Source organism: Erythrolamprus reginae, unplaced genomic scaffold, assembly GCF_031021105.1.
Source record: "Erythrolamprus reginae isolate rEryReg1 unplaced genomic scaffold, rEryReg1.hap1 H_2, whole genome shotgun sequence".
NCBI lineage: Eukaryota > Metazoa > Chordata > Lepidosauria > Squamata > Dipsadidae > Erythrolamprus > Erythrolamprus reginae.
The window spans coordinates 980,998-1,125,176 of NW_027248473.1; the positions used below are offsets into that span (position 1 = coordinate 980,998).

General features: G+C 41.6%; 1 protein-coding gene across 2 annotated transcripts; it reads left to right on the forward strand.

Moving 5' to 3' along the window:
- Positions 1–5,256: 5,256 nt before the first annotated feature.
- LOC139155457 (rap guanine nucleotide exchange factor-like 1) lies at positions 5,257–93,359 on the forward strand. 2 transcript variants are annotated; one of them, XM_070730592.1, is made up of 16 exons: positions 5,257–5,968; positions 48,222–48,300; positions 49,893–50,046; positions 50,939–51,036; positions 52,132–52,244; positions 53,818–53,985; positions 54,775–54,872; positions 55,118–55,240; positions 57,484–57,662; positions 61,105–61,195; positions 66,596–66,646; positions 67,532–67,619; positions 71,337–71,401; positions 84,779–84,833; positions 89,374–89,435; positions 90,634–93,359. In XM_070730592.1, the coding sequence occupies exons 1-16, from the start codon at positions 5,551–5,553 to the stop codon at positions 90,727–90,729; spliced, it is 1,938 nt and encodes a 645-aa protein (XP_070586693.1). In that variant the 5' UTR covers positions 5,257–5,550; the 3' UTR covers positions 90,730–93,359. The 2 variants fall into 2 exon arrangements, with proteins under 2 accessions (XP_070586693.1, XP_070586694.1); XM_070730593.1 differs by lacking the exon at positions 90,634–93,359 and having other exon boundaries at positions 89,374–90,184.
- Positions 93,360–144,179: the final 50,820 nt, after the last annotated feature.

Consider the following 144,179-nt stretch of genomic DNA (forward strand, 5'->3'; position numbering starts at 1 on the left):
TATGGATAAATTTATATCTCATTGTACTACCAAATGTGAAGTCTCTTTGTAGCTGTCGCAATTTAGAGACATAAGATTCTTTCAGAATCTTTATTTGAAGCGCACAATCCTGTCTCCCTAGGACAGCATCCTAGGGCAGTGATGGTGAACCTTTTCCCCCTTGGGTATTGATAGCAAGTGCTCGCGCTATCGTAAACATGCACATGTCCACGCCCATTATTCAATGCCCACCCTGTACCCCGCCCCCTGCGCATGACCCACACTCCCCTGCTGCCTCGTTTCCCGACTTCCAGAGTCTTTCTTTCTTGGAGGGTGAAATGGTCTTCTCACCCCCCTCAGCCCGAGGTCCTCCAGAGGCTGGAAACAGCCCATTTCCTGTCTTCCAGTGTAGTGTTTTTCAACCAGTGTGCCGGGGCACACCAGTGTGCTGTGAGACATGGTCAGGTGTGCCGTGGGGAAATTAATCATGGGTCCCCAAACTACGGCCTGCGTGTTGGATACGGTCCGCAGAGGCCATTTATCTGGCCTGCCTCCATCCGCCTCCATCCGAACATAAACATTCCCCTCACAATGCCTCCAGCTATCAGCGACAGGAAGAGTGGAGGCACAGGGAACACTCACTGGCCAATCACCTTCTAGGATTCATCCCGACCACTAGCGAGGAACCAATAGCAGGCCGCCTCTCATCCACACCCAGGAAGGTCCCAGCTGGGGCTGCTGTGCACTTGTCACTGTGTGGCCACGGTGAATGGTTGAGGCTACTCTTCCTCCTCATGGTCCTGATTTCTAATCCTGGTCAGGACTGGAGGTAAATGTTGCCACCACTAGATGAAGCCTCAGCCTCAGCTGGTTATGTTTCTCCTGATGGTGTATATTATTAACTATATGTATAATATGTACTGTGTTAGAGTGTCATTTTGTGTCATTTTGGCTGGTGGTGTGCCCCAGGATTTTGTAAATGTAAAAAATGTGCCGTGGCTTTAAAAAGGTTGAAAATCACTGTTCCAGTGGGACCGGTAGGCCCGTTTTTCACCCACCCTAGGCTCCAGAAACTTTTCCACCACCCAAAAGACCCTACAGAGGCTGAAAATGCTCTCCCAGAGCCTCTGTGCAAGCTGGAAATCAGCTGGCCAGTGTGTCCATGCACGCTGGAGCTGAGCTAGGGTAATAGCTCGTGCTGGCAGATATGGTTCTACATGTCACCTGTGACACCCGTGCCATAGATTACCATCACGGTCCTAGGGGTTGTAGAATTAGATGCAATCCTATTCAAATATAAAAGGAGATCTCAGTCTTGGAGATAACTCAGGCTAAGATTTCTTCTCCATTAAGAGTTACTGACTTCCAAAATTTTCATATTGTGTCAGAAGAGGAGAACAGGCCAGAGTTGAGGATCCACTGGATCCCCAAACCCTTTAATGCCTTGTCTTGCCTGTTAATGCCTGGAACATTTTAATTCAGCTCAAAAACTGATTCAGAAATATTTCTCCATGCAATCCGACATAATTTTGTTTTAAATTAAAAACAGAACAAAACCCAGAAGGAAGCAGGAAATACTGTTCCTTCCTATTTCTGTCCTACTTATTTTCCCTTGATGGGGTACTGCAGAATGTTTATCAGTGTGTCCTTTCTTTTTCAGAATATAGGTAGTCTTTGACTTTCAGTCATTCAAAGTTACAGTGGCAGTGAAAAGAGTGACTTACAACCGTCATCGCTCTTCGTCATAAAGTTCCCAAAATCATATGATCAAAATTTACACCCTTGACAATGAGCATGTATTTACAAGGATTGCAGCATCTCAGAGTCTTGCAATCTCTATTAGTGACAGTCCCAGCAGACTTCCAACAAACAAAGTCAATGGGAAAAACCAGATTGTCTTAATGACTGCATGGTTAATTTAATAACTCTGGCAGGAAAAGTCGTAAAATGGCTGTGATTCACTTAACAACTGCACTGCTTGGCAATGGTGGTTATTAGTCAGGAGTGGGCTGCTGCCTGGACGGGGGGTGGGAATGCAGTGGGGTAGTGAAAATGGAGCTCCATCCCACCCAATTTGCATTGAAAGATGTTGAAAGAAAATGCAGGGCGTCCTGCATAAGCCACGCCCACAGTGTGGTAGTAAAAATTTTGGTAGCCTTCACTGTTATAATTGGAGGACTATGCATATACTGTACAGCTGAATACTGTATTTGGATTATTTTGTAATAAAATAATACAAACATGAGGCAAAACGAAAAAGCAATCACTACAATATAAATATCCAGGGATGATGATTTAAGATAAATAATAATAATAATAATAATAATAATAATAATAATAATAATAATTTATTAGATTTGTATGCCGCCCCTCTCCGAAGACTCGGGGCGGCTCACAACAAGCGATAAAACAATATTGTACAGGCACAAATCTAATATTAAGAAAAAACTAAAAACCCTATCAATTAAAAACCAAACAGCACATACATACCAAACATAAATTATAATAAGCTTGGGGGAAAGGTGTCTCAAGTCCCCCATGCCTGGCGGTATAGATGGGTCTTAAGTAGTTTACGGAAGACGAGGAGGGTGGGAGCAGTTCTAATCTCCGGGGGGAGTTGATTCCAGAGGGCCGGGGCCGCCACAGAGAAGGCTCTTCCCCTGGGGCCCGCCAGACGACATTGTTTAGTCGACGGGACCCGGAGAAGGCCAACTCTGTGGGACCTTATCGGCCGCTGGGATTCGTGCGGTAGTAGGCGGTTCCGGAGGTATTCTGGTCCAATGCCATGTAGGGCTTTAAAGGTCATGACCAACACTTTGAATTGTGACCGGAAAATGATCGGCAGCCAATGCAAGCCACAGAGTGTTGTAGAAACGTGGGCGAATCTAGGAAGCCCCACGATAGCTCTCGCGGCTGCGTTCTGCACGATCTGAAGTTTCCGAACACTTTTGAAAGGTAGCCCCATGTAGAGAGCGTTGCAGTAATCGAACCTCGAGGTGATGAGGGCATGAGTGATTAACTAGGACCGTGATGGTGAAAATATGGCAAGCGTGCCACAGGGGTCAGGTAGAGCCCTCTCTGTGGGCACCCCAGCCGTCCCCCCACCCCAACTCCATCACAAGTGTGTGTGCCTCTTGCCAGCCAGCTTTAGGTCTCTGCTGCAGTTGGGCGTGGCACATGTGATAGATGTGCATACATGCACAGGAGGTGGGATGCATGTACAGGGGGCACTTGCATTGCATTTTGGGGCCTCATGTGGTGTTCCCACACCCCGTTTTGTCTTCCAGGTTGGTGCAGAAATTGGGATGCAGGGGGCACGTTCACATGCACATGCATGTTGGGAGCAGGGAGCATTTATTATTTATTAATTTATTATTAATGTATTAATTTATTATTAATGTATTAATTAATTAATTTATTCAACCAACTTTTAACATGTTGTCCTTCTCCTTAGACTCAGGGCGACTTACAACATGTTAGCAACAGCACTTTTTAACAAAGCCAGCGTATTGCCCCCACAATCTGGGTCCTCATGTTACCCACCTCGGAAGGATGGAAGGCTGAGCCGGTGATGAGATTTGAACCACTGACCTACAGATCTACAGTCAGCTTTGCATTGCATTATGGGTGCAGACATGAACGCACGCTTTCAGCACATAACAACAAAATGCTTAGCTGTCACTGAACTAAAAGATACTTAAATAAAAATTGTAATTAAATAAGGGGCTTTTTAAAAAAAAAAAAAGATGCATCTTTCTAGCTCATATGGTATGTGCAGTAAGATGAAAGTGCAACATAAATGTTAAGTTCTATTCTCCCTGTGAGAATTCTGACACTTCTGGTCACATGAAGAAACCTCCCTAAAGCCTGGAGCAGAATATGTGCCTTTTGGTTCTATGATGAATTAAGCAGGAAAAACAGGACAGGTTAATTGTTCCCAGGACTAAAAGGTTCAACATACCAGTTTTTAAAATATGAACTGGAAACGTATGAAAGGCAGTGTGGTGCAATGAAGACCGGACCCAAAGTTTGCCAGTGCAATTTTGCGCTGAGGTAAACTGCAGTGAAGGAAAATGGTGGACCAACACTATTTATATCTGAAACCTGGTATTTCAGGTGAGAAACATTATTATCATTATCATTATTATTATTATTATTATTGTTATTGTTGTTGTTTTGCTGTTGTTATTCTTCTTCTTCCTATTATTATTATTGTTGTTGTTTTGCTTTTGTTGCTGTTGTTGTTGCTATTCTTCTTTTTCTTCCTCTTCCTATTATTATTATTATTATTAATAATAATAATTAGATTTGTCGCCTTTCTCCGAAGACTCGGCTTTATGCACACGCTTTAAACAACATGAAATAATTGTTGGCCTAATGCTTTTTTGTTCATCTAATAACTCATGGAACATAAGTAAATTAAAACATACTGACCAATCCACTTCTACCACCTCGTGACCATAACTGTATTAAGATCCATCAACTCTAATAAAGCTGGTAAGTTGAACGACCTGATTAAATAACCTGAACAACTTCAAGTGATGGAGGAGGCGGAGGAGGTGGTTTTAATTCCATGCATTGTCCACGAGCGAGATGTGTATTTTGGCCTCACCACTGCACGCAACAAGTGCAGGCAATAAAAGAAAAGAGAGAGAGAGAGAGCGAACAAGAAAAAGGGAGGAGGCAGAGAAGAGAGGGGCGTGGTTTAGAGCCGCCTTGTTACTCTCCCAGGGCGAAGGAGGTCTGGAGGGAGGAAGAAAGCCGGCTGCCGATTCGCGACTCCGGCTTCATTTTGCGCCGGGAAATACGAAGCGAAAGAAAGGGGTAGAGCGGAGAACACCACCACCCCGCCCGCAAACTCCCCTGCAGAGAGGCAGGCTCCAGCCCACGCTCCTGCTGCTTTCAGTGCCTGCCTCCCCCGCTGTCATGAGCATCCATAAAGGAGGATCCCGCCTGCAGCAGCAACAGCCTGGCGAATAGAGAGCGTACAAGACGCCCCGAGTGGGAAAGGCGAGGGAGACGGGGCTGCAGTGTGGCAGCGGCGGCGGGGAGATCCGGCTTGCAAACGGAGCTTCCCTCATCGACTCCGGGAAAACCCTAATCGGTTGAGGGCGCACGCCTCTCTGCGCTAAGGACCGAAGCGGCGGCGGCGGCGGGGGAGAATCCTGGCAAAGAGATTAGCCAGCTCTCAAGAGAAGAGAAGACTCCTCCCTTCCTACTTCTTCGTTTAGCTCGGGGGTCAGACAGACCAGGTCCACCAGGGGCCCCTCGAACTGCTCCCGTTGTGAGAAGCAAGCCCGCAAAACTGGGATTTATTTCTGCTCCTTAATCTCTTTTCCAGTAAAATTGTCTAAAGCTACGCCTCCCGTTTCGTTCCCAGTTCTTGTCCCTTCGCCAATACCGGGTATAGCCATGACTGTTTGACCACGCATCTTCCCGTTACCTCCCTCCAGCACGCAAAGTGGGCACCCCTGATCTCTCATTTTGGCCTAGGTTGAGAAGGGCGCATTGGATCAACCCTCGTCCTGGGGCCCTGCTGCGCCCGTGGGTGCCCCCGCAGTGGCCGGTGGGATGAAGCCTTTGGAGAAATTTCTGAAGAAGCAGGGCTCTCACTTGGCCGCCCGGGCTGTCCCCGGCTCTGGGGGCCAGTTATCTCGCAGGCAAAGCGTCTCCAAAATCCTCCTGCCTGGATTTCTTAAGGAGCCACCTGAAGATCTGACGGAAGGAGGCACGGAACCCACGGGCGATGGCCGCTGGCTGGAGCTGCGGCCCCCCGATTCCTCCCTGCGCTCCCCAACATCCTTCTCGTCGGAGGAGCTTTCCCCAGGAGGTGGCGGAGGTGGCGAAACCCAGCTCAGTCCCGAGTCGGTGCCTACTTGCTGCTGGGTTCCGCTGGCAGAGCCGGAAAGCCCTGACCGCTTAGTGGAGAGGGTGCTGGAAAGGCTGGGAGGGGATCCGACGGCCCCTCATGGACATGGCTGTGGAGCCGGTAAGGGAGCCACGGGTGGCACTTGGGGTGAAGGTTGTGTCTGCTTCCAGGATGGGGGTGGGGACAATAGTTGCAAGATGGGGAGGAGGGGCTACTGATCCTGCAAGAGCAGAGGAGATTAAAAGGTTATGGGCAGGGTTGGGGGTGGTGGTCATGGTGGGAGTCTTAGATCAGCTTCCTTTAATTGTATGCAGGAAATAATTCGGAATCTCAAGGATTGCCACTGTGTATGTGGAGCCTGTGGAGAGGGGCGACATACAAATCTAATAAATAATAATAATTAATAATAATGATGATGATGATGATGATGATGTGCAAAGTGCTTTGTCTTTAATAATTGCAGCGTGCCCTTCCTTGAATTAAATCTAGCCCTTTCAAAGCTTTGATTTCAAGGTCATGTTTTTTCCTGGAGGCTTGCTCCTCCCTTTCTTAATGCTATTGGGAAGAATAGGTTTGGGGAACGGAATCTGGATAGTGGGAATAGCAGAAGAACAGATTAGGAAGAGAAAGAAGGTGCCTCCCACCTTCACCTTCACCTTGTTCATGCCTAGATGGTGGCAAACATAGGAAGCACCATACAGGTAGCATTTTTCTAATGCTGGCTCTAAATAGGGGAGAGGTATACTTATCACAGGGTAACCATCGTTATATTGTTGGAGCTAAAAAGATTGTTTGCTTGCTTGCTCTTGGGGTGGACTGCCTAGACCAGAGGATGAGTTCAGACCAACCTTCCACGAAACTCTGAAGGGAAAAGAAAACCAAACTTTTTAATCCCTTCTGCATGTAACAAGATGAAAGTGAGCAATAAGGGTTTTAAAGAGAGAAATCAGTTTGGGGCTGTGGCAGCAATCACTTTCAAATGCTGAATCCATCCTTGGCTAATCTGTGTGCATTGAATATATTGGTATACAAAGCCCATCACTTCCCTCAGCACCCTCAACAGAACACATCTCATTACGTGCCTGGCTGTGAAAAAGTCTGGCTTTGTATGAGATATTGGAAGATGTCAAGTGTCAGCTCTAAATCAAAGGCATGCACTTTGAATCTCAGCTCTGTGGCAGAGTGTAAAATATGCTTCTGTTTCAGTTATACTATGGTTTCTGTAGAAGCAAAGATCCTGTGATTTGTCTTGCAGCTTTGTAAGAATAATTGTTGGAAGATGTGGGAGGGACTTTGAACTCCCCAGAAAATGTGCCATATAAATAATCACTTTTTTGTAGATTGAAAACCATTTCTAGTAGTTCTCTGTTCAACAACCTCTAAAAACGTGGTAGACAGAGGGAGTGACTTGATTGGTTACATGCCAGACGTAGATATTATTTAACCGATCGTCAATCAGAAAATTCCATATGGAAGGTGAGAGATCCTAAGTTTAGGGAATTTTTTTTCCCAGGCTGTCAACCGATTGAGAACATGTAAATGGATGACTAATACAAACTTTAAATTAGTAAGAGTTTGTACATTTGCAATATTATTTCAGTTGTGGTTTGATAAATGAAGAGCTGTGGTGTGATACTCCCCAAAAAGAGGCAAGCCTTTGGTTGCACAGGTGTGGTTTCCATCTTGACTTAAAAAAAAAAAATCTCTGTAGACATCCCTGGGATCAACAGGGGTAGTGGGGATGGGTAGGAGTCTGTTTTGGAGCAGGAATACAAACCAGGCTGGTTCATACCTGCTTAAATACTAGGTGATTGCTTTGCCCTTCATAGCTATTAACTGAATGTGGAAACTGACTGCATCAAAAAAAATCCCAGAATGATGAAAACTTCTTTGAACTATATCTTTAATGGTTCATTCACACATAGTGGTCAGTGCTAGATAAGCAACCATCTAAAGATACACAGTTATATGAAAGGCAGGATATAAATCTAATGAATAAATGAAGTGAAATATAATGATATATGCAATGAGATCAAAAAAATTACAGATTAAAGTAGTACAAAAACCACTACTTTGTTTTTCAAATACAGTACATATCTCTCAATTAGTACGCTCACCCCTTTTATTAAACCACAATTTCCTTGTAATTTGTTGAATAAAAGGCAGCTAAGTGGGTTCAGACATGTTGAATCATACATTATAAATCACTGTTTGTAATGAAAATTATATTGTGGAATTAAAACTGAAAAGGATTTCTAACTTAAATGTGCAGGTAGTCCTCGAGTTACAACCACAAATGAGACCAAAATTTTCATGTTAGGTTGTTTCATTTTACACTGTTAAATGAAACATTCGTTAAGTGAGTTTGGCCCATTTTACGATTTTTCTTGCCACAGTTGTTAAGTGAATCATTACTGTACATTTGTTAAGTTAGCAACATAGTTGTTAAGTGAATCTGGCTTTCCCATTGTCTTTGTCAGAAGGCTGCAAAAGGGGAATCACCTGACCCCGGATATTGCAACTGTCATAAATATGAGTCAATGGCCAAGTGCCTGAATATTGATCATGTGACCATAGGGATGCTGCCACAGTTAAGTGTGAAAAATGGTCCTCAGTCCCTTTTTCCAGTGCCATTCAAACAGTCACGAAATGAACTGTTTTAAGTCGAGGACTATCTCGACTTATTAATATATTTTCAAAAAAAGCTTGCAGTCGATTTACTTCCTTGTATATAGTTCAATAATAAGTTGTATGGGAAAGTGCTTTTATTTCAAGTCAGCACTTGAAAGTAGAGGTGGAGTCTGTTTCTGGGGGAAGACCTGAATACCCTCGCAAAGACTTTAGTACTATCAATACAAGCATTAAATCAACACCGACTTTTGTGCCTCCTTCCCTGTCTTGCTCTGTGGGCTTAAATACTATTTTGAACATGTAGGAATGCAAAAAAGGATCTGTAAAGGAAAGTTCATTGATAGTTGCGAAAAATGATTACAGTAGTCCCTCGCTATACCGCGCTTCACCTACTGCGGCTTCACTTCATTGCGGGTTTTCAAGAAATATTAATGAGAAAAATGATTCGCGGATCTTCGCTGGTTCGCGGGTTTCTGAGGAAGTCGATCGGCAGATTTAAACAGCCCGTGGAACTCGATCGGCAGGTTTTTTTTAAAAAAAAAATCTAAAATTGTGAATACTGTATTTAAATACTGTATCTAAAATAAATACTGTGTGGGAAGGGTTTATAAACACTTAAAACAACGAAAACTTACCAAACAATTACAATATAAATACTTAAATAAGTACTATCAGTCGATAAATTCCCCATCGCGGATTTCACCTATTGCGGCTGGGTCTGGAACGTAACACCAGCGGTAGGTGAGGTCTTACTGTATTCATAATTTCAATCATGCTTCTCCATGAGAAACTCTCCCCCCCCCCCCCCCGAAGTTCAGGGCTTCTCAGCCTGTATCTTCAAGTCAATCCTGTTGATAACTTTCAATCCATGAGTAACCCAGATATCCAGGGGACAGTCCACTGCCACATGCTTTAAAGCATTTTTCCTCCCAACTAATACTGTATCTCTCAGGTATTTGGCGATCTGCAATTGTCAGAATATTCAGTCATTTTGGTGGAATTCTGGAAATTGAAATTCCAATGTATCTGAAAGGATCATACTAGAAACACTTGAATATATCTAGTACTGTATTTGTGTAGCAAAATAGTCAAAGTTCAGAATTTTTCTCAGAAATCTGATTATATATTATTTTTTCATTAAACAACACTAAATTATCATCAATTGATGAATCTTAAATAATCAGCAATTAATCAATCAATCAATCAATCAATCAATCAATCAGTTCAGTGATATAAGACTGAAATAGGATGCAAGTTAGATATTTAATTCATTAATTTGTCCATACCAGATCTCTTGGATCTGTCATAATACTTATAACAATATAATTGTTTTATTTCATTCCAATTTATTTACTATTTTTCCCAATGGTATGGAAATGATCATAAATTCATTTATTCAAATTCGAATTTGTATGCTGCCCAACTCCCGAGGGAGCAAGTAGTGACCATTTGGTAATTTCAATGTTATATTTAATTGTTTGCTATTGTCTGCGGGTCTAAATGGTATTGAATCATACTACAGGCAGTGCTTGGCTTACAGAAGTTCACAGTGACCATTCAAAGTTACAATGGCATTGAATAAAGTGACTTATGACCATTTTTCATACTTATGACTATTGCAACATTCCCATGGTCACATGATTTAGATTCAGATGCTCTCTTAACATTTACTTAACAAGTATGGGACTAATTTAAGAACTGTAGTGATTCACATAACAAATGTGAGGAAAGAGTCATAAAATGAGGCAAATGTCACAATGCATTTCTCATTTAGCAAAATAATTTTGAGCTCAATTATTATCTTAACCTGTAGTTCCTTTGATGCCTCCTAAAAATGAATGAGGAATGGTGCTATCATAAAGTATTATCTTCTGATGTGAAATTAATTAAGCTAAAACAATACAGTGATACCTCGTCTTACAAACGCCTCATCATACAAACTTTTCGAGATACAAACCCGGAGTTTAAGATATTTTTGCCTCTTCTTGCAAACTATTTTCACCTTACAAACCCACCGCCGCTGCTGGGATGTCCCGCCTCCGGACTTCTGTTGCCAGCGAAGCACCCGTTTTTTCGCTGGCAATGGAAGTCCGGAGGTGGGGTTTCCCAGCGAGGGGAGCCTCAGTGAAATCGCAGCATCGCAAAAACACAGAGGTCCGTAGGTGTGGTTTTGAACACTTCGGTGTTTTTGCGATGCTGCAAAACTGGGAAACTCCACCTCCGGACTTCCGTTGCGAGCGAAGCGCTCGTTTTTGCGATGCTGGGATTCCCCTGCAGCATCACAAAAACGCAGAAGTCCGGAGGTGGGGTTTCCTATGGAGGGGAGCCTCGGGGGAATCTCAGCAGTGCAAAAATGGGCGCTTCAGCTGGCAAAAGGGGTGAATTTTGGGCTTGCATGCATTAATCGCTTTTCCATTTATTCCTATGGGAAACATTGTTTCGTCTTACAAACTTTTCACCTTAAGAACCTCGTCCCGGAACCAATTAAGTTTGTAAGACAAGGTATCACTGTACTTGGTTTCCTCGTCTATGTTTGTATGGTAATAAAATATTTAATGTAGATAATTTAGTCAATACGGTCAATTTTATAATTTTTACATGCTGGAGTTATGGACAAAGTGGCTTTGGATAGTCAGCCATCATTTATGTATGTTTTACTTTTCAAAGTCCTTAGGAAAAAAGGAAGAATCTTTTGTATTATGCCAGTATTTTTCAAATTTGGCAACTTTCAGGTTCACATATATTAAAATTGCCAAGTTTGAAAAACACTGTATCATGTCATATTTGAAAATTTTGAAACTTTTCATCAAACTAGGTATATAAAAAAGGTCTTCCTTCAAGTAATGACGGTCTACAGATATGGTTAAAAAAATTCAAGAGTAGTGTGTACAAGGCTCTTTACTTTTTTAATGTGTGTAATTCAAACCCTAATTCTTCTTTACATTGGTCTTGGTCTTCAGCCCTAATTTGTGCCACTGACACCTCTGAGGTCTGGGTAAAGCACAACTTATAGGCCAAATATCCACTGAGAAGCCATTTTCAGTGGCTAGACACAATTACAATTGTAAATCCTGAAAGTAATATTTTAGTGATGTTTTCATTAATTGTAGCTCTCTGAGCAAAATTAGTGTTATCCATCCCAATTTTACAAGTTCATCTTTTTGCAAATAATATTGTATGGTCCAAATGGGGAGAGCATTTAATGTGTTTTGGTGTGTGAATCCGTATTAGAATTTCTGATCTCTAGTAATTCAGTGCTAATTTTACGGTTAAATGACTACAATTTTGCACTGCGTTTGATTACTGGATCTGGCAGTTCTACTGAAGAACCACAAGAGATTTCAAAAGCTCAGAGCTTATCCAATTTTTCTGAAAAGGAACATATTCCCAGTAAAACATGCTTCAGGAGGTGAGAAAATCTATGTCCATCTTAGCCTCTGATGGAGAATAGATTTTCTACCTCTACATTCGTTGATTTCGTTAGAGTATATAACGGTATGTCAAATTGTATGATTATCTATTGCATTGTTTTTCTACATTGCAGTTTATTATCTCAAGGCAATTTACTTGTATTATGCTGGTTGGGGGGCGGGTGATGGTATTTGCAATTCAATATATGTTAAGAACCAGTTTAGTGTTGTGGTGAAGGTGCTGGTCTAGAAAGCATAAACTTGAATTCTAGGCCTTCTTAGGCATGCAAGGTGCTGGGTGACTTTAAGGAAGTCATTCTCTCTCTCAGTTCAGCCCAGCTCAGCTCACCTCATAAAGTAGATTTTGTAGCAAAACAAAAAGCAGAAGTATTATGTATGTTTTGATCAACCAACCCACTGACAGACAATTATCATCACAGCTTGATTTATCCCCAGGTTAGCATAATAATTATAATGTTTTCTTAGGGGGGGGGATCTATTTTCTTGGAGGGGAATAAAGGACAAACCAGAATAAAGAGGCAAATCTGAAGAGGTTCATACAAATAAAAATATAATAATTGTTTGTGTTTATAGTTTTGCTTTATAAAGGAAAATTTAAGAACAAAACAAAGAAAGCAAATACTGTAGTTAAAATTAAATAATAATAATAATAATAATAATAATAATAATAATAATAATTTATTAGATTTGTATGCCGCCCGTCTCTGAAGACTCGGGGCGGCTCACAACAATAATAAAAACAATATTATAGTAGAACAAATCTAATATTAAAAAACATATATGTAATATGCCAGTTTTTTAAAAAAATGAAGAACTGTTCCTTACAATAATGTATGGTCAGTAATAATATGTACAATATATCCTTATAAAATAGAATAACACATATCTCTTAGCATGCGCAAAATGCCCTCATGTTGTCAGTCGCTTGTCCTAATAAATCATAAACATTTGTGGATAAAAAGAAGGCAAAAGCTAGTCAGCATCTGTGAGATCTAGTACTGTGTCTCCTTCCTTTTAAAATATTTAATGTATGTATTGTTTCCAGCATAATTTGAAACTTGTGGTAGATCTTGGTTTAAAAATAGGCCATTGAGGGAATATGAATCAGATTAATGGGGACTTGATTAAAACCTTCCTTTAGCTTCTGTTGAGCACAAAAACAGGTAGGCGCAAACTTTATCAAGGTGCTTTACAAAAATGGACTTTGGTTTAAAATATTGCATGATAGCAAAACAGATTGCATAGCCCTGAGTTCCTGGACTCTTTGTTAATCTATAACGCCAGTCCAGGGCCAATTTTAGGTAGAAAACAAAATATGATCAAGAAAGGCCCATGCTAAATGAATGGGGGAGGGTTAATTTGACATATTCATGCATTCATCCTTTTCATGTAATGGCTAAATTTCTAGATGTAATTGGAAGTACACCCCCCACCCCAGAGTTCACTGAGCAATTTGGAATTTGTAAAACCTTTCTTCTTGAGTTACGAGTGTTTCAGGTAAGAGTTCCCTTGGCATCTTGATGGAAAAAATGTGGGCATGCCATGTCATGGATGTCAAACCCCATAGACATATTGGGCACACCTTGGAAGAGGCAATTGTTGCAGATACCAGTAAAGTTTTTTGTGGGATAGAATTTACCACTGCCACCCTATTTCTTAGTTAGATTTAACACCTTTCCTCTAGGTGTTCAAGGCAACCTACACGAGAAACCCATTTATCACACTTTATGACAGTGATGGCGAACCTATGGCACAGGTGCCACAGGTGGCACGCGGAGCCATGTCTGCTGGCACGTGAGCTATTGCCCTAGCTCAGCTCCAATGTGCACGTGTGTGCCAGCCAGCTGATTTTTGGCTTGCACAGAGGCTCTGGAAGGGCGGTTTTGTCTTCCAGAGAGCCTCTGGAGGGTGAGGGAGGGCATTTTTACCCTCCCCTGGCTCCAGGGAAGCCTTTGGAGCCTGGGGAGGGTGAAACATGAGCCTTCTGGGCCCATCAGAAATTGGGAAACAGGCTGCTTCTGGTCTCTCCAGGGCCTCCGGCGGGAGGGGAGGGCAGAGGCTGTTTTCGCCCCCCTTGGCATTGAATTATGGGTGCGGGCACTCACACATGCGCAATAGCACATGCCCATGCTCTTTTGGCACCCGAAGAAAAATAGTTTTGCCATCACTGCCCTATGATGTAGGTTGGTTGGAGAAAGAGTGACTGGCCCAATTTCACTCAGTAATTTTCAGTGGCTATCCATTTGAAAGGTGGCAGATGTGGCACTGTAATCCAGTGCCTGCCCACTGCTTTTGTATCCGCATTGATACTGCTCACATGTACAAAGTGGGTGGGGCTTGGTCACATGACCACCTACCATTTCACGGATTTTTGACATGTCCTCCCTCTTTTGCATATGTGACTATTATTTATTCTAACAATTCTCATTTGTGAACTATGAGTGTCAGCTTAACATAGCGCGAACCAGCGGTGGGTTACTACCACCATAGTTTAGACAGTGTACAAATGTATACCCCTCTAACTATTCAGCGGGCTGGGCTTACATTACAATGTGAAGTTTTTGTCTTAACATAATACCTAAAACTAGTCAGTAAATGTCAATTGAAGTGTAAATTGTCTGAAAAGGGGAAAAAAACCTCAGGTATTTAAGTTGCCACTAGTTGATATGAAAATTCTGTTTATGCTGGTTGATTTATGCTGCTCATTCACTCAAGTGGTTTCCATTATTTGAATGACTTTAATTCAGTGTGTTTGGTTGACCACAAACATACTAGCACAAGTTGTATTAGCACTGTGGTTAGCTAAGTGGATAACCCCCCTTTAAATTTGACTGCATGCTATATTTGTCCGTGAGAAATAATATGACTGAGTTTGCTTAGTTCAGTTACTTAATACATCTGTTTGCTTTGTAGAGGCCAGTTTGCATTATATTTACTCTTCATGTATGACATTCTGTGACCGGGATTTCATAATCTAATTTTTAGAAAAATAAAAATTCATGGAATTAGTTAATCTTTTTATCTATTCTATCTAGGGAAACACACAACAGCCCACCACAATTTTTGTAGGATACACTATTCTATTTCTGTTATGCTTTTCCAGTTCTTTATTAACAGATATTTATGGTATTTACACAATAAAATTGGGAAGATTGTTCAATGGGGAGCTCAGTTCATTTTACACGCACACACACACCGCTGCATTTTAAACAAGATTTAAAGTTCACTGTGTTGCTGGATTTGTGATACGTAGTACAGTCTGAGATTTGTAATAAATGGAAATTTGTAATATAGCTAGACTTGTGTAAATCGAATGATGTCAGTTTCAGATTGGAGTAACCTAGTAAAATTTAAATCTTAGCTAAAGTGCATCTTATGATGGGATAAAACAAATATTTGGCTAAGTATATCATGTGAACATGGTTTGAAGAGGCTGGATTCACACAGCATGCTAAATGAAAACCAAATATTATAACCCATAATCCAATATATAACCTAAAATTTGAAGGAAATAATCTCTAATGGTGTTCTTTTTTTGCCCCTAAAGAGTGTGGCAGAATGCATATACTAAATATGTATTTGAGAACTTCTGAATGTTCACAGACACTTTTGAGGCTTGTAAATTGTTATCACAGCTACCTTGAGAAATAGAAACTTGTTTTTGACAAGTTTAAATCAAGCTGAGAACCAAAGAACTAATATTTTGTATTGAAGCAAGTCTATCTTTATTTCCTTTGTGGAGCAACTGGCAATTAATTGTGGTGTTAGGACAGAAATGTGTGAAAAAATTGTACTTTCCGTTTTTGCCCAGGGTTCTCATAACTTGTATTAGTGTTGGTATGAGTGAGATGACTCAAATCAGGACATTTTCTAACCCGTGATAGAATTCTAGATAATTCTCTCCATAGGGAAGGGGTCTTTTTTGCCCCTAGCCCAGTGAAGAGCTACCAAAATTTTTACTACTGCACTGTGGACCTGGCTTATGCAGGACGCCCTGCATTTTCTTTCAACATCTTTCAGTGCAAATTGGGTGCTCTGGGGTGGAGCTCCATTTTTGCTACCCACTGTGTGTCCCCTCCCCCCCCCCCGGGTCTGAGCAGTAGCCCACCCCTGCCCTAGCCCTATTGTCCATGATGGCGAACCTATGGCATGTGTGGCCAAAGTGGCACACAAAACCATGCCTTTTTATTTATTTTATTTATTTATTTGTCCAATACACAATACATATTGAAGAGAATAAACATGTAGTAATATATATAAAGAAAAGGATAGAAGAAAAGATATAAAAATAGAGGAGAAGATACATGAAAGGAAGAAAAGATATATGAGATAAAGGAGAGACAATTGGACAGGGGACGAAAGGCACACTGGTGCACTTATGTATGCCCCTTACTGACCTCTTGGGAACCTGGAGAGGTCAATCATGGATAGTCTAAGGGAAAAATGTTGGGGGTTAGGGGTTGACACTACTGAGTCCGGTAATGAGTTCCACACTTCGACAACTCAATTGTTAAAGTCATATTTTTTACAGTCAAGTTTGGAGCAGTTAACATTAACATGTCGCCTGGCACACGCCGCCTTGCCTGTTTGTCTTCCGGGTTTCTGGTGTGTAGGCGTGTGTGATGATCAGCTGTCCTTTGTGCACCCGGCAGTGCCAAAAAATGATGTGCGCACGCATGCCGGCGAGATAATCATCAAGGACACAGGTGCGCTAGAATCCGTAAGTTTGACTTTTCTGGAGCACAGTCCCAATGAACGCATGTGCAGTGCAACATTTCCATGCAATTTCTTTGGCACTCGGTGCCAAAAAGGTTCACCATACCTGGTTTAGGTCAGTGATGGCGAACCTAGGGGGCACACGGAGCCATATCTACTGGCACATGAGCCCTTGCCCTACCTCAGCTCCTACGTGCATGTGTATGCCGGCCAGCTGATTTTTGGCTTGCACAGAGGCTCTGGGAGGGCGTTTTTGGCTTCCAGAGAGCCTCCAAGGGGTAGGGGAGGGCGTTTTTACCCTCCCCCAGCTCCAGGAAAGCCTTTGGAGCCCGGGGAGGGTGAAACACGAGCCTACTGGGCCCACCAGCAGTTGGGAAACAGACCTTTTCCGGCCTCCAGATGGCCTCCGGGGCATGGAGGAAGCTGTTTTCGTTCTCCCCAGGCATTGAATTATGGCTGTGGGCACTCACGCATGTGCGGTAGTACACATGCATGCTCTTTCGGCACACGAGTAAAAAAAGGTTCGCCATCCCTGGTGTAGGTTCTCACATTGGATATGCCCCTGTGCTTGGGTTGAACACAGACATTCTGTGAAACACACAGATTCTACATGTAACAAGATGGAAAAATGAGGGTGGGGGTGGAGATGGCTCCATGCTGAACAAATCTGTTTGCACTGCTTGTTTAGTAATGCATTACAATTTGTCTTTCTATTCTGTGGATCAGAGCTTAGAAAAGCTGCCAGCACTCTAAATTGTTAGTCAACCCTATTGAAAGCTAGTCCAACCTGTAATTCTGCAACCAGCCGAGTGTGAAACGCAGGCAGTGCTTGACTTACAACCATTTTTTTAAACAAATGTTTGAAATTATAATGGTACTGAATGGTGTAGATGCAGCTAGTTACACTGCATTATTGGGGTGTAATTAAAAAAAACATAATAACTAAACTAGTACAGATGGCTTTTCTGATCATAATATAACCCCCGCTTACCTTGTGAATTTTTTTTTTATTTAAGAAATGGCAGGGGCTGGCGTGTCTGGGGTTCACAGGCTTGAACTGCAGCAATTTTCTTTTTAGAAACTAAGCCATGCCTAACAGCATCCTTTCCTGGTGAAAATTACCTCTTTCTCATGCCTCTTTGTTCTTCTCCACGATTATTGCCTTTGTAATGCTCATCTAGAGCTCCCATAGCATTTGCTGTCAGTTCATGTGAATCCAGTGATTCCAGTTTTCGGCTTCCCACTCCAACCACTGGAGACACAGTCTCTTTTTATGTTGCTCTCTCCCTTAGGATATAATTATATGTGTGTGTTATCCTCCCCCCTCCCCTGAAAAAAAAAAGAAAAAAAAGAAAAGAAATGCAAGGCCTGTATGCTCTTGATGGCTGACTGAAATATTTGCACAGGCATGCCCTGCCTGGGAAAAACTGGGAGCCAAAGAGATTTGCTTTCTTTTTCTATTGTTGTGCACATCACTAATTGCGGGACCACCCCAGCTGCAGTATATGGTTCCCCATTGTACCAGGGATGTTTTTTAATCCCCCTCCCTATCACCTCTGTGGCTGCCCCTGGTATAAAATTCCCCCCCCCCCCTACAAAGCATGTTAGAATTGCTTTGATCTGAGCTTGACATCCAAACTGGGTCTTTCTGCTAAAGTCAAGGTTTTTCAGGCTCCGTTGCTTTCTCCTCTGCCAGAAATTTACAACTGATGTGATGAAAGAAATGCCGAGTTATGTCCCCTCTTTGATAGAATGGAAAGGTAACAATATCTTTGCTGGATCAAGTCAAAGTTGCTTCTACCAACAGCATTTTGGCCAACCGAAGTGCTTATCAACTAGCACAAAGAACTGAAAGTTCTTTGAAGTGTTTTCCGGAGGTTATTCAATGGATCAATCCTACTTCTAGATCAGTGGTGCTTTCAGAGATGGGAGGACTCTGGGCAAGAAGACCCTTTCGCACTCTGGAGCCCTGTATCACTGTATCGCTCTTTACTCCTTTTTTTCTGGAATGCTATCAGGCCCCCAAACAAAAATGCCACAAGGTAATTCATCAAAGCTGAGTTTTATTGTTTCACACCTATAAGCTGCCAGACTCAGCATTATGATATAATAGTATAATAATATGCTTATACAATATACTCCGTGAACTGTTAGGACTATACTGTCCTTAGCCTCCTTCTCTCAGACATAATATTTATTTATTTATTTATTCATTCATTCATTCATTTATTCATTCATTCATTCATTCATTCATTCATTCATTCAGTATTAGAGTTGAAAGAGACCTTGCTGGTCATCACGTCCAACCCCCTGCTCAAGCAGGAAACACTATACTACCCCAACCAGATGGCAGTCCAACTTTATTTTGAATGTGTCAAGTGATGGGGAATTCACAACCTCTGCTGGCAGGCTGTTCCATTGGTTGATCGCTCTCACCATCAGAAAGTTCTTCCTTATTTCCAGGTTGAATCTCTCCTTGGTCAGTTTCCATCCGTTGCTCCTGGTCTGGCCCTGGTGCCATGAAAAATAGTGTGACCCCCTCCTCTCTGTGGCAACCCCTCAAATATCTGTATACTGCTATCATGTCCCCTTTTGGCTAAATTATCCATGCCCAGTTCTAACAACCTCTCTTCATATGTCTCAGTTTCCAGTCCCTTTATCATTTTAGTTGCTCTTTTCTGTGCTTTCTCTAGAGTTTCAATGTCCTTTTTGTAGTGGGGTGACAATACTGTATATCATAATATCTGAGGCTGAGTTGTTTCTTACTCCACTGGAATGCAGCCCCTCCCTCCAAGGGATCCACCTCCTTTCTACATTCTGTGACATGTCCCTCTATCGCTGTGCAACATGCTAAATCTTAGATCAAGAAAAAATAACTCTGCATCCCCATGTTTAATTACCCCACTGTCCATGGACTCCCAGATGTAGGTTGCAAAAATATAGCAGAATCAATTTTGTATTTCACTTTACTACCATTTGGCGGTCAACAAGTTTTTTGCAGGCCTGGTTTGTATAGCGTATTAAGACAACAGCTGTTAGCCTACAAATCATTGAACCGTACATTATCCAGCCTATTTTAGTTTATAGTATTCTGTTATGCAAACTTGATCTTTCTCCCCTTTTCTTACCTCCTGCTCTCTCTATTCTTTGTCTCCCCACAATATGGCAATTCAGCCAATTTAAAAATTGTGTGATGAATTTGGAGAACACAGCTGTTGCAGAACTAGATGTTGTATGCCTATCTTTCATAGTGCATCTTTTAAAATAGTGACCCCAACCTTTTGGGCATCAGGGACCTGTTCCATGGAGAAAGGTTTTTCCACAGACTGGTGTGTGTGTGTGTTTTTGTGCATCTGCAAGTTAAATCTGCAATGGTTACCTATTTTTTATTCTTTAAACAATGCCAGCCTTGGTAAATTTCCCTTCTTGTCTCCAAATTACAATTTCCCCTTGTCATCAGATAAGAACCTGCTTCTCTGTTACTGTACAAGCTACCATGAATTAGTTTCCTTTTCCCAAATTTATGTCCACTATCTGGTATAAATTCTCCCTCTGCGTTAATGAAGCTACTTCACTCTCTTTTTTCAAATCTTACTTTTAAGTCCGCAATATTTTGTTCAATGAAAACTTTAGCTACCTTATGGTGAAACACAGAAACATAGAAGATTGATGGCAGAAAAAGACCTCATGATCCATCTAGTCTGCCCTTATACTATTTTCTGTATTTTATCTTAGGATGGATATATGTTTATCCCAGGCATGTCTAAATTCAGTTACGGTGGATTTACCAACCACGTCTGTTGGAAGTTTGTTCCAGGCATCTGCTACTCTATCAGTAAAATAATATTTTCTCACATTGCTTCTGACCTTTCCCCCATCTAATCTCAGATTGTGCCCCCTTGTTCTTGTGTTCACTTTCCTATTAAAAACACTTCACTCCTGAACCTTATTTAACCCTTTAACATGTTTAAATGTTTCAATCCTGTCCCCCCTTTCCCTTCTGTCCTCCAGACTATACAGATTGAGTTCATTCAGTCTTTCCTGATACGTTTTATGCTTAAGACCTTCCACCATTTTTGTAGCCTGTCTTTGGACCCATTCAATTTTGTCAATATCTTTTTGTAAGTGAGGTCTCCAGAACTGAACACAGTATTCCAAATGTGGTCTCACCAGCGCTCTATACAGCGGGATCACAATCTTCCTCTTCCTGCTTGTTATACCTCTAGCTATGCAGCCAAGCATTCTACTTGCTTTCTCTACTGCCTGACTGCACTGTTCACTCATTTTGAGACTGTCAGAAATCACTACCCCAAATCCTTCTCTTCTGAGGTTTTTGCTAACACAGAACTGCCAATACAATATTCAGATTGAGGATTCCACTGGAGCTTCATCACGTACTTGCTGACCTTACACCTACCACTGGAGTAATTTATCTCAGCTTTCTCCAACTGTCACTCCCACCTACAAATACTTCAGTTGCCAACTTCCATTGTTCTCAACCAATATTGAGGTGGCTGGAGTGGTATTTGTGATAGTTGTCTGAATGCAAGCAGATGCCTCGTGGGATTAAAATCTGATAATACTGGATCAATCATCCAGGCTGGACAGAGAAATCAAACACAATGAAGATCCCAAACTTCTTGCACTCATCTTTGTTGAATGCACAAATATTTGCATCATTTGCCTGAAATCAGCTAGCAACAGGACACCCTCACAGTTTTGCAATGTCTGAATTGCGCTACTGATGCGGGACATCAGAATTAGGAGTAAATAACTTAAACTATCTTGCTGGTTGCAATTTTTTTTAAAAAAGATATAGAGTAATTTTTGTACAGAGCCACAATGTTTAAGAGCTTGATCTGTAAATTAGGTCTCTTTACAGAACAACTAAAATGCCGCTAACTAACTGGAGATGGCAGGAAAATGCACGGCTTAAAGACATGTTCCCAGTACTTCCAATCTCTACTGCCTTGGCAACAAAGCAGAATAGAACTCTCCATGCCAGAAGCAGGGGAAGGAAAGAGGTTGGGTAGGGAACACTTGCTTTGATGCCAGATGCTGGCAGCAGAAGGTCCACACATCTTTTGCAGTCAGTTCTCCAATTCTATGCAGTGATTATTTCACAAGATCAGAGCATTGGCACCAAAAGAGTCATTTTCTACCACCTTTCTCCCCTTGTTCTTTCCTGCCATTTTCAGTAAGAGAAGAGGAAGAAAAGGAGGCCTCTGCCTCTCTTGAATGAAGGAAAAGCAGGGCAAGCAGGTCTCTGATAACATAGACTGACGTCTCTGTGAGATTGGAGAATGGGCAGCAAAGGAGTTGTTTTTGTATAGAGGGCAGGCAAAGTTAGGGCAAAGAAAAAAGTGGTTTTGGGGGCGATTGGTCCTCCCAGCTCCAAACAAATTTAGTTCCCACCAAGGAAAAATAGTGAAGTAGACGCTTTTCCCATTTTCCTTCCTGTAGAAAATGTCGAGGCAGATACCCAAGCTATGGCCCCATGGTAAAGTTACCTATGGCTTCACTTCACTTCTTCTATTAGTACTTCTGTGTTAAAGTCATAGGTATTTCACAGCAGCTTTGCCCTCCTTGGTAAGCTTAGATGCAGCAACAGCAGCTGGGCTGTGGAATATGCATTCTATGCATATGTCCAGAAACCTGGGCATACATTGATTACTTTTTTTAAAAGGATGGGAATTTTTGCTACTGCACTTGTTCGAATTATACTCTTTGCACAGCAGTAGTCTAACGGGCCTAAATTTAATTAGGATTATTATTAACAACAACAACAACAACAACAACAACAGAGTTGGAAGGGATCTTGGAGGTCTTCTAGTCCAACCTCCTGCTTAAGCGGGAAGCCCTACACTACTTCAGACAAATAGTTATCCAACTTCTTAAAAACTGCCAGTGTTGGAGCATTCTTGCTCTAACTGTCAGGACATATCTCCTTAGTTCTAAGTTTCTTTTCTCCTTATTTATTTATTTATTTATTTATTTATTTATTTATTTATTTATTGATTGATTGATTGATTGATTGATTGATTGTTAGAGTTGAAAAAGATCATGAAGGCCATCAAGTTCAACCCCCTGCCCAAGCAGGAACCCTATAGCACACCAGTCAAGTGGCAGTTCAGTCTTCTCTTAAAAATGTCCAGAGTGTTGGAGTTCACAACGTCCGCTGGTATGTTGTTCCATTGGTTGATCGCTCTGACCATCAGGAAGTTCCTCCTTATCTCCATGTTGAATCTCTCCTTGGTCAGTTTCCAGCCGTTGTTCCTCATCCGACCCTCTGGTGCCCTGGAGAATAAAGTGATCCCCTCCTCTCTGTGACATCCCCTCGTATACTTGTAGACTGCTATCATGTCCGCTCTGGCCCTCCTTTTCTCTAGGCTATTCATGCCCAGTTTCCTCAGTCTCTCTTCTAAGTCTTGGTTTTCAGTCCCTTAATCATCTTGGTTGCTCTTTTTTGCACCTTCTCCAGAGTTTCAATGTCTCTTTTGAAGTGTGGTGACCAGAACTGAATACAGTACTCCAGGTGTGGTCGGACCAGGGCGTAGTAGAGTGGTATTAAGACTTCCCTGGTCTTGGAGTGTATTCCCCTGTTGATGCAGCTTAGGATTGTGTTGACTGTTTTAGCTGCTGCTGCACATTGTTTCACATTCACATTTAGTTTCCACCCATTGCTTTTTGTTCTACTCTCAGGTGCTTTGGAGAATAGGTTGACTCCTTCTTCTTTGGGGCAACCCCTGAGATATTGGAACACTGATATCATGTCTCCCTTGGTCCTTCTTTTTATTAAACTAGACATACCCATTTCCTACAACCATTTTGTGTCAATTCCTTAAAGTTTACATTTATATCTGATGTAAGTTAAACTCAAGATCTCTCCTACTCTTGCCATCCTTTGGGGCAATGGGGAGAATATTTGTGTAGCAAGTCACAGATGTCTCTGTCTTCCAAGTCTGCTAAGTAACAAAGAGCTCACATATTTGAAATTCTGATTTCAATATAATGAGAAAAATGCATTTGCTCCAGATAAGCCTGGACACAAAGCAAATCATTAATTCTGTCAGAGCCAAATTGGATGGAACATTACCCTGATGATGCATGAAAAGTCTCCCAGTATTTTTTTTTAATGCAGAGAAAGCATCTTGTGGACTAATTCCAAAAGGTGTTTCGAATTGGTCTGTTCAGATTTCTAATGAATTGTTTTGTCCTTTCCCTAGCAACGTGGGGGGAAAGAAAATGGCGGAAAATGATGTGCCCTTCACTCTCCAGATACAGCTATTTCCTTTAGAGACATAAAGCCAAGTGCTAGAACAGTAATTTTAGTAATTCACACTAGCAATTTTAAAGCAAGAGTGGATGATACCGTTCTAGAGAAGCAAACTTCCCTATCCTCCCATCCCCTTTCCTCTTCTTTCCTGCCTGTGCAGATGAGTGGAGGAACAATGGTGGCAGCTCACAAATCAAATTGCATTGCCAATGAAATAATTTATGTCATTTGCACAATGATATGACATAGGAGCTGTCACGTAGCTTATGTCCTTGGAACTTCTCCAACTGAAATTACCTGGGGCATTTTGTCATCATTTTGAGATAGCAAAATAGTTTTCCCCAGTTTGTGTTCTCCAAACACAAACTGGGGATTTCAGTTTATGGAATTTCAACCTCCTATAGTGGCTAGAAATGTCCAGCACTCTTGGAGAATATCAAATTGGGTAAGCAGCAATGAATGTGTGTAAAATATAGCATAAGCCTTAATAATACACATAGAGCTTGACTTGCAACCATTTGTTTTAATGACTGCTTGAAGTTACAGTGGCACTGAAAAAAAAATTACTTACCACTGGCCCCACACTTATGACTGTCATAGAATCCCCACAGTCATATGATGAAAATTTGACCCCTTGTCAACCAGCTTGCATTTTTAATTGTGCAGCATTCCAAGGTCATGCGGTCTTTATTTGTGATTTTCCCAGCCAGATTCCCCCAAGCAAAGTCAATGGGGGAAACCGGGTTCACTTAACAACCATGTGATTCACTTAAAAAGGGGGTCAAAAAAAGCTCATAAAATCTGTGTGACTGACTTAATAGCCATTTTATGCGACAATGGAAATCTGGTCTCCACTGCAGTTGTAACCAAGATGACCTAGCACAGTAATAACAAACCTTTTTTTCCTTGGCTGCTGAAAATGCGTGTCCACACCCATAATTCAATGCCCCTCAGGCATTCAATTCCCTGGCACATGCATGTATGTGCGACACCCCCATGCTGCCCCATCACCAGACATGCGCACATGATCTCCTGCTTCTCCGCACACCAACACCCCCCGTGCCCCATTTTTGGGCCTAGCAGGCCTCCCTGAAGCCTCTGGAGTCCAGAAATGGACTGTTTCCAGACTTCCGCTAGGCCCGTTTTTTACCCTCCCCAGCTCCCAAGGCTTTCCTGGAGCCTGTGGAGCCCCAAAATGCCCTCCCCTACCCCCATGGAGGCCCTCTAAAGCAGGGGTCCCCAACCACCGGGCCGCAGACCAGTACCGGGCCGCGGGGCTTGTTGCACCGGTCCGTGGAGTCAGCAGCTGCCGGCCCTCCTGCCGCCGCCCCTTCCCTCCAGCGCTTCCCCTCCCGCCGGGCAAGAGGCCTCGGGAGGCAGGTTCTGCCGGCCACAGGACGATGGATGGGACAGAGTGGCGGGAAAGACCGAGAGGCTCAAGCCTCTTTTGGCTTCTGCCGCGGTGCGCTTTTGCGTTTTTGGCTGGGAGGAGGCAGGAGGGCCAGCCTGACCCCCTCTCTCCAGCGCTTAGCCTCCCGCCGGGCAAGAGGGCTTGGGAGGCAGGTTCTGCCGGCCACAGGGCGATGGCGGGAAAGAGGGGCGGGGAGGACCAGCACCCCCATGCTTAATCCCGCCCCCAACCACACCCCTTTCCACCCCCACTGGGCCATAGAAAAATTGTCTTGCTGAAACTGGTCCCTGGTGGAAAAAACGTTGGGGACCACTGCTCTAAAGGGCGAAAATGCCCCGCCCCAGAGCCTCTGCAACAAACCACAAATCAACTGGCCAGTGCTGGATCTGAGCTGGGGCTACTGTTCAAGTGCGATAGGTTCGCCATCACGGGCCTAGCATAACTGAAGAAAGAAAAGAACTCCACCTTGTCTCTTCTCCACTTATTTTCCACAATGGCTCTTGAGGGGTCCTTGATGCTGAGCTTGCTTGTTTTCTTGCAGATAATTCATTACCCAAACTGAGTAACATCATTAGTGCTAATGAAGATGTTGCCCAGTTTGGTTAATGAAATGTCTGCAAGAAAATAACCAAACTCAGAGAGCACCAAGGACCTCTCATTTTAACTCTGAGCTACAAATATTCTCCTTTATGGTATTATAGCCCTTTCCCACCAAAGAATCATTCTACGAGTAAGAAGTCGAGCCTGGACAGAGATTTCTGGGTGCTCAGAGAACTGAGTCTCCACTTGATGGGGAGAATATGTCAAGTTACTACTTTGATTTCTTCCTTTTTTATCAGGATTTGCAAAAAAAAGGGGGGGGGGCTGCACGCAGGGGCATTTATTTTTCAACAACGGGGAAAAGAAAGGTCTGCATTCTGCTATTGGTGGCCTTGTATTTAGAATACATATGAAACGCCCTAGGTCAATCCACGATTGACCTCTCCAGGTTCCTTAGAGGTCAGTAAGGGGCGTGCATAAGTGCACCAGTGTGCCTTCCGTCCCCTGCCCAATTGTCTCTCCTTATCTCATTTATCTTTTCTTCCTTTCAAATGTGTTCACCTATACTTTTATATCTTTTCTTCTATTCTTTTCTTTATTTATATTACTGTATTACATATCTATTCTCTTCAATGTGTATTATGTATTGGACAAAATAAATTAGATAGATAGATAGATAGATAGATAGATAGATAGATAGATAGATAGATAAAAGGTGTCTTTTTAAAGGCTGCCTGTGATTCAACTGCAATACAGTGATCCATCGATTTTCACGGTCTCGATCTTCGCGAAACGCTACACCACGGTTTTTCAAAAAATATTAATTAAAAAATACTCCACGGTTTTTTTGCTATACCACGGTTTTCCCCACCCGATGACGTCATACCAAGAGTCACTTCTCTGTCTCTTTCTTTCCTGTCATTCTCTTCCTCCCTCTCTCATCTCTTTCTTTCTTTCCTTCTCTCTCTTTCTCTATCTCTCCCCCTCTTGCTCTCGCGCGGCGAGCGAGCAGCGGGTGGCCGGGCGAAGGGCAGGCGAGCGGCGGGCGGGCGAACGGACGAGCGGCGAGATGTTTATTTTATTTATTTAGATACTGTAGATGTTTATCTAATATTAGTTGCACTTTCGTCGCTCCCCGGCTCCACCATCTGCGCATGCGCGGCCATGGAAAAAAGGGCGCGCATGCGCAGATGGTGTTTTTACTTCCGCACCACTATACCGCGGAAAATCGATTATCGCGAGAGGTCTTGGAACGTAACCCCCGCGATAATCGAGGGATCACTGTATAGACTTCCTTAACTGGAGAGCTGGATGAGAAAGAGAGCAAGGCTGCGCCCTCATTTTATCTGTAGGGACTCTTATAAGTAAGCTATCCTGGTAATTTTCTCCTGTTCAAAGGAACTATCAGCTGGTCAAGCAAGGAAAGGATGTCGACATGGTTACAGAACCAGTGTAAACTACATATCATTTTTGATATTGTGCAAGTATGGGTATTTCAGGTTTTATTTGCTTCCTTTAAGGTTCATGTGTGCAGACAAGCCAGTCCAGTTAAAAAAAAAAGTCACTCTTCTCACAATTGTCACAATGAGTGCCAGTAAATATGAGTTCTGCAGAAGACCAGAATGGGAGTGTTGGTCAGAATAAGGGAGTTACTGTCAGAATAAACAACTGATTAAGCATTTTCCTGCTGATATGGCTGGTGTGTGTGTGTGTGTGTGTGTGTGTGTGTTGAGCTGGTATTTGCATGCATATGCTGGTATATCAAGTTCAGAGCTGATGTCATGGTTTCTATGCCACACTCTTCCACCCCTGTAGTTTCCTTATTTATGCCTTCATATATACCCTTTGGGCTTAATAACTGGAAATCATGGTTTTATAGAATAGTCTCTAACATTTCGGCTATGGGTGGCTACGGCTCTCCAGCTTGTTCAGCATGACTGTACCTGATTCACAGAAGCAGGGCAGTGGCTTGAAAAGCTTTAGTTTGACAAGAAATTGAAGAGTGGTATAGACCAGAGGTCCCCAACCGCCGGTCCGCGGACCGGGACCGGGCCGTTGGGGTTTTCCAGCCGGTCCGCGGCGGCGCTGCCCTCCCGGCAGAAGACATTATGCAGGACAGGGTGGGGCGTCGGGCAGGGCGGGGAGAATCAGGAGGCTCCTTTGGCGGCTGGGGGCTGCCTGGCTTTGTGATTTTGGCTGTGGGGGAGTTAGGAAGGTCCTACTTCTCCCCCCCCCCAGCCAAAAACTCAAAGCCTATCTGCTGGATACGGGCGATGAGCGGGACGAGCGTGCCTGTCCGGCCGGGGAAGAATCGCCCCGGCCGGACCTCAGTTTCAGCTGGGGGGGCGAGAACACCGCCTCCCAGCTGGGCGAGCCTGAGCAGAGCGCAGGCTTGCCCACACGCTGCCTTTGGCAGCACAAGCGTGCTTGTCCGGCCGGGGAAGAATCGCCCCGGCCGGATGTCAGTTTCAGCTGGGGGGGGGGGGGGCGAGAACACCGCCTCCCAGCTGGGCGAGCCTGCGCCGCCGCCGTCCGTGCCTCGGTTCCGTAGCTCCGCCTCACAGCTGATCATCCTGCTGCCGCTGCTGAGAGAAAAAAAGAGAGAGGGGGGAAGAGAAAGAGATAGCAACAGATGGAGAGAGGGGGGGTTAGCAACAGAGGGACAGAGAGAAAGAGAGAGGGGGGATAGCAACAGAGGGAGAAAGAGAAGGAGAGAGAAAGAGAGAGGGAGAGGGGGGGCAGAAAGAGAAAGAAAGAGATAGCAAGAGAGGGAGAGAGAGAAAGAGAGATGGAGAGAGGGGGAGAGAAAGAGATAGCAAGAGAGGGAGAGAGAAAGAGAGGGGGGAGAGAAAGAGATAGCAAGAGAGGGAGACAGGAGGTTAGCAAGAGAGGGACAGAGAGAAAGAGAGGGGGGATAGCAACAGAGGGAGAGAGAGAAAGAGAGAGGGAGAGAGGGGGGAAAGAAAGAGAGAAAGAGATAGCAAGAGAGGGAGAGAGAGAAAGAGAGAGGGGGGATAGCAACAGAGGGAGAGAGAGAGAAAGAGAGAGGGAGAGAGGGGGAAAGAAAGAGAGAAAGAGATGGCAAGAGAGGGAGAGAGAGAGGGAGAGAGGGGAGACAGAAAGAGAGAGAAAGAGAGAGGGGGAGAGAGAGAGAAAGAGAGGGAGAGGGAGAAAGAGAGAGGGAGAGAGGGGGGAGAAAGAGAGAGAAAGAGATAGCAAGAGAGGGAGGGAGAGAAAGAGAGAGGGAGAGAGGGGGAGAGAAAGAGATAGCAAGAGAGGGAGAGAGAGAAAGAGAGGGAGAGAGGGGGGAGAGAGAGAGAAAGAGAGGGAGAAAGAGAAATGGAGAGAGGGGGGAGAGTGAGAAAGAGAGGGAGAGGGAGAAAGAGAGAGAGGGAGAGAGAGAAAGAGAGAGGGAGAGGGGGAGAGATAGCAAGAGAGGGAGAGAGGGAGAGAGGGGGGAGAGAGGGGGGAGAGAAAGAGAGAGGGAGAGAGAGAGAGGAGATAAAGGAAGAGGAGAGATAGAAAGGAAGAGAGAGAAAGAAAGAGGGATAGAAAGAGAGTGAGAGATGCTCAGTGAGCCTTTTTTTGAAGTTGCCTTTCTTTCTTTCTTTCTTTCTCTCTTTCTTTTGCTCTCTTGCTCTTTCATTCTTTTTTCTCTCTTGCTTTCTTTCTTTCTTTTTCTTTCTCTCCTTCCCTCCTTCCATTTCTTTCATTCCCCCTCTCTATTTTTATTTCTCTTTCATTCTTTCTTTCTCTTTTTCTTTCTCTTTTACCTTCCCTTCCTCTATTTCTTCTTTTCTTTCTCCTTCCTACCTTCTTCCCTCCCTCCCTTCCTTCAGTCTTTCCTCTCTTACTCTCCCCTTTCATAAGTTTCCTTGCTTCCTTCCTCTGTTCCTGTCCCTTCCCCCTTTCTTTCTTTCTTTCTTTCTTTCTTTCTTTCTTTCCTTCCTCCATTTCTTGCTTTCCTTTTCCTTCCTCCCTTCTTTCCTCCCTCATTCCCTTCTTTCACTCCTTCCTCTCTTACTCTCCCCTTTCACCCCTCCCCAAAGAAGGTAAATTTCATACATAATTGGTATGTCGCAAAATAAAGTAGTTTTAAAATGGCGGGGAGGGGGCCCCCCAGACACTTAGGCTGTATGGGGCCCCAAAATTCCTGATGGCGGCCCTGGCTCCACCCCTCCATAACCCCACCCCCATATGACCAAAGCCCCCCCCCCACACCGGGCCATGGAAAACTGGTCTAGCTTAAAGCCGGTCCCTGGTGCAAAAAAGGTTGGGGACCTCTGGTATAGACTATCTGGTTATGGCACTCCGCCAGGGCTGATCCCATTGCCACCACTCTTCCTTGTTCTGAAGAAATAAATTCAGGGAGGAGCTAAATGGAGAAGTGTACGCCATGCTGTGATTTGAACTATTAAGGCCTTGCTTCTTTGCTCTTACAGCACCTCCCACCAGAGCTATTCCTGGTCCTTTGATTTGAATAGATAGAATAGGATAGAATTTATATTTGTATTTGTATTTATTAGATTTGTATGCCGCCCCTTTCTGAAGACTCGGGGCAGCTAACAACAATATAAAAAGACAGTGTAAACAAATCTAATATTAAAAACAATCTAAAAACCCCCAATTTAAAGAACCACTCATACATACAAGCATACCATGTATAAATTATATAAACCAAGGGGGAAGGGAAATTTCAATTCCCCCATGCCTGACGACAGAGGTGGGTTTTAAGGAGCTTGCGAAAGGCAAGGAGGGTGGGGGCAACTCTGATATCTGGGGGGAGCTGGTTCCAGAGGATTGGGGCCGCCACAGAGAAGGCTCTTCTCCTGGGTCCCGCCAAACGGCATTGCTTAGTCGACGGGCCCTGGAGAAGGCCAACTCTGTGGGACCTAACCGGTCGCTAGGATTTGTGTGGCAGAAGGTGGTCCCGGAGATATTCTGGTCCGATGCCATGAAATAGGATATAAAATATAAAGAATAGAATAGAATATAAAGGAATAGAATAGAATTTTATTGGCCAAGTGTGATTGGACACACAAGGAATTAGTCTTGGTGCATATGCTCTCAACATACATAAAAGAAAAAGATACATTTGTCAAGAATCATGTGGTACAGCACTTAATGATTGTCACTTAATGATTTGGTGCCTTTTTAGAACCTTGGAAAAAGGCTTTGAAAAACAAAGCAAGCAAACTCTGCCCATTATGTAACTGACATCTAGCTCTCCTGTCATCAAACAGAATTAGCCAGAGAATTAAGAAAGTGTCACTCTAGCTGCTCTGAGAGAAACCTAGTTCTGAAGGTGAAAGTATCTCGTCCAGTGATGGCGAACCTTTTTTTCCTTGGGTGCTGAAAGAGTGTGCATTCATGAGTGCCTACATCCATAACCTAATGCCTGGGAAGGGCAAAAACAGCTTCCCCTGCCACCCAAAGACCCTATGGTGCCAGAAATTGCCTATTTCCCAACTTCTGGTGGCCCAGAAGGCTTGTGTTTCTCCCTCTCCAGGCTTCAAAGGCTTCCTTGGGAGCCAGGGGAGGGTAAAAACACCCTCCCCCATTCCCCCGGAGGTTATCATGGAAACAAAAAACACCTTCCTAGAGCCTCTGTGTGAGCCAAAAATCAGCTGGCTGGCACACACATGCACTTTGGAGCTGAGCTAGGGCAATGGCTTACGTGCCAGCAGATATTGCTCTGTGTGCCACCTGTGGCACCCCTGCCATAGGTTCACCATCACTGATCTAGTCACTGAGATTTCTGGAATTTAATCCCTTTTCTTTTCTAATGAATATCATTACTGTATGGAAGCAAACATGAAATGCTATTGGTTCGGCTTGGTACGGGCATAATGGTAGCCGGTGGCGGTACATGGTTCAGAGAACCAGTAGCATCGATAGTGCGAGGCTCCGCCCATCCACCCGGTCGTAACCATTTTCTTCTTTTAACCCTCTGCACATGCGCAAAATGTTCTACGCCTGCGCAGAGAGTGAAAAAGCACACACGTAAGCAGAGCACGGGTTAAAAAAGCCTATGCGTGCAAGAGCAAAGTGAATGCACACATGTGGAGCATGCACTTTCAAACCAGTAGGAAAGGTAAGTAGATTTCACCACTGTATAGAAACCTTTGTTGGAATCTTGTTTTCTGTTACCAAGAGCTGCTTCTCCTGCTGCCTTCTTATAGACTGTCAGAAAACCTAATGTTTGAGCCTTTGCAGTTACCTTTGTGGCCACAGAGCAAAAATCAATCAGCCTGCTTGCTCTCCTGCCTTCTGCCCATTGCCTAAGCACCCTCCTTCCTTGGTGTCACAGATGTGTCACTGCTGATAGAATGATGTAAGGGTGTCCAAAGTCACTGTGACTGTTACTATTACTCCTTGCTCTTGTGGGACTGATCACAACACCAGGTTATTGCACTTTCCAAGCTCTTTCCTGTTCACTCACCTGATTTCTAGAGGCTTTTTATTTAATAACCCCATCTGTTCTGCCGGGCTCTCTGATAGGAGCCTCCCGAAAATTCAAGGGTACAAATTTCCGACACACACACGTTTGAAAATTCAAAACAATGTTCTTTATCACAAAATTCAAAATAAACAAGAGCACTCTTCCCAAAACAACCAGGTAGTCTGTACAATTTCCCTTAAGCAGTCATTAAGTACTTAGTTAGTAGCTGTGAAGAAACTTCACACCCCTTTTTCTTCCAACGAAGTGAGACACACACACACACAGGTTGCTCTGCTTTGGTTTCAAAGGCGTGAAAAAGCAACAAAGTCCAGCAACACAAGATTCCTGACGAACTCCTATCAGATATTCTTCCACAATGGCCAAACCCATATGCTGCTATTTATAGCAGCAGCCCTAATTACTGGAGCCCCATCCAAACACAGGTGGCCTCGCTTATTTCCTGTAATATGTTCTTACTTGGTCTCTTCTACGCATAATTCTGCGCTTGTGTGGGTCCAAAATGTCATCCTCTGAATCAACAGAAGATAAGGGAGAGTGACTGCCTGGGCTGTGTGCCAAGCCCTCCTCTGCCGAGTCACTCCCACCTTCTTCGTCCGAGGAAACTAAACTCTGAACTGATTCTGTTGGCAATAACACAGGCCTGTGACATGTTGAATTTTCCCCTGCATCCACCTCCCCATTCCCTGGGGCAGGAGCTGGGCCAGAGCCAACCACAACACCCATCATGCGGAATTTTTCCTCCTTCTTTTTGCCTTTTTTTTCTATCACAGATCCTTACATCTGCCAAATACAGTGGTACCTTATCTTACGAATGCCTCTTCTAATGAACTTTTTGAGATACGAACCCGGTGTTTAAGATTTTTTTTGCCTTTTCTTCCGAACTATTTTCACCTTACGAACCCAAGGCGCCACCACTGGGATGCCCCGCCTCTGGACTTCCATTGCCAGCCAAAGCGCTGGGATTCTTCTGAGCCTCCTTTCGTTGGGAATCCCCGCCTCCGGACTTCTGTTGCCAGCCGAAGCGCCTGTTCTTGCGCTGCTGGGATTCCCCTGAGGCTCCCCTCATTGGAATTCAAAGCAGCGCAGGCAAAAATGAAGGAAATCCCAATGAGGGGAGCCTCAGGGGAATCCCAGCAGCGCAAGAACAGGCGCTTCGGCTGGCAACAGAAGTCCGGAGGCGGGGATTCCCAACGAAAGGAGGCTCAGAAGAATCCCAGCGCTTTGGCTGGCAATGGAAGTCCAGAGGCGGGGCATCCCAGTGGTGGCGCCTTGGGTTCGTAAGGTGAAAATAGTTCGGAAGAAAAGGCAAAAAAAATCTTAAACACCGGGTTCGTATCTCAAAAAGTTCATTAGAAGAGGCATTCGTAAGATAAGGTACCACTGTATTTGGCAGATGTAAGGATCTGTGATAGAAAAAAAAGGCAAAAAGAAGGAGGAAAAATTCCGCATGATGGGTGTTGTGGTTGGCTCTGGCCCAGCTCCTGCCCCAGGGAATGGGGAGGTGGATGCAGGGGAAAATTCAACATGTCACAGGCCTGTGTTATTGCCAACAGAATCAGTTCAGAGTTTAGTTTCCTCGGATGAAGAAGAAGGTGGGAGTGACTCGGCAGAGGAGGGCTTGGCACACAGCCCAGGCAGTCACTCTCCCTTATCTTCTGTTGATTCAGAGGATGACATTTTGGACCCACACAAGCGCAGAATTATGCGTAGAAGAGACCAAGTAAGAACATATTACAGGAAATAAGCGAGGCCACCTGTGTTTGGGTGGGGCTCCAGTAATTAGGGCTGCTGCTATAAATAGCAGCATATGGGTTTGGCCATTGTGGAAGAAAATCTGATAGGAGTTCGTCAGGAATCTTGTGTTGCTGGACTTTGTTGCTTTTTCACGCCTTTGAAACCAAAGCAGAGCAACCTGTGTGTGTGTGTGTCTCACTTCGTTGGAAGAAAAAGGGCGCTTCGGCTGGCAATGGAAGTCTGGAGGCAGGGATTCCGAGCGGTGCAAGGCAAAAGGGGTGAGTTTTGGGATTGCACCATTATTCGCATTTACATTGATTCCTATGGGAAACATTGTTTCATCCTATGAACTTTTCTACTTATGAACCTCGTCACGGAACGAATTAAGTTCGTAAGACGAGGTACCACTGTATTCTGGTAGTACTAGGCATAGCGTTTTCCCACTTTCTAAGGAAATGCATAGGGGGCGGGGGAAGGCCCCACACAGGGATCTGTAAACTCAGAGCAGGATAACAGCCTGAAACCATTAGATTCTGGTAGAAATAAGGTTGGGAGGTTTTTCACTGCAGCATCAATACAATCCCTTCATCATTTCTGTGCAGTTGTCACCGTGTTGCTTCACTGTTGCACACACGTGGCCCCTGGGTTATTCTTGGTGTAGTTTCTTGCAGTGATTTCAGTTTGAGATCTTGGGTTTATGGCTTAGGATAATAAGCAATCTGTCTCTTTTTTAAAAAGAAGAAGAAAGAAAAATATGAACAAAATTATGTCTTGCACTCAGCTTTTGGTTAAGTTAACCATGATTTATTGATCAAAACCACAACTGGATGACAGAGTCGATCTTATAGTTTGCAAACCACAAAGGACCGGTGTCACAGAACTTGAACATGAATTGGCTACATTGTGGCTATGAACAAAGTATAGTCTTTGCATTCAGTAAACATGGCACAGAGCATATAGCTTATGTGATGTATGAACCAGGTCACTGTCTCCAAGACAGTGATTAAAGAGATAACAGCCTGTCTTTTTCCTAAAGTGTGTTACAGCAGTTACTAACACATTGTTCAAGAGAATAAAAGGTTCCTATGAGAACTTAAGAATTTCTTCTCCAGTAGAAACTCTTGCATGACTCACTGTTCTGGCCTTGGTTACTTCAATCAGTCTCTGTTCTGAGTGGTAGCTTCTGTTCTCATGTCTGAATCTGCTGGTGTGATCCAATCAATCACCCTTATTGACGAGGTGGCAGCAGAATAGCTTAGCTTTAAAGAAAGCTCTTCTTAAACAGTGACTGACACAGGACATTGTATCGAGGGCTGGGAATTTGTAAGGAAGTGTCCCTCTTAAAAAAAGAAAAAATTGAAAACCCCCCACAGAATATTATCTGGGAGATGAAAGTTCCCCCCGCTTCTGTTCTTTTTTTGTTTGCAAACAAAGTTTTTGGCCACCAGAATTTTTTGCCCACATGTGTGCACATTGTAATGATACATAAGAATGACCTTGAAGGAAGAATGGCAGCCTAAACAGTGGTCTGACTCACATATGGTTTACAGATATGACACAAGGATATCTTCAATGCATTCTGCATGGTATATCTGTAGAATAGGGATGCCTCTGAATTGTTAACTAACAAAGGTTTGCAGGAACTGCCTGTGCAAATTTATCTAGTATAACAGTCCTGAAATATATCTTTGAATATATTCTTTTACTCCTGTGATGACCAAAACTTTTTGGCCATGATATTTTATCATAGATGGCAGACAAAACAGGAACGGAGACTGAGTTTTGTTTTGTTTTTATCTAGCATCATATACCACACTAAACCTTAGCTTGTCTAGTCATATTTTATTGAGCAAGCCATAAAAGTCTGGGTTTGTGCATTATGTTCAGTCACTACCACAGTTTTTAAATCACAGAGGTTTCAAATAAGCTCATACTGCGGCTTACGGTGATTTATAAATCCAGCCAGGTTGATTGCTATGCAGGTGCTTATGTGAAACTGATAGAGCCTATGTGGGTATCAATGAGAATACATTTTTTCTTCCCGTGCTAATTGGAACCTTCCCAGTTTGGCGTCCATTTTTGCCTTGCTTGGTCTTTTCTTTTTCTGGGGTGCTGCTTGGTGCAAGAAGGGATATATTACTCAGTGTTACTCCCTGTGGCCCATTTTCCCTTTCCAATTAATTAAGGCTTAGCTCAATTGCAGACAGCTTGGCAAACATGCTAGATTGCAGTCTGTGATGAGCACTGTGGGATGAATGGTGTTGAGCTGTGGCCAGCATTTCTGCCTGAAGCTTTGTGTAGTTCATGAGGAAGGTCTTGGATCCCTCCCAGAATTGTGGAAAAATAAGATCGTTATTTGAGCATATTGGTATGTCTCTAGTCGATCCCTTTGCAGGTGTCAGAGGAGCCTCTAACACACTGCAGTTGGGCCTTTATGTTCAAGGCTGCATAGTTTTTATTAATTGGCAGAAAATGTACTCAAATATGATTGCAAAGGATTTTACTTAATCCTTTGCAATCACACAGTATCTGTGCTTTATAATGTACTCCCAGAGGACTTTCACAAGCTCATTTAGCAGGAATTAATAATATCACACGTTTTGTAGCTTATTATTTTTAATTTTCATAGTTCTCAGCTCTGCAATTTACAAACAAGAAAGTGCTTACGTAGACACAGAGCAAAGAAGAAGCAGCTAAAATAGGGTCCATTCTCTGATACAGAAAAACTTTGCACCACAGAACATTAAACATTCTAGTATACTAAGAAACTCCAGTTCTTAACATGGCCTTCCCCATCATATATTTCCGTGGATGCTGCAGGATGCGGGTCTCTTATGATGTGTGTGCATTTGTTTATTGATCCAGGAGCTTGTGAAACAGCCTTCTAAATCTGCACTTTTTCATTCTGAAATTATTTGTGGATGTGTAGAATTGTGCTTTCTACAATTGATCCCTTCTTGATATAGTTCCCAGGAATTAAGATGAAAGAGGGCAGTAGATCCTCTAATCTAGAATTTATTTTAGACAGTGCAGGGGTGGGTTCCACTTAATTTCGCCACTAGTTCGTATTGCAATGTTTTGCACATGTGCGCATGCTCTATTCATGTGCTTGTGTGTGTTCCCTTGTACAATTTGGCTTCTGCACATGCTCAGTAGTTGGAATTGGCCCAACATATAGCTGAGCTTTGGGTGAAGATCAACTGTGATTCGGGTGAAGAAATAAACCCGGGGGTGGGCGGAAGGGCCCTTTTTCAAGCAGCAGCAGAGAAAACAATGTCCAAACACTAAAACATTTGTCAAAAAATAAAAGGTGATGGCACCCATGGACTGGCAGTGACTGAACCAGCTCTGTGATGCCCACCATCCTGACGTCACCAACGAGTTGCTAGTGGTTTGGGCAATCTGGTCCGAACCGGGAGGAATCTGCCCCGGGAAAGTGGCATTTGAACCAATATTTAGCAATACAGGTACAGTAATCCTCTATTCACAATCACAGTTGGATTGAACTAACTCTTCTAAGTGAGGTAGTTATTAAGCAAGCCATTCTGTTAAGTGAGTCATTCCCAATTTTATGAACCTTTTGCTGAAGTTGTTAATGATTGTTAAGCAAATCCAGCATTGCTTGTTGGAATCCCTCCCCCTCGGGGGAAGATCGCAAATGATGATCATGTGACCCCAGGATGGAATTCACTTCCAGAAGAAGTTGCGACAGCTGCCAGCCTGAATAGCTTCAAGGCAGGATTAGGCAGATTCATGGATGCCAAGTGTTTTGGTGGTTATTGAAACGGATGTCCATGTGCTGCCTCTATGTTGGTTGAGGCAGGCAGGATTCCCTTGAGTAACATCTGTTGGGGGTCAAGGGAAAGGGAGGGTTTTGCCTTCTCTTTCTGCTCAAGATCCCCATGGACAATTGGTGGACCACTGTGTGACACAGAATGCTGGACTCGATGGGCTTTGGCCTGATTCAGCATGACTCTTCTTATGTTCAGGATACTGCAAATGTCCACCCACTCCAATGAAAGAGGCTGACTTCGTATCCAGTCTGCCAAAGAATTTTGGTTGACAATGATCCAGGAGAAGCTATTTTGTTCTGGTCTTTGCCTTATCAAATATTCTCCATCTGGAAGTGAAGTTGGCCACCACATTCCTGGCCTTCTGGAAGAGTGGCTGGTCTAGCGCCCGGATACTGGAGTGCTGGGAGAGACTGACAAAGAGAAAATCCCCACCTGTGTATCGCCTGTTCTCTTGGTTTTCACTTTCTTGTGTAATCTTCTTAATTTTAATTGTTTTGCATTATATTGCCCTTTTATCATTTTGTAAGCCACCTGGAGTCACTGCAACAGTGAGAACGGTGTTACATAATTTTAATAAATAAAAAATAGCATGAATACATGTCAGTCTTCGAACATCCAAATCACAAGCGTGTGACCAAGGGAACTCTGCAGTGGTCATTAAGCATGAGTCACCTGTTTTCAGAATTATCATAGTTGCCCTTTGTAGTCTCAAATCCATTCCCCCTTTAAATGTCCACATCGTCAGCCATTCGTTAGTGGTGAATTCCATGCATTGCTGTTTGTTAACCCCCCCCATCCCCGATCTTAATGGTCCCAAATCTGTCTGCAATTGCTTTAGCTCTGCTGGCTGAGAATTCCGGAGATTTTCATGCCATGTGATTCTCAAGGGCGCAGCATTGGATAAATCTTCCTGAATTTGTCCTGTTACTTGCCTTTACCCAGGACATATGGTCTGAAGCCAAATTGAAGGTGATTCAAAAAGGGTCAAAAACAGATATGTGCCACAAATAATTAGGATGTAGCAAGATGGAGAATGAGGGTGTAAAGGGGTAGAAAATTTCTCCAGCAGCCTGTTGTGATTTACTTAGCACATTGATTAATCGCTCTCGAGCATTCTGTTCCTAAGGCAGAAACTAGGGTCCTTTTTAATGGTTTATAGAAGAATGTCAGCCTTGGATTATAACCTTGTTGCTTGGAGATGCCTAATACGAAGGTATCTAATTAACGACAACTTGTTTTCTCTCTCCTCATAGTCATATAGTTTTGATTGTCTGGGAACCTGGCTATGAGGATCCCTTTTCTGTTTTGATGTCTGGCTGATGCAAGGGATTAACATTCTGGCCTCCTTTCTCTCCCTGCCCCCAAGACACTGAACTGAATCCAATAGGATTTTCTTGCTGAAAGAGCTGCAGCAAATTTGGCAAGAAGGCAGGGAGTTCACACTACTACTACAGTGCGCTGTAGTGTAGGAGAGAGGAAGACAGAATGGGGACAAACCCCTGTGTTTTGTTTTTGTAATAGGGAGCAGGTTGCACTCAGAGTTTAACAGGTGTCCTAAAAGTATTGCTGGGAGGATATGCATGGAATGTACTTCTGTGTTGAGATCTTCCCTTTCCCCCTCTTTGTTCACTGGAGATATTTAAGAAAATATTGGTCAGATGTTTTTCTGGAATGGTATAGGTCAGTGATGGTGAACCTATGGCACATGTGCCACAGATGGCACACAGAGCCATATCTGAGGGCATACAACGTTTTGCTCTATATGGCACTAGCCAGTTTATTTTTGGCCTTTTTTCAGTCGTTTTTGCTCTCCCCGGCCTTCAGTTCCTAACCCTGTAGGAGGGTTAGGAACTCTATCCTAACTATTTGTGAATTTCGCAAGTTGAAAGGAGTTGGTATATATGATAGCACCTTTAAAAAAAATCAATATAGAAGGCATTTTTATTAGGGAAAATCTGATTAAGTGATTTGGTATCGTAGTGTATGTTCCTCAAACAACCATATCTGGGTTGCAGAAATCCAAACGACCAATAAATAGCAACAGCTATTTCCAGAAATAGAAAAGATTAATAGTATTAATATAAAAGTAACAATAATTATAAATTGTTAATAGCAAAGGAAAACAATCAAAAATTCAAAAGCAGACTCAATGGATCACCAAGTCCTATTCTGCCGTCAGTTTTCTATCTTTCTATATTTCAGACATCTCCTGACAGAATGGATTTTTGAAGTGCAGGAATAGCTCAGATCTTTCGATTATTATCTATTTTAAAGGGAGGAGTGGGCAACCTAGGAGTCTAGGGCCCTTGTGAGGCCATCTGGTTGTTTTTGAAAGGGAGGGTCAACTTTGGCTACCATTCCTAGAAATATGTGAGTTCCCCTGATCATGCAAAAATTGTATTCCCTGATTAAAAGGGAGATAGTAACAGCTTGCTGCTTCTTTTTGTGACTTAAAACCATTAGTTATGAATGGATCTTCATTTTCAGATGAGTTTCCTTTCCCTCTCTTCTCCTTCAAGAGCCAAATCTGTTAGGTGCTGAAAGGAAGCAAGATGCAGAGACAGAGACTGTTTTCAACCCCTAATCTTGTAGAAGTGAAGTGCTGGCTTCATGTTAATTGAAAAGTTTAAGGGATGGATGCTTATAAAGCTTTGGGCACTAATGTTATTTGTACACTAAAATGATTTGTTTTTTCTTGGCTGAACATCAAACAAAATGTCATGTTAGGAGGCAAGGTGCATTTCTCAATGTTCTTAATTTATTTTACTTATTTGCATGCAATTACGAAGGACTCTGAAATTAAGATGTAGTATAGCAGAAGGAAGACATTTTATTTTCCCAATCCTTTTTCTGGGGACTGTTTTCTTTGCCACAATTATTCCCTCCTGTTATTTTCCCCAGTTACTTTTTTCCTGTAATGGCAGAAACTTTCCAACAAGCTGTTTTTCACACTAAAACCCTACTTCTCCCAGCTGTTTTCCTTTCATCAAAAGGAATACGTAGTGCAATTTATTTTCCTCTGCTGCTGTTCTGATAAAAGTTGCATTATTCTAGAATTGCTTTAAAATAAAGCACTTCCCCTGCCAAATCTGTAAAAATATATATTTGATGCATATAGATCACGTTAGATCTATATTGGCTTTTAGATTAACCGTCCAAATCTATGTTAGGCCTTTTAGCTGGACAGTCTCTAAATGGTGTTACATCTGTCACTCGTGTAATTAATTAATTAATTAATTTTCAAAGATTTTTTTCCCATACCCCCTTTATTACTTTATAACTAACTCAAGGTGGCAAACATAGCTAATTACTGTATTATTATTATTATTATTATTATTATTATTATTATTATTTATTAGATTTGAATGCCGCCCCTCTCCATATACTCTTTCCCCTTCCTATTTTCACCTGTGAGTTGGGTTGGGTCGAGAGAGTGTGACTGAGTGAAAAATCACCCAGCTGGCTTTCATTTCTAGGCAGGACTAGAACTCATAGTCTAATACAGTGATGGCGAACCTATGGCACGGGTCACAGGCAGGGGTGGGCAGCAGGCAAGACAGGGTGGAAGAGAGTTCCATCGGCGGAAATGAAAATGCATGCGCAGCTCCAGCTGATCGGCGGCTGTCACTTCCTGGATTACTGGTCTTGGCTTGGCTCTCCTTTTTCCCCCTGCTGCTGCGCCTGCGCTCCTTGCTTTTTTTCTCTTTCCTCCTTCCTGGCCTCGGTCAAGCTTCCCTCTCTCCTGCCCGGCTCCCCTTCAGCCTCATGTGGCCACCTCCCAGCTGAGGTGCAAGCAGAAGGTGTGGGTGGAAGCGGCACTGAGAGCATTTATGTGTCTGGCAGCACCCGTTCATCTACCTACCCAGCCTGAGGTGGGGGGGGCGATCCAGAAAGGAGACCACAGGAAACGCGAAGAAAATTTTCACCCCAGCAAGCGACATTGATGAGGTTGTAAGTCGAGGACTTAACAGTTCACTTGAACAATGATGATTGTTCAAGCCAATCCCAGCTGATCACATGACCAGCAAGCCACTCCTACCCACTCACATGACTATTAAGCCACACCCACAAAATAAGCCACACCCACAGCGTGTCAGTAAAAATTTTGGCCGCCCATTACTGTCCACAGGTGACACGCGGAGCCATATCTGCTGGCATGCGAGCTGTTCCCCTAGCTCAGCTGAGGCTCTGGGAGGGGTTTTTGGCTTCCAGAGAGCCTCTGGTGAGGATGGGGGATGGGCGTTTTTACCCTCCCCCATCTCCAAGGAAGCCTTTGGAGTCTGGGGAGAGTGAAACAGGAGCCTACTGAGCCCAACAGAAGTTGGGAAACAGGGTGTTTCTGGCCTCCAGAATGCAGGGGAAACTGTTTTACCACACTCCCCAGGCATTGAAATATGGGTGTGGACACTCGCACATGCATGATAGCACGTATCCACGCTCTTTCAGCACCTGATAAAAAAAGGTTTCGCCATCACTGGTCTACTGGTTTCTAGGCCACCACTCTATCCATTAAAGTGTTCCCTCACTTTTCGCGGGGGATGCGTTCCGAGACCACCCGTGAAAGTTGAATTTCCGCGAAGTAGAGATGCGGAAGTAAATACACTATTTTTGGCTATGAACAGTATCACAAGTCTTCCCTTAACACATTAAACCCCTAAATTGCAATTTTCCATTTCTTTAGCAACCATTCAGATTATTACTCACCATGTTATTTATTAAAGATAATTTAAAAAAAATATTTATTAAAGTCAGACGAAATTTTGGCGATGACATATGACATCGGGTGGGAAAAACCATGGTATAGGGAAAAAACCCCGCTAAGTATTTTTTAATTAATATTTTTGAAAAACCGTGGTATAGACTTTCCGCGAAGTTCGAACCCGCGAAAATCGAGGGAACACTGTACACCAAACTCACTCTCCTATGCACAGCATTTATTAAGGGATCTTCCTCATAGCTGGTTGGATGGGCTGTCCTCACACCCTTAAATCACAAGAAAAATAATTCTATAAAACCTGTGCTGCCACCACAGTTACTATTAAGACCTTAGCCACAAGGTGGGTAGTACTACTGCCCTCCCACAAAATAATGAAGGGCTGCAGTGATGAATAGATTATCAGTCATTATTTCTTCTCCAATTTGGACCTCTGTTTTCATTATTTATTTAATCTTTTTTTTTAATGCTTGCACACTCTTTCCAATTCGGAGGATGATCTGCCAGGACAGGTCCCTGAAAAATGTTATTTATGCTGCAAAAAGCAGGAAATGCAAATGAGCCCTGGAAGTGAATTCATTCTTGTTGTGTCCAGAGGACATAGAAACATAGAAACATAGAAGACTGACGGCAGAAAAAGACCTCTTGGTCCATCTAGTCTGCCCTTTTACTATTTCCTGTATTTTATCTTAGGATGGATATATGTTTATCCCAGGCATGTTTAAATTCAGTTACTGTGGATTTCCCAACCACGTCTGCTGGAAGTTTGTTCCAAGGATCTACTACTCTTTCAGTAAAATAATATTTTCTCATGTTGCCTTTGATCTTTCCCCCAACTAACTTCAGATTGTGTCCCCTTGTTCTTGTGTTCACTTTCCTGTTAAAAACACTTCCCTCCTGAACCCTATTTAACCCTTTAACATATTTAAATGTTTCGATCATGTCCCCCCTTTTCCTTCTGTCTTCCAGACTATACAGATTGAGTTCATTCAGTCTTTCCTGATACGTTTTATACTTAAGACCTTCCACCATTCCTGTAGCCCGTCTTTGGACCCGTTCAATTTTGTCAATATCTTTTTGTAGGTGAGGTCTCCAGAACTGAACACAGTACTCCAAATGTGGTCTCACCAGCGCTCTATATAAGGGGATCACAATCTCCCTCTTCCTGCTTGTTATACCCCTAGCTATGCAGCCAAGCATCCTACTTGCCTTTCCTACCGCCCGACCACACTGTTCACCCATTTTGAGACTGTCAGAAATCACTACCCCTAAATCCTTCTCAGTTGAGAAAAGTGGCCCGCCCCTTACACTTGGGCGGGAAAATACAGAGCCTGGATTGGCTGGATCAGCCTGTTAGCAGGAAGTAAAATAGCTGCCAGGCACAGCCATCTTTGAGTTATTGTTAGCAGTCCCGGTTGCACGTTTATGGTTAACTTCTCATAATAAACTTTTGCAAGTTCCCTGGTCTACCAGTGTCTTATTTGGGCAGATTCTACAATTCTCAAAGTGTGAATCCATATGTAACAGAAGTAGTGCTAATTGCAGGAAGACCTGGATGAGGAGGAGGGAGTGGTAAAACATACTGTCTTGCAGAAGGACCAAAAATACTTGGTTTTGGGGAAAGGCCCAGGAGTCCAGATGAAATCAAAAGAGCAGAAGAGCAAACTGATTCTTTTGGAAAAGGAAAAGAAAAAGGGAGGAGCACATTAGAAGATTTTGGTTCCACTTATTTAAAATGCTAAAATTAATAATATTGAAGCAAATAGCAATAGCAGATCTTATGTAATAGGTTTAACATTGAGAGGTCATAGAAATATGACCTATATTAGACTGTCTTTTTCATATTTTAGAAATGTTTGTTTATCGTACCATGCCAGTTAAGTACCTTTGGACTGAGCTGGGTGGAGTGCTGTGGTGTCATAAAGAAATGCTGTAGGTATGTGGATAAATGTTGAAACTCTACCGTGTATTCAGGGTGTATGAACTTTGATCTTCAAAAATATATTCATTTTGATACTTTCTTCAGGACCATTTCTGATATCATCTTGGTCTACTTGTGGAAAAAAAGATAAAACTGCCTCTTTGTAATTGTAAATATTGTAAATATGGTAAGTCCTTTGTAGCTTTAAACAGACAATAGAGCAGTAAGAGAAGGAGTCGGGAAGGGAATGAATTTTATAAGTTCTGAATAACATGGAGAGACTAGCTAAAGACATTTTAGAAAACCTAATAAGCTTGCTTCATTCTAATTGGGTCTCTCTCTCTCACTGTGGGTAGTTTGTCATATCGTGTGAATACATGTATGATTGCTGCTTCCCTATACAGTATTAGGCAATCCGATAAAATATATTAATTAAATATTTTAGTAACACATATTGAACAATTGTTTCTTAATAACCTTGATGTTTGCTTTACAACTATCATAGCTGCTTCACAACTGCTGCAAAAAAGTGATTAGATCAGGTCTTGTCATGACTTATGACTAAATTGGGGGTTTGATTATGGTTATAAGTCAAGAACTGCCTGTACAGTATTTGCTTTGGAAATAAATCATCTTCTGGTCTTGCAAGTCCTTTGCACATGATGCAAATAGCATTCTCATGGAGTGTATGCATCAGAATTATAAATTTAGTGTTGACAAAAGACTCATTATGTTCTCTTCTTTGCACTTTTCTAAGCCAAATCATCTCATCCCATTCCAAGATTGTTTAATACTTCAAAGAAGCCCACAAGTATTATTTGTACTACTATTATTTCACCATTTAGGCACCATTTTTTAAAAAGAAAGATCGAATGGAGAATATAGAACAACACACATACTGGTATAGTATCTCTGCCCTTGCTCCCAGTTAATTTCACAAGAGTTCTTCACTTCTCCAGCAAAAAAATACCTTACTCCACCAAACCTGAAATACTGAAATTAGACAGTTTACAACATCACCTCCGAACTGATCTAACCATAGTTCACAAAATCATATACCAGAATGTCCTTCCTGTTAATGACTACTTCACCTTCAACCGCAACAACACATGAGCACGTGATAGATTCAAACTAAATTTAAACTGCTTCAAACTAGACTGCAGAAAATACGACTTTAGCAATAGAGTGATCAACACCTGGAATTCACTACCTGACTCTGATGTTTCTTCCCCAATCTTCAACCTTAGACTGTGTATAATCAACCTCTTCCTTTTTCTAAGAGGTCTGTAAGGGGTGTGCATAAGCGCACTATTGTGCCTACCCTCCCTATCCTACTGTCCTAAAAGCAAAAGCAGGTAAGGAGTAAAGTATTTTCAAAAGAAAGTGGCATAAGAAATGTTAACGCCACGATGAGATGATAAAAAAGTGAAATTCTAATTTTTAGAGGTTTAAAATGCAGATGTCAGTGTTCACCAATGGTGCTCATTAGCTGCTATGCATGCATGTTGTCAAGCAACAAAAACATGTTTTTGAACCAAGTTTCCTCAACATATTGACTAGAAAAATCCAAAATTCCTTAATTTAGCTTGTAATTCTAGACAAAGACCATATCGATTGAAGGACTGTGGCTGAAGTACTGTATAATTTTATTTACTGCTAGATTTATTTAGTGTCTGTGCCTCAGCATATATACTCATGGGATGGCACGCAATAGAGTAAAAATAATAAAAACAAAATTAATCCTGCATAAAATTATTAGCAAAACAAAGTAAAAAGCAGATAAAACACAGCTGAGAGGTGATAAAGGGGATTAACATGTTGGCTTACAAAGTTAAAAGCCTAGAACAGTGATGGCGAACCTATGGCAGGCGAGCCATATCTGAGGGCATGTGAGGCATTGCCCTTTGTCAGTTCCAGCTGATTTTTGGCCTTCTTTTCGGATGTTTTTGCCCTCCCTAGGCTTCAGGAAAGCCTCCTAAAGCCTGGGGATAGTGAAAAACAGCCCAAAGCCCCAACTGGAAGTTTGGAGGCTTTCTTGAACCCTGGAGAGAATGAAAAACAGCTCAATGGGCCTACTGGAAGTCTGGAGGCATGCGCAGGGGGAGGGGTAGCACAGGTGGTTGGGTGCATGTGCGGGGGGGGGCAGTGTGCGGGTTGTGCACATGCACAGGGGAAGGAAATTGCATTATGGGTGTGGGCATGCGCCCTTTTGGCACCTGAGCCAAAAAAAGTTCGCCATCCCTGGCCTAGAAGGTCAAAAATCCTATTTACAGTACATGAAATACCTCAGCAAGTATCAGAAAGCATCCTGAAAAGTGATGGTAGGTTCTGGAGGGGGTTGTTTAAGGTTCGGCCCAGTTCAGCAAACAGGTAGTGGTGGTTGCAAGACACAGAAGCATTGTGTGTGCACAAGTACACTCGCAACCCTGGATTTAGAACCCACTACTGGTTCAGGAGGATTCCTAAGACTTGATGCTCAAGTTTAAAGGTATCTTCCTTTTGCTTGAGACCTGCTTCTCCTGAGCCAAAAAATGTGTTTGCAACCCACCCCCTTCTTTATCCTGATGCTCTTCCGAAGTATGTGATTTCTAATCCTGCAATGAAATTTGGTCTTGCACAGAAGATAGAGGACGGCTGTTTTGGTTCTGATACACTGGGCTCACACTTCCCCCTCATTCAACAGATGCAGTGTAATATATCTTCCTAATGTGTTAAGCTTTGATCTGAATTATGTTTTTGTCTATTTTTCTAAGAAAGGTAAAGTGGGCCATTATTCTTCATTCATTAAATAGTAATGAAGTGAAAGAGCAGCCTCGGTGAGCAAGGAGAGTAAGTGCCAAAGAAAATTTGAGAGAATTAAGGTTGAATTTGGGGTTTCATCTGTGCTTTTAACTTATGACCTTCTATTTTTTTCATGGGGAATAAGCGGAAGCTAGGGTTTCTTCTTCTTTTTGTGCCTTCAAGTCATATTGACTCTGAGCAACTGCCTGCAGTAGTCCCTGAAGATTTTTTAGGCAAGGTATTTTAGAAATAGTTTGCCATTGTCTCCTTTCTAGACCTGAGAGTAGGCGAGTGACCCAAAATTAGCCAGTTTTGTGTCTAAGGCACGATTAGAACTCATGGTTTTTTGGTTTTCCAGCCTATTGCCTTAATCACTACACCAAATTCTCTCTGTCTGTCTCTCCCTCTCTGTCTCTCCCTCTCTCTGTCTCTCAAAATTAAATAAAAGATTTTTATTCAATAACATTGCATAACTATTCTCTATACATGATCAGAGATACTTTTTAAATAATAATAATAATAATAATAATAATAATAATAATAATAATACAAAATAAGCCACACCCACAGTGTGGTAGTAAAACGTTTGGTAGCCCTTCACTGCTTTAAGGTCTCTGGACTTCAACTCTCAGCTCCACCATCAATTGTGGAATTCTGGGAGTTGAAGTCTTAAAGTTGCAAAGGTTGGACGGCCCTGATTTGGATGTATGATCTACAACTCTCAGCAATAGCCATGATAACTTGGGAATTTTTAAAAAAACAAATTATTTATTTATTTATTTGCATCGAAGATATACTTTCAAAAGATACATTGCTAAATGAATGTTATATAAGGAATGCGTAATATAATATTAATACAAGACTAACCATAGTCCAGTTTCTTTACTGTTGGTAGTGCCTTGTATCCTGAGCTAGGCTGCATTATAATCTTTTTTTTTCTTGTTCCCATTTTTTTTCTTAGATATCCTTCTGGATGATATTGTCCTTACCCACTCACTGTTTTTGCCCACTGAGCAGTTCCTACATCAGCTCTACCAACAATATCCTTCCTGCAGACTTTTGAAGAAGTCCATTTCAGAGGAGGAGGGTTGGGGGAGTGGAAATCCATTTCACTTTTCATGTTTTCATATTCTTGAATCTTCTTGTATTTTGTTATTCTAAGCAGGGATATCAAACTTGCAACTCATGGCCCAGATGCATCATTTGCTTCCCCTGCCAGTTTAGGGAAGGGGGGAGAAAGTCCAGGTACATCGCGTGACCAGGGGTGGGCTACTGCCAGGACGGGGGTGGAACACAGTGGGGTAGTGAAAATGGAGCTTCACCCAAGAGCACCCAATTTGCACTGAAAGATGTTAAAAGAAAATGCAGGGCATCCTGCATAAGTCATGCCCACAGCGTGGTAGTAAAGATTTTGGTAGCCCTTCACTGCATGTGAAGCTGCCGTGATGCCGCAAATTTGACACCCCTATTGTACAGAGCGTTACTGCATAAATGGTTAATTTTCTGAGATTTTTGGCTATAATTTTCATTTTAAAGTCATTATAAATAGTCATTATAAATTGAAAATGAGCAGCACCCTGTGAAATACTTGGAGTCACTAAATGAGGTACTATTGCCCATTGCTGTAAGATTTTTTTATCCCTTGATCTTGACAAATATAGCTAGAAGCTGCCAAAAGAAATGATGCTGAATGAGTTACATAAAAGAGTGACTAGCATTTTAAAAAATCAGTTGATCTCTAGGAACCTGATTGAAAAATCTTTTTTTAAAAAATGGCCTTTAAAAATTGGAATAATACTTTGTAAGGGATAATTGACCTTTTAACAGTTTATTCTGCTAGTGAATCACTAAAAAAGTTATATCATACAGTATTACTTTCCTCCTTGTGTGATGTTGTGCCACTTGTTCTTTTAATTCTGCATGATTTGTAAAATTTGGGCTGCACATATCCTTTTAGCCCTCTCTGCAGCTTACCTTTAAGAGACTGCAATCACCATAAACAATTAAATTGTGCCTGTATTTAGATATAGCTTTCATTCTATTCAATAAGGTTTTCTTCTTAGAAACTAGTGACGGACTGTTACTTTAACCTTTAGAAGACAATATTTGTAGTTTTAGGTTGAAACAAGGTGCTCTCTGAGCTTGGTTGTTTGCCTGCAGACACTTCATTACCCAGCTGGGTAGCATCTTCAGTACTTGTTATCTTCAGTGTTTGAAATAAAATATTCAAGCCTTTCCAGAAGTATTCTGAAACTATTCCACTCACATTCCGTTCCCATTTATCAGAGACATTCCTGGACATGGAATGCTCACAATACAATTTTGATAAATTTGGAACATTTTAAACTGAAATTGGGAGTTTTAAATTTAAAATGTTCAGAACTTTAAATCTTTTGTATGTCTTTACAGCTTTGTGGTTATTTGGAATACACAGTGCCAGTATAACGGACTCATTAAATTAAGATCAACAGGCTAGTTATGCAAATTCCTTTTGTTTTTCACATTACCATCTGGATTCAGATTAATTCCACTTCATTCCCAGACCTGTCATTTGGAATACTTTCTCCCTTCTAATAATTTGTTCTTTCCTGACACTTCATGCTATGGATTTACCTTAACTTGCCTTTGCTACCTTCATGATGGCATCAGCAATCCCATCTCCACCGTGCTGGAAAGAAGACGAGGCTGTGCACCGGAAACGGGCAGTTTTGATCATTTTACTTCATTTTCTTGAAACATTCAAGGGGATACTTCAGGAAGAAGAGAAGGCTGGCAAAGTCATTAAGGTATTACAGAGCTTTTCTTGCCCTGCTTTCATGAGAATAAACTAATTAAGAAATGAATATGGCTGGATTATCCGAATCATCGGAATAGATAAGAACATAAATCGAAACAAGATGTACCATAATATAATATGTATTTGTAAGCATGTAAAAGAATTTAAGTATGTGGATGGAATGAGCAAGTAATAATGTACAGTATACTGAAGACATAAGAAACTTATGTTACATTTTGTATGGCAGAGATGTCACCCACTTTTCTTTTCATTTATTTATTTATTCATTCATTCATTCATTCATTCATTCATTTATTTATTTAATTGGACTTGTATGCCACCCCTCTCCGTGGACTCGGGGCAGCTTACAAAATATACCAAAATACATAACAATAGTTTGTCCAATTAATATACTAAAAACAATTCTTAGATTTCTAATTTAAAAACATTCATTCACATTCATACATTAATCATGCTAACAACATTTTGTTGGACAGGGGAAGATCTAATGTCCCCAGGTCTGACGGCAAAGATATTTTTTTAGACTCTTGCGGAAGGCAAGGAGGGTGGGGGCAGCGCGAATCCCCAGGGGAGCTGATTCCAGAGCCCCCCCCCAAAGGCTCTTCCCTTAGGTCCCGCCAGCCGACATTGCTTGGTCGACGGGACCTTAAGGAGACCAACTCTGTGAGACCTCACCGGTCGCTAGGATTCATGCGGCAGAAGGCAGTCTTACAATAAAGGTAATATTTTTTTAAAAAAATCCCAATAGTTGTTTTTCTAAACATTATGTCTAAGAAGGCAAGTCTCCATGGCTAGCTAAACTTCATTTGGCAGTAGTTGCTATTTCTTTGTTTAGGCACTTCAATGTTATCTGACCCAAGCAACTTTCTCTTCACTTTCAGGATCTATATTTGCTGATCATGAAAGATGTATCCCTCTACCACAAACTGGAAGATGAAATCCTGAAATTACATCAAGTTGTGGACACAGTGGAGCTCAAGTAAGTTTTAAAAAAGCAGCATGGATGGGAGAGTTTTGGTTCACATTTGGACTTCATCCAAGTAAATCAGAGTAATGGTGGTTTTATAAGCCTTTTCATATCATTTTTTATTCCGAATGCGATTAAAATATCCTTGGTTGAAGTGATTCTTAATATAGGGGTCTTCCTGGATTCTATCTTCATATTTGGGGATTAGGTGAAAGCTGTGTCTTTTTAAAAAAAAAAAAAATTTTTTTTATTGGTTTTATAGGTTTACGAAAAACAAACATTTAACAGTGCACAGTGCATGTGCCCATCACCAAACAACACACACACCCCGTCACCCCCACCACCCTTACAAGAGGATTCAAAGAAATTTAACTTGTTTATCTATCTATTAATCCTTGGCTCTATCTTGAACGAATTTCACTAAAAGAGTGATTGTAATTTATTTTTCGTATTCACATCACAGATTCTACTTAACATATAATCTTTTACCTTGTTCCATCGCACCATCAGCTTCTCTAGTTTATTCTCATCAAAATTATTTAATCTTATTTCCATAATTTCAAAATGTATGTGAAAGCTGTGTCTAGGGTGGCATTTGCAGTTATATCTTATATTCTAGTTATAATCTTATCTCAATCTAAAAGCTCTTATTACCTTTATACCTTGTCTAGCAAATTGCTATGCACATTATATGAGATTGCCCATGAAAATCACTTCGAAACCAACTGGTCCAAAATGAAATGGCTTGAATGATGAGGGTGCTGCTAAGGATTTACATGTAACATCTCTACTGTAGGGGCTTCACAGGCTACTTGCTATTATGGGTGTTGTCATTGTACTCCCAGGAAGGAGATTAAACATTTAATCAATTATTTCTCAGTTTGCATGATTTAATTTTGATAACCATAGATTCAGATCTTGAAGCTGCTGTTGGATCTATTGGAAAATGGGACATGGATGCATATTGCATTGGCTGAATTTGCATAACACTGTCAGTTAAAATGTGATTGGATGTTTTGGAGCTTAGTGAATTGTACCAGTCATACCTATTTTGGAGGATGTAGTTACTGTCTCTTCTGGCTTCTAAATCTTGCCATCTGGCTATAGAGTGACTGAAGAAACCCAACCACCAAGCAAGCAGGTCAAGCCTTTATTCAGACATTTTCGCCGCATAGATTCATGTCTTCAAACTCGGGTTGCTTTCCGTGGATCTGATGAAAGTAAGTAATAAAGGGTATGCTTGGGAGTAGGATGGAAGGAAGAATAAAATTAAAGTTTTGTTTATAGGAACTGAATGAGGCTAGTGATATAATTTCATCCTACCATTGGCAAAAATTTACAAATGGACACAAGCCCTTGAATAAATTAGACAATTTATAGATTTGCCATTCTTTTCAGACCAGAATATCCACTTGGAATGTTTAGAATGTGGTTTGGCGTTCTCTCAAAATTATTGTTATGGCGGAATTTGTACATTTCTAATTAGGACTGTTATTTCCCAAGAAAAATGTCACAATGACATCTGCTCTCTTTTCTGCCTTCTCTATTGTAACCTTTTCAAAGTTCAGAAAATAAGAGCTTAGGGGGAAAAAAGGGTGGTGGTGGTGGAGTAAAAGCAGTTAAGTTAGTTTAAGGTATAGTTTGTCAATCTTGCTGGTTGAGGAATTCTCAGGGTTGAAGCCGACACATCTCAAAGTTGCCAAGTTTGAAAAACACTGCATTTATGCCCTTTTTCGTTGGCTCCAGTTCTTGTCTATGCGGAAAACAGGTGTGCCAAATGAAGCAGAAACAATTTTTTTCTTCATTCTACAGCGTAAGAATTTGGCATGATAACATAGTTCAGATATTCTTAAGATTTTAAAAATTAAAAATATCTCAGTAATCATTCAGCAGCATCAAGTTAGGTTTGCAAGACAGTAATGAGGCAGGGACATAAAGCGATACTGATGCTATATGTTCCAGGGATTCACATTATCATAAGTTGGGCTTTTCTACCAATTAAAATTTTAAAGCCTCGCACAAATCAAATTATAACTTCAGATGCTATGATGATATCTCAAGGTCTGGATTTAAAGGGTAAGAGAGGGAAATAAACAGCATTCTTGTCATCATCCTAGATATAATTTTCCAGATGAGTGATGAAACCAGGAAACTTCTTAGTCTGTCTAGAACAGTGATGGGAAACCTTTTTTTCCTCAAGTGCCAAAAGAGTTTGTGCGCATGCTATCACACTTGCCCGAGTGCCCACACCCATAATTCAATGCCTGGGGAGGGCGAAAACAGCTTCCCCTGCCCTCCAGAGGCCCTCTGGAGGCCGAAAAGGGCCTACTTTCCAACTTCTGGTGGGCCCAGTAGGCTCGCGTTTCACCCTTCCCAGGCTCCAAAGGCTTCCCGATCCCCCTGAAGGTTCTCTAGAAGCCCCAAATGCCCTCCCAGAGCCTCTGTGTGAGCCAAAAATCAGTTGGCTAGCACACACATGCACACTGGAACTGAGCTAGGGCAATGGCTCGCGTGCCAGCAGATATGGCTCCGCATGCCACCTGTGGCACCCATGCCATAGTTTCACCATCACTGGTCTAGAAGGAATAGAATTCCACCAGGTGTTGACAGTTCCTGCTCTTTCCATATTGAGGACCTACATTACAGGCTGTTCCAAATGCAACATGTTGACTTGATCACATCTAGTCCCCAACTATGGCCAAAGCCTCAGAGATATTGATAAGATTCAAGCCATTGTTGAAATCTCTTACTATACTAGGTTTCACCAGCTTGGTTGTCTCCTCTTTTTTCTAGTCTTCTGCCGAGTCTATATGCCAGACCACTCCTACGTCACCATCCGCAGCCGCCTCTCAGCTTCTGTGCAAGACATCCTCACGTCAGTGACCGAGAAGCTTCAATATTCTGATGAGCAGCCTACAAGGGAGGAAGCTCTCATTCTGGTGGCTGTTGCATCATCAGGAGGTATCTGTCCCCCAGGAAGAATGATAGTGACACCTCCATGGTATGGGTTATCCTTCTGCAACCTTGAAACTGAAAAAGTTCAGAAAACAAAAGGCCAAAGAGGAGAAAAGCACAAGTTGTAGTTACTGCCATCCTTTTCATTGTCTCAATAGCAGGTTCATTTTGTTCCTGATGTTTTGCCAACATCATCAATTTCTGCGACCATTTGTCCGTAGAAGGAATCAAAGTATCCTTCCTTTTTTGTGCATACAATAGTTTTGCTGCTGTTAACATATATATGATAACAAAGTGAAATAGAAGACAGTGCTGTTGTATGCTATTCCTTTGCGTTGTAGAAGGATTAATGAGTAAAAGTCCTTCTGCCTAGACTTTGGTTTTAAAAACTGGGAAAGTCTCAACACTTAAGTCTAAAGCAAATAATGAAATAATACTAATAAATAGTGTCCCACGCTCAGCCAATTGTAACTTGCTAAGGTGTTCAGATACACAAGATTGGACAAATGGTGGGGATTTTGGGGGAGGAAGGGAAGAAGGTTTTATCTTAGGCATTTCAGATATGAGAAACTCCACTGGTGCCAGATATCTCAAAAAAGTGTGCCAGCTAGATATTGAAACATAAAATATATGTTCATGTGAGGGATGATGAATTGAAAGGATGACTTATAGACTTCATGTGAATATGAACCTACAACCACCTTATTTTTTTTAAAATAAAAATGTTATGGAGGGTATTTATATTCCAATCCAGATGATTCAGTAATTTTCAATCACTTTTGCCCCTAATCTCAGAGAAATCTGTACTACAGCCTAATGAAGAGTGTGTTTTCACTACCTTGGGAATAAACAGCCATCTTTTTGCCTGTACAAAGGATACTTTTCCGTCCCTGGTAAGTGGATTTCCTTGGATGTTGTTCTCCTTGACATGTCAATATGGCTTTTGCGTCATGACTCTTTATGGTTGGAGGTGCTGTGTTCATGGTTACAATTCATCTTTTCTCTCCATTTTTATAGCATATGTAAATAGGTCTCCCTCTGTCCCCTTATGTAAGCTTATAGCAAGATACATATTCAGATGCATACATACCCAGATCTTCTACTGGAAACATACCCATCAGTTTGACCTTTTCTGCAGGTCCCTCTCCCAGAGGCAATCCAAGTGTCACCAGGTGAGACAGAGATCCACCGAATGGAAGCTGAGGATGTAGCAAATCACCTGACGGCCTTCCACTGGGAACTGTTCTGGTGTGTCCATGAGGTGAGCATATCTCTTTCAGATATGTTTGAACACTGGCTGTCTGGCACATCATTTTCTCCAGTTGACTGTATGACTGTAACTTGTTGCTTATATCCTAAGATTTTTATTAATATTTGACCCCTATGACAATCATTAAGTGTCGTACCACATGATTCTTGGCAAATGTATATTTTATTTTATGTACACTGAGAGCATATGCACCAGGACAAATTCCTTGTGTGTCCAATCACACTTGGCCAATAAAAATTCTATTCTATTCTATTCTATTCTATTCATAATGTCTGCATGCAATGAGAGCTGCATTCAGAGATGTCTCAGATTCTTACTACTGTGTAATTTTATACTATACTGAGTGTTCTCTTGAGATGATAGATTTCTTTGGGTAGAGGAAACGTCTCAATAGGCCTATTCAAAATTTGGAAGGAGAAGTGTACTGTCTGCCAATCTTAATTTTTTTTAAAAAAATGACATGGAAAAGCTTGACTGATATTTTGCACTTTAAAATAGCAGGATGTTCTTATAACTGAATGTTTGGGGGAAAAATATGAGATTAGGAGCTTGCTCTCTGACACATTGGTTTGTGGGGTTTTTTGCCCGAGACAAAACATCATACATCATCATCCAATCATCACTGAAAAATGCTAGCAAATTTGCCATCATTACAATAACAACAGCACAAGAGTGACTGACCTGATTCTATTACTTTTTTCCCCCCAGTGGTGGTTAAACAAATATGGTGGTCATTAAGCAAATGTCATTGTCATTAATTGAAGCAATTGTTTGCTATGGGCTATTTTTTGCCAAAATCTGGAAGTAAATACCAGTTTTCAGCAGAAACATTGTAAAATGAAATCAAGGGATCGTGGGATGCTGCAAGTTGTCCTAAATGTGCTGAGCACACAAAATGTAGTCATGTTTGTGGATTTGAATTTTAGAACTAGGTCATAAGTACTCCTGGGAATTCTGTAATTTGGAATGGTCACTAAACAATCAGTTGTAATGTGAGGGGAGCCTATACAGTGATCCCTCGATTATCGCGAGGGTTCCGTTCCAAGACCCCTCGCGATAATCGATTTTTCGCGATATAGCGGTGCGGAAGTAAAAACACCATCTGCGCATGCACGCCCTTTTTTCCATGGCCGCGCATGCGCAGATGGAGCCGGGGAGCGACGAAAGTTCGGAAGCCGACAGGTTGCTTTCAATGTCGGCTGCCCCCGCCCCCCCAGCACCCGCTCGCCCGCCGTTCGCCACTCGCCCGCCTGCCCGGCCGGCCGGCCACTCGCTCACTCGCCGCTCTCCCATTCGCTCGGCTGGCCGCTGCCCGGCTGGGGAGGTGGATTCGCCGCCCCCACCAGCCCGATCTCTCTCCGGTGGCTGGGGAGGTGGATTCGCCGCCCCCACCAGCCCGATCTCCCTCCGGTGGCTCCCGCCCCCACCAGCCCGATCTGAGGAGGTGGATTCGCCGCCTTCGCCGCCTTCGCCTCGCTTCACCTCAGCTGCTGCCCGCTGCCTTCATCTTCTCCCCAAACTCCTCCTTCCCTGCCAAAGCAGCCACCGCAGTCGAGCGCGTGAGTGATGCAGGGCAGCCCAATGCCGCCGGGAGGGGAATCCAAGCCGGTGGCTGGAGACGCGGATCCACTGCCCTTGCAGCCCGATCTCCCTCTGTGTGTGGGGGGGGGGCGACGAACCGACGATCGGGGGCTGTCCGTCCCTGTTGGGTGGTGCAGGGCAGGCACAGGGAGGGAGGGAGAGAAAGGAAAGAGAGAGAGAGGGAGAGAAAATTGAATGAAGAAGGGAGAGAAAGAAAGAGTAAGAGGTAGAAAGGATAGAGAAAAAGGAAGAGAAAGGGAGAGAGAAGTGACTCTTGGTGATGACGTATGACGTCATCAGATGGGAAAAACCGTGGAGTATTTTTTAATTATTATTTTTTGAAAAATCGCGATATAGCGTTTCGCGAAGATCGAGATCGCGAAAATCGAGGGATCACTGTATAGAGAATATTCATTCATTTGACGTGCCATTTTATAGGTTGAACTGATCAATAAGACAGCTTGGATTTACTTAGCCTTATCTTTTCTCCAGTTCAGTTTTTACCTTCTTTCTCCTTGTTATGTGTGACATAGACTGATCAATGAAAGGAATTCATGTACATAAGACACTTAGCCTGGGTGAAGAGGGGAGGATTCAATCTGGGTCTCAGAAGGCCCATTGGTTACTCTCTTTCCTTTTCAATTTCTTTATAGCTAGAATTTGTGGATTATGTGTTCCATGGTGAACGTGGGCGACGGGAGACTGCCAATCTGGAATTGCTGCTGCAACGTTGCAGTGAGGTTCAGCACTGGGTGGCCACTGAAGTTTTACTCTGTGACTCTCTAGGAAAGCGGGCTCACTTGCTCAAGAAATTCATCAAGATTGCTGCTGTGTGAGTGCCATATTTTATTATTATTATTTATTTATTTATTAGATTTGTATGTCGCCCCTCTTTGAAGACTCGGGGCGGCTCACAACAAAAATCAAAAACAATATAACATTGCAACAAATCTAATATTAAAAGAGAACAATATATAAAACCCCAGCAATTTAAAACCCATGCAACACATACATACCAAAAACATAAAATATAAAAGCCTAGGGGAAATGTCTCAATTCTCCCATGCCTGGCGATATAGGTGGGTCTTGAGTAATTTGCGAAAGACAAGGAGGGTGGGGGCCGTTCTAATCTCCGGGGGGGAGTTGATTCCAGAGGGCCGGGGCCACCACAGAGAAGGCTCTTCCCCTGGGGCCCGCCAAATGACACGGTTTGGTCAATGGGATCCAGAGAAGGCCAACTCTGTGGGACCTTATTGGCCGCTGGGATTTGTGTGGTAGAAGACGGTTCCAGAGGTATTCTGGTCCACTGCCATATAGGGCTTTGAAGATCATTACCAACACTTTGAATTGTGACCGGAAACTGATCGGCAGCCAGTGCAGGGCCTTTTTTGGGCCTTTCTTTATAATGGGGTTATGTATAATAATAATAATAATAATAATAATAATAATTATTATTATTATTATTATTATTATTATTATTATTATTATTATTATTATAAATAATAATAATAATGCCACTGATGATACAGTCATAATACAGTCATAAGCCACTGATGATGATGGTTCTGCTTCTGTTACTTGAAATGAATGGTTAATGTTTCCCCAATTTTCAAAGCCCCAAACTCTTTTTATATGGGTTGCATGGGTGATGCAAGTAAACAACAGCAGAGTTTAATCGCACAGTTGTGGCTGCCATCTGGACTTTTTTGACAAATGAACACACATGCAGTTGCTGGCTACAAGAACATGCTGCGTTAAGGGAAATGGGAGATAATTGAAAATATTCAACTTCTGTGAATTTCAAGCAGTCCCAAAGAGAGGATGAATTAAATCCTCACAAGGTTATAGGCAATCATCTTCCTCTGCAGTTACAGGCAATTCATATCCTCCCTTGGCCAACTTCCAGTTATTTAATGAATATGTTCCAATATCTTAAAATTGTAAAATAAGAATATTGGAATTCTGAGAGGTCTGCAGAATATACTTTAAAATCTTAGCTTTCAAATTTTCTCCTTTCTTGTTCTGTTCATAATGTTCCTCTCTGCTTCCTCCCTGCATGGTCAATCCACTTCCCTTCTCTGTTGGTTCCTTTAAGGTTAATGGCTAGAAGGTCAAACTTATCTCATCATCCTGGTTGGCTTAATTCCCAATGACAGTTGAGCCTTTGCTCAAGCTTCCTTCCCAGATTGTTTACTAGATGAGGGGATGTTGCAGAAGAAAGGCCTGGAGGAGAAGGAAGAGGTTGAACACAGCTATGTAACACACTAGGTGACAAATTATGGCCTTGAGGGATATTTTCAGGTTAGAGATGTGCTCTAAATTCCTGGATTTGCAAAAGCTATGGTTTGATTACAAATGATGTTTATATCCTATGGATTTCATGGAGGACAGTGTTGCCCTTTCTCTCGTCATTTACCTAGCTAGCACTTTTAATATCCTGCTAATCATTTTGTATAGGTTGAGTTTTACATCCCTTTAGCTGTATCTCGGCCACCATGAAGACACGTATATTTGAATTTGGTAGTTTAGATTTTACTGATGATAAAGTCACATCCCTTTTCATTTCCCTTGCCACCTCCTGCTTTTCTTTGAGCCTTGGCAGTCTACCTGGGCTCAGAAGCTTGAGAAGAGAAGGTGGAGGCATTTATTTGCACCTTTTTCTATCTCCTCCTCTCCTCCTCTCCCTCTTACTCAAATGGCACTTGAGAGTGAAACAAGGTAGAAAATTTGACTGCAATTAAAGTAACACAGATTTAAGGGCATTAACTTCAAGCCTCAATCAATAAATGCTCAGTCTTACACATTGGCAAAAATAATCAGAACACAAAATACATACTAGATAATCACGACCTTGTTGACCACTCGGTAAGGGACCTTAGAGTACTCATCTCTAATGATCTAAGTGCCAGAGCCACTGCATTAAGAGTGGTTAACTTATTTTTGCATAGCTCCTTCTCTGGTAATATTGTACTTTTCACTGGATCATATAAAACATTTGCTAGACCAATTCTCGAATGCAGCTCATCTGTCTGGAACCCATTCTACATATCATACATTAATGCAATTGAGAACATCCAGAGACATTTCATGAGTATTACACTCCACTGTTCGCAGCAGAATACCTTATGCCACCAGACTTGAAATTTTGGGCCTAAAAAAAATTAGAACTACACCATGTTCGATCTCACCGAAGTGTAGCATACAAAATTATCTGCTACAATATCCTACCTGTCAATGACTACTTCAACTTCAAATGCAACAATATATGAACTGACTACAGATACAAATGTAATTTAAACCGCTCCAAACTTGATTGCTAAAAATTTGACTTCAGCAAAAGAGAAGTCGATGCTGGAATATATTACCTGACTCTGTAGTTTCTTCCCCAGCCCTGCAAAATTAACCTTAGATTGTCTACCATTGACCTCACCCCATTCTTAAGAGGTCTGTAAGGGATGTGCACAAGCACATCAGCATGCCTACCATCCTTGTCCTAACGTCCCTGTGTATTCATAGAAAATAGAAACAGAAGATTGACAGCAGAAAAAGACCTCATGATCCATCTAGTCTGCCCTTATAGTATTTCCTGTATTTTATCTTAGGATGGATATATGTTTATCCAAGGGTGGGCTACTGCCCGGATGGGGGGGAACGCAGTGGGGTAGCAAAAATTGAGCTCCACCCTAGAGCTCCCAATTTGCACTGAAAGATATTGAAAGAAAATACATAAGCCACGCCCACAGCGCGGTAGTAAAAAATTTGGTAGCCCTTCATTGTGTTTATCCAAGGCATGTTTAAATTCAATGGATTTACCAACCAGGTCTGCTGGAAGTTTATTCCAAGCATCTACTACTCTTTCAGTAAAATAATATTTTCTCACATTGATATTTCCCCCAACTTAACCACAGATTGTGCCCCCTTGTTCTTGTGTTCACTTTCCTATTATTCGTAAAATATGTACTCATAACTATGCTTGTTCTTCTTATATATTCACAATCAAGTTTGATACTTTAGTCATACTTTGTCTGTATTCACATACACAATTGACAAAATAAATAAATAAATAAATAATTTCTTATGCATATAAGTAGTAAGGTGATAGGTCCAAGGGGGCTATGAAAGCAGCCAAGACAGCTTCTTCTATTTTACTGACTGATATCAGACTAAATTAAATTAAGAGCAGAGATGGTACAATCAGTTGAAACTGCTCAGTTTTAATACTTTTTTGGTATGGTTCTTAGCTACTTAAAAAAATTTTTTTTTTCTCCCCATAGATGTAAACAGCATCAGGACATGTTAACATTCTATGCTGTGGTTATAGGACTGAACAATGCACCTGTCAGTCGTTTACGCCTCACCTGGGAGGTAAGATGATGAAGAGAAATGTTTTTTTGTGTATTTGTAATCTCAGTTTGTCTTTTTCTCTCTCACACACACTAGTGTTTTACCCAGATTTGCAGTTAAACTTTTATATTTTTAAACCATTTCAAATGGTCAAAGAGGTACAATATAATATTTTAAAATTTTAAATGCATCCCGACAAATTCTCATTATACTATTATCATCTTAAAAACAATTTAAAACTACTGGACATTAAATCCAGGTTAAATCCATAATTCATTATGACTGCAATAGATGCATTTCATTTGGACAAATCTGAAGTATTTACTTCATTTCAATTAGAAACATAGAAACATAGAAACATAGAAGTCTGACGGCAGAAAAAGACCTCATGGTCCATCTAGTCTGCCCTTATACTATTTTCTGTATTTTATCTTAGGATGGATATATGTTTATCCCAGGCATGTTTAAATTCAGTTACTGTGGATTTATCTACCACGTCTGCTGGAAGTTTGTTCCAAGGATCTACTACTCTTTCAGTAAAATAATATTTTCTCATGTTGCTTTTGATCTTTCCCCCAACTAACTTCAGATTGTGTCCCCTTGTTCTTGTGTTCACTTTCCTATTAATTGGTTCATTCTATGAGATCTTTGCTTACTTGCCTCTAATAATGTCACAAAACTCTTTTAGCAACACCCTTTTTGTGCTTTGCATTCATCTCTTTGGGAACTGTAGTTTATACAGGTGGTGACAGTAAATTTCCAGTACTGTCCATTTCATGGTGTGAAACCTATTAGGCTTTTTTAAAAACTCATCACTCATTAAGAGAAATTAACTCATTCTGGTGAATTGGAAGCAGGATCAGAGTCAATAATAAAGCAGATTTCTTGATGCTGGTATAATTATTTTTAAATTCAAAATGGTTGAATAACACTTTATCTTATCACTGAAAGGTCTTTGAAAATTAGCAATAGTACACTTCTAGTTATGATTTACGGCAACCATAGTTCCCATTTTAAAAATTCTGGTTTATGGTTTAGGGCAGGCTGCAGGAGCTGAAACTGCACAATATAGCAAGTCATAATCAAACCAAATCTTCAGGACTTGATGTGATATATGAAATCCAGTTTATTTGGCTCTAGCACATGAAAAGCAAAAAATTGGGGAAAGCCCATATAAGGGCAGCTTGTGCAGTATCACTTGTTTCCAGAGAGAAAAGTTATCTAATCAGATTGGAGGAGCCAAGCACAGTAGGAAGGGTTGAATTTTCAGCCAGTAAGCTATTATTATCTTCTAGCCCCTAACCTAAATTTAAGGCATTCATGTCATAATTCCCAATTGGGTATTTGATATCCCTCTTGGTGGATGTAAGATTAGAGAAAGTTTGTTTCTACAGTTTCCACTGATGCTTTCTTCAAAAAAATTCTTGTGCCATTCAACTCACAAAATTCTTCAGTCAGCATGGGAAATTCTGGGGTTTGAAGTCCACACATCTTGCCAAGTTTGAAAGATACTGGTTTATAAAGCTGTCTGTATTCCTTCCTTAGCATGGTTAGATTTTGTAGACACTAAGTAAAAGGGTGTTAATTCCATCTTGAGGAGCAGCATTAAATGGCTTTGATTATATGTTTGTCTTGCTGCAGGAACCAATCTGGATCAGTTGCCGGGACCAGACATTTTGTCTTCTGAGCTTTTGGAGTCCTGTTGGTGCCCAGATAGAGAAAAGTTCCTTGATTTAGGCTCCAGCATGAATCTGAAAACTCGGAAGACAAAATCTCTGGTCCTGATGACCGACCCAAATTGGATCCTGCAGGATTATCTTGGGACACCTACATTGGCCTTCAGTCTTGCTTTTGTGATCACAAGAATGAAGAATGGGTGAACTATTAGTCAGCAGTGTTGGAAAAGATGGTTACCACACCTTATTATGAAATAGCTATCCTTTGCACCTTTTTTTTAAACTTGAGAGCCAGACAGTGCTGGTGATAAATCATTGCATTTTAATTTTTCCGATATTTTCAGGCTGTCTTTATTTTCAACATGATTTATGGTAATTTATTCTTTCTTACTTTAAAAAAGGAGAAAAATTAGATGTGCCCTGCATAAGAAACCATTTAGCTAAAGAAAGCTTGATATGTACAAATAGTTGGCACAAGTGAAAATGTTTTTATTTACTCAGATATTTTAGGTTTATTAGGAGTCACTAGTTTTATATTATAATTATTATATTGCACTTTTTAAATATTTATTTGTTGTAAGTAGTTTCTGCACTTCTAGAAAGCACTAACATTTAACATGCTCATATTTAATCTGTGTCTGTCAATGGTTTATTTACATGCAAAGCATTATTGTTAAGCATCTAAAATGTGTTTTTATTTCATTGTAGGCTGTCTGCTTACAACTGAAAGTGTGTTACTTGGCAGACCTGATAAATACTTCTTAGTTGTCCTTGTTGCGTTTGGTAAAACTTGAAAGATAATAAAGAATAAAAGCTAAACCCCACTTTATAGTAATAAAAAATGAGGAAAAGAGATTCAGTTGGAAATAGCAAAAGTAGCTAAAGCTGCAAAGAAAGCTTTTAATAAAAATTGGATGTCTCTTCTGAGGATAATACTTGTTTCCAAGTAAATATGGTAGAACAATGCTGACTTTAAGGAAGATCCTGCTGCATTAAGTGGTTTTATATTAAGTGCTGCATGGAATAGCTGTTTTAATGTTCCTTCCCCTGTGGCTACAGGTAATTGCAAAAAAGGGCTGTAAGGATATCAAAAGACTCTAGTCCAGAATTCATTATTTTTCTTACACTTTCTGAAAATCAGGTAAAAAAAACCCCTTGCTACAGCAACAGAGTGGAAAACTGAGATTATCTGCTGTAAGCCACTAAATTTTGGAAGATTTACAGTTGTACTATAGTGAATTACATTCACAATGTACCTTTTGGCTGGTTCTGCAAGAGCCACTTTTCCTGTTTATCAGGAATTGAGGGTACACATAGTTTTTAATAGTTGGGTTTCTACTATAATTTCAAATAATCTTTGGCATCAGATTGTTGACATCAAACAGAGATGCAAACAAGAAGCATCTATGATCCAGAAAATTCAGTGGTAGGTTTCTTATTTGAGAACCGTTCCTCATGAAACTTATATAACAGGATTTTAAGAAGTAGGATTTCAGCATTAATGGTGAATGTTTCCCTGTTATGATTTACTTATTTAGTTTTCAGTTCTGAATAAGTGTTGGGTTTATATAATTTATGCAAAGTGTAGTATTTTAATTTTGGGCTCTACAGTCATCTGATTCCATGTTGTGTTGTATTAAACTATGATTTGCCTAATGCACCATAGCATAAAAATCAATCAAATAAATAAATAAATAAAGTTTACAACTCATAATAACTAATTCATATAATAATTGAAAATGCACAATAATTTTGATAAAATATCTATCAGGACTTCAGAGAATCCTTGTTCTTCTTTCTAAATTAGTAATTGTAAATGCTAAAATATACCTTCTGAATATAACATATAATTCTAACTTCTTAGGAGAAAATCAAATCTAAATTATCATGTATAAAAGAAACCACATGAGTAACATGCAGGCATATGAGCTCACATTTTATGTTCGGAAATATATAAATACATATATAAATTCATAGAATGTAAGTGTTGAAAAGTGTTTTATTAATGGATTTAATGGATCTAGCTCAGATCCAAGAACCAGATCCTCTATTCTATGTGATTATTATGCAGCATATGTACATTCATTCAAAACAGGATGCAAGGATATACAGTAGTCCCTCGCTATACCGCGCTTCACCTACTGCGGCTTCACTTCATTGCGGGTTTTCAAGAAATATTAATGAGAAAAATGATTCGCGGATCTTCGCTGGTTCGCGGGTTTCTGAGGAAGTCGATCGGCAGATTTAAACAGCCCGTGGAACTCGATCGGCAGGTTTTTTTAAAAAAAAAAATCTAAAATTGTAAATACTGTATTTAAATACTGTATCTAAAATAAATACTGTGTGGGAAGGGTTTATAAACACTTAAAACAATGAAAACTTACCAAACAATTACAATATAAATACTTAAATAAGTACTATCAGTCGATAAATTCCCCATCGCGGATTTCACCTATCGCGGCCGGGTCTGGAACGTAACACCAGCGGTAGGTGAGGTCTTACTGTACTCGTATCACTTCTTATGCATTGAAAGAAGCTGGAAGCCATTTTGTAATGTATGTGGGCTTAAATTACCACAGCTCAGGGTTTAACACGCTAATTAGCCAAAATACAGTCCTAAATGCAGTTTTGCAAATTGCATGTCAGTATTACAGGAGAATTATATATAATTTTATTATAATTATATTATTAAATTTATCTTCCACCTATCTAATTTTGAAGCAACTGAGTGACTTATAGCATAAAATACATTAAACTCATAAAATATAAATATTCCATCCCAATAAAATGACAATATAAACAAAATAAAAGTATTGTCACAAGATGGAGTAGGAAGGAACCAGATGCATGGGGGCGGGGTAGATGGAATTAACTCTTAATTAATCAATCGTCTCTGGTGCGAAGTCTACTGAAGCCCCAAACCATCCGGCAGAACCAGGTCTTAAGGCTCAGAGGGATGGGGGCTGGTCTCACCTCAGAGGGTGTGATATTCCAAAGGGCAGAAGCCACAGCAGAAAAGGCTCTTCTCCTGGACCCTGCCAACCCAAATTACTTGATTGACAGGATCCGCAGTATGCCCCCTTTGCCAGCACGGGTGGGGTAAGCCAGACCTTTAGGGCAAGATGGTTCCTCAAGTTAAGCTGCAGTCTAACATTCATTAAAAAAAGCAGATCTAAGAAAACATTAGAAAACAGCATAAATTCTCAGTTCAAATTTCTAAACAGTTTTGCCTGTTTAACGACTTTCCCTTATCTGAAGTCTCAAAGGGTTATCTACCTAATGCCTGAAAATTAGGTGAAGACAAGTTTGTGCTTCATTCTTCATTTTACAAAGAATTCCATTAAACCAGGGATTAATGTAAGCCCCAATGTGGTCATTTGTTTTCCTCCAAAATATCAGCTGCTTCTCAAAAGCTATGCATAGCTTTCATACTGGGACACTTCTGAGACTTTATTATCTCCTCACGGCGAAATCTTTATTTTTTGTCAAAGCAGTTGGAAGGGAAACAATTTGAAGACATGCCTTCCTCCTCTTTAAATGGTAGCTTACTCAATTTACTTTCAGTCAACATCTGCAAGTTTTCCACAGTGCTTAGCAGCCTTTTGTCTGGATAGATTAGCCCACATCCATCACTGAAGACAGACTGAACAGGACAAACTCTGCTTTGACCGGATTGTTTTTAAAACTTTCTGTCCATTTAGAACTCTTTATATCGCTGATATCATTCTGTTTGTTTTTATTCCAGAAGCTTCCAGGCAAATTTAAAAACTTGTTTCGTAAATTTGAAAACCTCACGGTAAATCATTCATATTTCCTTTATAAAATAACTGGTGAAAAATTTGTGACTAAAAGGAATAAAAAATGTGCAACGCAAACAGCAAGAGCATCCAGTTCAAATATTTTATTTTATTTTAATCTCACTTTATTATAAACCTTGAATTCTCTCTCTTTTTCTCTGACATCAAAACTAGATTTTAGGCTACCGTATTTCACTTCCAACAATTAAGATAAAGCTTTTCCCATTATTAAAGTCAGTTTAGATGCTGAAAATCCTAATGTTGTCTAGCAGTCATTCATTTCTTTTCTTAATACAGTGGTTAATAAACAGTGTCCTAGATAGTCTCCTAGGTAGTTTTTATTTTTATTTATTTTTTTATTTATTGAGGAGCTGCTAGAATCAAGTGGCAACAAATGGACAGTTTACCTGAAAAACAGACCCATTTGTTTGAGCTATGGCAGAATTTTTAATATTCGTAGATTCTTGGCTGTCAGCTAGCATGAAATAAATATAGACCAAGAATGTTGCTTGAAATGCCTTTTAACACTGTGATATTAAAAAAAATGGAGAGGTGGGGAAACTAATCACATAAATAGTTTTTCATCATGAAGGTCCACATTCTTAAAAAAGATATTTTCCCCTTTCTTTTTTCCTCCCCTGTTCTTTCAAAGTAGTAATCCTAAATCTGCATAGTTCAAACAGTCATTATTATGATTGGAATGATTTTGAGCCTCCTAGCCTCAAGAAGGATTCATATTTAACACATTTAATTGATTATATCCATGGCTTGTTCTCTATAGTTTAACTAAAAGGGGGGGGGGGTGAGGGAATGGCTGCAGCTGATTCTGTCTCTGCTTTTATCTCAGAAAATGTTGAGTTTTTCATTTCTTTTTTGCATTTTAGGATCCCTGTAGGAATCATAAAAGCTACAGAGAAGTTCTGTCCAGGATGAAACCACCCGTTATCCCCTTTGTGCCCCTCATCCTAAAAGGTTAGTGGTACTTGATGGATCTGGAGTCCTTGCTTTTCTCAAATGGAATGTGTGGAAAACTGTCACATTGACTGGATGATGTCACCCTCAGCTTGTCTTTCTCCTAGCACAGAAACAATTTACCATTGTGCTTTTCTGCCCTGTTTAAAAAACTGGTGTTTTTTTTAAAAAACTAGGTAGGCGACTTTTGTCCTGGCAGAAGTTTAGTCACAGGAGCTTTCCTTTTACTTTTTAATCAGTCTAGGTGAGAGATCTCCAACCTTGGTGATTTATGGATTTAACTCCCAGAATTCCCTTCTCTAGGCAATATTTCTTTCTATTGGTTGTTGTGTGAAGTTCCTGGTGGCATCCTTCCTGTCCAGTTATTAGCTGTTGCTCTGAATGGACATTTCCAGCACCTCTTTATGGATGAAGAGGAGCATGCTCATGCAAAGCTTGAATTGCTCTCTGCTATTCACTTATGTAATACAGTGTTCCCTCGATTTTCGCGGGGAATGCGTACTGAGACCGCCCGTGAAAGTCAAATTTCCGCAAAGTAGAGATGCGGAAGTAAATACACTATTTTTGGCTATGAACAGTATCACAAGCCATCCCTTAACACTTTAAACCCCAAAATTGCAATTTCCCATTCCTTTAGGAACCATTTAGATTATTTACTCACCAGGGTTATTTATTAAAGTTTATTTAAAAAAATATTTATTAAAAGCAGACAAAGGTTTGGTGATGACATATGACGTCATCGGGCAGGGAAAAACATGGTATAGAGAAAAAACATGAAGCATTTTTTTAATTAATATTTTTGAAAAACTGTGGTATAGACTTTTCGCGAAGTTCGAACCCGCGAAAATCGAGGGAACACTGTACATCAATTGGGGAAGCAGCAGCTGGTCAGAGAGGGCTAGTTCCTTGGCTTCCTCCCTGCCCCTTCTTCCCACTGGCAGAGGAGTGACATATTGGACTTTTTAAAAAAAATAAACCAATCAAGATTGACAAGAGTTTTGCAGGAAGTGCCAGGCATGAGGAGGAACGCAAACAAAAGATCTGTCAATAGAAACCGCATGCCCTGAAGCCAATGCAGGCATAGAAAGAAAATCAACCAGTGCTTTCCAGCAAGACTGGGAGAGATTAAAAAAACAAGAAAATCAAGAAATTGGTGGCTGTAATAATCACCATCAGATAGAACATTTGGTGAACACTATTGCCAATTTTAGATTTGAGTAGAAATCTGGATTTCAGGTAGCTCTTTTTTTACAAGGATTCATTTAGCGACCATTCAAAGTTGCAATACCACTGCAATACTGCGCCGGCTGGAGGGGTTGGGAGTGGGAGGCACTGTTCTTCAGTGGTTCTCCTCCTACCTCTCTGGCCGGTCGCAGTCGGTGTTAGTGGGGGGCCAGAGGTCGACTCCTAGGTTTCTCCCTTGTGGGGTGCCTCAGGGGTCGGTCCTCTCCCCCCTGCTATTCAACATCTACATGAAACCGCTGGGCGAGATCATCCAAGGACATGGGGTGAGGTATCATCAATATGCGGATGATACCCAGCTTTACATCTCCACCCCATGCCCAGTCAACGAAGCGGTGGAAGTGATGTGCCGGTGCCTGGAGGCTGTTGGGGCCTGGATGGGTGTCAACAGACTCAAGCTCAACCCGGATAAGACGGAGTGGCTGTGGGTTTTGCCTCCCAAGGACAATCCCATCTGTCCGTCCATCACCCTGGGGGGGGAATTATTGACCCCCTCAGAGAGGGTCCGCAACTTGGGCGTCCTCCTCGATCCACAGCTCACTTTAGAACAACATCTTTCAGCTGTGGCGAGGGGGGCGTTTGCCCAGGTTCGCCTGGTGCACCAGTTGCGGCCCTATCTGGACCGGGACTCATTGCTCACAGTCACTCACGCCCTCATCACCTCGAGGTTCGACTACTGTAATGCTCTCTACATGGGGCTACCTTTGAAAAGTGTTCGGAAACTTCAGATCGTGCAAAATGCAGCTGCGAGAGCAGTCATGGGCCTACCTAGGTATGCCCATGTTTCACCATCACTCCGCAGTCTGCATTGGTTGCCGATCAATTTCCGGTCACAATTCAAAGTGTTGGTTATGACCTTTAAAGCCCTTCATGGCATCGGACCAGATTATCTCCGAGACCGCCTCCTGCCGCACGAATCCCAGCGACCGATCAGGTCCCACAGAGTGGGCCTTCTCCGGGTCCCGTCAACTAAACAATGTCGGTTGGCGGGCCCCAGGGGAAGAGCCTTCTCTGTGGCGGCCCCGGCCCTCTGGAACCAACTCCCCCCGGAGATTAGAACTGCCCCTACTCTTCCTGCCTTCCGTAAACTCCTTAAAACCCACCTTTGCCGTCAGGCATGGGGGAACTAAAACATCTCCCCCTGGGCACGTTTACTTTATGCATGGTATGTCTGTGTGTGTGACTGTTAGCAAATGGTTTTTTTTTAAATATTTAAATATTTTACATCTGTTTGATTGCTTATGATTTGTTTTTTACATGTTGTGAGCCGCCCCGAGTCTTCGGAGAGGGGCGGCATACAAATCTAAGTAATAAATAAATAAATAATAAAAGGGATTTTTGGCTGTTTTTCACACTTGTGACCCTTTGCAGTATACCCCATGGTCACATGATCAAAATTCATGTGTTTGGAAGACAGGATGTACGGTATTTATGAAAGTTTGTCCATGGACCATCTAGTCACTATTTGTAACCTTTCCCGTTAACTTTCAACAAACAAAGTCAATGAGAGAAGCCAGATTTGCTTAATGCCCACATGATTCACTTAACAACTGCAGTGACTTGCAAAATGGAATAACAACTTCCTTGCTTAGTAACATACATTTTGGGCTCAGTTGTGGTTGTAAGTTGAGGATTATTTTTACAGTTCTTTAAGGCCTATCTGTTTCAGGATAGGAGACAAGCATCTTAACGTCTGTTATGCAGGATAGTCCTCAGCAAATCTAGTCTTACACTTAATTCTGAAGTCAGGATATTTGGAACAATAATAATATAATAGTCTAAAAAGTCATAATACTTAGCCAGGATTACCTTTGCTGTGATAACTAAGAACTTATAGGTAGTCCTCAATTTACAATAGTTCATTTAGTGACTGATTAAAGTTACAATAGCACTGAAAGAGTTTTTTTTTTTAACTTACATCCATTGCAGCATCCCCGTGGCCCTGAGATCAAAATTCAAGACACTTGCAATTGACTCATATTTATGATGGTTTAGTGTCCATATTAATTTAACTGCAGTGACAAAAAATGTCACAAAATGGGACATAACCCACTAAGCAACTGTCTTAGAAACAGAATTTTTGGGCTCAGTTGTTGTAATAAGTCGAGGACTTTGTATGGAGTTTAAATTGAACACATCCAGACAGTACTCCGTTACTCCCACGATGTTCAAGAAGTAGAATCTATTCAGGAAAAAGTTTTGTGTTCATGAGAAAATCTATTTGTGATAGTGTTTTAAAGACAAAATATATTTTTACATTCTTCATCATCACTACTCAGATGCTTTTGGTATGTTTTTTGCAGAATTAATATCTCAATGAAGCATAAATAGAGGGTTTTCTTCTAACTCCATTCCAATTGCAGCGAAGTAGAAGTATTTGATTACTTAGCCATATCTTTTTAGAAGTTAGAAATGAATTGTTGCTTTTCATCTTTTTCTCAATGTACTTTTCTTCTTTTCCGCTTCTCTTCTCAGACTTGACGTTTTTGCATGAAGGTAGCAAAACCTTAATGGATGGATTAATCAATGTAGAGAAACTGGTAAGAACATGTATCAAATAATTCTCAGTTTTCTTTACTGTATACTTCATAGTGACTTTAATTTCCCAGTTTACCAAACGGAATCAATCATGTCATTAAAGGGGAATAAATCTAAACTTTGTCTTGTCCAATGGCACCCAACTGTTTGGGCACCACCAACTGGTGGTGAGGAGTCGGTTTTGTAGACTGCCTGCATCCTGTGGATGGGGCTTCGCTTGTTTGTGTGGCCTGGTTTCTGGCATGCCATGGCCTGGTCCATGGACAGGGGGTTGGGGATTCCTGGTCTGGTCCATCTTCTCTCAGGGCATCCTTAAGAGAAAAATGAATTAGTCTCCGTAAGGAAATGCAATTTTAAAGCATCAAAAAAATTGTAAAATGATCTATTAACTCAGATAGCTGTAAAATCTTGGAGAGGTGCATGCAGGAGACATTTGCTTTCTAAGATGGGCTAAATGTCTGATTGGAACTCTAGACAATTTGCCATTTGTAAGGATATAAAAACTATACACAATGAAAGGCCAAAGATTTGCATGATTTGGCACTCTCTCTTGATGAAACTGATTTGCCCCCATGATAAATATGAAAAAAGCACTTGCAAGACTGTTATTTCTGTTTCTTGCCAAATTTGTGCTAGTTTTCTTTTATCACAATCACAATGTGCTGCCACTGGTAGGTACACTTGGTTCCTAAATTATATGGAACTTGCACTGAAGGTAAGACAAAGATTTTTATTTTTTATTTCTAAGTGCCTTTTCCCTCCTATAAAGATTCTGAAGGGAAAGGCTAGGCTTTTCTTACCTGCAAAATGCTGCTGGGAATTTTTTGATTCTGAATCTATAAGCTTTGGAATAATTTAAACAGGGGTATTTCTTTCACTTATTTTTTGGAATAAAATTCCTTCAAATTAAAACCTGTTTCAATTTTTTACTGGGACAAAGTCCTATCTGAAACTTGTTCTCAAAACATTTTGCATGCAAAATTTATTTATTAGATTTGTATAAATGGTTTGTCATCAAGCTGTGTTCCTTCCAAAAGCTCACATTCAAAGCTGTGATGCATTTGCAACTTCATTATTACACTAGACATCACTTTTGTGATTTCTCTCCTTCACAGATACAAGCACACAGCCAATTTCGCATAAAGCTAAAAAAAACCTTAGGTGCTGCTGTATATTATACTCATTTATTTTGCAATAATCTCTTATAAAAACAAAGAAGATGTTTATTCATTTCCTCTCCCTGGCATATAAATCCAACAAACAAACAAACATATTAATCTGCAATGTTGAACAATTCAGAAGGAGAATTTCACAGGTATAACAGGTGACATGGCAGAGCCCATAAGGTGGTGATTTAGCATCCATACCTGGGCATTTATGCATAATCTCCTGTGCTCCTTTTCCTTCAGGAAGGGAAGCCTAGGTTTCAGCCTTTGCAATTGGGGAGAGAAAAGAGGTTGTGCTGTGCACAGATGGCCTCTTGAATTAGCTCCATTCAAGCACTCTTTAACATAAAACACTTACCATGAGAGCGTGCTGGTTGAATCCTATCCCCTACTGACATCTCTGAAATGACATCAGCTTCCTATAACCATTGCCTGTTCCTTGCAGCTGCAAAGCAGGGAACGGCCAGTAATGCAGATTTCTCCCTGATACAGAAACTCACATATATATATAGTTGTATGCGCAGCTAGGCACAAGTGAGTTTCCCGTTCACATTAAATTTATTAATATATTTTTAATTTATTTAATTTATTTATTTATTATTTTTCTATGCTGTTCATTTTACTGTTACAGCAACTCTAGGCCGCTTATAAGTGGAGGAGTCCTACAAAATAATTATAATTAGAGGAATTTTTTTTAAAAAAAGAAGCTAAAAACCAACACAGTGGGCAACCTTGGGGTAGGAATCTTCTCTACCCATTCAGCCATTTCAACGTGGTCCCAGGTCAAGTGGCATGCCAAGTTTTCAGGCTCTTCTGGAAGGCCAAGAGTGTGGGGGTGGATCTAACATTTCCAACAAGAGGGTATTTCAGAGGGTGGGAGCCACAACTGAAAAGGCTCTTCTTCAGTCAAAATTCTTTGGGACCCGAAGTAGGCTCTTTCCACTGGATCAAGTGAGGCAAAAGTCCCATCAGGGTGAGTTGGCTCCTCAGATATAAGTAACTCAAAGTGGCAAACATAAATAATACTCCTTCCTTATTCTCTTGCCCTACAATAACCTCGTGAGATGGGCTGGCTGAGAGTTGGTGACAGGCCAGTCTCCCAGTTAGTTTTCAGGACTAAAGTGGGTCTAAACTCAGTGTCCTAATTTCTCGGCCATTACCTTAACCACTAGACCAATTCTCACATAGAAGACTTGTTCCTGTTATGCTGAAGGAACAATACATGAAGGAAGGTATTGCTCTGAGTATTCTGGGTGTAATATTGCCCGAACAGGGATATTTTCTGAAGAAATAATGGATTTATTTTACCAAAACTTTCTCGAAGTTTCTCGGTGGAGGGCAAATATCATAATTTGAAATGGCAAATTCTAATTCTGCTATCATTAAAATTATTTTTATTATTGTAGCACATAGCACATAGAGAATACAATTAAAACTGTTTTAAACACAAATTGTATTCTCTCTGTGCTATTTTTTTTTAATTCATCACAAACTTTATAACTTTATACTATCCTGGGGAAAAAAGGTGAAGGCAGAAATGGTGGGTAGGGGAAATCTGTGGAGCATATATGGAAGAAACAGGTTTGTTTTTCTAAAAAGATAGAGTAGCGGAGGGGCTATTTCTTGATAAAGGACGATTTATAGCACTAATGGGAACTTGACGATTGGAATGTTAGCATCTCACCCTTAAGAACATTGTTCAATAATTCCCCTGAAATATCTCCCCCTCCCCTTTACAAAATAGAAGAAAGCAAGCAGGGGCTTCAGGGAAGATGTGTGACAAAGTAGGAATTTATTTTATTTATTTATTTATTTTGTCCAATACACAATGAGTGATTTAGTGTGTGTGTGTGTGTGTGTGTGTGTGTGTATATATATATATATATATATATATATATATATATATATATATACAGTAGTCCCTCGCTATACCGCGCTTCACCTACTGCGGCTTCACTTCATCGCGGGTTTCTGAGGAACTCGATCGGCAGATTTAAACAGCCCGCCAAACTTGATCGGCAGGTTTTTTTTTAAAAAAAAAATTAAAATTGTAAATACTGTATTTAAATACTGTATCTAAAATAAATAGTATGGGAAGGGTTTATAAACACTTAAAACAATGAAAACTTACCAAACAATTACAATATAAATACTTAAATAAGTACTATCAGTCGATAAATTCCCCATCGCGGATTTCACCTATCGCGGCCAGGTCTGGAACGTAACACCAGCGATAGGTGAGGGACTACTGTATATACATACACACTGTGTATATATATATATATATATATATATGTCACATGTTTAAGCTGAATTTGAAAATTAAGGGAGACTAGGATAGATCTATTTCGGCCTTGTTTTGGCCTCATCAGCTAGCCATACCCACTGGGACTTGAACCTGCAACCTTTGCCTTGTAAGGCAGAGAATTATCCTCTAGGCTACAGTATCCAATCCCTTCAGCTCTGTACCAGGGAAGGGTTATATTTTTGTGTCGAATCACCCTGGTATATTGAAGGAACATCACAGCTCCTTTTTTGCCTCTCGGCCCAACCCAGGGCCATTTCCAAGGCAGTTAATTTTATTGATAGCCGACAATTCTATCTATATATGTCACATGTTTAAGCTGAATTTGAAAATTAAGGGAGACTAGGATAGATCTATTTCGGCCTTATTTTGGCCTCATCAGCTAGCCATACCCACTGGGACTTGAACCTGCAACCTTTGCCTTGTAAGGCAGAGAATTATCCTCTAGGCTACAGTATCCAATCCCTTCAGCTCTGTACCAGGGAAGGGTTACATTTTTGTGTCGAATCACCCTGGTATATTGAAGGAACATCACAGCTCCTTTTTTTGCCTCTCGGCCCAACCCAGGGCCATTTCCAAGGCAGTTAATTTTATTGATAGCCGACAATTCTATCTATATGTGTCACATGTTTAAGCTGAATTTGAAAATTAAGGGAGACTAGGATAGATCTATTTCGGCCTTGTTTTGGCCTCATCAGCTAGCCATACCCACTGGGACTTGAACCTGCAACCTTTGCCTTGTAAGGCAGAGAATTATCCTCTAGGCTACAGTATCCAATCCCTTCAGCTCTGTACCAGGGAAGGGTTACATTTTGTGTCGAATCACCCTGGTATATTGAAGGAACATCACAGCTCCTTTTTTGCCTCTCGGCAAAAATACAGTAAAATATAGTAAAATACATGATGAAGGTTATAGAGGAGATGCTCTTAATAAGATATATCTAAGAAAGAATAGAAAAGAAGATATAGTAATAGAACATATCAATGAAAGAATAGAAGGAGAGAAATAGGAATAGAAGAAAGGTATAGGAGATATAGGTGAGCAATAGGACGGGACGGAAGGCACTCTAGTACACTTGTACTCGCCCCTTATTGTTTCATTATTGTTTCATTATGGATGATTCCCTGTGTCAGCATGCTCAAGGTCAATAGCCTGACCTTTGGGCAGAGGGTTTTGCTCTTTTGATTAGCCCAGGGAAGATGGCTGGGCCCTTGGTATTTATACCAGGCCACACTGATCAGATTTACAGATTGTTGACTCAATATGGCGACCCCACCCCTATAGCATATGTTGTCCAAAGTGACATCTGAAGAGCGCTATATTCCTCTCTTCACAACAGTGTACCTTACTCCACCAGACTTGAAATTTTGGACCTACATAGTTTAGAACTATGCTGCCTTTGATCCAGTGAAGGGCTGCACATTTTTTTTACTACCACACTGTGGGCATGGCTTATTTTGTGGTTGTGGCTTGCCAGGCATGTGACCAGGTGGGAGTGGCTTGATGATCATGGGACTGGGGGGTGACATGCTTAAAGGTGGTGTCTCCTCGCCTCAAAGAGATACAATTCCCCTATTTTCTATTACCGAACATCCAAAATATACTATTTAATTCTATGTATATATGCCATATGTGAACATACATATTACACACAGGCACACAAAAATATACATTATCTATTATATAAACTGTATGTGTATGTACACACACACGCGCACACACAGCTCTTCTAGAATTATACACATTCAACCTCATTTACTATGATAGGAAAAACCTACCCAGAGCCCAGAAGGGAAAAAACGAAAAACATTCAAAATTTTGCTACCGGTACTGTGTACCTGACCGTACCCGTAGGAGCCCAACACTGCTTTAATCTGACCTAAGTGTAGCACATAAAAGTATCTGCTACAATGTCCTACCTGTCAATAGCTACTTCAGCTTCAACCGCAACAATACACGAGCCCACAATAGATGCAAACATAATGTAAACTGCTCTAAGCCTCCCCGAGTCTACGGAGAGGGGCGGCATACAAATCTAATTAATAATAATAATAATAATAATAATAATAATAATAATAATAATAATAAACATGATTGCAAAAACTTGACTTAAGCAACAGAGTGGTCATTGCATGAAACAAATTACATGGCTCTGTAGTTTCTTCCCCAAACCCCCAAAACTTTAACTTTATACTGTCTACCGTTGACCTCACCCCATTCCTAAGAGGTCTATAAGGGGCTTGTGTAAGCACATCATCGCCCCTAATATACCCACGTATTTGTAAAATTTCCTGTACTCATAACCATGCTTGCACTTCTTATATATTCACAATCATATTTATACTTTGTTTATACTTTGTTTGCAATTATATACACGCTGGACAAAATAAATAATAAATAAAAGATCTGGGGCTGCTTTTCAAAATATTTTGTGAGATGTGCCGAGAAAATGAGGGTCTAGCAGAAATGACTGAGTTTTGGGGAGGAGAAAGGGTTGGTCCATTCCCTGTATAGTTTGCTCCCCTCCACCCCTACCCCCATGCCATGCTGAAGGCATACAGGTTTTATTGTCCAGCTTGGCGTAGTAAGACCGAAAGCCTTTTTCTCTGCTGCAAAGGCATAAGGAGGAACGGATGCTGGAGGCTAGAGCTGTTCTAATTTTCTGCCTCAGAGCCCATCTTTCTCTGCCTTTCCTTTCCTGCTGAGGCTGTTCACCCTGCTAGGATGTAACGAGTCGCGAGAAAAACACTCAGCGTTATTTTAGTCCCTGCTGTAGGCCTGGGGAAGGGTAGGAATGGTTGACTTTCGCCTCCAGCAAGTCTGAGCAAATGCAGTCTGACAGTGGGAGGATGGGAGGGCTACGGCTCCCTCCCCTCCTGCATCTCGCCCCCTGCCCCGGGGAGATTATCTAGGGGTGAGTCCGCTGTATAGTGTCTAGCTCAGTGGGACAGTGGAGTTTCCATGGCAACAGTTTTGCAGAAGCTCCTGCAGCTCTCCTTGTTAGGAGACAAATGTGAGAGAGAGGTGTTCAGTGCCCACGTTGGCCCAGATTTTTTAGTCTCTGGGGAAGAGGATACGGTGGTGGAAGTGGTGGTATACAAACGAGGTTACATCTTGGTCAGCGAAGCCCTAGTTTTTCTTAAGATCTCACCCCCAGCCTCTGGCCTAAATGTGCATTGTGTGAAATGCAGAATTATTTGGAGGCTGGGCATTCATCTCTTTCCGATTACAGAAATAAAAGTTCTGTAATTATTTATATAAGGTGTTTCCAACAAGCCTGTTTATCCAAAATAACAGGCTCAGCGCAATATGGAGCTCTCTTTTTTAATTTTTTGAAGTTGCTTTTGGCTATTTTTAACAGCACGCATCTTAGATGGCATTTTGGGGGTTTTAGGGGGGGAAAAGAGGAACACATTATTTTGAATGTCTGATCTTGGCTGTTCTGGAAAAAAATAAAAAGGGTCTTAGCATTCAAGAGATCCTATAGTTGTGGGCTAAATTGGAAAATCAAATAAGCATTTTAGAAGAAAGTGATGGCAAACCACCACCATATTGTTGCTAAAAATAAAAACACCTCCAATATGGATGGGACTGTGAAATCAGCAGGAGTGGAGGTTGGAAGGGAAAAAATTGCCTTTCTATAGGATTCATAGGCTTCTGTGAAACAGAAGAACAAGTGAGAACTTTGAAAAATGATGGAGTTATGCAGAGTTATAGAACTCCTCTGAAACTTGCTAATAGATTACACAAAGGAAAGTACTTTTTGAAAATAATAAACTGCAGACTTTTAAGAGTTTGCTGACCACTTTCTATCAAGTTAAAAAGTAACTTTTTGATCTGCAGAACAATGTTGTAGTTGTTTGAAAAGAAAATTTACCAGTGCAATTGAATAAGACATTGCTGAAAATTTACATATAATAAAAGGTTTCAGTCTACAGGTATCTCAAATTTTATCAAGGATATTACAGTGATTAATTGATAATCTGTCTCATATTTAACCTGCATTACCAACTTGTCTCTCCAACCTCTCCCCAAGTTAAATTCTAAATTTCTGTGCTTCCAATGTAGCTCACAAAATCTTACGCTATAACTAAAATATGTTGGTTACTGTATATGTTAAGGTCAATAATATGAAAATGCTATTAATTAACCCTACATAGTGCTTTGCTTGAGGGTTAGTTACATTTTACCATCAATCAATAGTAATTTTTTTGTTAACAGAGAAATAGAATTCCTTTCTCTTCACCTATTTTTCATTTCATCAATCGATATTACAAAAATAGGACTTTAAAACAGCATTCCAATATGCTGCAGTAAGTCAGCAATCATTTTAATAAAATATTTTACTTATATGTAAGTTGACGAAACTCTTAAAATTTTTATTCCCGCTTTTTACATATACAAGTTAAGGCAGAAATAATACTAATTCTCCTCTCTCCTTTTATTTTCCTCACAAAAACATAAGGTTGATAAAATATTTCTTTAATAAAGTAATTTTAAGTTCTGCCAACCCTTGCTTGGTTATGGTTCTTAACAAAATTTTCTAGTGAGTCCTTTAAAATGAGAGTGATTCAATCTGATAGCAAAGCCATCTGTATGTTAAACAAAAAACAGAAAAAACAGATATTCCGGAATAAATAGGACTGCTCCGATTTATTGGTAGAGCTCTCCCTCTGCTGGTGAAAACGTGCATTCCATCCAGCATCCCTTTGAGGGTGAGAAAATGTATATGATGGGGTTTCCTTCATTGTACTATTCATACTGGTAGTAGGTGTATTAAATATAGCATTACAAAGATCATTAGGATTTAAGAGGTGAGTGTACCTTTTCAGTTTATACTCAAGCTTTGAATCTGACCTTTGCTGAAAATAATGGATTGATTAATCTATATTTTTAAAAATCTGAGCAGTAATCCCTCATTTTTCATGAGGGATGCATTCCAAGACCACCCGTGAAAAATAAATTTCCGTGAAGTAGAGGAAAGATATTTTTTAATGTATTTAATGAGTATTTGGACTTTTAAAATCCACCCTTTGCATTAAACAGTCATTCTATAATGTTTCTTAGCTGGAACTACTTGTGATATCCTACCAGTTTCTTTAATAGAGTACAGTAGTACTGTAGAAGAATTTTACGAATTTATAATGGATTTAAAATTTTCAATGGATTTAAGCCCCCTTTGAAAACCCGTGAAATAGCGAATCCGCAAAAGATGAACCGCAAAGTAGCGAGGGGTTACGGTATATAAAAATAGTTTTTTTAAAAATCCCCCGAAATATTAATATATGGAGGTGTTAAATTCTCTCTTAACAATAGACATAAAAAGCTCCCACCACCACTACTGATAATGGCTTGGGGAAAGAGCTGTTGTTAATGCTTTTTAAAAAGGCAATAAGCTGGGACTCATGCAAGTCATGAGAAGAATGCTGTTGTAGCCAAGCAGCTCCTGCAACAGAGAAGGCCTGCCTTCTGAGTCCTGCTAGAGGGTATTGCTTGATTGATGGAATCAGGAATAAGCTAAATCTGCTAGATCTTACAGGACAGGCAGAAGTCCCAGGAAACAGATAACTAGGCCTCATGACATCTAGATCTTTAAAAATGTCAACCAGAGCCTTAAATATCACTCAGAAGCTGAGGAATACCCAGTTAACAGAGAAATAGAATTCCTTTCCCTTCACCTATTTTTCTTTTCATCAATTGATATTACAAAAATAGGGCTTTAAAACAGCATTCCAATATGGTTCTTGCTGCAGTAAGTCAGCAATCATTTTAATAAAATATTTTACTTATGTGTAAGTTGATGAAACTCTTTTAAAATTTTTATTCCCACTTTTTACATATACAAGTTAAGGCAGAAATAATACTAATTCTCCTCTCTCCTTTTATTTTCCTCACAAAAACATAAGGTTGATAAAATATTACTTTAATAAAGTAATTTTAAGTCCTGCCAACCCTTGGTTGGTTATGGTTCTTAACAGAATCTTCTAGTGAGTCCTTTAAAATGAGAGTGATTCAATCTGATAGCAAAGCCATTTGTATGTTAAACAAAAAACAGATAAGAAGACAGATATTCTGGAATAAATAGGACTACTCTGATTTATTGGTAGAGCTCTCCCTCTGCTGGTGAAAACGTGCATTCCATCCAGCATCCCTTTGAGGGTGAGAAAATGTATATGATGGGGTTTCCTTCATTGTACTACAGTGTTCCCTCGATTTCCGCGGGGGATGCGTTCTGAGACCGCCCGCGAAAGTCAAATTTCCGCGAAGTAGAGATGCGGAAGTAAATACACAATTTTTGGCTATGGACAATATCACAAGCCATCCCTTAACACTTTAAACCCCTAAATTACCATTTCCCATTCCCTTAACAACCATTTACTCACCATTATTACTGGTACTCACCATTGAATAAGACACTTAGTGATCCTGATATTTATAAACATAATTATTTATTAACAATATTTTTTGTTTGTTATTTATTTGCAAAAATTATTAGTTTGGCGATGACATATGACGTCATTGGGTGGGGAAAACCGTGGTATAGGGAAAAAAGCCGCAAAGTATTTTTTAATTAATATTTTTTGAAAAACCGTGGTATAGGCTATTCACGAAGTTTGAACCCGCGAAAATCGAGGGAACACTGTATTCATACTGGTAGGTTTGTTAATATAGCATTACAAAGATCATTAGGATTTAAGAGGTGAGTGTACCTTTTCAGTTTATACTCAAGCTTTGAATCTGACCTTTGCTGAAAATAATGGATTGATTAATTTATATTTTAAAAAATCTGAGCAGATTAATATAGTAATCCCTCATTTTTTCATAGGGGATGTGTTCCAAGACCACCCGTGGAAAACGAATTTCTGTGAAGTAGAAGAAAGATATTTTTTTATGTATTTAACGAGCATTTGGACTTTTAAAATTTATCCTTTGCATTAAACAGTCATTCTATAATGTTTCTCAGCTGGAACTACATGTGATATCCTACCAGTTTCTTTAATAGAGTACAGTAGTACTGTAGAAGAATTTTATGAATTTATAATGGATTTAAAATTTTCAATGGAGTTAATGGATTTAAGCCCCCTTTGAAAACCTATGAAGTAGCGAATCCATGAAAGATGAACCACAAAGTAGTGAGGGGTTACTATATAAAAATAGTTTAAAAAAATAAATCCCCCAAAGTCTACTGAGAGGGGTGGCATACAAATCTAATAAATAAATTAATATATGGTGGTGTTAAATTCTCTCTTAACAATAGACATAAAAAGCTCCCACCACCACTACTGATAATGGCTTGGGGAAAGAGCTGTTAATACTTTTTTAAAAGGCAATAAGCTGGGACTCATGCAAGTCAGGAGAAGAATGCTGTTGTAGACAAGCAGCTCCTGCAACAGAGCTTTAAATGTCACTCAGAAGCTGAGGAATACCCAGTGCAGTTCAAGGGGCATGTTGTATGGACATGTCATAGCTGACTTGTCATAACACGTAGTGTGTAGTGTCATTGTATTTTGTACCATCTGTAATTTCTGAATCATTTTCAAGGATAGTCCCATATACAGTGCACTGCAGAATCCATTTTGAGATCAACAAGCCAAGAGGGACTGTTAAGAAAGGACTTCTATTTGAGAAAGGGTATACAGTGGTACCTCGAGATACGAGTTTAATTCGTTCCGGACCTGGGCTCTTAAGTCGAGCAGCTCTTATCTCGAACGACTTTTCCCCATAGGAATTAATGTAAATAATTTTAATTGGTTCCAGCCCTCAAAAAACTCACAAAGTTAGTCTAAATTATGCAGAAAGACATGTTTTTAATGAAGAAATGTACATGTACATATAAATGAATAATGAAGTTTCTTTCACTTAACTTGTAAACTTTCTTAAACTTTTAAATTTACATATGTTCAACTTCTCTGCCACCCAATCCTGTAGGACAGAGGTCCCCAACCCTTTTTGCACCAGGGACCGGCTTTAAGTGATCAAGAGAGGAATGGGTGAATGAATGGACGGAGGGTGGGAAGGAAGGGGTTGGGGGTTGGGGGGATTCTGGAAAGCCCCCCAGGCCGGCAGCAACCTTTTAAAACAGCCACGCCGTTTGCGAGCTAACTCCTGAAGCCAAACTCTAAAGGCGAACTTCCGCGTCCTGGGCTCTCAGCAAGGGGGTTGCATGAGAGACGTGGCAGTGTTCTCTCAGCGGAGGCTGGCGAAGGTGATATTCAATGTCGGGGGCGCACGGGCGGTTGCGCGCGCTCCCTATCTCCCTGCTAGCCCACTTGGAATGTGAAATTCAAAACAGCGTTGGGATCCCCCCACCCCCAGCAGAAGCCAAGGACCCCCAGAGTGGGGCGGCAGGGGAGGCGACCGCCTCTCCACTCACCAAGTGCCGGGATACGAGCTGAGAAGAGCCGGGCTGGCTTACTTTCCTTCCTTTCCTCGCTGATGCAGAGCCACTCGAACAAAGCGTCACACCCCCCTGACGCTTTTGGCGGCAAAAGAGCCCAGCGTCGCTTCGGAAGCCGCCGAAAGCGTCAGAGGGGCGCGACGCTTTGTTCGAGTGGCTCTGCATCAGCGCGGGAAGGAAGGAAAGTAAGCCAGCCCGGCTCTTCTCGGCTCGTATCGCGGATTTGAGCTCGGGAGACGAACAAAAATGTCTCTCCTCTCCCAGCTCTTATCTCGAGTAGCTCTTATCTCGAGCAGCTCTTATGTCGGGGTTCCACTGTAATTGGTTCACCCAATGCGAAGGTTCTCCCGGGCCAAGCTGCTTTCAAAGAGACCCTTGAATCAAGTACGACCCAGAAATTATGCACAAAACTCTCACAGTCTTCAGATATTGGGAGGACTTCAATAGCATCATTAGGCCAGTTGAGTGAAGGGGTGTATATACATTATCAGCAGCATACATATCCTCCCTGGGCTGGCCAAATCATCTCATTGATGATATTGCTCAAAATAGCAGATGGCCTAACCTAGCAGCTTCATTTGGATGTTAAATAAAAGGAGTAAGAATGATGAGCCTATGACTTCCCATAGATCAGTGATCTATGAAAAGTAGTAGATGCTTGGAGCAAACTTCCAGCAGACATGGTTGGTAAAGCCACAGTAACTGAATTTAAACATGCCTAGGATAAACATTTTATTTATTTATTTATTTATTTATTGGATTTGTATGCCGCCCCTCTCCGCAGACTCGGGGCGGCTAACAACAGCAATAAAACAGTATATAACAAAATCCAATACTAAAAACAGTTAAAAACCCATTATATAAAAACCAATCATACATAGATACATACCATGCATAAAATTGTAAAGGCCTAGGGGGAAGTGTATTTCAGTTCCCCCATGCCTGGCGGCAGAGGTGGGTTTTAAACAGCTTTCGAAAGGCAAGGAGGGTGGGGGCAATTCTAATCTCTGGGGGGAGTTGGTTCCAGATGGCCGGGGCCGCCACAGAGAAGGTTCTTCCTCTGGGTCCCGCCAAGCGACATTGTTTGGAGAATCACCGTAACACTGTTTCCCACTCTCTGCAGAAGGATACTGTGATGAATGTTATTGAAAGCTATTGAAAGAGCAAGAAAATTTAGGATGGGTGCACTTCCTCAACTTAATTGTACCAGCTCATCTACAAGCATGATCAATGTAGTTTCTATACTGCATCAAACACTGGTTGAAACCTTCACTTAAAAGGACTTAGATAATTTGTTTTCTTTAGTGCCTTTTATAAATAAAATCCAACCACCTCCTGGGTCCAACCTCCTTCTTCAAAAAAAGATTTATCAAATGTGTGATAAAGACAAACCTCCTCTATGAAGTTGGAAAAACAGTACTTTAGCTGTTTACAAATGAAATATGGTCAATATTCTTTGGCATGATCGAAATTTAGATGTGTTTTTTCCATCTCTATTCTCTTTTGCAGCATTCAGTTGCAGAAAAAGTACGCACTGTCAGGAAATGCCGAAGTCGACCTCTCTGTAAGTATTACATCACAAGTGGGGCTACTTATATATGGTATTGGTATGGTTAGCTATGAAACATTTAACAGAACATGGAAGAAACACAATCTATGATTAAATAATCTAGAATTTTAAACTGATCCATATATTGCTATGATATATTGAGTTTTGTTTAAATAATTAGTTCAAACTAATCTCATTTTGCTGGTGTGATGTGTTTTTTGCAGCAAATCTACCCAGGCATTAGTTTGATTCATCTGCCGCTTTAGGTCATAGTAAATAACTGGCATAAGAGAAGAGGTGGGTTCCTCCTCGTTCACACCAGTTCACCCGAACTGGTAGCAAACTGCTGGTGATGTCACAATGACATCACGGAATTGGTTTGGTCGATGCCAGTCCGTGGAAGCTGCCATCTTTTTAAAAAAAAAATATTTTTAAAAAAATTATTTTTGAAAAAAAATATTTTTGAAATTTTCCTGGGTCTTTTTTTTTCTGTGCATGTGCAAAAGTTGATTTTCTGGCACTATGCACGTGTCGCCATTTTGTTTTCAGCTTTTGGAGGGGTGATTTTTTTTTTACAAAAATGGCAATGTTCATGCGTGCGTGAAGCATGCATGTGCTCACATGGTACAGGAAGAAGCGAACCACCAGCGAGGTAAGTTAGAACCCACCCCTGCAACAGGAACCGCCTGCTTAAAGTGCTACCTCCTTCTCTGAGTAGCACAGCTGCAAAACCATGAATAATTTAAGGATGAACTGTGATGTATGACTATTATGTCTTGCTCTCTTGGCTAGGGAGGGCAGATAATTTAAAATCTCCCTTCTTCCAAAGTTTCCACCATAAAGGACACTTATGCTTAGTCAACGAAGCAGTGGATGTGATGTGCCGGTGCCTGGAGGCTGTTGGAGTCTGGATGGGTGTCAACAGACTCAAACTCAACCCTGATAAGACGGAGTGGCTGTGGGTTTTGCCTCCTAGGACTCACTGCTCACAGTCACTCATGCCTCATCACCTCAAGGTTCGACTACTGTAACGCTCTCTACATGGGGTTACCTTTGAAGAGAGTTCGGAAACTTCAGATTGTGCAGAATGCAGCTGTGAGAGCAATCATGGCCTTCCCTAGGTATGCGCATGTTACACCAACACTCCGCAGTCTGCATTGGTTGCCGATCACTTTCTGGTCACAATTCAAAGTGTTGGTTATGACCTATAAAGCCCTTCATGGCATTGGACCAGAATATCTACAGGACCGTCTTCTGCCACACGAATCCCAGCGGCCAGTTAGGTCCAACAGAGTTGGCCTTCTCCGGGTCCCATCGATTACACAATGTTGTTTGGCAGGACCCAGGGGAAGAGCCTTCTCTGTGGTGGCCCCGAACCTCTGGAATCAGATTCCCCCAAAGATCAGATTTCCCCCCACTCTCCTTGCCTTTCGTAAGCTCCTTAAAACCCACTTCTGTGGTCAGGCATGGGGGAATTGAGATATTCATTCCCCCCAGGCCTATACAATTTATGCATGGTATATTTGTGTGTATGTTTGGTATTTAATAAGGGTTTTTAGTTATTTTAAATATTAGATTTGTTATATGTTGTTTTATTATTGTTGTTAGCCACCTCGAGTTTACGGAGAGGGGCAGCATACAAATATAATCAATCAATCAATCAATCTGCAGAATACTAGTTAGGCTGAACTTTCATCATAGCTTATATAAAGCACTCTTAACTCCCCCACCAAGAATTTTCCATTTGACCTAGTAATATAGAAAATTGAAAGCTACTTTGAGTCATCCTGGATAAACCTTTTAATAAATATTTTACCAATCTTGGAACACAAGAGGCAGTATTATGCAATGTTACTTGTGGAAAGACTTATAATGAGAATTTATCCTATTAAACCAAGGAAGCAATTCTCTACATGCAAAAATGAGACTACTAAAGGGAAACATATGAAAGAGACAGCAATTAAACATACAGAATTCCAAATAAAATCAATAGACTAGCTATTCAATATCTACATGAAACTGCTGGGTGAGATCATCTAGGGGCATGGGCTGAAGTATCATCAGTATGCCGATGATACCCAGCTGTACATTTCCACCCCATGTCCAGTCAACGAAGCAGTGGAAGTGATGTGCCGGTGCCTGGAGGCTGTTAGGGTCTGGATGGGTGTCAACAGACTCAAACTCAACCCAGATAAGACGGAGTGGCTGTGGGTTTTGCCTCCCGGGGACAATTCCATCTGTCCATCCATAACCCTGGGGGGGGGAATTATTGACCCCCTCAGAGAGGGTCCGCAACTTGGGCGTCCTCCTCGATCCACAGCTTACATTAGAGAACCATCTTTCAGCTATGGCGAGGGGGGCGTTTGCCCAGGTTCGCCTGGTGTACCAGTTGCGGCCCTATCTGGACCGGGACTCACTGCTCACAGTCACTCATGCCCTCATCACCTCGAGGTTTGACTACTATAATACTCTCTACATGGGGCTACCTCTGAAGAATGTTCAGGAACTTCAGATCGTGCAGAATGCAGCTGCGAGAACAATCATGGGCTTCCCTAGGTATGCCCATGTTACACCAACACTCCGCAGTCTGCATTGGTTGCCGATCAGTTTCCGGTCACAATTCAAAGTGCTGGTTATGACCTATAAAGCCCTTCATGGCATCGGACCAGATTATCTCAGGGACCGCCTTCTGCCACACGAATCCCAGCAACTGGTTAGGTCCCACAGAGTTGGCCTTCTCTGGGTCCCGTCAACTAAACAATGTTGTTTGGCAGGACACAGGGGAATAGCCTTCTTTGTGGCAGCCCCAACCCTCTGGAACCAGCTCCCCCTGGAGATTAGAATTGCCCCCGCCCTCCTTGCCTTTCGTCAGGCATGGGGGAATTGAGACATCTCTCAATTATGCATGGTTTGTTTGTGTGTATGTTTTTTGCTTTTTAATAAGGGGTTTTACTGATTTTAAATTATTAGATTTGTTATACATTGTTTTATTGTTTTTGTGAGCCGACCCAAGTCTACGGAGAGGGGCGGCATACAAATCTAATAAATAGTAGTAGTAATAATAATAATAATAATAATAATAATAATAATAATAATAATAATAATAATAATCATCATCTAATTATTATCACCTTGAAGAAACTCAAGGGTGCGTAATTGGAAAGAGATGATCTGGCTCCGGTTCACTGTTTGAATAGCGATATACCTTCTTTTCTTTCTTCTTGACATATCCTTAGAATATGAAGAAAATAAAATTTCTATCTACTGCCATTCTGTGGTTATCTGGGTTTTTGCAATCCAGATATGGTACTGATTTTCTGGAACTCCTTTGTTGAATCAAGATAAATACTTCATCACTTACATTTTGAATCTATCCTGCAAATTGAACATTGATTTGTGACCAAACTATTTTACTAATCCTTTTGGTGGAATGATGAGCACAGTCTAATTTTCATCCACTATGCAACTACATAAAAAGGAATAGAATGAGACTCTTTTGCAAATAAAAGCTAATTTCAGTCCATTAAATACTCTGAATGGGTTAATTTATCAAATACTTTAGGAGACAATATTGTGCTGCACCTAAGATGCAGTTACAACTGTTATTGGATTCATAACAGGATGAGATGCTATGATTTGCTTAGCTATAGGTCAGTGATGGCGAACCTATGACACAGGTGCCACAGGTGGAACACAGGTGCCACAGGTGGAACGCAAAGCATATCTGCTGGCGCACAAGCTGTTACAATAGCCCATCTTCAGTATGCATGTAAGTGCTAGCAGCTGATTTTTGGCTGCACAGAAGCTCTGGGTGGGCGTTTATGGCTTCCAGAGAGCCTCTGGGGGGATGGGGAGGACATTTTTACCCCCTCCCCAGCTCCAGGGAAGCCTTTGGAGCCTGGTGAAGTCAAAACACGAGTCCACCGTGCCTACCAGAAGTTGGGAAACAGGCTGTTTCCAGACTCCAGAGGACCTCCCGGGGGGGGGGGGGGCAGGGAAGCTGTTTTTGCTCTCCCCAGGCACTCACTGCCATCACTGCTATAGGTTATACAGTAAGTCACAGTTGACTGAGTTCATATATTATTTATTTATTTATTGGATTTGTATGCCGCCCCTCTCCGGAAACTCGGGGCGGCTAACAGCAACAATAAAGCAGTGTACAATAGTAGTCTGATGTTAGAAACAATTAAAAACCCATTAATATAAAAAAAACCAAACATACATACATACATACCATGCATAGAATTGTAAAGGCCTAGGGGGAAGAGGGTCTCAATTCCCCCATGCCTGACAGCAGAGGTGGGTTTTAAGCAGCTTATGAAAGGCAAGGAGGGTGGGGGCAATTCTAATCTCTGGGGGGAGTTGGTTCCAGTGAGCTGATGGTTTTGAACACTAAGCCAAAAAAACCAACTAAATTATGGCTTAGCATTTTGTGTGACCTTAGCCTGTAGTTTGTTCAACAGACCATTATTAAATAAGCCACGATTTCATAAAATGTAAAGCCTAGTAAATGGCAAAGTTCCCTAAATAATATTTTTCTTCCTTTCTTCCACAGGTTTGGAGATGGAGTCATCTCCTCAGCAGCTACAGACAAAGGCTTATGTCCGTCAATTCCAGGTTATTGACAATCAGAATTTGCTCTTTGAACTCTCTCACAAGCTGGAGTCAAACAGCCAGTGAAATTCCTGTCCATATGCAGGCATTGTTTAAAAAGAATGTTTACTCTGTATGATACTTGAGCACTTTTTGGATGTACAGGGGATCCACCTAGGCTTTGCCTTAGTTGTAGAGGCAAGTATGGAGTCATGAGATGGCAAGGATGAAGAGTCTTTGTCATGGCTGGCCCAAGGCACGTTGGTGGAAAATTTAATGGCACCTTGTAATCTTACCGATTAGAGTGGGACACAATCTGTTGGGAAGCTCTCCTGCTAGATTCATCCATCCACGTTGATGTCAGAGCTGAAAAACCCAAATAGCACCTTTTTAAAGTTGCTTTATAATACAGTGAGCAATTTAATTGTGTCTTAACTCTTAATCAAGCCTATCAGTTCATAATAATTCATATGCAGGAAATTTTTCCAAAAGGTTTCAATCTATTGGTCAATCTATTGTTTTTTTTAACTCTGCTACCTTTATTGTCAGTCAAACTACTGTACTATATTAACAACTGAGGTGGCCATCCTATACTGCCTCGTGGGGAAGCTCCATATACCTCCCTTTTACAGGACTCTTAAGACAGACAATAAAATGTCCAGAAGAGATGGAACAGCTTTATAGCCATCACATTCAATTGGATTTCTTGACTGAAGTTTTCACTGAAGATTGGAACCCTATTGATCAAATTTACCTCTCCATCACAAGTAAAAGTGACAAATCCTTGAAAATTACAAATATTTTAATCAGATTAATAAGCTTCCAATCTCAATAATTGGTAAAAGAGCAGTTGCCAGGGGCAGCGTGTGCATAAATATCAAAAAGCATTTATTTTTTTATAGTTAATATCTTATTAAAATATTTATATAGTGTTAATGTACATTTATATTTCCTTCTGAAAAAGCCTGCCGAGGAAGCATTTTAAGGTTACCAGGAGATTCTCAGTCCTCCAGGGTTGATTTTCCCTGACTGTTAATCATAACCATGCATTTCAAAATCTAATTTTAATTGAGGTGAGAAAATCTTGTTAATATCCAGCCACAATAGATATATTGTATTTCTATTCTCTGGGATTTAAAATAATGAAAAATTTAAAAATTTTAAATGCATACAAAAATAATTATCTGCTGTACTTCATTAATAGAGTATGTTTACTCAACAGATTTTAATTAACCTGAACAATTCCCATTCTGCTGAGAATCACTATTTTATAGTCCTAGGCTGCATCAACAGAGGGGATAGTATCAAGATCACATGAAGTGCTAGTACTTCTTTATACTACTTTGGTAAGATTAAACTCAGAATACTGCATCAAGTTTTGGTCCTCGTGACACAAAAGAGACTCTAAAAAGAGTGCAGAGAAGAGCAACAAAGATGATTAGGGGACTGGAGACTAAAGCATATGAAGAATGGTTGCAGGAACTAAATATATCTAGTCTTATAAAGACACGACTAGAAGTGACATGATACTGGTAGCAGTCTTCCAATATCTAAGGAGCTGCCATATAAAAGAGAGGGTCAACCTCTTCTGCAAAACTTTTGAAGACAGGACAAGATGGAAACTTATTAAGGAGAAATCCAACTTCTAGAACTAAGGAGGAAATTCCTGACAATGAGAAGAATAATCAATGGAATGACTTGCCTCCAGAAGCTCTGGGTGCCTCATCAGTGGAGGCTTTTAGAAGAGATTGGACAATCATTTGTCTGACATAATATAGGTGAGCAAGGTGCTGAACTAGAAGATCTCCTCTAAATCTGTTATTCTGTTCCTCAACTTGATCTTCAACTTCGACTAAACTCAATCAACATTTTATCAGGAAGCCCTAAAAGATACAATCCATGATTCTGGATGCTATCTAGGCATTTAATACATCTGAAGGAACTGAATACATTTATATTTGAACATTTAGAAGGAGAGCAAAGCAATGTATCCCTTCCTCTTTGGGTGGCTCTGAAAAGGGTCATTGTAGTTATCAACATCAACAAGGCTGAAGGTAGCAAGGCTACCATATCTGGTCTGCAAAAACCTGGATCAACAGTGTTTATGTCTTCTACTGGTCATGTGAATTTATACAGCTCAGATATGGTGCCTACAGCTTCAATTACTATGAAGAACCAGGATGGGATATAACCATTTAATCTCATATTAATAAGGTTTTCCTTTTCTTTCACGAGACAATTGTAAGAACATTAGAAATGTTTAATTATTCCATACTATGCACACAAATATAATGGCAGATAAAACAAATTTTGCCTTTGGTCTTGTAAAATAGGCATAATGCAGCGAAGGAGGATACCCGGACTACTGGACTTCCCTTGACTTGTGGTCTCCACAGCTCCCCTCCCCCCCATCAAGCAATTCCTCTTGTCTAAAAGATTTTATTGATTGCACTAGAAGCCTTTTTTAAGGTTAATTGTTGTAACAAAGGAGTTGATTCCTAAAGAGGAGGGAACACAGTTGTAGAGGAAAAGATTTAGATCTTAACTGTGGATAAAACTGCAATAAATTGTCAAGATAATACAGGATTAGGCAATATTTCTGCCTGTATTTATTGAAATAATATTTTGCAAGGACAATGGTCCTCTACTATCCTTTGTCCTGCCTTTCCTCTATGAACAAAGTGCACTTAAGGTGTACTAAAACATTGTCAATATCTACTTCCAAATTATTATGAAAATATATCCTTGTTCAGGGACACTTCTATGTAGAGCCAAAAAGAATAAAGATAGAGGTTATAGCATGATAAAAGGCCCAAGCCTTTTTATGTGACATCATACTTGTAAAAGGACCAGGGTTCAATTGCATGATCATGTTCAAAAGCACTCAGTTCAATTACAATGAAAACTAACAGAATGGAACTAGGAAGATAGTATGTATTCTGGATTAATTTATTTGCAATAAAAAAATAAGAATTTGAAAACCTGTTTTATTTTACGAGATGCCAATTTTCTGCAAATAGCTTTAGAATAGCCTTCTATTGAGAAATTTAAGAAGTTGTTTTAGGGAGTTGACAAGATATAAGAAATCTTGATATTAATTAGATCTATACTTCTTGCATGATAAGGTTGTGCCTCTAGTTTGGGTTCTTGAATCTGAGTATTAAATCTTGGGATCTGTTCCATTCTGAAAGTGTGCATTAACCACTTCAGCATGCTCTGGGTGCATTTCCCACCCTATTGAGTAACCCATATGTCACGTCTGTACAGAATATAGTTTTATGCTTAAAGGGGAATACTTGAACCTCGGTAAATTTCTTTTTAGAACTGAGTACTGCATTTCTCTCTGTTGCATTTCTAACATGTTTAATGCTTGGTCATTATTTTGATAGCTATCAAGGAACTAGATGCTGGAAATAAATCTGTTACTTTTAAAATTGTTTTCCTGCTTTGCTGATTTTCCCTTTGATAAAGGTTAATGTGTGTGTGGTGTGTAAAGGATAAGGGTTGCCTCTAGTGGCTTTTTTGTTCAGGGATTTTCATTTCAGGATCTCTTGGTCTTGTTTCTTTATCTCTCTCCTGGTGAGAGCTTTGGGTCCTAGTGTCTGTGTGTATAATGTATATATCTATATATAGGTTGTATATATATATTTTAACAAAGCATTCTTGAATTGTACATGCATTTTTTTTCTTAAAAAAAGAGTTGTATCAGGCCACTATATGGAGATTTTTCTACTGATGGAATGAGGGACAGCTCAGTTACATAAAGTCCTAAAAAGCTTCTGTAAACTGGAATATAAGATGTGTTGCATCATTCCAAGAAAGTGCAGCTTATTTTTGGTCTGGTAGCTATTATTATTATTATGATGATTGGTTGTTGTTGTTATTATTTTGCTACAGAAACATTGGATAAGAAAACAAATGGTGCAAATAAAAACATTGTGAAATATACTGGATTTTATATTGATCTTTTCAAAGCCTTCACAAGGATTAAAATGTTTTATTTTTCTAGTAAAGCTATATACATGCTGAAGAAGATCCAACAGCGGAATTTATTTTACTGATTAAAATCATTCACAAACTTTTTGTTTTATTTTATTCAATGTATAAACTCTTTATCAGAGGACTGCAGGTGACATAAAGAAAAATGCATCATAAAATACATAATACAAAATCAACTACAAATAAACTCAAACTACATCCTGGGAAATAGTGATTATGGTGCTGAAACCAGAAGACTGTTGAGTTCTAGTCCTGCCTTAGGCACGAAAACCAGGTAGGCAACTCTGGACCAATCACCTTCCCTGGGCCCAACTCACCTCACCAGGTGGTTGTTGTGGGGGAAATCGGGGGAGGAAAGACTATTACGTATGTCTGCAGATGTCAGGTTTTTTATTTTATTTATTATTTAGACTTATATGCCTCCCCACTCCCAGAGGGCTCTGGACAGCTTATATTACTTATGAAATAATAAAGACAGGATAAGTAAATCTAATAAAATAAGATAAAATATGTTATGAAGCCATTTTATAAACCACTGGCAAAGGAATCTTAAAGAACCAAGTTTTTAATATTTTCCTAAAAGGCAGCAACCTCAAAGACAGCAGAAAAGGAATGCTGTTCCAAATAGTAGGATCAGTGGCAGGGAATCCATACTTCTCAAGTCTAATGACATCATTTAGTAGATGGGACTAGACTGTGCCATCTTTACCAGTTAATAATAATAATAATAATAATAATAATAATAATAATAATTATTATTATTATTATTATATTTGTATGCCACCCCTCTCCGAAGACTCGGGGCGGCTCACAACAATAACAAAAACAATATAATAGTAATACAAATCTAATATTTAAGAAAGTATATATAAAACCCCAACAATTAAAACCATACAACACATGCATACCAAACATAAAATATAAAAGCCTGCGGGAAGTGTCTCAGTTCCCCCATGCCTGGCGATAAAGGTGGGTCTTGAGTAATATGCGAAAGACAAGGAGGGTGGGGGCTGTTCTAATCTCTGGGGGGAGTTGATTCCAGAGGGCTGGGGCCGCCACAGAAAAGGCTCTTCCCCTGGAGCCCGCCAAATGACATTTTTTTGTCGACGGGACCCGGAGAAGGCCAACTCTGTGGGATTTGTGCGGTAGAATGCGATTCCGGAGGTATTCTGGTCCACTGCCATGTAGGGCTTTAAAGGTCATTACCAACACTTTGAATTGTGACCCGAAACTGATCGGCAGCCAGTGCAGGCCACAGAGTGTTCTAGAAACGTGGGCGAATCTGGGAAGCCCCATGATAGCTCTCACGGCCGCATTCTGCACGATCTGAAGTTCTTTTAAGACAGGAACAAGTTAGAGTCAACCTTCTACATATCCAAACCCTGAATTGTGACAAACAGTATAATGCGTTTTTTTTAAAAATCGAATTGTAAGCATACATACTATTAAATACAGAGAGTCCTATACAAAAATGCATACACTTGTACTGTATGTTGTATGTACGTTGGTATCCCATTATGATGTGTTCAAGCCAGATGGATTATATTTGTGTTTAATATAGATGCATCAAAGTAATTGCTGAAATTAAATGGAAATGCCACGATGGAAAGAGCCTTAATGGAGGAAGCAATTCCAAAACGAAGAAGCGAGTTATCTTCCTTGAAACTATAAATGTCCTCATGGCTAACATTTTACAGATGCAAGTCACTGGTTTGTGGCACTTCTAATTCTCATATGGAAACTCTTTTCTGTTGTCTTTAGACTCTAATGTCAAGACTTGATTTTGTCACCAGGTGTAGTGGTCAAGAGATGAAGCTGAGACCATATGTTGATTGTGCTAACTTTTGATTATGCTAACTTGTGACTGATAGATCTGTTTTACCCCACATGATTTATAGATTGCACACTCCATGTTTGTTAGCATTCATAAATATGCAGTTGAAGCAACATTCAGCACATTCAGTAACTATAGAATTTGACTTATTTCTACAATGGTAGATGCAGGCAGAGACATACAGGTTATGTTATATGATGTTTTCCTATATATGTTTTCTATGACTTCTACAAACATACCATAGGATAGCAATAGCAATAGCCAATTTGTATACCAAAGTTTGCTACTTAAGTTCTAGTCAAAAAACAAATCGTCAATTAACCCTACAGTATTTTAGAATTAACTTTCAGGAATCCTTAAGAAGCAGGGTTAAGATCCAGTTGGCAATTTTATGAAGTAAGAGTAAAACCTAGCTGGAAATGTTATGTTCGATAAAGTGGTTTTTGTGAAATTGTTTTAGGAGAATACAACATTGCAATAAAAGTTTTGTGTAAATAGAAAAAAGAAATGATTCTGTAAATTGTAAGGCACACTAACACTCTAGTCCACAAATGACCCATATAATATAAAACTCAAATTATTGTACATCTAGAAATTCAGAAAATGAAAAAGCAGCTTTCTTGAACCCTGAAAACACAATCCAAACATCTATTTGGTCTTTTTGTCTGGATTTTTAACTACCTTGCCCAATTATCTAAAAGTCTGCATCCTATTTTGTGAACTAAGTTATTGAAATGTTGGTCTTAAGATGGGTAAGAATTAATTCATATAGTTTAGGTTTCTGTTTAGAGATACTGCTTATAATTAGAAAAGCAGAAGTGAAAGGAAGTGAATTGGGCAGAGAATATTTCAATGACCTAGGTACTAGATTGGTGGCAGCAGGTGATAAAATAAATAATATGGATATAATGGTCTTTGCTGCACTTTGAAAAGTGTTCCATACTTTTTAAAGTGAGTATTTTATTCCATTCTTAAAGTGAATAAAATTCCTATTGGTACATGCTGACCTTCCTCATTTCTGAGATGGACACTTCAAATCCAGGAAACCGCCACTGGCACTTGCACATCTGCCCAACAACTTTAACATCAGTTCCCAAAGGAAAGCCAAATGGTTGCTAGATGTAGGAAAATATATAAATGACCCATAAAAACAGTGGCAAGCTTTGAATACCACATCAGCAATGGACAATCCTGAATATAATTTGCACCACAAGATCTGCTGGGATTCTGTACAAATGGGGCAGTATCCCTTCCCCCAAGATGACTCAGTATCTCATGTCAAGCTGTAGATGACACTGGCTGTAATAGCAAGAGCATTTAGACTTATTTATATATATATCGCTTCATAATGCTTTTGCAGCCTTCTCTAAATGGTTTACAGAATCAGCATATTGCCCCCAACAATCTGAATCCTCATTTTACCCACCTCAGAATGATGAAAGGCTGAATCAACCTTGAGCCTCTGGTGAGATTTGAACTGCTGAGCTACAGCTAGCAGTTAGTTAGTCTGCATTGGTTGCCGATCAGTTTCCGGTCACAATTCAAAGTGTTGGTTATGACCTTTAAAGCCCTTCATGGCACTGGACCAGAATATCTCCGAGACCGCCTCCTGCCGCACGAATCCCAGCGACCAATTAGGTCCCACAGAGTGGGCCTTCTCCGGGTCCCGTCAACTAAGCAATGTCGGTTGGCGGGCCCCAGGGGAAGAGCCTTCTCTGTGGCGGCACCGGCCCTCTGGAACCAACTCCCCCCGGAGATTAGAACTGCCCCTACTCTTCCTGCCTTCCGTAAACTTCTTAAAACCCACCTTTGCCGTCAGGCATGGGGGAATTGAAACATCCCCCCCCTGGGCACGTTTAATTTATATATGGTATGCTTGTGTGTGTGTCTGTTAGTTTGTGGGGTTTTTAAATTTTTAAAATTTTAAATTGTTGATTACTTATGATTTGTTTTTTACATGTTGTGAGCCGCCCCGAGTCTTCGGAGAGGGGCGGCATACAAATCCAAGTAATAAATAAATAAATAAATAAATAAATAAATAAATAGTTGAAGTAGCCTGCAGTGCTGCACTCTAACCATTGCACCACCCCAGCAGGTATACTTTATACTGCCTTTGGGAATAAAAAAAAGAATGCCCCCCTATGCCCACCTGCCCTTATGTTAGGATGTCCTGCTGAAACTTTATTTTATTTATTTATTTTGTCTAATACACAATCATACACAATGAATGTTACAGACTTATTTTTGATTCCCTTCCTAATCATGCCAAGCATGGAATTTGCTTTTTTTACTGCTGCTGTGCACTGAGTTGACATCTTCATTGAGCTGTCCACCAAAAGCCCAAGATCCCTTTCTTGGATTGTCTCGGAAACCTTGGTCCCCATCAGTTGGTAGGTATAATTGGGGTTCTATGCATAACTTTGCACTTGTTTAGGTTAAAATGCATTTGCCACTTTGTTTCCAACTCACTGAATTTCGAGAGATCCTTCTGGAGCTCCTGTCAATCAGTTTCACTTTTCACTATCCGGAACAACTTAGTGTCATCAACAAACTTTGCTACCTCACTATTTACTTCTACATCCAGATAATTAATGAATAAATTAAAAAGAAAAGGTCCCAAAACTGAACCTTGGGGTACGCCACTTCTCACTTCTTTCCATCCAGCGAATTGTCCATTTATTGCCACCCTTTGCTTCCTACAATTTAGCCAGTTACCAATCCAGGAGAAGACCTGTCCTCTAATTCTGTGGCTGAAGAGCTTTTTTAGGAGCCTTTGGTGAGGGACTTTGTCAAAAGCCTTCTTTTGTGAAGGGAAAGGTGTGTATTTATAGGTATCCCCATGATACGATTTCTATGTCCATTGGAGTGGCCAATAGTATAGCCATCTTAAAAAAAATTGGCTTAGGAAAAGTACATGTTTCCTGTTGTTCGATAGATCTTGATAGCTTCCTGGTGTTCTGTCTGGGTCCCCCCAGACGCCAACACCAACCAAAAAGAGTAGCCAGACACACTGGTAAAAAGCAAAGGCAGTTTATATAATTCAAAGCAAACACAGGTAACAAAAACTGCTCTTACAGACAGGAACACTATGAAGCTTCACAGAGGTTTCACGAAGGCCAGGCAATAAAACAGGATTCTTGCTGGCAAAAACAACGCTCGAGATAATAAAACCCACGCCTCCCCCAAGTCTTCAAGACTTCTAGGCCATAAGCCAAGATCATCCAAAAACAGGACATACAGGAGGACCATTCTCCATTATCTAGATCAGTGATGGCGAACCTATGGCACAGGTGGCATGCAGAGCTGTATCTACTGGCACATGAACAATTGTCCTAGCTCAGCTCCAATTTGCATGTGTGTGCTGGCCAGCTGGTTTTTGGCTCACCCAGAGGTTCTGAGAGGGCATTTTTGGCTTCCAGAGAGCCTCCAGGGGGATGGGGGAGGGCATTTTTACCCTCCCCCAGTTCCAGGGAAACCTTTGCAGCCTGGGAAGGATGAAACACAAGCGTATGGGGACCAACAGAAGTTGGGAAACAGGCCATTTCCGGCCTTCAGAGGGCCTCTGGGATGCAGGAGAAGCTGTTTTCGCCCTCCCCAGGCATTGAATTATGGGTATGGGCACTTGCGCATGTGCAATACCGCGCGCACAGACTTTTTCGGCACCCAAGGACAAAAGGGTTAGCCATTACTGATCTAGATCAAAATGAACAAGGCGGGTGTAGTGCAGATGGCCATCTCTGTTTTTTTTCTAATGCAAAAGTCCTTTCTCTGCAAAAATGGCTGCTGATTCCATGTGCTGCTAGTCTGGTCGGTTGTCCTTTGTTCTCTTCAGAATTCCACTTTTATGGCCAGTGTTAAATGGGGGGTTGACTAAGAGACAGGGTGCTTCTTACAGGCAACTGTTTATTTACAAGCCGGAAAACAATGATGAAGAAAATCCCAGCAGCTGTCTCTTTTAAAGGGAGCTGTCTGGCACTTTCAGCCACTGTGATTGCTCCAATCCAGTGGAGAAATCTAAAAATTATTTTGGACTCAGTATTAGTCATAGGTCCTCTCTCTCTCTCTCTCTCTCTCTGTCCTTTTCTTCCTCTCTCTTTCTCTTTCTCTTTTTTCTTTCTCTCCTTTTCTTTCTTTTTCTTTCTTCTCTCTCTTTCTTTCTTTCCCTTTCTTTCTCTCTTTCTCTCAGTGGCAGGAGAAGGAAGAAAGTGCTCTGGGGGGGCAGGAGGGCTGGCCTGACAGTGGGACATTTTCCATCAGGGGCTGGATGTGGGGAGCGGAACCCAAGGCAGAGGGCAAGGCATCCGGTGTAGCTGGAGTCTGAGACAATTAGTATTCTTTTGAATTAAAACATTTTTAAAAAAACCATTACTTATGTTGTGAATCACATATTGCTCATAAAAAGCAGCTGCCTTGATGAAATAAAAACATCAATCTTTACCAAAAGAAATACAGACATGAAAAATGATGGATTTAACACAGATTGGTTAAAAAAACTCTCCCTAACCATAAAAGCAACTCAGCAGTCCAACCAATTAACAAAAGAAGCGATGGGAACATTCTCATTGGAGATAATAAACTAGTTGTTTTGTTAGTTGAAAAGTTGTGTCCAACCTATTGCGGCTCCATGGACAATATTCTAGGCCTATGGTCCTCTACCATCTTCTGGAGTCCATTTACACTCCTGCCTCCTGCTTCTACGACTCCATCCAGCCACCTCATTCTCTGTTGTGTCCTTCTTCTTTTGCCCTCAATCTTTCCCAGCATTAAGCTCTTCTCCAGTGAGTCCTTCCTTCTCATTAGATGGCTGAAGTATTTGAGTTTCATCTTCAGAATGTGGCCTTCTAAAGAGCAGTCAGGGTTGATAGAGAGTGAGGAGAGTGAGCACAGCAGCCGCAGCCTCAAGGAGGAAGTAACTGCAGCCAGGCAGCTTCTCAAGGAAGTGGGGCTTCGCTGGCTTTACTGTGGGGTCCTGGGTACCCCAGAAGCTTGAGGCATGGTCTGGCCATTTTCCCTCTGCTGCTTTAAAATGTATGCTGTTTTGATTGGCTGTAGTATTGCAAGTTGCTATAAGAGGGAGATAGAGATCATGGCTTAATCTCTCTATTGTTTCATTCTGTTTGACTTTTATAGTGATCTGTGTGTTATGTTCTGATATTCTGATGCGTTTGTAAGCCGTAATATCTTTGTTGAATGTATATGACAAAGAAAAATTGGTAAGATTATTTACAGTGATCCCTCGATTTTCGCGATCTCGATCTTTGCGAAACGCTATGTCGCGATTTTTCAAAAAATAATAATTAAAAAATACTCCACGGTTTTTTTTCTATACCACGGTTATTTTGACCGCCCTCTTTTGCAGTGCAGTATATAAAGAGCCAAGGGGCTCCAAGGAGAAGGCGTGAGCCGTCGCGACCACTCCTACCTTCGGGCAAGGCAGGAGCAGCCTGGGCTCCGAGGGCGGCGCAGTGGCCATTCGGTTTGGCGCAAGGCAGCGAAGGAGAAAGGCAGGCGGCAGGCTGGGCGTGAGGGTCCAGCTGGCTGGAAGGGAGCCGCCCCCTGACCCTCCTCCCCCCCAAAGTTTTGCAGAGCGGCTGTTGCGCTGACGGCAATGTGGCTGCTCCTGGGCTCAGCGGGTGAGTGGGAGCTGGACGAAGGGGAGCAGAGGCGGGCGAGGACAGCTGCCCGCTCCAGCGGAGAAGAGGCGTGAGCTTGAGGGGCGAGCCAAGGGGGAGATGCTGGGGGAAGGGAAGCCTTCACCCACTTTCAGAGGTGCGCCGCCTCGGCTCTCCTCTCCGCCGGCAGGGAAGTCACTCTTCGCCGCCCGCCAGGCTATGTCGGGGCGCAGCCGGTTGGGATCCACCACCGGCGTTTCCAGCTGATTGTAGGGAAGGCGCAGAGGGAAGGGATCATCGGCCGCCGGCGGGAGCGCAAAGCGAGTGGGGTGCAGCAGCAGCCCCGATTCCCTTAAGAGGAGGCGCAGCAGCCTCAGACCGCTTGACTGGTGCCCTCGGCCGAGAAGCGAACTCTCTTCTGGCCGGCTGAGCTGTCCCTGGGCCGGCAAGAACCCCGGCGGCACAGCACCGACCGTGCCAACTGCTCGGTCCAAAGCGAGGCGCCCGCTGATCGCCTGGAAAGCGCCCCGGGGCCAAAACAGAACCAGGGCGCACGGACGGCCTAGCCAGCGCATGGCAGCCCTGAGGTGCTGACCCGGCGCAGCCCTCCACCCGGCGCTTCTGGAGAGAGGAAGGCGGCACCTCAGCCCCGAGAGAGAAGGGCCTGGAACGGGAGGCTCTGGAGCGGCTAAGCAACTTTTCCCCGCACGCACACACACACGCACACAAAGTGAGAAGGGGGCGGGAAGGAGAAGAGGAGGTGGGAGGCAGTCCCCTGTCCCGCTGCCCTAAGGCTTCCCTTCCCCCAGCATCTCCCCCTTGGCTCGCCCCTCAAGCTCACGCCTCTTCTCCGCTGGAGCGGGCAGCTGTCCTCGGCCGCCTCTGCTCCCCTTCATCCAGCTCCCACTGGAAAGTTCACCAGGAGCTCCCATTTCTCCTTCAGGAGCCGCTCCGTCACATCGCGTTCCAGGGGCGACTCGAGCACCCAGAATGCGGCGCTACCCAGCAACAGGTAGCTCAGGTAGAGGAGCGGGCGGGCGGGCAGTAGCAGCGAGGGCGCCGGAGGCGCTGGGGGGGGGCGGGGGCAGCCAAAAATTGTGTTTTTACTTCCGCGCCGCTATATTGCGAAAAATCGATTATCGCGAGAGGTCTTGGAACGGAACCCTCGCGATAATCGAGGGATCACTGTAATTCTAGAGATTGACTGATCTGAACATATATAAGCTGGACTGTTTATTTGGACTGTGCTAATACTTAAATTAAACACTATATGCACTTTAATGTATCTCTGTGTGTTACTAGATAATTATCTTTACTGCAATATTCCATTTCTGTGTGCATGTCTTTTATAAGGGTTGCTCTGCGCACACCTTAACATGCACCACTGTCTGGTGGCCGCGTGGCCTGAGAGGGATGATGAGGCACCTCTGGTGGACAAAGTTTTGGTACTTGCCTGGTCTCGCCTTCCTCCACTGGAGACAATGGATGCCCCCAGCCCTGCCTGGGTCACAACAGGTATTCCCCCCCCATGTGAGCAATGTTGAGCTGGGCATACCCGCTGGCCACAACCATCCAGTCCCCTGAAGCCAACCACAACCCTGATGCAGCCCTCAATGAAATCAAGTTACATGTCCCTGGATGTCACGTGCCGGGGAGGGCAGCAGGCAGGACGGGGTGGAAACGAACATTTGTGCACAACTCCAGCTGATTGGTGGCTGCCACTTCCTGGATTACTGGTCTCGGTTCAGGTCTCATTTTTTCCCCTGCTGCTGCATCTCCGCTCCTTGTTTTTTCCTCTTTCTTCTTCCTGGCCTCAGATGAGCTTCCCTCTCTCCTGCCCAGCTCCCCTCCAGCCTCACACTGCCCCCTCCCACCTGAGATGCAAGCAGAAGGCGTGGGTGGAAGCGGTGCTGGCAGCATTTATGCTTCTGGCAGAACCCATTTGCCTAACTACCCAGCCTAAGGTGGGTGAGGGGCGACCCAGGAAGGAGAGCGCAGGAAACACAAAGCAAATTGTCATCCCAGCGAGCAACACTGGTAAGGTTGTAAATCGAGGACTTAACAGTTCACAGTTAAAGCCATTCCCACCTGATTACCTGGCTGGAAAGCCACTGCTATCCAGTCACATGACCACTAAACCATACCCATGGTAAAAATTTTGGCTGCCCATTACTGGTCCCATGAATAATGAGAACCATAGCCCAACACAGTTGCAGTTGCTCCCAATGGGCGAATAGCTATTCTGAAATGATTTTAAACCTCAGGATAAAGATAACATTACAAGGTGCATGTAAAATGTGTTTAATAATCCAATACTATATACAATAATATGCATTTAGTCTTCTTCCTCTTCTTCTTCTTCTTCTTCCTCCTCTCCCTCTCCCTCTTCTGAACTTCTGTAGATATAAAAGGAATAAAAGACGATGTAATTATAAAACTACATATTCTTCTAATAAGTCTGTTCAAATTTTGTCTAGCTATTATTATAATAGATACAGTACCCTTAATCTCAGATACAGTAGCCTTAATCTCATATTCTTCTAAAGTAATATCCATGTATTGAGATGCCAATATTTTTCTGAGAAGAGCAGGAATTTCAGTATTTCAGAACTGCATCACAGCCATTTGCTCTAAGAGAAAAGGCCTCGGTAGCCACCCATAGAATCTTCTCCCAATAGCTACTTTGGGTCTGGCAGCATCACTTTCTATCTATGGTAAGGCTAGGGAAAGGGAGAAATGAAGCCCTAAGATGAGCAGTACGTTTCCAGAGGCCTCGCATTGGCCTTCCAACAAGACTCAGGAAAGAAATGCTGGGTGACGGCTTCTCTTTTTTGACATGTTTCAATGAATGTAATTAATAAATGTTAAATAAATGTTGTAAACCACTGGAATTATGTATATATGAGTTGGGCAATTATATCCATTTGTTTAATAAATAAATGAAATGTGTGATTATTTCTGTATCCCTGTAAACAAGATACTATACCAATAAAATACTGTATTTCAATAGGAGGAATACAATGAGTGCAACTTAAAATAACGGTACCGCTTATTCATAATTAACCGTGTTTGGTAGAATTGTTATTGTGGAATCTAAATGTAAATGTATTTAGGAATAAAACACTTTTTCTTTCTATTGTTGAACAGTGAAATAAAATGATGAGATTATGAGATGTTTTAAACATTAAATATCTTATCATGCATTCTGAATCACTTCAAAAATTCTTAAACAGAAATACTCCTGACTTGCACCCTGTAGCTACTTACGTTTTCTTTGAAGTGGCTTCAGTTCCTTCCTCTGTTTCGGAAGCCCTGGTAAAAGAAATAGCAGAATTTAAGTATTTTTCTGGCAGCAATTGAAAATTTTATCATCACTTGGTCAGCTTGTCCTAGTTATATATCTGTTTATTTATTCGATTTAATTGCCACTTACATCCTCTGATGACATGAGTGGAGTGGACCAACCTCAAAGAAACGAGACTATTCCTCAAATAGCCTGACCTATGTCATGCAGGGCTTTTAGGGTAATAACCAACTCTTTCGATTGCACTCAGAAACAAACAAGCAACCCGGGCAGCTGTCAGTTACATTGATATAACATGGACCACTCTAGGAGTCACAAGAACTGCCTGTGCTGCATCCATTATTGCTTGTATGAAAGCTTACTTTTTTCTATGGGTTCCTCAAGCAGTAGAGCTACCATTTTAGTCTTTTCCTTCCAAGTATTAATGCTTAGGACTTGCTTTCTCTGTCTTTCCAAATGTTATCAAACTCACAATCAGGTTGGAATAGAGATTGCTGGTCAATAAAATTTGTGGCCGAAGAGGTCAATCCACAAATCATTGAGCAAGGCACTTCTCCATCTCTATTGTATCAACAAGCAAATCAGTTTTATAGCATCATTAACTCCCTTTATTTACACTGAAGAGTGTGAGAAGATTTCATAAAATCTTCCTTAATGTGCACCAAAATAAATTAAGCCTCTCTGGGAAGGAGGCACTCTCTGATGCTCAGATTTTGGCAGCAAATTATTTTGGGTAATTTCCTGCACTCAGCTAGAAACTCTCATTTGGGTTTGGGAAATGGGACAGTCTGGGAAGAATGCTGCTTTTTGCCTTGTAGTTTCAACCTAGTTAGTGAGTGCTGGAACTAGGAGGCATCCTCTGCTTCCTAGTTCTGCTTCCCCCAATTTAAATTTTTAATTCAGAATGCTCTTAGAATCTGAAATGTGTTCAATTACTAAAAAGTGTCCTACATAAGGGATGGGCTCACCAGTCGCCCCTCCGTTTCAAATCGATTCATCAGCCCTGTTGCAGGTACCCGTCCACTCTCCCCTTGTATCAATGTGACTATTGGTTGCTTTCGGTGACCGAATAGACACTTATGTCAGCGGCACTTCCTTTTAGGTTTCCCCTGGTTTTTTTGCCTACTCCACACTGGGAGCTGGGGGATGGGAGAGGTTACGGGATGTCTTGCAATCTTGGTTCATTAGGGCTAGGTCAACTAGCTTAAATCCAGTTAAAGTTAAAAAAGAGCCCTTGACAGACTGTACTACTCACCCAGTCTTTGGTGTAGCTTCACTCTCGGGTGCCTCTTTTTCAGACCTGACAAAGAAGGGAAAGGTGTTTTAACAGAAGTTAAAAAGAATTCTGCTACAGCTAATATTGTCTCCTTCCCAGAAAATATTTTGGAGGAAAAAAAGTTATAAGTTAAATAACAATCATTGAGATACTTTTACTACTCACTCATTTGGTAATGCCTCACTAGTGGGTTTCTTTTTTTCAGACCTGACAAAAAAGAGAAAGGTGTTTTAACACAACAGAAGTTAAAAAGAAGGTTGTTACAATTGAGATAGCATCCTTCCCAGGGATACAATTGGCATTTTAACAGGCTCCACTCTATCCCACATATATAATTCTACAGATACTCACATTTTCTTTGAACTGGCCTTTTTACCAGGTGTTGGAGGTGGAGGTGGAGCTGGTGCTGGTGCTGGTCCTGGCTTTGGAGATGAGACAGGGGTTGAAGGTGGAGCTGCAGGTGGAGGTCCAGTTGCTATTGATGGTATTAACTTCCTAGGAAGATAAAGCAGAAACAGAAATGAATCCAAGTTTGTTTAATTGGTCCAGCACTCAGGTGGTATTAAACAGTTTTGAGGGATCTACATAAATATTTTTGTACATTTATTTGTTTAACAATCACTGTTTTTCTACATGCCTTCATATCAATGTTGACTTCTGGCAAATATCTGGACTGACCCTGCGGGTTTTATGGAAAGATTTCAGAAGTGGTTTGCCACTGTTGAATGCCCAAGGTGAGACTAGAACTCATCATCTCTTGATTTCTAGCATGGTATATAAACCACTGCAACAACTGGGTCTTTATCAAATGTAGCTGTTTCTAAAGTATTGTTTGATTGATTATATTTCTGCTTTTTGATTACTAAAATATCAGGAAAATATAGTTACATTTAAAAATAAAATATATAATTGCAGAGAATGTTCTATAATAGTCTAATTTACAGTATATATAAATACAGTATATTGAAAAATAAAATTTTCAATTAAATATGATAAGTACTCTTCCAATGTTTTAAAATCTGCTTAATTACTCAATAGTGCACTCTAAAGTTTTCTAATAATTTCATTTCAACAAAAATGTAGAAGAGTTGATGTGGTGCTCAAAATTTTAAAAAGGAAGACTTTGGTCATGTCACGCAGAGGAGTTCGCTGGAGAATGAATCTGGAAGAATCAACAGTAAAAGGAAGCCAGGCTATCAAAGAACATGGTGCATGGACACTATAAAAGCCAGAGATCAACCAGAACAGACAAAAACTCAAGGAAGTAGTGCAAGATAGGAAAATGTGGCGAGATCTGGTCCGTAGAATTGCCAAGAGTTGGTTGGACATGATTAAATGCATCCTCCTCCTCCTCATCATCATCACTATCATCATGTTTTGTGAATTTCTTTCTTGTGATATGTGCCAAGTGGGGGGAAAAGAGAAGAAAAATACCTTGGTCTTTCACGATTGAATATCATTTCCTCTTTGAAGGATTCTTCACGAAATTTTTTAAGAAGTTGATCAGGAGGTAGTTGATACACATTGTTAAGAGAAGCACGGTTGTAGAAAGAAGATTCTGAACTCTACACATGAGGAAAAGATGTGAAAAAGTTATAATAAAACTTCAGAGGTTTTAATATTAGTGGTTCATTATCATTTTATTTATATCTCAGATTCAAATTCCAAATCCTGGAATGGAGGTTCTTCCTGAGCAGGAAGCGCAATCATAGATCAGCTGCTGCCCTGGGTGGGGGTCTGGAAGCCACAGAGCCGGATTTGGGGGTGGGGGAGAGAAAGAAAGAAAGACTTCTGCGGGCTTCTTTGCATGCAGCCCAAACTCTGTCTCTTTTTCTTTCTTTCTCTTTCTCTCCCCCACCACCATAAACTCCAGCCCTGCGGCTTCCAAACCCCAGCCAGGGCTATAGCCGCTCTGCTAGTGAGCTTCCTGTTCTCTTCTATTCCAGCTGGAGCTGGAACTAAACAGACCGACTGAGGGATGCCACAGAGCTGCCAGATTCCATTAAGACAGTTGTCTTGTTCCCCGCCCCACCTCCTGCACCATGATAAGGCCAAAACAATAAAAATGTATTCTTTTCGGGTAAACGCGGAAATGCTCCTGGCGGGGACTGCTTCGGGCCACGATTTTGCGAATACCCATAAAACTGAAGGGTGGGTGTGCACACACTCTACCTGCACCATTCCAGTAGGGCCGCAAATAGCTGCCCTTTACTGCATAGTTCACATCTTAAGCCACGCCATGTAAGGTTGCCATCACATTTTCTTGCAATGTTTCTCAAGTGTTCTCTGTGCCACGCTTTGATTTTCCATCTATTTAATCTGTCATCCGGCTGTTTTTTCTTATATTGTGCCTTTGTTTCTGTTGTTTTTATAATGTTCTCCATTTTCACAGCCTGCAGCAATTTTTCTGTACTTTTCTGTACCTTGTTTTTATTCTTCTACAGTTTGATTTATTTGTCATAGCCTTCTGCCCCCTATTTTTCTTGGAAGGTGCAACCTGTCGATTTCATTGGATGGATTCAAAGGTTTGTGTGTTTTCCTCTCCAGATTGTCCCGTTCAGCTGAAGTCCAGTTGATGATTCCAATTTAGTAGTTTATCACTGGAACTGCCGATGTATTAATGGATTCAATTATGTTTCCAGCATTCAGCTTTGATTTTAATATTTTGCGGACCTTTTGCATTGACTCTTTCACTTTTCCAAGCAAGTTATTATCTATTTCCAATATGCCTATTTCTTTTGGGGGGGTGGGGGTATAATTTTTTTTATTGTTTTTCCACTCTTTACAGAGATTCAAATTCACATACCTCAAATTAAAATACAATACAATATAATATCAAATGCCAAATTCTTAATCAAAATTTCCTAATTATTGATCCAATTTGTTCTGGTACACATCATTCATCCTATGCTGCCTCATTTTCAAATTCTATCATCCAGATTTCAGAAATTATTTTCGCTTTCATTTGAATTCAAAATGCTATAGCTATCTAAATTTCTCTTTACTGTTTTTCTACCAAAATTATCCCGTCGTGCTTCAGTCCATTTTTATATTCTTACTTAATTTATTCCTGCAGTGTGATAATCTTCCCTAATCTATACGTTTCCCTAATCTATGTATTATATGCCTAACTATTTCTAACCAGTATCCTTTGCTAATGCTTTCACTATGGTTCTATTTCCCAGTTCTATTCCTTCTTTCTTTCTTTTTTCCTCGCTCCATGGATAATATAGCACATTTTTCAAGTCCAAATTTCATTATGATCTCACTGCTGAACAGTTGAACTGTGTTGAGTATTGATCTAAGTTCAGGGGCCTTTTCACATATATTTTAAAGTCATCCATATTAAATAGATTTATCTTCCCAGGTTATATTGCGATTTGGTATCCCACTTTTGTGTTGTTGTTGTTGTTGTTATTTTCTGTAATACTTATGGGAATGTGGAGCCATTTTCATCAGATCCAATAAGAAAACTGAATATAGTCAGATCACCAGTGGTTGCTTCTGTACTTACATACCTGTTTTCCAGGTGTTTCTTCCTTCTGTGTATCCAGAATTGTACTTAAAGAAAACAATTAAAGAGAAAAATAGTGAGATCTTTGGACTTTTACTTATTTTTGGCTTACTTAGCATGAATGTCGTCCTGAATATTTTAACTTTTATGTTTATTTAGCACTGAAAATAATTGAAAGTTTACAAGACAAGAGGGGAAAAAAGGACATGGCCACCAAATGAGGAAAGTAGAAGGAAGCCAATGTAAACATACATATTCATCCAGCAAAAATTTTTTCCAGTGTTTTCAACTTTTAGATGCAGTGTTCCTATTTTTTACAGTCAAGCTTAGAACGATTTACATTGAGTTGTTCATGCACATATTATTGTGATTAAAACAGAAAAAGTCATTTACAGGTAAAACATTACTATGCATAGTTTTGTATGCAATACCTAGGTCTGACAACGAGTGACACAGCTCTAACTTATCCCAAAAAAGAACTTTGAGTTCAGTAGCATTAGGAATTCTATTGTGTACAGCAGAGTGCAAGACTTTTCAAATGAGGTACAGTGATCCCTCGAGTTTCGCGATCTCGACTATTGCGAAACGCTATATCGCGATTTTTCAACCCGGAAGTAAACAACACCATCTACGCATGCGCGCCCTTTTCTTTCTATGGCCACGCATGCGTAGATGGTGGAGTTTGCCGGGCAGATCAGCTGCTGTGCGGCTTCCCTGGGTCTTCCCCCTCTTGCCGGGGTTTCCCCTTTGCGTGGGCGGCGGGGAAACCCCAGCGCTGCTTCCCATCCGAGTCCGCAGGAAAAAAGCCGCGGGCGACCGAGCGGATCCTGCCGTTTGGGGCACTCGGCGGGCAGGGGCATGAAGGATCTCCCCGCCGGCCTCGGGAGCGCGTGGGAGGGTGGCGAGCCTAGGAAGACGAGGCGACGCCGGCCGCCGTCGAGGTAGAGGAGGAAGCGGATCGGCGCTCCGCCCCACCAGGGTTCCTCTTCATGAGGGCGTCCGCCGAGCTGCCCGTCTTCAATTCACCCGGGCTCCCGATCCTGCTGGGCGGCTGGGAGACTCGGCGGGGAGCGCGCGCGTCCGGGACCCAGAGTGCCCTTGTGGCCGCCCATTCATGCCGCTCCGTCGCTGCCATGCTGGCTTCCCCTCAGGAGACACGCCTGAGTGGCCTTTTTGCTGTTCCTCTCAAGAGTTCTTGCGGGGGAAAAGCCGCTAGCCGGCTTTCGGAGCTCCTCCGGCGTCACCCGGCTTCTGGCAGAAGCCTTCCCTCTTTTTTTTCATGTGCTTGGTGAGGAAAACAGGCGGGGAGGAGGCGACGGGGCCAAAGGGAGCCGAGGGAAGCTCGGCTGCAGTCGAGAGAGGAATGGCTCGGGCTCGCCGCAAGAAAAAAAAGAGAGAAGGCTTCTCTCGACCGCAGCCGAGCTTCCTTTGGCCCCGTCGCCTCCTCCCCGCCTGCGAGACACTTCTTCTCCGGCTTTCGGAGCTCCTCCGCCGTCACCCGGCTTCTGGCAGAAGCCTTCTCTCTTTTTTTTCATGTGCTTGCCGAGGAAAAGCAGGCGGGGAGGAGGCGACGGGGCCAAAGGGAGCCGAGGGAAGCTCGGCTGCAGTCGAGAGAGGAATGGCTCGGGCTCGCCGCAAGAAAAAAAATAGAGAAGGCTTCTCTCGACCGCAGCCGAGCTTCCCTCGGCCCCCTTTGGCCCCGTCGCCTCCTCCCCGCCTGCGAGACACTTCTTCTCCGGCTTTCGGAGCTCCTCCGCCGTCACCCGGCTTCTGGCAGAAGCCTTCCCTCTTTTTTTTCGTGCGCTTGGTGAGGAAAAGCAGGCGGGGAGGAGGCGACGGGGCCAAAGGGAGCCGAGGGAAGCTCGGCTGCAGTCGAGAGAGGAATGGCTCGGGCTCGCCGCAAGAAAAAAAAGAGAGAAGGCTTCTCTCGACTGCAGCCGAGCTTCCCTCGGCCCCCTTTGGCCCCGTCGCCTCCTCCCCGCCTGCTTTTCCTCGCCAAGCGCACGAAAAAAAAGAGGGAAGGCTTCTGCCAGAAGCCGGGTGACGGCGGAGGAGCTCCGAAAGCCGGAGAAGAAGTGTCTCGCAGGCGGGGAGGAGGCGACGGGGCCAAAGGGGGCCGAGGGAAGCCTTCTCTCTTTTTTTTCTTGCGGCGAGCCCGAGCCATTCCTCTCTCGACTGCAGCCGAGCTTCCCTTGGCCCCCTTTGAATCCCGCCGCTTCTGCTGGATACGGGCGTTCCACTTTCCCTCCAAGGCAAAAAGATTCCGGCATTCTGGGTTGATGGGACCGGACTTCCCAGGCGGAAGGCGTGCCCCTCTCCCCGGCAACTTTTTGCCTGAGAGGAACGGTGAAATGCCCCTCGTAGCAGCTGCTACGAGTGGCGTTCCACTTTCCCTCCAAGGCAAAAAGATTCCGGCATTCTGGGTTGATGGGACCGGACTTCCCAGGCGGAAGGCGTGCCCCTCTCCCCGGCAACTTTTTGCCTGAGAGGAACGGTGAAATGCCCCTCGTAGCAGCTGCTACGAGTGGCGTTCCACTTTCCCTCCAAGGCAAAAAGATTCCGGCATTCTGGGTTGATGGGACCGGACTTCCCAGGCGGAAGGCGTGCCCCTCTCCCCGGCAACTTTTTGCCTGAGAGGAACGGTGAAATGCCCCTCGTAGCAGCTGCTACGAGTGGCGTTCCACTTTCCCTCCAAGGCAAAAAGATTCCGGCATTCTGGGTTGATGGGACCGGACTTCCCAGGCGGAAGGCGTGCCCCTCTCCCCGGCAACTTTTTGCCTGAGAGGAACGGTGAAATGCCCCTCGTAGCAGCTGCTACGAGTGGCGTTCCACTTTCCCTCCAAGGCAAAAAGATTCCGGCATTCTGGGTTGATGGGACCGGACTTCCCAGGCGGAAGGCGTGCCCCTCTCCCCGGCAACTTTTTGCCTGAGAGGAACGGTGAAATGCCCCTCGTAGCAGCTGCTACGAGTGGCGTTCCACTTTCCCTCCAAGGCAAAAAGATTCCGGCATTCTGGGTTGATGGGACCGGACTTCCCAGGCGGAAGGCGTGCCCCTCTCCCCGGCAACTTTTTGCCTGAGAGGAACGGTGAAATGCCCCTCGTAGCAGCTGCTACGAGTGGCGTTCCACTTTCCCTCCAAGGCAAAAAGATTCCGGCATTCTGGGTTGATGGGACCGGACTTCCCAGGCGGAAGGCGTGCCCTTCTCCCCGGCAACTTTTTGCCTGAGAGGAACGGTGAAATGCCCCTCGTAGCAGCTGCTACGAGTGGCGTTCCACTTTCCCTCCAAGGCAAAAAGATTCCGGCATTCTGGGTTGATGGGACCGGACTTCCCAGGCGGAAGGCGTGCCCCTCTCCCCGGCAACTTTTTGCCTGAGAGGAACGGTGAAATGCCCCTCGTAGCAGCTGCTACGAGTGGCGTTCCACTTTCCCTCCAAGGCAAAAAGATTCCGGCATTCTGGGTTGATGGGACCGGACTTCCCAGGCGGAAGGCGTGCCCCTCTCCCCGGCAACTTTTTGCCTGAGAGGAACGGTGAAATGCCCCTCGTAGCAGCTGCTACGAGTGGCGTTCCACTTTCCCTCCAAGGCAAAAAGATTCCGGCATTCTGGGTTGATGGGACCGGACTTCCCAGGCGGAAGGCGTGCCCCTCTCCCCGGCAACTTTTTGCCTGAGAGGAACGGTGAAATGCCCCTCGTAGCAGCTGCTACGAGTGGCGTTCCACTTTCCCTCCAAGGCAAAAAGATTCCGGCATTCTGGGTTGATGGGACCGGACTTCCCAGGCGGAAGGCGTGCCCCTCTCCCCGGCAACTTTTTGCCTGAGAGGAACGGTGAAATGCCCCTCGTAGCAGCTGCTACGAGTGGCGTTCCACTTTCCCTCCAAGGCAAAAAGATTCCGGCATTCTGGGTTGATGGGACCGGACTTCCCAGGCGGAAGGCGTGCCCCTCTCCCCGGCAACTTTTTGCCTGAGAGGAAAGGTGAAATGCCACTCGTAGCAGCTGCTACGAGTGGCGTTCCACTTTCCCTCCAAGGCAAAAAGATTCCGGCATTCTGGGTTGATGGGGCCGGACTTCCCAGGCGGAAGGCGTGCCCCTCTCCCCGGCAACTTTTTGCCTGAGAGGAACGGTGAAATGCCCCTCGTAGCAGCGGCTACGAGTGGCGTTCCACTTTCCCTCCAAGGCAAAAAGATTCCGGCATTCTGGGTTGATGGGGCCGGACTTCCCAGGCGGAAGGCGTGCCCCTCTCCCCGGCAACTTTTTGCCTGAGAGGAACGGTGAAATGCCCCTCGTAGCAGCTGCTACGAGTGGCGTTCCACTTTCCCTCCAAGGCAAAAAGATTCCGGCATTCTGGGTTGATGGGACCGGACTTCCCAGGCGGAAGGCGTGCCCCTCTCCCCGGCAACTTTTTGCCTGAGAGGAACGGTGAAATGCCCCTCGTAGCAGCTGCTACGAGTGGCGTTCCACTTTCCCTCCAAGGCAAAAAGATTCCGGCATTCTGGGTTGATGGGACAGGACTTCCCAGGCGGAAGGCGTGCCCCTCTCCCCGGCAACTTTTTGCCTGAGAGGAACGGTGAAATGCCCCTCGTAGCAGCTGCTACGAGTGGCGTTCCACTTTCCCTCCAAGGCAAAAAGATTCCGGCATTCTGGGTTGATGGGACCGGACTTCCCAGGCGGAAGGCGTGCCCCTCTCCCCGGCAACTTTTTGCCTGAGAGGAACGGTGAAATGCCCCTCGTAGCAGCTGCTACGAGTGGCGTTCCACTTTCCCTCCAAGGCAAAAAGATTCCGGCATTCTGGGTTGATGGGGCCGGACTTCCCAGGCGGAAGGCGTGCCCCTCTCCCCGGCAACTTTTTGCCTGAGAGGAACGGTGAAATGCCCCTCGTAGCAGCTGCTACGAGTGGCGTTCCACTTTCCCTCCAAGGCAAAAAGATTCCGGCATTCTGGGTTGATGGGACCGGACTTCCCAGGCGGAAGGCGTGCCCCTCTCCCCGGCAACTTTTTGCCTGAGAGGAACGGTGAAATGCCCCTCGTAGCAGCTGCTACGAGTGGCGTTCCACTTTCCCTCCAAGGCAAAAAGATTCCGGCATTCTGGGTTGATGGGACCGGACTTCCCAGGCGGAAGGCGTGCCCCTCTCCCCGGCAACTTTTTGCCTGAGAGGAACGGTGAAATGCCCCTCGTAGCAGCTGCTACGAGTGGCGTTCCGCTTTCCCTCCAAGGCAAAAAGATTCCGGCATTCTGGGATGATGGGGCCGGACTTCCCAGGCGGAAGGCGTGCCCCTCTCTCCAACTTTTTGCGCGCGCGAGCGCGGGGATACCCGAGCTCTGCTTCCCAGCTGAGAAGCGGAGCTAGGGTGTCCGCAAACGCGCGCGCGCTTCGGGACACCCCCGGCTCCGCTTCTCAGCTGGGAAGCGGAGCTGGCAATGGCGGACGCCGCGCGCGAGCACGGGGATACCCCAGCTCTGCTTCCCAGCTGAGAAGCGGAGCTAGGGTGTCCCCAAGCGCGCGCGCGCTTCGGGACACCCCCGGCTCCGCTTCTCAGCTGGGAAGCGGAGCTGGCAATGGCGGGCGAAGGGCGGGCGGCGGTGGAAGTAAAAACACCATCTGCGCATGCGCAGATGGTGTTTTTACTTCCGCACCGCTACTTCGCGAAAAATCGATCATCGCGAGGGGTCCTGGAACGGAACCCTCACGATGATCGAGGGATCACTGTACTTCTAAACCCATCTGATTGAACTGATGTCAAATACAGTAATACCTCATGATACAAACTTAATTGGTGCAAGGAGGAGGTTCGTAAGTCGAAAGGTTCGTAAGATGAAACATTGTTTCCCATAGGAAACAATGTAAAGTCAATTAATCCGTACAACCAAAAAACCCCCCGCAATAAAATGGTGTTCAGCGACTGCTGGGAAACCGCGCGGCTGTTTTAAAAGGTGACAGCCGCCCTGGGGGGCTTCCCAGCAACCTCCCGAACCCCGAACCCGGAAGTTCGGCAAAAGTTCGGGGTTCGGGGGGGTGCTGGGAAGCCCCCCAGCCCGGCTGTGACCTTTTAAAACAGCCGCGCGGCTTCCCAGCTGTCTCCCGAAGCCGAACGCCAAAGCCGAACTTCCGCGATCGGCTTCGGGAGACAGCTGGGAAGCCGCGCGGCTGTTTTAAAAGGTCACAGCCGGCCTGGGGGGCTTCCCAGCAACCTCCCGAACCGAACCCGGGGTTGAGAAAAATTTTGCCTCTTCTTACGAACGTTTTTCGAGTTACGAACCGGCGTTCGGGAGGTTTCTGGGAAGCCCCGCCGCCCGGCTGTGACGTTTTAAAACAGCCGCGTGGCTTCCCAGCAGTCTCCGAACGCCGGTTCGTAACTCGAAAAAAGTTCGTAAGAAGAGGCAAAAATTTTCTGAACCCCGGGTTCGTATCACGAGTTGTTCGCAAGACGAAGGGTTTGTATCTTGAGGTACCACTGTATATGGTGGGGATTCCAACTGGTTGGACAATATTCAAAAATTATTCTAAGAGTTACCTTTTTACAGGAGAAGTTCCATCTCTTACTTTATTAGTTCGATGGCAACAGATCTGTTGAATACAAAAACAGAAGTGACAGATAAATGTAAATATTTTTCACAGTGATCAATGACTGTCACAGAGACCAATGTTTTTTCCTATGTTTCTCAATAAGAAATTATTCTTTTTCTCAATCTTCTGCTTATAAAAAGGTGAGGGGCAGTGTTCCCTCTAATTTTTTTGGGGGTGTGGGCGGAAAAGTATAGTGTCTGAGCGGCAGTCCCTTCGGGACTGGGAAGCACAGAAATAATAAATAAATAAATAAATAAATAAATAAACAAACAAACGAACGAACGACCAAACAAACAAACAAACAAACAAACAAACAAACAAATAAAAACCCCACCCTGTTTTGCCTCAGAGAATTTCAAAATAAAATACTGTACTGTGTGTCTATAACAGTGAGCTCATAATAGGGCAACTCTATCAATATCAAAATGCCACTTAAATAGTTGAGCTAATTTCAAACTAGATTTTGATTTTCTTTCTCTCTTCCTTACTCCCATTCTTTTTCTTTCTCTTTTCCTTCCTCTCTTTTTTCTATCTGTTTCCCTCTCTTCCTCTCTTCCTCTCTCTCTCCTTCCCTCTCACTCTTTCCCTCTCGGCTTCTGGGCAGGTTTGGAAAACTCTGAGTTGATGATGATTTTTAAGTGAGCAATTGCTCACTGCTCAGCTTAGAGGGAACTTTGGTGAGGGGTCTCCAACATGGTCTGGGTCAATCTCTTAAGAAGGTCTTATGGAGCAAATATAGCTTCCCGGCCAGACGTTCCCTCTCAGAATTGAATGAATCCAAGCTTAATGCACCCATTTAATTACCCCCGTTCATTCCTCTTAGCAATAATTTTAGAAAAACCAATCCCACCCTTTACTGAGGTGAGAATATATTAAATGCTGGCTGCAGTAATATGGTCTATTAATATAAGGATCAGGAGAAAAACATTTTAGCTTACCCACATCACACAAATCACCATAATGACAACTAGTACCGACACGTTCACTGTAAAAATCAGCTTCCAATTGACATGAAGTTGAAAATCCTGCTTTGGTATCTGCAGGTTTAAACAAAGAGATAAAACAAAGAGAGATTAAACAAAGGTTAAACAGAGAGAGGTAAAGTGAAAGAAAAGCCTTCATATATTTTAACATAAAAGCTCTTTTCCTCAGAAAAAAGTTATATTCGGACCCACCTATTTTTTAAAAACAGCAGTTTTACCAATCCAATTCTATTAATTAGTTTAGTTTAATTGGATTTGTATGCCGCCCCTCTCCGAGGACTCGGGGCAGCTCACAGCATACAAAAGACACAATAGTACAATTAATCCAATTAATATACATAAAAATAATATTTAAAAATTCTAACCTTCAAAACTTTCAAAACTATCAAAAATTTCTGATTTAATTCTAATGAACTGCCTTGTTTTCATGTTTTAGCTACTTTAGCTTTGTGCTATACACCCAGGTGTGGGCTACTGCATGGACGGGGGGATAACGCAGTGGGGTAGCGAAAATAGAGCTCCACACTAGAGCACCCAATTTGCACTGAAATATGTTAAAAGAAAAGGGCATCCTGCATAAGCCACACCCACAGTTTGGAAGTAAAAGCTTTGGTAGCCCATCACTGAATACACAATTCTCCCCAGATGCTGATACAAAATTTGTAAGAATCTTACATGTATATAGAGATGGGAATTAGAAAGAGAAGTGGTCTTTGCGCAGGCACATTACTATGAACAATCTAATAAGGTTTTTACTCAAAAAAGTAACAGTCTTTACAGAAATGAATGCACAATTTATGTCACTTGCGTTTTTTGGCAGTGGAAAGAATACACATCTAGGTAACCAAATCTTGGAATACTCCTATTCATGCATCTGTTAACATTATTTACTTAAGTTGTTTTTACCTCTTCAGTAAGTTTCTTCTTTTTTCTGGAGCTTTCTGTAGTTAGATTGCTTTCCGGTTCCTCTCTTGCCGGAGCACTGGTAGTAAGGTGTTTAATGTGGGTGGGTTGTGCTGAACTGTCCCCAGATTCTAATATAAAGACTACTTTACCAGGTTGTTCCCCACCACTTTCACCCACTACAAGAGAAGTCGAAGGAGGCAGCTGAGTAGAAAGATCTAAAATGGAGCGCTTCTTTAACGAGTGAACTGATGTTTGAGGAAGCCTCTTAACAGAAATAACCTGCTGAGGGTCTAATATAGGGTTCCTTGTTTTTTCAGCCACAGAATGAGAGGAAAATTCTGATGCAAATCTTGCAGGAGTTTTTGCAAATCTTCGTCTTTTTGCTAGGAACCTAGCAAATAAACCTTTTTCACTTGGTTTGTTTCCAAGCTCATGAAAGTTCTGTACCATTGTCGGAGAGATTTCCACTTCCATTTGAAAGTGATTTTTCTCCTTGTTTCCTCCTACTTTTTCTTTCAGAGTCATTTCTTCCCCCCTGTTAATCTTCAGAGGCATGTTCTTTTGAATTACAAATGCAGGAGTTTTTATTTTATTTCCCCTTATGTTTCCTCTGAAAGTTGCCTTCTGCCATTTCTTACCTTTCAAAGGTATTGAAATATCTCTAGGTGCATTACTTTTAATCTCCAATTCATGGATTTTCTGCTTGTTTCCACCTATTTTTTCTTTTGGAGTCACCACTGGACCTCCTTTAGCCTTCATAGATAGTGAAATTTCCCTAGCCTCGTTCCTTTCTCTTAGTTTGAGACGCATCTTCAGTCTTCTATTAACTGTCAGAGGTCCTGAGATTTCTCTTTCAGTCAGGGGTAAATGAATTTTCTCCGTCTCTTTTTCTCCTGTTATTTTTGCTGTGCGAGTGGCTTGTGACCACTTCCTAAACTTCATAGCTGCTTGTTGTGGTGCAGGCTTCCACCATTGTCGAGGCATTGTGTGTGAAGCAGCTTTCCCTTGTTCTGCTTGGAGTTTTCCAAGGCTTTCTGCAAGTTTTTGCCTCTTTGTTAGGAGTATAAGAAATAAATCTTCCACTCTTTGCCTTTTTCCAAGCTCTTGATCTGTGGCTGGGCATGGCAGTATGAATCCATCCAGCCTTCCAAAGTACAATATAATTCCAATCAGGAAAATTTGGGTCGCAGAAGGACCAACACACCTCATGGTGCTCATCCCTCCTCAATCATTGACCCAAATGAAGAATGTCTTGGAATATTTCAGCCAATAAAATTCTATGCAGTTATAAAGCAACCACATAACATTCCATATGGCTGCTGCAGGATAATGCCACCACTGTGACATCAGTTTACCATATTAACTGACACCACAGACTTGCTAGAAAAAATGGCAACAATAAAAATATTTCCTCTTTTACAGAAAATGAAATGATTTAGTGCGATCACTCATATATTTGTGATTAGTTTTGGGGGTCACAATCAAGGAATACCATCTGTTTTCACTGGAAAATCTGATTGTAAGGCCTAACTATCATTCTGCAGCTATAAAACCAAATTACTTCACATTGTGATAGCTAGAAAAAAGGGGGGAAAGCAGTTGAGGAAGGAAAGTTATCTTGTAGGCTTCCTTGTAGTGCTTCACAGCATTCTCTGGGAAGTTTACAATGTCAGCATATTTCCCCTAGCCGTTTGGTCCTCATTTTACCCATCTTGAAAGGATGGAAAGCTGGGAAAACCTGCAATATGCACCTAAGGAGGCATGTAAGGGGCGTGCATAAGCGCACCATTGTGCCTACAGTCCCTGACCTATTGTCCTTTTATTCTTTCTATCACTACTTTCTACTTATGTTAATCTAAAACATAAAATTATGGTCAATCTAAAAACATAAAATTAACCTTGCAAATATACAAATGACAACTCAGAAAGGAGTTGTAGTGGATGCAATTACTGTAATTGCATTAAAAGGGAGGTTTCTGTTCAACTGAGTAAGACCTCATTCAGAATTATTGAACTAAAATTAACAGTACTATCATATTGTTTCTAAACTGAAAAAGTATGTATAATCAGTAGCTATAATCTGATTAAAATCTGGTTGGAAGTAAGAAAGTAAGAAAAAGAAAAGGAGAGTGGTGGTAATTGGTGATTCAATTCTCAGGGGAACTGAACCTGCCATCTGCAGATCGGACAATCAATCCAGAGAGGTGAGCTGCATCCCTGGAGCCAAAATCTCTGACATAGCGCTAAACCTCACAAAAGTCCTAAAGCCCACTGACTACTACCCCATACTGGTGATCCATGCAGGAACAAACCACACAAGGAAAAACATGAATCAAATTACGAAAGACTAGGACCACTTGGGCAATACAGTCAAAAAGATAGGGGCACAGGTTGTCTTCTCCTCTATTCTACCCACAAGAGGACAACATCCTGTCAGAGAATGCAAAATTCCACAAATAAACCTCTGGTTAAAGAGGTGGTGTCGCTAAAATAACTTTGGATTCCTTGACCACGGTCTACAATACCTTCAAGAAGGGCTCCTAGCAAGAGACAGGCTATACCTTACCAGAGCTGGAAAGAACCTCCTTGGAAATCGACTAGCCCAACTTATCAGGACGGCTTTAAACTAGAACTGAGAGGGGTGGGTGACCAAAGTAAGAGACTGAATAATGAACAAAACAAGAAAGGGGTACAGGTTAAGCCCACAGATAAACCAGAGGATAAAAAATGTCCAGCCAGAATCAGACACAAGCACCTAAAATGCCTGTACACTAATGCACTAAGCCTGGGGAACAAACAAGACGAACTAGAATTACTAATACATGAGGGCCAATACGATCTAATTGGTATTACAGAAACATGGTGGGATGAATCACACGACTGGAACACACCGATAAAGGGGTACAATCTCTTCAAAAAACCCAGGTCAAACAAGAAAGGAGGTGGAGTTGCACTATACATAAAAGATCGTTACACCTCCACTGAGCTATATCAATCCAAAGAAGATAACCCCCTAGAAATCATATGGGTTAACATAAAAGAAAAAAAGGGCAATGTTACAATTGGAGTATACTACAGGCCACCAAACCAAACAGATACAATGGATAACCTCTTTACAACCCAACTATCAGCAATATGCAACAAGCACAGCACAACAATAATGGGGGACTTTAACTACCCCGACATTAACTGGAAAGCAAACTCAACACCAAGTGGAAAGTCTGACAGATTTCTCACCAGCCAACATCTTTCTAACTCAAAAAGTGGAAACAGAAGCCAGAGGGACTGCAATACTAGACCCAATTCTAATAAATAGGGAAGAAATGATAGAGGGAATAGAAGGAGAAGGGACGCTAGGTGAGAGTGACCACATCGTCCTAAAATTCAACATTGTGCAATCCCTAACTACAACACCCAACTGTATTACAGTACCAGACTTCAGAAAAGTGGACTTTAACCAACTCAGAGCGAACCTGAAAAATAAACCCTGGAAGGAACTTCTAAAGAGTAAATCCACACAGGAAGCCTGGGAAGCCCTAAAAAACACTATCATTGAGGCCCAAAACAATTCAATCCCCATGAAAAAGAAAAGCAGAAAATGAAACCAGCATGGCTAAGCAAGGACCTCATAGACAACGTAAAAGAAAAAAAAAGCCAAATACAATAAATGGAAAGAAGGTCTCATAACCAAGGTGGAATATCAGCAAACAGCCAGAACCTGCAAACAAAAAATAAGAACAGCAAAAGCTCAACACGAACAATACCTCGCAATGAAAGTTAATGACAACAAAAAAAGTTTCTTCCATCACATAAACAACAAGAAGAAAATCAAGGAAACAGTCACTATACTAAAAAATAAAGATGGTAATGAAATCACAGACAACAGAGATAAAGCACAGCTGCTCGATGCCTACTTTACATCAGTCTTCACACATAAAGGAACCAACCAACCAAGCTACAACTTAACTGCAATAAACAGCCCCAGAACCGAACTCAACGCAGATAAAGCTACTATTAGGGACTACTTGTGGGAGCTCAATGAGTACAAATCACTGGGACCTGACGAACTTCACCCCACAGTCCAAAAAGAACTGGCAGACACCATAGCGGAACCTGTTCTCCTCATCTACCAAAAATCATGGGTCACTGGAGACCTACCAGATGACTGGAAACGAGCTGATGTAGTTCCCATTCACAAAAAAGGTAAAAAGATGGATCCACACAACTACAGACCTATTAGTCTGACTTCAATACCTAGAAAAATACTGGAGAAAATAATTTAAAAAACAGCTATGCCACTACCTGGAAACAAACAGGATAATATCCAACACCCAACACGGGTTTGTCAGAAACAAATCATGCCAAACCAATCTCATATCCTTTTTCAACACCATAACCAAATCAGTAGATTAGCGCAACATAGTGGACCTCATATACTTAGACTTCAGTATAGCTTTTGATAAAGTTGACCACAATCTCCTAATCAACAAATTAGAAAAAAGTGGGGTAGATTACAACACATGCAAATGGATTAACAGTTGGCTGACCGACCGCACCCAACGAGTTGTCCTCAATGGTTCCAAATCCACATGGAAGAAAGTAGGCAGCGGGGTACCACAGGGTTCTCTCCTGGGCCCTCTGCTCTTCAACATTTTCATCAATGACCTGGACGAGGAATAGAAGGGCAACTAATCAAATTCACAGACGACACCAAGCTGGCGGGCTTGAAGACAGGCTCAAATTACAGAAAGACCTGGACAGGAGTGTATTCCCCTATTGATGCAGTTTAGGATTGTATTGGTGTTTTTGGCTGCTGCTGCACATTGTTGGCTCATGTTTAGTTGATTATCCACCAAGATACTGAGATCTCTTTCGCCGTCGCGAAACAGACTAACACAGTGGGCCCACATCAACAAAATGATGTTCAACATCAACAAGACCAAAGTCCTTCACCTAGGTAAAAAAAAACCTGGACACACATACAGCCTGGGAGAAACCCCTCTCAGCAGTAGCGACGGCGAAAGAGATCTCGGAGTCTTGGTGGATAATCAACTAAACATGAGCCAACAATGTGCAGCAGCAGCCAAAAATGCCAATACAATCCTAAGCTGCATCAACAGGGGAATACACTCCAAGACCAGGGAAGTCTTAATACCACTGTACTACGCCCTGGTCAGACCACACCTGGAGTACTGTGTTCAGTTCTGGTCACCAGACTTCAAAAAAGACATTGAAACTCTGGAGAAGGTACAGAAAAGAGCAACCAAAATGATCAAAGATCTAGAAACCAAGACTTACGAAGAGAGGCTGTGGAAACTGGGCATGGGTAGCCTAGAGAAAAGGAGAGCCAGAGCGCACATGATAGCAGTCTACAGGTATACGAGGGGTTGCCACACAGAGGAGGGGAATACATTATTCTCCAGGGCACTGGAGGGCCGGATGAGGAACAACGGCTGGAAGCTGACCAAGGAGAGATTCAACCTGGAAATAAGGAAGAATTTCCTGACGGTCAGAATGATCAACCAGTGGAACAAGCTACCAGTGGACATTGTGAACTCCAATACTCTGGACATTTTTAAGAGGAAATTGGACTGCCATTTGGCTGGGATGCTACAGGGTTCCTGCTTAGGCAGGGGGTTGGACTTGATGACCCGCATGGTCCCTTCCAAATCTAACAATAAATAGATAGATAGATAGATAGACAGACAGACAGACAGACAGACAGACAGACAGACAGACAGACAGACAGACAGACAAACAAATAAGATTTAAAATGCGATGTGATGTGACAGAATCTCCTGAATTATAACAGGTGATGGGATTCAATTTATTAAACCATTGGTTATGTGGGCAGGGCTTATTTGTGGGTGTGGCTAGCTGGTCATGTGATCAGGTCGGCATGGCTACATGCATAGGGACTACTCAGAGAGCTGAAAAATCTGTATTATGATGGATTCTTACACTAATGACCATTGCAACATTATAAACAATAGTGTCACTCATTTCACAACCGTGGTTCTTCTTTTCATCATAATGACAAGATAGGGTGCAAAACGTAAAATGTGAGGATTGTTGTAAGTACGAGGACCAGTCAAAAGGACATCGACTGGTCAAAAATCATCTTTTCAGCCCTCTGAGTAGTCCCTGTCCAAAGGACTGAAAAAAGTAATTTCTGACCAGTACTCGCACTTTTGATTGGTCCTCGCACTTACAACCGGTTATCATTTATGTCTCTTGCAGCATTCTTAACAGCAGTGTCATTCATTTCACAACTGTGGTGCTTCATGTGACTGGATGGCTGTGGCCAACTCAACATTACTCACGTCAAGGGGCACTTCTCCTCACCCAGCCCCTCATGACCGTGGGGCTGTTGCAATGGTCATAAGGGTGAAAAATGGTCAGTGGTTGCTTTTTCCAATGCCATTGTAACTTTGGTCACTAAATGAAGTGTTGTAAATCACGGATTATCTGTACAAAAATACAAAAAGCTTCTTTGCTTGCAAAAAGCTGCCCTAAATAACAATCAATAGATTAGAACTGCCTGAAAACTGGAGTTACAAATCAGGTTTGGTGCCAGAGCACCTTGAGGAATTTAAATAGTTAAAATGCAATGATAACTTATCAACTTGCTCATAAAATGAAACGCTTTAGCAGGGAGGTCATTTAAGCTCTCCAAAAAGAGCACACCCAGGAAAAGCAATCCTTAGATCCATTTGCACTACTTAAAGATATCAGCTGGTCTCACTTGCCCCATAAGATAGCCTAAGGAAAGACTCCCTCGCCATATAGAAAAAGAACTTTAGATAAACCTAACTACAAAGAAAGCAATTAACGTGAATCAAAGGAACAAATACAGTAGCTGATGCTTGTTAAACCAATTATCAGAACAAATAGACACAAGAACTAGCCAGATTTCTGAGGCTGCTTCTTTTGAGGAACAGAGATTAACATTTTTCCTGCCGGACAAAGCAAGCGTAAGTTCCTCCTGTTTCGTACTGGTTCTATAGAATTAGTAGCGACATACTGATGATGTCATGATGCCATCAATGCACTGGATCAGTTGGTGCCGGTCCATGGGCACCGTCATCTTTGGAAATATTTTTTAAAACTTCTAAGCATCTGCAGAAGCCAAGTTTCCAGCACTGTGCACATGGTTACCATCTTATTTTATTATTTATTGGATTTATTGGATTTCAGCTTCCTTTCCTTTCTTTTAATTTTTTTAAAATAATTTTTTATTTTTCTCCTGAGCATGTGCAGAAGCTGAGTTTCCGGCACTGAGCATGCTGTCGCCATCATGTTTTTTTTATTTTTGTGCTTTCTGAGCATGTGCAGAAGCCAAGTTTCTGGTACTGTGTATGCAGTCGCCATCTTGAGGAAGCAAGCCAGCAGAGAGGTAAGCTACAACCCACCCCTACTTGGGTTGAGTCCCCTCAACTTTTAAGTCCAAGAAATGATGCATGGCTGCAAAATAGGAGAAGGGCATTTTTTTGCTGAAAAATGCCTTTCTCCAATTTTGCAGGCAGGCTCCATATTCTGTACTTCCCATTTTTATTTGGTTTTCCTTCCCTCCCTGAAAGCAAAAGGAACCGAGGGGGAAGGGGGTGGGAAGAAGGATAGCTCAGATTATTGCCATGATTTTTTGCTCTTATATTCTGTTGTTGAGATATACAGTGGGACCTCTAGTTACGAACTTAATTCATTCCATGACCAGATTCGTAAGTAGAAAAGTTCATAAGTAGAAGCAATTTTTACCATAGGAATCAATGTAAAAGCAAAAAAATGCGTGCAAACCCATTAAGAAAGTCCAAACTTTAAGGCTTTAAAAAAAAGGTGGTGGGTGGACAAAGTGAAGACTAACGGAGTGGAAACGGACAGTGAGGAAAAGTGAGGAATGGAGGTACTAACCAAGGCTAACACCGCCCAAAATTGCTCCAAAAATCAGCCCTCCAGATATTTCCTATGCCACCCCAAATCGCCACTAAAATCCCCCCTCCAAAAGCATCCTACTCCAACCGAAATTGCTCCCACAATCACTCCTCCAAATGCTTCCTATGCCATCCCAAATTGCCTCCAAAATCACCCCTCCAAAAGCTTCCTATGCCACCCCAAATTGCTCCAAAAATCACCCCTCCAGATGCTTTCTACGCCGCCTGAAATAGCTCCCAAAATCACCTGTCCAGATGATTCTTATGCCATCCCAAATCGCTCCCAAAATCACCCTCCACCTCAGGTGCAAGCAGAAGGAGTGGGTAGAAGCAGCGCTGGCAGCATTTATGCTTCTGGCAGCACCCATTCGCCTAGCTACCCAGCCTAAGGTGGGTGAGGGGCGACCCAGGAAGGAGAGTGCAGGAAACACAAAGCAAATTGTCATCCCAGCGAGCAACACTGGTAAGGTTGTAAGTCGAGGACTTAACAGTTCACAGTTCAAGCCATTCCCACCTGATTACCTGGCTGGAAAGCCACTCCTATCCAGTCACAGGACCATTAAACCATACCCATGGTAAAAATTTTGGCTGCCTATTACTGGTTACATGAATAATGAGAACCTTGGCCCAATACAATTGCAGTTAATACAATTGGGTTAATAGCTATTCTGAAATGATTTTAAACCTCAGGATAAAGATAACAATAAAAAAGTACATGTAAAATGTATTTAATAATCCAATACTATATACAGTAATCCAATACTATATACAATAATCCAATACTATATACAATAATATGCATTTAGACAAATTGGATTAGACTTCTTCGTCTTCTTCTTCTTCCTCCTCCTCTCTCTCTCCCTCTTCTGAACTTCTGTAGATATAAAAGGAATAAAAGACGATGTAATTATAGATAATAGATACAGTACCCTTAATCTCAGATACAGTAGCCTTAATCTCATATTCTTCTAAAGTAATATCCATGTATTGAGATGCCAATATTTTTCTGAGAAGAGCAAGAATTTCAGTATTTCAGAACTGCATCACAGTCATTTGCTCTCAGAGAAAAGGCCTCGGTAACCACCCATAGAATCTTCTCCCAATAGCTACTTTGGGTCTGGCAGCATCACTTACTATCTTTGGTAAGGCTAGGGAAAGGGAGAAATGAAGCCCTAAGATGAGCAGTACGTTTCCAGAGGCCTCGCATTGGCCTTCCAACAAGACTCAGGAAAGAAATGCTGGGTGACAGCTTCTCTTTTTTGACATGTTTCAATGAAAGTAATTAATAAATGTTAAATAAATGTTGTAAGCCACTGTAATTATGTATATGTGTGTTGGGTTATTACATCCATTTGTTTAATAAATAAATTAAATGTGTGACTATTTCTGTATCCCTGTAAACAAGCATCTGTGCTAAATAAAATATTGTATTTCAATAGGAGGAATACAATGAGTGCAACTTAAAATAACGGTGCCGCTTATTCCTAATAAACCGTGTTTGGTAGAATTCTTATTGGGGCATCTAAATGTAAATTTATTTAGGAATAAAACACTTTTTCTTTCTATTGTTGAACAGTGAAATAAAATGATGAGATTATGGGATGTTTTACACATTAAATATCTTATCATGCATTCTGAATCACTTCAAAAATTCTTAAAGAGAAATACTCCTGACTTGCATCCTGAAGTTACTTACGTTTTCTTTGAAGTGGCTTCAGTTCCTTCCTCTGTTTCGGAAGCACTGGTAAAAGAAATAGCAGAATTTAAGTATTTTTCTGACAGTAATTGAAAATTTTATCATCACTTGGTCAGCTTGCCCTAGTTATATATCTGTTTATTTATTCGATTTAATGGCCACTTACCTCCTCTGATGACATGAGTGGAGTGGACCAACCTCAAAGAAACGAGACTATTCCTCAAATAGCCTGACCTATGTCATGCAGGGCTTTTAGGGTAATAACCAACTCTTTTGATTGAAATTAGAAACAAACAAGCAACCCGGGCAGCTGTCAATTACAGTGATATAACATGGACCACTCTAGGAGTCACAAGAACTGCCTGTGCTGCATCCGTTACTGCTTGTATGAAAGCTTGCTTTTTTGTATAGGTTCCTAAAGCAGTAGAGCTACCATTTTAGTCTTTTCCTTCCAAGTATTAATGCTTAGGACTTGCTTTCTCTGTCTTTCCACATTTTATCCAACTCCCAGTCAGGTTGGAATAGAGATTGCTGGTCAATAAAATTTGTGGCCGAAGAGGTCAATCCACAAAAGCATTGAGCCAAGCACTTCTCCATCTCTATTGTACCAGCAAGCAAATCAGTTTTGTAGCATCATTAACTCCCTTTATCTACACTGAAGAGTGTGAGAAGATTTCATAAAATCTTCCTTAATGTGCACCAAAATAAATTAAGCCTCTCTGGGAAGGAGGCACTCTCTGATGCTCAGATTTGGGCAGCAAACTATTTTGGGTAGTTTCCTGCACTCAGCTAGAAACTCTCATTTGGGTTTGGGAAATGGGACAGTCTGGGAAGAATGCTGCTTTTTGCCTTGTAGTTTCAACCTGGTTAGTGAGTGCTGGAACTAGGAGGCATCCTCTGCTTCCTAGTTCTACTTCCCCCAATTTAAATTTTTAATTCAGAATGCTCTTAGAATCTGAAATGTGTTCAATTACTAAAAAATGTCCTACATAAGAGATGGGCTGACCGCTCGCCCCTCCTTTTCGAATCCATTCATCAGCCCTGTTGCAGGTACCCGTCCACTCTCCCCTTGTCTCAGTGTGACTATTGGTTAATTTAGGGGACCGAGTAGACATTTTTTGCAACGGCACTGCCTTTTAGGTTTCCTCTGGTTTTTTGCCTACTCCACACTGGGAGCTGGGGGATGGGAGAGGTTAGGGGATGTCTTGCAATCTTGGTTCATTAGGGCTAGGTCAACTGGCTTAAATCCAGTTAAAGTTAAAAAAGAGCCCTTGACAGACTGTACTACTCACTCCGTCTTTGGTGTAGCTTCACTCTCGGGTGCCTCTTTTTCAGACCTGACAAAGAAGGGAAGGGTGTTTTAACAGAAGTTAAAAAGAATTCTGCTACAGCTAAGACTGTCTCCTTCCCAGGAAATGTTTTGGAGGGAAAAAAGTTATAAGTTAAATAACAATCCTTGAGATACATTTACTACTCACTCAGTTGGTAATGCCTCACTACTGGGTGCCTCTTTTTCAGACCTGACAAAAAAGAGAAAGGTGTTTTAACAGGACAGAAATTAAAAAGAAATTTGTTACAATTGAGATTGCATCCTTCCCAGGGATACATTATTCTGGGAAGCATAATGGGTCATTTTTTTTTTCAAAATTCTTAAAATGCAAGGACGTTTTAGACTTTATATATAGATTTTACATTTTCTCAAAGAGCTTTAAGATGTTAATATTAAGCATGGTAAATATTAATATTAAGCATGGCTTAATATTAACATTTTAAAAATGTTGTGATTAAGAAACATGCTGTAGATAAATTGTCCTCTGGAAGGTGCTTACCACGAATTCCACTCTAAACAAATTAAACCATATATTACTCCAGCTCAACTTGATTCCCTTTAGATAGGACTAGGAATTTTGAGTGGCCTTCCTTGGCATAGCAACGATGAAGCATAATCAATTTATATTAATAAGATTAAGAAATTCAATATCTGTATCACCAAGATTTATATACTGTTATACAGTGCTTTAGAACTCTCTCTAAACAGCTTAGAGATTCAACATATTGCCCCCAACGATCTGAATCTTCATTTAAATGACACTGGAAAGATGGAAGGCTGAGTCAATCTTGAGCCAGTCAGGAATGAACTCCTGGCAGTGAGCAATTGAGTTAGCCTGCAATACCGCATTCTAACCACTGTGCCACCATGGCTCTTTCATAAAATGAATCAATCAGAATCTATGGGTGGATCTACCTTCAAGTATAAATACTACCCCACACATATAACTCTACAGATACTTACAACTGGCATTTTAACAGGCTCTATCCCACATATATAATTCTACAGATACTCACATTTTCTTTGAACTGGCCTTTTTACCAGGAGTTGGAGCTGGTGCTGGTGCTGGTGCTGGTTCTGGCTTTGGAGATGAGACAGGGGTTGAAGGTGGAGCTGGAGGTGGAGGTCCGGTTGCTATTGATGGTATTAAGGTCCTAGGAAGATAAAGCAGATACAGAAATTAATCCAAGTTTGTTTAATTGGTCCAGCACTGACATGGTATTAAATAGTTTTGAGGGATATACATAAATATTTTTTGTACATTTTGTACATTTATTTGTTTAGCAATAATTGTTTTTATACATGCCTTCATATGAATGTTGACTTCTGGCAAAGGTCTGCACTGTCCCTGTGGGTTTTTTGGAAAGATTTTGGAAGTGGTTTGTCATTGCTTAATGCCCAAGATGAGACTAGAACTCATCATTTGTTGGTTTCTAGCATGGCTCCTTCATAAAATGAATCAATCAAAATTTATGGGTGCATATACCTTCACATATAAATACTATCCCACATATATAATTCTACAGATACTCACATTTTCTTTGAACTGGCCTTTTTAACAAGAGTTGGAGAAAAAGGTGGAGCTGGTGCTGGTGCTGGTCTTGGCTTTGGAGATGAGACAGGAGTTGAAGGTGGAGCTGGAGGTGGAGGTCCAGTTGCTATTGATGGTATTAACGTCCTAGGAAGATAAAGCAGAAACAGAAATTAATCCAAGTTTGTTTAATTGGTCCAGCACTCACGTGCTATTAAATAGTTTTGAGGGATCTACATAAATATCTTTTGTACATTTTGTACATTTATTTGTTTAACAATCATTGTTTTTATGCATGCCTTCATATCAATGTTGACTTCTGGCAAAGGTCTGGACTGTCTCTGCGGGTTTTTTGGAAAGATTTCGGAATTGATTTGCCATTGTTGAATGCCCAAGGTGAGACTAGAACTCATAATCTCTTGATTTCTAGCATGGTATCCAAACCACTGCAACATTTGGGTCTTTATCAAATGTAGCTGTTTCTAAAGTATTAATTGATTGATTGATTATATTTCTGCTTTTGGATTACTAATATATCAGGAAAATATAGTTACATTTAAAAAGAAAATACATAATTGCAGAGAATGTTCTATAATAGTCTAGTATACAGTATATATAAATATATTGAAAAATAAAATTTTCAATTATATATCATAAGTATTCTTCCAATGTTTTAAACTCCTGTTAATTACTCAATAGTGCACTCTAAAGTTTTCTAATAATTTCAATTCAACAAAAATGTAGAAGAGTTGATGTGGTGCTCAAAATTTTAAAAAGGAAGACAACATTAGTAATAGTTTTGTACCATATGAACTGTAGTAACTTATGTTATTGCCATAGGTAAAGGCTGAGGTATTTCTGGAGATCTGATAAATTAAGAAACACAGAAATTATAATTTGTTGTACACCAATAAAATCTAACAATTTTTCAACTTGTATGGTTTCTTCTTCACATATAAGCCTTGTATAAGATGGTTTTTAAACAAACCTATTTTTAAAAGTATATTAAATATATTAACTCTGCAGTGGTGTATGCCCATGTTTAGAGAAAATAGCCATTATCAGAAAAGCTAATTTATTTATTTATTATTTATTTATTTATTTATTGGATTTATATGCCGCCCCTCTCCGTGGACTCGGGGCGGCATATAAATCCATATAATCCATATAATTGGTGTCTCCAGCAAACTACAGAAGCAGTATATGAAGAGAGCATCCAAATTTTGCAATCAACATGGGAGACATCGGCAATTGCATACATTTCTTCATTCTTATAGGTATATTGTGACTTTTTTCAATGGAAGAAAACTGGGAGCCAACACAGTTCATACAACAGTGATTGTAAGATTGACAGTCTAGGGCTGCATGTACTATGACTTTAGAGGCCAGTTGTAGCTCCTGAGTTGCCTTCAAGAGAAGTTGAAGTGATCTTCAAAGTCAGCCCCATGTAAAGTGCATTGTAATGATCCCAGTTGAAGAAATCCAAATTTGTTCCACAATTTTGTAATGAAAAGTATAAACATGTTCTGTAGGTTTTAGAGTGGAATGATTACCTCTCTAGTTTTACCTTGGTCATGTCACGCAGATGAGTTCGCTGGAGGATGAATCTGGAAGAATCAGCAGAAAAGGAAGCCAGGCTATCAAAGAACATGGTGCCTGGACACTATCAAAGCCAGCGGTCAACCAAAACTCAAGGAAGTAGTGCAAGATAGGAAAATGTGGTGGAACCTGGTCCATAGAATTGGCAAGAGTTTGTTGGACATGATTAAATGCATCCCCCTCCTCCTCCTCCTCCTCCTCCTCCTCCTCCTCCTCCTCACTATCATCATTTTTTTGTGAATTTCTTTCTTGTGATATGTGCCAAGTGGGGGAAAAAGAGAAGAAAAATACCTTGGTCTTTCACGATTGAATATAATTTCCTCTTTGAAGGATTCTTCACGAAGTTTTTCTAGAAGTTCATCAGGAGGTAGTGGATACATATTGTTAAGACAAGCACAGTTGTAGAAAGAAGATTCTGAACTCTAAACATGAGGAAAAGATGTGAAAAATTTATAATAAAACTTCAGAGGTTTTAATATTTGTGGTTCATTATCATTTTATTTATATCTCAGATTCAAACTCCAAATCCTGGAATGGAGGTTCTTCCTGAGCAGGAAGCGCAATCATAGATCAGCTGCTGCCCTGGGTGGGGGTCTGGAAGCCACAGAGCCGGATTTGGGGGTGGGGGAGAAAAAGAAAGAATGACTTCTGCGGGCTTCTTTGCATGCAGCCCAAACTCTGTCTCTTTTTCTTTCTTTCTCTTTCTCTCCCCCACCACCCTAAACTCCAGCCCTGCGGCTTCCAAACCCCAGACAGGGCAATAGCCACTCTGCTAGTGAGCTTCCTGTTCTATTCTATTCCAGCTGGAGCTGGAACTAAACAGACCGACTGAGGGATGCCACAGAGCTGCCAGATTCCAGTAAGACAGGTGTCTCGTTCCCTGCCCCACCTCCTGCACCCCATCCATGATAAGGCTAAAACAATAAAAATGTATTCTTTTCAGGGTAAACGTGGAAATGCTCCTGGCGGGGACTGCTTCGGGCCACGATTTTGCGAATACCCATAAAACTGAAGGGTGGGTGTGCACACACTCTACCTGCACCATTCCAGTAGGGCCGCAAATAGCTGCCCTTTACTGCATAGTTCACATCTTAAGCCACGCCATGTAAGGTTGCCATCACATTTTCTTGCAATGTTTCTCAAGTGTTCTCTGTGCCACGCTTTGATTTTCCATCTATTTAATCTGTCATCCGGCTGTTTTTTCTTATATTGTGCCTTTGTTTCTGTTGTTTTTATAATGTTCTCCGTTTTCACAGCCTGCAGCAATTTTTCTGTACTTTGGATCACATAATCATTCAAACCTTGTCTTTGTTCTTCTACAGTTTGATTTATTTGTCATAGCCTTCTGACCCTTATTTTTCTTGGAAGGTGCAACCTGTCGATTTCACTGGATGTATTCAAATTTTTGTGTGTTTTCCTCTCCAGATTGTCCAGTTCAGCTGAAGTCCAGGTGATGATTCCAGTTTAGTACTTTATCACTGGAACTGCCCTTGTATTAATGGATTCAATTATGTTTCCAGCATTCAGCTTTGATTTTAATATTTTGCGGACCTTTTGCATTGACTATTTCATTTTTCCAATCAAGATGTTATCTATTTCCAATATGCCTCACTATTTCTTTTGTGGGGTGGGGGTGTAAATTTTTTGTTCTTTTTCCACTCTTTACAGAGATTCAAATTCACATACCTCAAATTAAAATACAACACAATATAATATCAAGTGCCAAATTCTTAATCAAAATATCCTTATTATTTATCCAATTTCTTCTGGTACACATCATTCATCCTATGCAACCTCATTTTCAAATTCTATCATCCGGATTTCAGAAATTATTTTCGCTTTCATTTGAATTCAAAATGCTATAGCTATCTAAATTTCTCTTTATTGTTTTTCTACCAAAATTATGCTGTCGTGCTTCCGTTCATTTTTTATATTCTTACTTAATTCATTCCTGCAGTATGATAATCTTCCCTAATCTATACGTTTCCCTAATCTATGTATTATATGCCTAACTATTTCTAACCAGTATCCTTTGCTAATGCTTTCACTATGGTTCCATTTCCCAGTTCTATTCCTTCTTTCTTTCTTTTTTCCTCGCTGCATGGATAATATAGCACATTTTTCAAGTCCAAACTTCGTTATGATTTCACTGCTGAACAGTTGAACTGTGTTGAGTATTGATCTAAGTTCAGGGGGCTTTTCGCATATATTTTAAAGTCATCCATATTAAATAGATTTATCTTGCCAGGTTATATTGATATTTGGTATCCCACTTTTGTGTTGTTGTTGTTGTTGTTGTTATTATTTTCTGTAATACTTATGGGAATATGGAGCCATTTTAATCAGATCCAATAAGAAAACTGAATATAGTCAGATCACCAGTGGTTGCTTCTGCACTTACATACCTGTTTTCCAGGTATTTCTTCCTTCTGTGTATCCAGAATTGTACTTAAAGAAAAAAATTAAAGAGAAAAATAGTGAAATCTTTGGGCTTTTACTTATTTTTGGCTTTGTTAGCATGAATGTCGTCCTGAATTTTTGAATTTTTATGTTTATTTAGCACTGAAAATAATTGAAAGTTTACAAGACAAGAAGGGAAAAAAGGATATGACCACCAAATGAGGAAAGTAGAAGGAAGCCAATGTAAACATACATATTCATCCAGGAATAATTTTTTCCAGTGTTTTCAATTTTTAGATGCAGTGTTCCTATTTTTTACAGTCAAGCTTAGAACGATTTACATTGAGTTGTTCATGCACATATTATTGCGATTAAAACAGAAAAAGTCATTTACAGGTAAAACATTACTATGCATAGTTTTGTATGCAATACCTAGGTCTGACAACGAGTGACACAGCTCTAACTTATCCCAAAAAAGAAGTTTGAGTTCAGTAGCATTAGGAATTCTATTGTGTACAGCAGAGTGCAAGACTTTTCTAATGAGGTACTTCTGAACCCACCTGATTGCACTTATGTCAAATATATGGTGGGGATTCCAAACGGTTGAACAATATTCAAAAATTACTCTAAGAGTTACCTTTTTACAGGAGACGTTCCATCTCTTACTTTACTAGTTCGATAACAACAGATCTGTTGAATACAAAAACAGAAGTGACAGATAAATGTAAATATTTTTCACAGTGATCAATGACTGTCACAGAGGCCAATGTTTTTTCCTATGTTTTTTAATAAGAAATTCTTTTTCTCAATCTTCTGCTTATAAAAAGGTGAGGGGTCTCCAACATGGAATGGGTAAATCTCATAAGAAGGTCTTATGGAGCAAATATAGCCTCCTGGCCAGACGTTCCCTCTCAGAATTGAATGAATCCAAGCTTAATGCACCCATTTAATTACCCCCGTTCATTCTTCTTAGCAATAATTTTAGAAAAACCAATCCCACCCTTTACTGAGGTGAGAATATATTAAATCCTGGCTGCAGTAATATGATCTATTAATATAAGGATCAGTAGAAAAATATTTTAGCTTACCCACATCACACAAATCACCATAATGACAACTAGTACCCACACGCTCACTGTAAAAATCAGCTTCCAATTGACATAATGTAGAACATCCTGCTTTGGTATCTGTAAGTTTAAACAAAAAGAGGTAAAACAAAGAGAGGTAAAACAAAGAGAGGTTAAACAAAGGTTAAACAGAGAGAGGTAAAGTGAAAGATAAGACTTCGTATATTTTAACATAAAAGCTCTTTTCCTCAGAAGAAAGTTATATTCGGACCCACCTACTTTTTAAAAACAACAGCAGTTTTACGTATCCAGATCTATTAATTAGTTTACTTTAGTTTAATTGCATATGTATGCCTCCCCTCTCCGAGGACTTAGGGTGGCTCACAGCACATACAAAACACAATAGTACAAGTAATCCAATTAATATACATAAAAATAATCTTTAAAAATTCTAACTTTCAAAACTTTCAAAAATATCCGAAATTTTTTATTTAATTCTAATGAACTGCCTTGTTTTCATGTTTTAGCTACTTTAGCTTTGTGCTAAACACCCAGGGGTGGGCTACTGCATGGACGGGGGATAACGCAGTGGAGTAGCAAAAAAGGAGCTCCACACTAGAGCACCCAATTTGCACTGAAAGATGTTAAAAGAAAATGCAGGGCATCCTGCATAAGCCACACCCACAGTGTGGTAGTGAAAGCTTTGGTAGCCCATCATTGTATATACAATTCTCCCCAGATGCTGATACAAAATTTGTAAGAACTTTACATGTATATAAAGATGGCAATTAGATAAGTGGTCTTTGCGCAGGCACCTTACTATAAACAATCTAATAAGGCTTTTACTCAAAAAAGTAACCGTCTTTACAGAAATGAATGCACAATTTATGTCAGTTGGGCTTTCTGGGAGGGGAAGGTATACCCATCTAGGTAACCAAATCTTGTAATACTCCTATTCATGCACCCGTTAACATTATTTACTTAAGTTGTTTTTACCTCTTCAGTAGGTTTCTTCATTTTTCTGGAGCTTTCTGTAGTTATATTGCTTTCTGGTTCCTCTCTTGCCGGAGCACTGGTAATAAGGTGTTTAATGTGGGTGGGTTGTGCTGAACTGTCCCCAGATTCTAAGATAAAGACTACTTTACCAGGTTGTTCCCCACCACTTTCACCCACTACAAGAGAAGTCGAAGGAGGCAGCTGAGTCGAAAGATCTAAAATGGAGCGCTTCTTTAAGGAGTGAACTGATGTTTGAGGAAGCCTCTTAACAGAAATAACCTGCTGAGGATCTAATATACGGTTCCTTGTTTTTTCAGCCACAGAATGAGAGGAAAATTCTGCTGCAAATCTTGCAGGAGTTTTTGCAAATCTTTGTCTTTTTGTTAGGAACCTAGCAAATAAACTTTCTTCACTTGGTTTGTTTCCAAGCTCATGAAAGTTCTGTACCATTGTCGGAGAGATTTCCACTTCCATTTGAAAGTGATTTTTCTCTTTGTTTCCTCCTACTTTTTCTTTCAGAGTCATTTCTTCCCCCCTGTTAATCTTCAGAGGCATGTTCTTTTGAATTACAAATGCAGGAGTTTTTATTTTATTTCCCCTTATGTTTCCTCTGAAAGTTGCCTTCTGCCATTTCTTACCTTTCAAAGGTATTGAAATATCTCTAGGTGCATTACTTTTAATCTCCAATTCACAGATTTTCTGCTTGTTTCCACTTATTTTTTCTTTTGTAGTCACCACTGGACCTCCTTTAGCCTTCATAAATTGAGAAATTTCCCTACCCTCATTCCTTTCTCTTAGTTTGAGACGCATCTTCAGTCTTCTATTAACTGTCAGAGGTCCTGAGATTTCTCTTTCAGTCAGGGGTAAATGAATTTTCTCCATCTCTTTTTCTCCTGTTATTTTTGCTGTGCGAGTGGCTTGTGACCACTTCCTAAACTTCATAGCTGCTTGTTGTGGTGCAGGCTTCCACCATTGTCGAGGCATTGTGTGTGAAGCAGCTTTCCCTTGTTCTGCTTGGAGTTTTCCAAGGCTTTCTGCAAGTTTTTGCCTCTTTCTTAGGAATATAAGAAATAAATCTTCCACTCTTTGTCTTTTCCCAAGCTCTTGATCTGTGGCTGGGCATGGCAGTATGAATCCATCCAGCCTTCCAAAGTACAATATAATTCCAATCAGGAAAATTTGGGTCACAGAAGGGCCAACACACCTCATGGTGCTCATCCCTCCTCAATCATTGACCCAAATGAAGAATGTCTTGGAATATTTCAGCCAATAAAATTCTATGCAGTTATAAAGCAACCACATAACATTCCATATGGCTGCTGCAGGATAATGCCACCACTGTGACATCAGTTTACCATATTAACTGACACCACAGACTTGTCAGAAAAAATGGCAACAATAAAAATATTTCCTCTTTTACAGAAAATGAAATGATTTAGTGAGATCACTCATATATTTGTGATTAATTTTGGGGGTCACAATCAAGGAATACCATCTGTTTTCACTGGAAAATCTGATTGTAAGGCCTAACTATCATTCTGCAGCTATAAAACCAAATTACTTCACATTGTGATAGCTAGAAAAAAGGGGGGAAAGCAGTTGAGGAAGGAAGGTTATCTTGTAGGCTTCCTTGCAGTGCTTCACAGCATTCTCTGGGAAGTTTACAATGTCAGCATATTTCCCCTAGCCGTTTGGTCCTCATTTTACCCATCTTGAAAGGATGGAAAGCTGGGAAAACCTGCAATATGCACCTAAGGAGGCATGTAAGGGGCGTGCATAAGCGCACCATTGTGCCTACAGTCCCTGCCCTATTGTCCTTTTATCCTTTCTATCACTACTTTCTACTTATGTTTATCTAAAAACATAAAATTATGGTCAATCTAAAAACATAAAATTTACCTTGCAAATATACAAATCACAACTCAGAAAGGAGTTGTAGTGGATGCAATTACTGTAATTGCATTAAAAGGGAGGTTTCTGTTCAACTGAGTAAGACCTCATTCAGAATTATTTTACTAAAATTAATAGTACTATCATATTGTTTCTAAAGTGAAAATGTATGTATAATCAGTAGCTATAATCAATTTATAATCTGTTTGAAAGTAAGATTTAAAATGCGATGTGATACGACAGAATCTCCTGTATTGTGGCAAATTATTTTGGGTACTTTCCTGCACTCAGCTAGAAACTCTCATTTGGGTTTGGGAAATGGGGCAGTCTGGGAAGAATGCTGCTTTTTGCCTTGTGGTTTCAACCTGGTTAGTGAGTGCTAGAACTAGGAGGCATCCTCTGCTTCCTAGTTCTGCTTCCCCCAATTTACATTTTTAATTCAGAATGCTCTTAGAATCTGAAATGTGTTCAATTACTAAAAAATGTCCTACATAAGGGATGGGTTCACCGCTCGCCCCTCCTTTTCAAATTGATTTGTCAGCCCTGTTGCAGGTACCCGCTCACACTCCCCTTGTATCACTGTGACTATTGCTTGCTTTAGGAGGCTGGGGGGCCGGGTAGGAATTTTTTGTGGCGGCACCGCATTTTAGGTTTCCCCTGTCTTTTCGCCTACTCCACACTGGGAGCTGGTTGATGGGAGAGGCTAGTGCATTTCTTGCAGTCTTGGTTCATTAGGGCTAGGTCAACTGGCTCAAATCCCTTTGGCCTTTTTAACAGGAGGTGGAGATGGAGGTGGAGGTCCAGTTGCTAACTTCATAGGAAGATAAAGCAGAAACACAAATTAATCCAAGTTTGTTTAATTGGTCCAGCACTCAGATGGTATTAAATAGTTTTGAGGGATCTACATAAATATTTTAACAGGCTCTACTCTATCCCACATATATAATTCTACAGATACTCCCATTTTCTTTGAACTGGCCTTTTTAACAAGTGTTGGAGGTGGAGCTGGAGCTGGAGCTGGAGCTGGTGCTGGTCCTGACTTTGGAGCTGATACAGGGGTTGGAGGTGGAGCTGGAGGTCCAGCACTCAGATGTTATTAAATAGTTCTGAGGGATCCACATAAATATTGGATTTGTATGCCGCCTCTCTCCGGAGACTGCTAACAGCAACAATAAAGCAGTGTACAATAGTAGTCTGATGTTAGAAATAATTGCCCATTAATATAAAAAACCAAACATACACACATACATACCATGCATAGAGTTGTAAAGGCCTGGGGGGAAGAGGGTCTCAATTCCCCCATGCCTGACGGCAGAGGTGGGTTTTAAGCAGCTTACGAAAGGCGAGGAGGGTTAGGGCAATTCTGATCTCTGGGGGGAGCTGGTTCCAGAGGGCCAGGGCCACCACAGAGAAGGCTTTTCCCCTGGGTCCCGCCAATCGACATTGTTTTATCGATGGGACACGGAGAAGGCCAACTCTGTAGGACCTGACTGGTCGCTGGGATTCTTGTGATAGAAGGCGGTCCCTGAGATAATCTGGTCCGGTGCCATGAAGGGCTTTATAGATCATAATCAACACTTTGAATTGTGATCGGAAACTGATCAGCAACCAATTCAGACTGCGGAGTGTTGGTGTAACATGGGCATATTTGGGAAAGCCCATGATTGCTTTCGCAGCTGCATTCTGCACGATCTGAAGTTTCCGAACATTTTTCAAAGGTAGTCCCATGTAGAGAGCGTTACCGTAGTCGAGTTTCGAGGTGATGAGCGCATGAGTGACTGTGAGCAGTGACTTCCGGTCCAAGTAGGGTCGCAACTGGTGCAGAAGGTGAACCTGGACAAACGCCCCCCTCGCCACAGCTGAAAGATGTTTCTCTAATGTGAGCTGTGGGTCGAGGAGGACGCCCAAGTTGCGAACCTTCTCTGAGGGGGCCAGTGATTCTCCCCCTAGGGTAATGGACGGACAAATGGAATTTTCCCTGGGAGGTAAGACCCACAGCCACTCTGTCTTGTCTGGGTTGAGCTTGAGTTTGTTGACACTCATCCAGGCCCCAACATCCTCCAGGCACCGGCACATGACTTCCACGTTGGTAGTCTGAGTGGCGGCATGCATGACAGAGACATTAGGTCTGCGAGCCACACCCTGCGCGGCCAGTTTGGAGCTATCAAAATAAGTTTGGAGGCATGGAGAATCACCTTGCAAACTACCTTACACAACAAAGGGAAAGGAGGGAAGGGTAGAGAAGTACTGGCAGCCATGATGTTTGAAGGGCGCTGGTCACTTCTGCTCACTTTGAAGGAAAGCGAGAATAGAAATGTGGCAGCTGGTTGTTCTGTGGGATGTTAATCAAGTTCACTAGTGATTGTCCAATCTACATGCTACCCACCTGAAGACCTATGGATGTGAACGCCATTCCGTTTGGTCTACCTCTTGGTGGCTTAACCAATCTGCCTTATTGGTATCTTCCCCTGAAATGTGGTCAGCCGCAATAGATAGAAGATATTTTTCTGGCCGAAACCTAGCTGAAGCGCCTCATGCCACAAGAATTTTGATTGTGTTCCTCTCTGCTTGTTAACATACGCCTTAGCCGCTATGTTGTCAGTGAGCACAAGGACATGTTGTCCTCTCAGCTGACTGGCAAAATATTTGAGGGCAAGGAAAATAGCTCTTGGTTCCAGGAAGTTGATGAGGCAGTTGTTAACTTCGGGACCCCAGCGATCCTGGGCAATATTCCCTTCTATGTGGGCTTCCCATCTAGGCAGACTGGCGTTTGTAGTGACTATAAGTCTATTTGGAGGCAATAAGATGGAACCAACCCAATTGGCTGGAGAAGCTCACCAGTGTAACAAATGCTTTACCTTTGATGGAAGTGACGCCTTTAGCTTGGAAGATCGTTGCCCAGCTTTTTGATGTGGGAATAAGAACCATTTTAGTTCCCTGGAGTGTAACCGTGCCCATGGAACAATATCTAAGCAAGATATCATTTCACTCAAGAGAGATGAAAGAACGTCCAGGGAAACTGAAAGATTATGGAGAATCCATGAAACTAACTCTCTAATACTGGACTGTCTGTCTTGGGAAAGGGACACTGTACACTTTTGGGAATCAATGACTGTATCAAAATGTTGAATAACATAATAATAATAATAATAATAATAATAATAATAATAATAATAATAATAATAATAATAATAATAATAATAATAATAATTTATTAGATTTGTATGCCTTGGAGACTTGGAAAATGGATCGAGATGGAACCAAACATCTCTTTTCCATATTAATAGCAAAACCGTGCTATTGGAAAGTAAATGCTACCAATTGTAGATGATGAAGGGCTGAGTATAAGACGAACCCTGTACCAAAATGTTGTCTAAATACCACTGGAGGCGTATAGCCTTAGACCTAAGATGTGTGGCTAGGACCTTGATAAAGGTCCTAGGGGCTGATGACAACCCAAATGGTATCGCCTTTTACTGAAAATGGAGGCCTGCAAAACAAAACCGGAGATATTGTCTGTGCAGAGGAAAATAGAAATATGAAAGTATGCTTTTGACAAATCCAAGGAAGCTAAAAAATCACCTTTGTGAATATTGGTTATAATAGATCTCAGGCAGTGCATTTTGAACTGTTTGTATTTAATAAGCCGCTTCAAATCAAGAATGGAGCGCCAATCCCCTGATATTTTGGGAACAAGGAATAATATAGTGTAAAACTGGAACCTCTCTGTTCATTAGGAACAAGTTCTATAGCTTGAACATCAAGAAGATGTTGTATTGCATCTTCCATTGAGTTTCTTTTAACTGGATCGTTGGATACTGAACATTGCAAGGAGCAAGGCGGGGGAAAAGATATAAATTCCAACATAATTCCGAACTTTACAGTCAACTTAACTCATAAATCTTGATTGGTTGAATCCCAAATGTAGGAGAAAAAGGATAAATGCCCTCCAATGGGATTATCCCCGAAAGAATTATTTGTATCTTCTGGTAAATTTGAAATTTGAATTACTTCCTTTTGCTGGGCATCTGCTTGGTTTTCTCCTGGTAGATGTATCATTAAAGAAAGATCTGGAGGAATACTGACCAGAGGACTGGGGGAAATTAGACCCCTGGTCAGCCTAGCAAAAGGGCCATTTATTATAAAAAGTAAATCTGGAATTTACTTTTTTTTTTAAATAAAGGAAGGCATGATCTTATTTGTTCTCTATGACAATAGGGTCCAAAATATCTCCAAACAATGCCTGTCCTTTAATAGGCTGCAAAGTGTGAAACTGTGGAGCCAAACATCTGAGGTAGGTATTCATGGCACCGGACCAGATTACCTCAGGGACCGCCTTCTGCTGCACGAATCCCAGCGAACGGTTAGGTCCCAAAGAGTGGGTCTTCTCTGGATCCCGTCAACCAAACAATGTCGCTTGGCGGGACCCAGGGGAAGAGCCTTCTCTGTGACGGCCCCAGCCCTCTGGAACCAACTCCCCCCCAGAGATTAGAATTGCCCCCACCCTCCTTGCCTTTCGTAAGCTGCTTAAAACTCACCTCTGCCGCCAGGCATGGGAGAATTGAGATACACTTTCCCCCTAGGCCTTTACAATTTTATGCATGGTATGTCTGTATGTATGATTGGTTTTTATATAATGGGTTTTTAACTGTTTTTAGTATTGGATTATTGTCATATACTGTTTTATTACTGTTGTTATCCGCGCCGAGTCTGCGGAGAGGGGCGGCATACAAATGTAATAAATAAATAAATAAATAAAATAAATTTGTTCCTGGAGTTGGCGAAGCTAAATTAATGATGCTCTGGCAAAGAACAAAGCTGAGGAAGATGCTCACACAGCCCAAACTGAACTATGCTGTGTCTTAAGCAATAGTTGTTCTAAACGTCTGTCTTCTGGATTCAGCAACTCCTCCACTTCCCCAGGTGTGGAATTTTGGGAATGGAGTGCAGCCACAGGAGGATCTACAGTTAGGGGCTTGGGCAAGTTTGCTAGCTCAGGAGCTACATTGAAATGCTACTTGTCAAAAGTTGAAGGTATTGAGCCTGCCACAGGAACAGTGAACTGCTTCTGAATGTTATCAATGAACAGCTGAGGAGCTGGAATTAGGGCCACTGCCTGGACTTGTTCAGCAATATATGGAATGGGAAGTAGAAGCTTTGTTTCAGGTTCCTATGGTAGGAGGCGTGGCCAGGCCTGAAGTAGTCCTAGCCTTCTGGAGAAGAGATTTAAATAAGGCTGGTGGAAAAAGGCCTGCAGGAGTAGGCTGCTCTATTGGTAAAGCCTCATCAGCAGAGAGGGCCTCATCCTGACACTCTGCCTACTCCAATGCTGAGGATTGGCATTATCTGAGGTATCTGAATAATTATGATCCTCTAATCCTCCAAAGGATTTGTGTTGCAAAGGAGGCAGGTTCAGCAGAGGCTGGGCCTAGTTTTGTGGGTGACTGGAGCAAGCTCTGGTAATCACCATGTAGAGTGGAATAACAGCCATTTGCTGAAAACCAGCCATACACTGTTGTATAGTATTGGCAATAATATTTTAAACGTTGTTAGGATCCAATATTGGTGGCTGGGCTGTTTGGACAGTCCTTGGTTGTTGCTCTACCTGAATGCCAGGTATAGTAGGCAAGGCTGTTACATTACTAACTCGCAGTAGTAACTGTGAAGCAGTTGCCATTTGTGGGTTATTGGATCCAAAGGGTGAAGCCACCTGAGGGGGGAGGCACTTGCTGAGCTGGGACTTAAAAACCTGCCTCCCCACACACATTTGTGTTAATTAGAGACACCCTCTCATAATCCAAAGCTGACTGACCTTGCTTGATGAAGTTGAGGAAAAGTGAGGTGCCTTCCATTGAGGACCTGTATACTGCACGAGTTAAAAAGAGGGCGGGGAAAATATTTACTGACCCCTCACATCCTGGACACAAATTATTTCAACTCCTACCCTCAAAACGTCGCTACAGAGCACTGCACACCAAGACAAGTAGACACAAGAACAGTTTTTTTCCGAACGCCATCACTCTACTGAACAAATAATTCCCTCAACACTGTCAGACTTTCTACTAAATCTGCACTTCTATTCTACTAGTTTTTCTCATCATTCCTTTCACCCATTTCCTCCCATGTTGACTGTAGGACTGTAACTTGTTGCTTATATCCTAAGATTTTTATTAATATTGCTTCTTCATTGCTTATTTGACCCCTATGACAATCATTGTTGTACCACATGATTCTTGACAAATGTATATTTTATTTTATGTACGCTGAGAGCATATGCACCAAGACAAATTCATTGTGTGTCCAATCGTACTTGGCCAATAAAAATTCTATTCTATTCTA

What these genes read in the sequence shown, in the direction of transcription:
- LOC139155457 (XM_070730592.1), top strand. Translation starts at nt 5,551, where the DNA reads ATGAAGCCTTTGGAGAAATTTCTGAAGAAGCAGGGCTCTCACTTGGCC. An exon ending in AGGCTGGCAAAGTCATTAAG is followed by an intron (nt 50,047 to 50,938) that starts GTATTACAGAGC and finishes CTTCACTTTCAG; the next exon opens with GATCTATATTTGCTGATCAT. An exon ending in GTGGACACAGTGGAGCTCAA is followed by an intron (nt 51,037 to 52,131) that starts GTAAGTTTTAAA and finishes ATCTGGCTATAG; the next exon opens with AGTGACTGAAGAAACCCAAC.